The 144179-nt window shown below is 36.8% G+C and overlaps 2 protein-coding genes across 2 annotated transcripts in view; both read right to left on the bottom strand.

Annotated features, from left to right (window-relative positions):
• Nucleotides 1-12599, bottom strand: part of ISOC1 (isochorismatase domain containing 1) — a 19475-nt gene extending 6876 nt beyond the window's left edge. Inside the window, exons 1-4 of the mRNA XM_025389251.1 lie at nt 12183-12599; nt 2177-2296; nt 1865-2068; nt 188-304 (exon numbers count right to left, since the gene is read on the bottom strand). Coding sequence (XP_025245036.1) covers nt 188-304; nt 1865-2068; nt 2177-2296; nt 12183-12491 — 750 coding nt within the window. The 5' untranslated portion in view covers nt 12492-12599. The remainder of the gene's footprint in view (nt 1-187; nt 305-1864; nt 2069-2176; nt 2297-12182) is intronic.
• Nucleotides 12600-71366: 58767 nt separating this feature from the next.
• SLC27A6 (solute carrier family 27 member 6) lies at nt 71367-133595 on the bottom strand. The gene is made up of 11 exons (XM_025388371.1): nt 133024-133595; nt 132104-132847; nt 119604-119807; nt 116217-116375; nt 114805-114929; nt 89264-89458; nt 81577-81667; nt 77947-78145; nt 76878-76975; nt 75300-75430; nt 71367-71897 (listed from the first exon to the last, which is right to left on the bottom strand). Exons 2-11 carry the CDS (start codon nt 132582-132584, stop codon nt 71721-71723), a joined length of 1860 nt encoding a protein of 619 aa, XP_025244156.1. The 5' UTR covers nt 132585-132847; nt 133024-133595; the 3' UTR covers nt 71367-71720.
• Nucleotides 133596-144179: the final 10584 nt, after the last annotated feature.

Below are 144179 nucleotides of genomic sequence, written 5' to 3'. Positions count from 1 at the left end.
CATAAAATAGGATATGGTGGTAAGGCCTTAAGGGTCAGTCAGTATACAGTTGAAATCAATCAGCCTGATGTTGCCAGACCAAACTCAAATTTAGGAGGTAAACATTTCATTACTGTTAAACATCCAGTATTCTTCTAATTTATTTGGAAACCTTGACAAATGATCTATTTCCAAGCAGGACAATTACCTCGAGGGCAAACATCCTGTCCATCATGCTTCTTGATGAGGTGGCATCAGCAACAATATGAACCTCCACTCCTCGGCCAACTAGCTCCAGGGCAGTTTGTTGGATGCACACATGAGTCTAGTAGGAAAGTACAAAAATTGTATGTAATAACATGATAAACTAACAGTAGCTGACAAATGTACAACAACATGATAAAGCAGACAGAGCACTACAAATCATCTAAGGACCCTGTTCTACATCTAGTTTTGCTTCTAATTAGCTAGATAATCTGGAGCATAGAACAGTATCTCTGGCTTTGGTTTATTCATTTGTAAAATCAGGAACTGAATTAGGCCAATGTTTCTGATACTAAGAACCTTAAACATATTCTTAGAGTTCTACAAGAATTTGTTAAAGATTTTGCTTCACGTGGTCTGGATGACCTTCACATAGCTGAATTACTAGCACTCAGTTTTGGTGCAACTTTGAGTTTATTTCTTCATTCACCCTAAGTGTCCAACATGAAGAATGAGTCTGCAGTCTTGCAGACGGAGAACTTAGTGGGAAAACTGAGTCATTACAGGGCACTCTGTAGTAAAGGTAGGCCAAGTTAAAAATAACTTATGACACAGGCAAAAAACACCCAGTTCATATCATTAGCAAATGTATTATACAGATTCCATCTTTGTAAGGACTAACTTGTGACAATTCATTAACAGACACTATAGAGTGAAAACAGGCTTCAACAATAACTGAATCATGTATTACAACCAATGAAAGTACATTTCAATGATGCCACAATGTCAACTTTATCTTCACAGGACAAGAGAGTTTTGGAGAATTATCAAATGACACCTCATTAAAATTAGCATTGAAGGACTACTCAAAGATCATTGTGATTGAGCATAAGGTCTAATGATGATGAACAAGCAAAAAAAAAAGTGCAAAGCCAGCAACAGCACTTGGTACGGCCTATTTACACAAAACAGGCTTCTTCTTTACTGTGTCAAGATACAGAAATATTGAGCACACATCTAAGCCTGAGGAAGTACCTTTCTACTATCAAAATCCACTACTATAAAACTTACCTTCAAATTGTCAAAATCACATTAAATTAATATTGTGATTTCACTGTTTTAATGTTTTTTTCATAATTTTTAAAATTTTAGTTTAACAGTTATTTAAAAGCTAGGAATAAATCAATTGAAATCAGCAATAAGAATCCATTAGTATTTTTCCCCTGTAAAAAGATACATACATGATTTGAAGGACAATGAACTACATGACCTCCAAGGATTTTCTAGCACAAAAATACGACCTAACTGAAATCCTACAACACATATATTAAAATAATGCCTTTGGTCAAAATGTGTTCCAAAAGGAGTAGTTAAAAATACAGGACCAAGAATTAATCAGCTTACATACATTCAAGTCAGTTACACAACATCTCGGTATTTTAGTATCCTCTTTAATATGGGGAGACTACTGAGTATTTAGCTCTTATGTGGCTGTAAAGGACTTAGTAAATAAACAGCTATAAAAGGTTCAGATCAGTGCCATGCAAAGAGTGAACATAATACATGGTGGCTATCTTTCCTCATTATGCCTACATGGCATACCATCTACGAAATTATATTCCACAAATATCGAGTTTTCTATAAATAATATTGTTCCTAAATCATAGTAACAGGTACTTACTTCTACTCCAAATAATACAACACTCCTGACTCCGGGAATCTCTGCTAATGCTGCTTCTACTTCTGGTAATACCATTGAAAACTTGGTCTTTGGAAGTACCAGTTTTACACCTGTTAAATCAATTTCTTGAACCGTGCTCCCAAGACCTTTAGGATACTGTTCTGTTACAATAACAGGTATTCCTAAAATCCGGGCCCCTTGCAACTGAAAAAAATAACCAAACACAAAAACAATTAGCTATACATATATATGTGTATATATGAGTATATATCATGATTCAGCAAATACGACCAAATAAACAAACAAGCATACCAGTCTTTGTCCCACACTAATAATATCCCCAAAATACTTGATGGCTGGTCTGAACCTTTCTTGCATATCACAGCAGAAAAACACAGTGCTTGAAGGTGTAAGATTTCCCAGGGTAGTGAGCTGAGGAGAAAAGAAAAAGAATGACTTAGCACTTGTTATACAATGACAATTATTTTCAGTGGAGGTCAATAAAGGAAGAAAAATGGTCCTATTGTTTGAGTCAGTAAGTCAATTTCTACAGCTATTATCCAAAAAAAAAAAAATATGAATTACAGGAAAAAAAAAACCAAAAAGATGTTCTCTGAATTGCTTTTCATAGTGGAAATCAGAAATGAACCAACCAACAATACAGACATGGTGTAACACATTTTAACACATTCGCATGACAAAACATTCTTTAGCCAATTAAAACACATATGTATATATGTCTTCAAAGAATTCATACCATGCAAGGAAAAATACTCATAATGTTAATTTTTCAAAAGTGAAGTTCAATAGTATTTCAATAATGTAAAAGTATGAATAAAAGTAGTAGTACATTACAATATTAACAAGTGGTTATATAATTAGGGGTGTTGGTAATTTCTTTTTTTTATATCATTCCTTTATTTTCCAAGTGTTATTTAAACAGATTTCCTGAACGTTATTTAAAGAAGTTTCTTTATAATCAGAAAAAGTGTTACAATAGAAAAAAATCTGATGTTGCTGCTTGTAAGTATAAAAAGTAAAACTTAAAATATCTGTAGCAGGAACATAAAAACTAAAAACAAAAAACAGAGGCAAATCCAGAATTACTGCTATCAAGATAGAAATATGCAAATGCTATTCTCAAGAATAACTCAGAGTTCAAACAAAATGCAGCGAAATGATACCAAGCACACCATTGCTGTTAAATGAACTGTTGTCTGCTTCACAAGGAAGGGACCCATATCTGACATCTCCATTCTTAAACTATAGTTATCACAATAAGGAAAGTCAATGAATTAAGATGAAAAGTGGATAGATTTCCAAACCTCGTATTAATTGCTGTAGTTGGTCTATAACAATTTGGGCTCAATATGGATCCACCAAAAAGCAAAAATCACCACTAAATATGAGAATTTACTCTCACTGGATTCTTAAAAGTCTGAGGTGCTTTTCTTTCTTTTGCAAATTGCAGGAAGTTCTGTAAAGGATGAGTTCTGATCCTGAATGAACCACTATCAACACACTTCCTAACCGCTCCCTTAAATCATGCCTCTAATTATCCTATTTTGCTTCCCCTAAAACCACCTACAGATAACGATTATTAATAATATTCTAGAGGAGTCTGTGTCTGGATTATATGGTGTGGCTGCACCACCAGCACAGCCTTAGACTCTCCTTAGTGTCTCTGCAGGTGGTTGACTCTTCGGAAACAATTACTACATGAATTAAATTAACCATTAAGAAATATTTAATCCTTAATGATGTAACTGTTCTAATTGGTTTGCACTTTGTTTGATCTATGTTCTGGTCTGAAGTACCCTGGCACTTTAATCTCCCTCTGGTACTGACTCTATAGATGTGTATTAATTAGCCATGCACAATCCAATACCAAATTCATGTTACCATGTGAGAGCCACCTGTAATTCTTACTCTATGTATAGGGTTTTCCCACTTTTCCAATAAAGTATGATTAAAATAAATTCTCAAGCATATTATATATTCTAGCTTTGGCTGTTTCTTTGTTTAATTTTTAATGCAAGTATTATGCCTCCACTTTGGTCATTTTCAAAAGCAGTGACTAGGATCCTATATATAAATATAAATGCATTGCTGGGAAGGCCAATTTTTGTGCATTTAGGATACTATTTTAAAAACCAATCACTAAATTATCTGTAAACATCAAATATTGACTCAAAAGGCTCAATATCTACATTTTTATAAATTTGAATAATGGACTCCTAAGCATCCACAACGTGTTTAGGGCACACTACATAAAGCAGTTTGCCTGCAGCAGGCCTACTGAAATAACCGTAATGCAACTAAGCCAGTCTCACCATTCCACAACAGGTGAGAACCAGCAAAAAAAAAAAAAAAAAAAAAGTATGAAAAATAAAATTCCTGGGCAGTTGCATAAGTGTGGTGGATGCCATTCACTAACACGCTTAGAGCTTACACTTGCTTAGATTTCCAGCTCTCAGATCCTATTTTATACTGTATTGACTACCTCTGTATACATTCCTAACAAGTTTCATTGTCTGGATTCTAAATTAACAGAAGGTTATAAACAGCAAATCAGAAAGGAAACCGCTGGAGGCAGGCAAACTGATAGCAGCAAGAAATGATGGCTGACAGAGAAAAGATTCAAAATACAATAAAAACAGATCAAAACTCAAATAATGCTACAGTCTAGACCTCCAGTGGAGGAGTAACAAGCTGTTCTAACTTATAAACTAGGATAACATCATTCCAGCACACTAATTAAGAAACTGTTAAATTATATATTTCAGACAGACTACATTATAAAATGGTCAAGACATTTTTAAGTTGAGGTGTTTAAAGGAATAAATCCTTACCTACCCAGGAATCCTAAATATCCACAGTTGTGGTCTCCAGTTCTTGCTAGCTGATGTTTCCTGCCCTTCATTTTAGCCATGAGTTCTGGACAGGGGACCGCATCAGATGTGTCATATTAGACACAAATTGAGGTAAAAAATACAGCCCTAAAATCCTCACTGCCCTGCGAAATCTCTCTTCTATAGGAACTTACCATCCACAAACTCAGTAAACAAAGAAATCACAGAGAATACAGTGGCAAGGAATGTTTTTAAAGCAGAGTACAGGTTACAATTTACCGAATAAAAATACCCTACCTTTCATAGACATTCTCCACATGCTCTTGAATACAATGTGGAGAGTATCTGTGTAAGGTGTTTAACTTTCAACATCCTCTTGAATGTGACTGCACTTAGTACTTTGCTTCTTAAGAGTAGAGTATAAAGGGGGAAGAGTAACTTTACAGTGGAGAGACCTGAGGACTATGTCTCAGCCAGGTGATCAAGATTAATGTAATTAATGGACATCATGATAATAACATGTACCCTTGATATGATGTGACGAGAATGACCCCCATGACCTTCCTCTTGAAATTTCACAACCCCAGTCCAACAATGAGAAAAACATCAAATGAATCAAAACTGAGGGACATTCTACCGAAATATCTGACCAGTGCTCCTTAAAACTGTCAAGGTTATTAAAAACAAAGTCTGAGAAACTGTTACAGACTAGACGAGTCAAAGGAGACAAGACAACTAAATGTAATTGGTATCCTAGATTGGATTTTGGAACAGAAAAAGGACATAAGGGAAAAGCTAGTGAAATATGAATAAAGTGTGGTTAACAGTAAAGTACCAATGTTGGTTCTTTGGTTGTGACAAATGCATTCCAGGAATATCAAATATTAATGTTAGGGAATCTGGCTGGGCATGGTGGCTCATGCTGGTAATCCCAGCACTTTGGAGGCCAAGGTGGGAGGATCGTTTAAGCCCAGGATTGCGAGAGCAAAGCCTAGGCAACACGGTGAGACCTTGTCTCTACAAAACATATTTTTTTGAGACACAGTCTCACTCTGTCGCTCAGGCTGGAGTGCGGTGGCGCAATCTCAGCTCACTGCAACCTCCACCTCCCGGTTCAAGTGATTCTTGTGCCTCAGCCTCCCAAGTGGCCAGGATTACAGGCGTGCGTCACTGCACCCAGCTGATTTTTGTACTGTTAGTAGAGATGGGGTTTCACCATATTGCCCAGGCTGGTCTTGAATTCCTGGGCTCAAGTGATCTGCCTGCCTTGGCATCCCAAAGTGCTGGGATTACAGGCATGAACCACTATACCCAACCTACAAAATATATATATATTTTTTATATATATATATATATTTTTTTTTTTTTTCTTTTCCTCTTTTCTTTTTTTTTTTTGATTAGCTGAGCTTGGCAGTCCGGCTCCTCAGGAGGCTGGACCTCTGAGATCCTCTGAGAATGGGAGGTTGAGGCTGCAGTCCAGCCTGGGCAACAGAGCAAGACCCTGTCTCACAAACAAGCAAAAAACAACAGGGAATCTGGGTACAGGAATATAGGAACTCTCTGTACTATCTTTACGACTTTATTGTAAATCTAAAGCTATTCTAAAATAAAAAGGTTTTTTTTCATGGCCTCCCTATGCTATGGTAGTTGGGGGAATAACTTCTATACTTTACAAACAGAAAGGAAGTTTTGTGGCTACCAAAAACATACTGAAAAACTTTAATCATGTCCAACCAATCCTCCCAAATCCTCACCCCAAATCTACATTAATTCCAACAGGCTGTTAAAATCACACAACTCTCTACATTTCGGAAATTTCTTACTTTGACTCATGAAGTTCTCTTAAACCAAAATCTTTAAGGTAACTAAAAATATCGCCAGTAGCCAAACTTTTACATGTTGCAACTGTAAGACAGTCAGTCCTGCCTCAGCAAATTAAAAGTGGACTGGACCAAATGTCACCAGGAATAAAAGCATAGCAACTACAGATCTATGCATATTCAAGGAATATAAACAAATCACATATAAATATATGTATCTACACACCTTCATATATCTATATGCCTACACAGTCCGACAAACACATTTGCACGATACATATACAAATATATATATATATATATATATTTAAATACAAAAACATGATCACAGCCAATGGCTTCCTCAAGCAAGAGTTTAAGAGATCAGATTCATGTATAAATATTTTGTCCACTTTCTTAAGAATTGTCATAGCTGGGATTTGACCTTAGATTTCATACTCAAAAGACCTTTCACGTCACCCAGCCCCATAGCAAATTACTATAGCGATTTGGAATAATTAAAATTTGAAACTGTAAATGTGATGTTTAAAAAATTTGGTAGTCAATTAGAGTCACAAAATAGGCATGATCTGCCTGGGAGAAAGTCTGGAAGGGGACCTGGGGGATCATTATTTCACTCCCAAGTGTTTCTGAGGAAATCCGATGACCACAGCTATAGTAAGGCCTGGCTCCAATGTCAACTCACAATAGAGGTCTGTGATGTGACTCCCCCAGGTTACAATGATTCTCTTTATAGCACAAGCCTCAGTAGGCATTAGAATCTGAATCCAAATCTCAATTTCACTAATTTCGATTACATGAACTTAGGTAAGTATCTCCAAATGCAATTTCCTTACTATAACACAGCAAGGAAAACAGTATCTACATTATAGGGGTATTTCAAGGATTAAATGGGCTTCATATAATCAATCAATAAATTTATTAGGCTATTCTGATGTCCCTCATATATGAAAAACTATACTCTAAATCTCAGCATATGTTAAAACTTACCCTCTAATGAGGATAAATACAATTAAGATCCCTTTAGAAACCTATAAATATATATAGGAATGCTAACATTGCATAACTTGTTATGTTAACATAATAAGCAGAATAAGGAAAGTGAATCATAAAGTAATTCATAAAGTAGATTTCCAGATGTTACCAAAACCTTACCAAATCACTGAAACAAGATTGTTCCTGGAAAAACAGATCTGGGACTTTTTAGTTCAGGCTGTGAAATAATACTTACTGGCTCTTATTTTTACAACATATTCACCCATTGTAAACACTGATGTCACAGGCATAAGGTTACAACCCTAGCCTATCAGATAAGGTATGAGTTTTCTAAATCCCCAAAAGAGGCCAGGTGTCTCCACCCACCCCAGGGGTAAAGACTGAAGGACTCCTTAAGACTGTGCCTCAGACTGGGGTGAAGGTGAAGCTAGACAAGCCCAGGACCACAAGGACATTTGAATCTACATTAGGATTCCCTTGGTTAACTAAATGCAAGAAAAAAAATTCAAAATTCAGATTATAGCTCCTACTCTCACAGTTTATTTATAGGTAGCTCTAATGTATTCACAAGGAGCAAAAAAGGATACAATGCTTTAGGTATTATTCTGGAATGTTAATTTTTTTAAGTGACACACATCAAACCAGTGGGGTGGAGACAATACAACCACCTCAGGATCCAGCTGTCTCCTCACTGAGCATTATCTCATCTACCCACTCTTCCTGCCACGCTCCTGAGGCAAAGGTCCTGTAATCAAAAACCACTACCTTCAAACTCTCAAGCCCAAGGCGGACAAGGTTCCTTTCCTCCTGCCTTCCCCTCCCTTCCCACCATGAACCTGTCAGTCTCTTCTAGCTATAAAATGTTCATGCCCCTGTTTAAAATAATAATAATAGCAATAAACTTCCAAGAAAATGAAAGCTGGAGCAAAATGCCCTGCCAGTTAATCATTTTGGGAAAAGGTCAAAATAACCTTCCCTGGGAAGCCCTTACCTTCTGGCCACAGAAAGCTGCCAAAGCCTTCCCTGCTATGTACAGAAGTAAAATCCCCTCACTGGCATCCTTCTTACACTGTCCATTTCCTCCTCCCTTCTCCCAAGGCTGTGTCTTTCCTGGCCACAGGCTGGAAAATTCACTGGTGGTGGCATGATACCACATTTATGTAAATTCCCATAGTTAAATGTTTCCTTTAGTTAAAACTTAGAAAATACCTTTTGAAAAATTAAAACTTTCAAGTCATAAAAATGACCTAAATTCCCACTATATAATCCTCTCATTTACCTTCTTTCCCGTGTCTCAAAATTCATCAGATCTCAAGCATTTAGCTGCAGACATACAAACTAAGCATGAAACATGAGCTATGCCTTCATCTACCTGAGCTGTCAGCAGACATTGTTACTTTGACAGAATATTTGAGAAAAGAAGTCACCAAAAACTTACCACAGCCTAATACTGGCAATGGGGGTTTTAAGGATCAGTTCTCAGAACCACTAACAAGCACGGGTGCAGTGTGTGGCAAAGGCAGCCACTGTGTTTCACAAGGTCATCAGCCACAGCTGTCAGAACAAGCATGAAGGCAACTCAGACCACAGCGCAAATGAAGAATACATTCTAGGCTAACAGTATGTGAGCCAGGGCCACAGAGGCTCCAGGGCCCAAGTGTGGAGAAATAATAAATCGCTATTTATGCAATGAACTACATGTGGCCAAACCTGTGCTCTTTGTCCCTGCCTTCAAGAAGGGGCCTAACATCCCCAGTAACATGTACTTACTGATGGGCCACCTTGAGTCTTCCTAAGTGACAAGCATTTATTCCAAAGAACAAGGAGCAGCATCAAGACAAATAAACAAACAAGAGCTCAGGTTTGTGGCTTGTTTTCCAGACTGCTCAATTCTCATTAAACATGCAAGCAGTAGTGCTGTGTTTGGCTGTAAGTTACTCTCTGCATATGCCTGGCTAGCTCCTCCACACGCATTTGCGGAGGAGCTAGCCAGGCATATGTGGAGACTTGCCACGTAAACTGCAGCAAGTTACTCACCTCCACCTCCCTATGTTCTTCTGCACTTCTTCAAAGTTAAAGTTTCATTTATTAGGTAAGGAACAAGAATTAAATCCAAGTTTGCATTCACTGTGCCAGGCACTTAAAGCTGCCACTCACATGTTTGTGGAATGAACCGTATGGTCTCTTATAACCATAAAACATCCAAGTCTCTAGGATTATACTGTTAGGTTACAAAGGATATACTACAGTAGTCATGAGAATTATCATGACTTTCTGAGATTATACACACATATGCACATGTATGTGTGTATATATCTCTCTTCTCATATAGACATAAATAGGTATCAGAGGTATATACGGTATATACTGTGCACATATCTATGTATATGTCCCTCTCCTTTATCTACTTCTAAGCTAGGAAAGGCATCTGGCTGAAGAATTCAAAGTGTAACTACTAAAATGAGATAATATAGAAGAGAAAATATTTTAAAGAATTAAAAATAAAAAGCTATGTAAGTGCAAAAATATAACTAATGCTTAAGAATTATTAGACCAGTTGGTGGAAAAAATATCTTTTGAAGCTGGAATAGAGTAATGCTATTGTTATTTTAAACCTCACAAAAAAATGAACTATATATAATCTATACCAAGCAAAACATTTCAAAAGCCACAGGTGACCAGAATTACACAACGCCTTTTGAGAATGTACAAGCATTTTTAGGTACATACATTTCATTAATTTCGAGAATGTTTTTAAGAGCTGCCAGACCAAGGTCCTGAAATTTTCAAATATAAAAATCCTACCTTGGATGGGGGGGACTCTCACAGAGCTGGGGGCTAGTTTAGAATAGCATTATCTTAGATAAGAGCCCAGCCTCCCTCCCAGCCATAACAGGAGATGCTTCATAAAGAAGTCTGCATCCTAAGTATAATCCCAGACCTCCGCAGTTAGTATTTGGATTCTAGCCTTTATAAACGGACTTCTCGAAGGTGCATCCAACATCTGAGTATTCTGGCAGCAGTAACGTAAAAGGACTGACAAAGAAGGCTGCAGAGAGATGCCAGACACGAAAACCCCGGAAGATATAAAAATGGGGAGTCTTAAGCACCTAAGAACTGCAATTCCCTGTCTGGGCAGCAGGTCAGATTCTGGGGTATCAGATCACTGTACCCGGTTCCAGGTTCTCCAGTGGTAGACAGTGCAGTCTCTCAGACTTTGTCCTCTGAATGCAGAAACTTTATCCAAGCTAAAGTACCTGCTTTGGACACTTCTGGCACAGGTGTTGGGGTGACAGGAAACATCATCAATTCAGCTGCCAACTACAGCTGAAAAAAACTAGGGAATAATCATCAGAAAATGGCACTGTTAATGGGTACAAAAAACAAAGTTAGATAATAGGAATAAGGTCTAGTGTTCAGAAGCACAATAGGGTGACTATAGTTAACAATAATTTATTGTATATTTCAAAATAACTACAAAAGTGAATTTGGAACAAACAAATAAATGATAAATGTTTGAGGTGATGGATATTCCAATTACCCTGATTTGATCACTACACTGTATGCTTGAAACAAAATATCATGTCTCCTATATATATGTACAACTATTATGTGCCCATAAAAACTAAAAACAAAAAAGAAAGAAAATGAGTGTCATTTTCGCTCACCGCGAAAGCCCTTAAATATTAAAATCTCTTTTATCCCCGAATCCCACATTTCAGTTTGGTCTTCTGAAAGAAGTTTCTCAGCTAAAGAAATGATATTGACAGTGTACTACCTAAATTATACCTTATAGTCTTTCCTTTCCAAAATACAAATTCGCCAAGTGAACGCTCTGATCCTAAACAGGGCGGGAGATTAACCCGCCTAGCAGGAGAGCACAGCTTAAAATAAATGCTTGTAAGTAGTCCTCAGGTAGAACAACTATCCCAACCAGCAGGCCCAGGAACTCAAGGTCTAGCTTAAGTTGGGTATTTGTATTTAAGAAGAAATTACAATCCTGGAGTTAAATGACTTTTTCAATAAAGGCGACAAAATGTAATCAAGTCAGTAGACACTTTACTAAGAGGAGGCTAAGCAAATGGTTATTTGCTTAAGGTTAGGGCGCTCTTAAGCCCAAGGACCCAAGAGCCTGGGAAGGCGGAGGGCTGGGGGAAGGGTTTGACTCCCGAAGTTTGCGTTTCCGCAAGTGGTTAACTTAACTCTAGGAACAAACCCTAAGACCAGTACTTCCCACAATCTCATTTCCCCCCATTCTGCATCACCCATCACCCCCCCAAAAAAACAGCTACTACAGCACAGCCCTTTGGTTACGCAGGAGACTGACTGGGACCTGCTCCTGGCATAAAAAGCGACTGCGGGCGACCAAGGACCACACACGTGGGGGCGTTCGCGGGCGCTGAAACCAGCTGCGAGGCCCACGTCCCCGCCGGGGATAGCTGGTGACCATCACCTTTGGACGGGGCATTCCCCAGCCGGCCCCGGAACTTGCGAAAGCCGCGCAGCCCTTCGGACTCAGCCACTCGTGCAGGGCCCGGGGCCCGGGCGGCTCGGGGCACCTGAGGAGCGCGGCGAAGGCGTGGACGGGGACGGGGACAGCACGGGGAAGACTCGGGAACAGGGAGGCGCGCGGCCTCCCGCAGGACCCACCTGGATCTGCAGCGGCACGAGGCGCACCTTGCAGCGCTCGCTCACCGCGAAGCCCTTGGGCAAGTCCACGTACTGGCCCCACTCCTCGGCGAAGAGCTGCACCACGAATTTGCGGTGCATGTCGATCTGGTCACCGTACAGGCTGAGGAACTTCTGGATGAGCAGCTCGTAGCCCGCGCCGTGCGGCACTGACAAGGGTCGCGCGAAGACAGAGAAACAGAAGAGCACCGGGACCGTGCCCGACGGCGCCCCCGCGCCCACGCCGCCACTATTGGGGAGCGCAAGGACCGCCGGCTCCGCAGCCGCCATGTTCCCCTGAGCGTCTGCGAGCTCCGAGGCCGCCGAGGCGCACCCAGCCGGCCGCCGCGGCCCCGCCTCCCGGCGCCGCCAGCCCGCCCGCCAGCTCGCGAAGGCGAAGGGGCGGGTCCTGACGATCGCGGTTCTTGCATTCTCCTCCCCGCCCGGGAGGGCGGGCCGCGGCTGAAGGGCGGGTGGTGGGGCCGGGGTGAGCGCGTGAGCCTGGGAGCGCCTGCGCTCGCCGGCCGGGTCCGCCCCCTCCAGCTTCCCCGGCCACTGCGTCCCCGTAGCTCCCTGCTCGCGCCCCTTATGCTGCGGTTCTGACTGCCGGCAGAGCGCCTAGTGGTCTTGCAGACCCCAGACTCGCTTGGGCTGCCCCGTTGTTCTTGTCCCGGTGCTACAGCTTACACAAGGGTTTGCGCCACCCTTCCCCTAACGCTGGCCCTCTTCCCGGCTTCGCTCGCCTTTGAATGAGCAGTGTTCTTGGCAGTCTAGGGTTGTGGTTGGGTACACAGAGCCGCCAGGACGAGTTACCTGTTGGCTCTGTGCAGAGGCATCTTACAACCAAAGGGACAGTCCGATAGATACCCTAAGAAGATCAGCAGAATTTAATCCTTCCTTAGAGGGCCTGTCAAGGTTCAAGTTTTGTCTTTTTTCGGTCCCACAGAACACAGTATCTCTAGGAATGAATTCGATATCTGGCCTCCATTCATCTCAACCTATTTCCGGGAGGACTTGAATTGGTAATATAAATATTATTAATATTAAAAGCAAAAATCTGAACTTTATATTCAAACTGAGGATATCTGTTTTTAAGTTACTTGTAAAAGGGAATCACTTTCGAATAAAACAATCCTCTGCCTTCTGCACACTGTAAGGCACTATAATAAACGAATTAGAAAGCATGCATTATGCACAGAAGTTCCTTGGAATTGAGTCCTGCGAAGATAGGCATGGTCTAAACATAAAATTAGATTTTAGGTATTAAAGCTGTCTTCTTCCAAGAAAACCTTTAAGGCAGGGTTTCCCAACTGACGCTGTTGACTTCTGGAACGGACATTTGTCTTTCTTGGGGATGGGATGTCTTGTGCATTTGTAGGATATTAAGCAGCATCACTGTCTTCTACTACCACTAGATGCCTAGTGACCGCTTCTGCCTCTAGTCATGGCATTCAAAAATGTTTCCAGACATTGCCAATTATCACCCAGAGGGCAAACATGCCCCCTACTTGAGAACCACACTGCTTTGAAGTTATGAAAAGACCATCCTTTGGCGTTTCTTGCTCAAGTGTACCGAAGCAACTAGAAATAGTCACTTTTTTTCTGGTTCTCATCACACTTTGAGAGATCCCATTTAAAACTGTTGTCTGAACCCTTCTGAGCCAAAATGATATTTTTTCCAGATACCACTCCATTGCAAGATCTTATGCCATGACAATGCTCACCAGAGAAACCACCATAAGAGAGACACTATACTACCATGAAAACAACCAGAACAGATGAAGTCCTCTTATTAATCAGTAATAATAACAAGACAACTCAATTAAAATAGAGGAAAAGTCTCAAACACTCTACAAAAGCAGATAAATAATGCCCAACAGGCACATGATAAAGTGTTTAATATCACTAGCTGTCAGGAAAATGCAAATTAAATCTGCAAAAAAAAAATACTATTTCACACTCATTAAAACAGATAAACTAAAAGACAATAAGATCAATTGAAACTAGAACTTTTATACATTGCAGGGGTGCATAAAATGGCACACCATTTTGGAAAAACTGATACGGCAACATTTTACATAGTAGAATATGCACCTGTTCTTTAATCACAAAATCTCTGAAAATAAACATTCTGAAGCTAGACAGAAAAGAGTACATATTGGCCAGGTGTGGTGGCTCATGCCTGTAATCCCAGCGCTTTGGGAGGCTGAGGCGGGCGGATCATGAGGTCAAGAGATCAAGACCATCCTTGCCAACATGGTGAAACCTCATCTCTACTAAAAATACAAAAATTAGCTGTGCGTGGTAGCGCGTACCAGTAGTCCAAGCTACTCGGGAGACTGAGGCAGGACTTGAACCTGGGAGGTGGAGGTTGCAGTGAGCCAAGATCACGCCACTGTACTCCAGCCTGGTGACAGAGGGAGACTCCATCTCAAAAAAAAAAAAAAAGTACATATTGTATGATTCCATTCATACGAAGTTCAAAACAGATAAAATGAATATCTGGTGATAAAAATCAGAACAGTGCTCACCTGTCAGGCAGTTAGATTAATTGGAAGGGGTCACAGGAGAATTTTGTAGGGTGATGGAAATATTCTATATTTTACTTGTGTACTTTAAGAGATGCATTTTATTACATGTAAATTTTTACCTTAAAAAGTACAATCCAATGTCTTATCTCTCTGATCCTAATTTCTGCCACGACTCTCTCTACTGAAGCCCCAGTATTCCCTTTAATGTTCCTCATCCTTTGTACTTCCCATTCTTTCTGCCTGGAAACTCTCTTCTCCCAGATAGCCACACAGCTTCTGCTCCCTCATTTGTCTGTGCACAAATATGTGTCTCAAATCAAAAAGGCCTACCTTTACTGCCTTATATAAAATATCACTATAATCCCACTTTAGGCCTATTTCCTGCCTCCTTTTTCTTCTCCTTCTTAATACTTATTACCATTTGTATACATTATGAAAGCAGAGACTTGTTTATTTTGTTCTCAGCTGTGTCACAACTCCTAGAACACTGCCTGACACTATAAATATTTGTTGAAGAGTTGTTACACCAAATGTATCTTCATGATACTATATTGAAAAATCAAAGATATATTCAGTCAAAGGTGATATTTTTAGGCAAACTATTTGTCTATATTGTAAAATAATCCTGATTGATATTATTCAGTCAGAGGTGATATTTTAGGTGAGTTATTTCTCTGTATTGTAAATTAATCCTGAGGTCGCTATTGTTAGAAGATTACTGGATTTACTCAGCCGACTCCAAACAAGATTCTTTGACTCCATTTGTAGTTTCTCAAATGTTGTGATAAAGTAGACAAGAAAAGTCAAGTATCAAAACAGCTTTTGCAGTCTTCTCCGTGGGGGAACTCTGAAAACATTCTGCAAAGGAAAGGAAGAAAATCAAGATGGAGTTTTATACATAGATGGAATGTGCTATACTCGAGTGATTTGAAGAGCTACCAGATATATTTTAGGACCAGAAAAGACCATATATATATATATATATATATATATTCTAGTAAAGATGACCTAACAGAAAATTATTAATAAGAATTTATTGTTTTTATATCATTTTATTATAACCAAATAAACTATAAGACCACCAAAGGTCTTACAGTTGATTGTTGGCACACCCAGCTGTGACTATCACCAATAATGTTATTAAAACTCATGTTAATATTAAAGTGAATTGCTTGGCTTTTTCATCTATTAAATCAGTAACTATATACATTAATAATTCTGTGGTGAACAAGAAAGATGATGACCATGCTATTATAGTGTTTACAGTCTACTGGAGGTTGGTGGACAATAAACACGTAAACAAATAAATGAGATATTCCTAGTTAGTGATAAGGCTAGGAAGAAAATATGGCACTCTGCTGGAGTGATATAGGTTGCCTATGATCTACTTGCTTTAGGAGGAAACATTTAAGCTGAGATCTGAATGGTAAGGAGGAGCATTCCAGACACATGGAAAAACAAGTACAGAGGCTGTTAGAAAGTAACAAGCCTAGTATGTTTGAGGAATGATGTGGTTGGAACATGTTGAATTCTAAGAAATGAGATCAGAGATGTGAGGAAAGGCTATATCATGTAGAGCCTTGAAGGCCCCGTAAAGAATTTGGTGTTATTCTGAGTGAAATGTTTTAATCAGGGAAATTACATAATAGTACTGTTTAGAAAATTGCATGTAGGAGGCCACAAGTAGAAGGGAGACCTATGGTTAACTATTACAGTAATCCAGGCAAGAGGTAATGGATGGTAGATTGCTGTAGAGAAGTGGTTCTCAGCCTGGGATAGTTTTGACCTAGAGCATATTTGGCATTGTCTGGAGACATTTTTGGTTGTCACAATTGGGAAAAGGGGTGCTACTGGCATCTAACAGGGAGAGACCAGGGATGGTGCTAAACCCCCAACATTACACAGGACAGCTCCATACAACAAAAATGATTTGACACAAAATGTCAATTTTGTCAAGGTTGAGGCTATTAGTATTATAAATGGAAATGCTCTAGGCTATTAGTATTATAAATGGAAATGAATGGATGAAAGTGCTATCAAGAAGAGGACTTTTTACAGATTAGATGTGGGGAAGTCAGGAAAAGGCAGAAATCCAGAAAGACTCCCAGCTTTTGTGCTTGAGTATCTGGCAATGCTATAGTGCCATTACTAAGATGAAGAAGACTAGGATAGAAGCACATGGAGGGGGAAAAAAAGAATTCTCTTTTGACCACATTAAGTTTGAGATGCTTATTGGGCATCAAAAGTAGATGATGGTGAGGTAGGCTGCATATATGAGTATGAATCTCATATTCATGGAGAATAGATTTGAAATATGAGACATCTGCACAAAGAAGTTATTTAAACCATGGGAATAGATAAGATCACCTCGAGGGAGATCATAGCTAGAATAGAAAATGGAACCTATGACAGAGAGTTAAAATTGAATAAATGGGGTAGGAATGAGATTCATGCATTTGATACTGAAGTAGCAAAAAAACCTGGACACCAGAGTAATGAAATTTAAGAAAAAAATATTACTATTAGATCGAGCCAAATAAAATTGCCCAAATAATTCGAAACCTACAAAAACATAAATTTCCTATATTTCAACTTAATAGAAAAAGTGGCCAACTATATCAAATGCTACTGAGAGATCAAGTATGATTTGAATGAGTATAGAGATTATGGTGACATAAAGGCTGTTAGTGACTTTGACAAGAGCAGTTCCAGAGGAATAGAGGGGTGAAAACCCTGGTTTGTTTTTTTTTTTTTTTTTTTTTTTTGAGAGGGAGTCTGGCTCTGTCGCCCGGGCTGGAGTGCAGTGGCCGGATCTCAGCTCGCTGCAAGCTTCGCCTCCCGGGTTTACGCCATTCTCCTGCCTCAGCCTCCCGAGTAGCTGGGACTACAGGCGCCCGCCACCTCGTCCGGCTAGTTTTTTTTTGTATTTTTTAGTAGAGATGGGGTTTCACCGTGTTAGCCAGGATGGTCTTGATCTCCTGACCTCGTGATCCGCCCGTCTCGGCCTCCCAAAGTGCTGGGATTACAGGCCTGAGCCACCGCGCCCGGCCGAAAACCCTGGTTTTTTAAGTCAAAGAGAAAATTGCTAGTGAGAAAAGAATCAATCAGTTCTTTAGATTAAGAAGGATATAGGTTTAGAAAGATATCTTTTTTTAGAGATGAGGTCTTGCTCTGTCACCAAGGCCAGAGTGCAGTGACATTATCATAGCTCACTGCAGTCTCAAACTCCTGGGCTCAAGGGATCATCCCATCTCAACTTCCCAAGTAGGTGAAACTATAGGCACATGCCACCACACCTGGCTAGAAAATGTGAGTAAAGATACAACTAAGTTACTAAGTTAATAATTTTTTTTTTTTTTTTTTTTTTTTTTTTGAGACAGAGTCTCACTCTGTCGCCCAGTCTGGAGTGCAGTGGCACGATCTTGGCTCACTGCAAGCCCTGCCTCCTGGGTTCATGCCATTCTCCTGCCTCAGCATTCCCCAGTAGCTGGGACTACAGGTGCCCACCCCCACACCCGGCTAATATTTTGTATTTTTAGAGATAGGGTTTCACCATGTTAGCCAGGATGGTCTCGATCTCCTGACCTCGTGATCCGCCTGCCTTGGCCTCCCAAAGTGCTGGGATTATAGGCGTGAGCCACCGTGCCTGGCCATAATTTTTGAATAGAAAAATGAAGTAGTTAATTAGATAATTTTCTTTCTGTTATATATAACTCTGCATATTTTTAAATGTCTATTATCCATATCTCTTGTACAGTTTATATGTATTTTACTATATTCAAGGCAGCCATAGTTTTAGCCTGGTCTGGTATTCCTAGCTCAGTCTTCTCTTTAAAGAATATACTTTTAGAGACACATTTCTATTTTGGTACATCCGCCTCACTATGACCATCTTCGTGGATAGAAAGATGTTTACAATTCATTATATTTTGTATTTCAGAATTTTCATGTATCTCATCAGGAAGTTTCTGTCCAGGGCTGTGTCTGGTTCATTTTTAAATAAATGGACTCCTGGAGTGAAAGAAAAAAAATTATAAACTCTTTCCCAAACCCACAACTCCCATTGTCTCAAAAATTTATCTTTAGATCTTGAAATCATACAACCTAAGACAGTTGAGCAATATCTACACTGATCACATGTTGCCTGGTTTTAACTTGCCTAAGTTAATCAATGACTTGTTTGGAGTTCTTGGTCACATTGTTGCCGGCATCATTGCTGTGCTGCAGGTAGGCATGTCACCCTTGGCAAAGACAGCTTTGTGATTTGTCATTCTTTGAGCCTTATAGGTCAGCACAGCAGTTAGCAATGACATCTTTCCTCCAGATAAGTTGAAGGAAGTCTCCTTGCTCCCACCAAAGGCCCCACCTAGATTCTGGATACCATCCCTCAGAAGCTTCTGTTCTGCACTTATCCCCATGCCTCTCCTACATAAACAATATACCTCTGTCTACTGGATCTTTCTCATTGGGCATGATATTATTTTTAAGTGAGGAGATGATAATATAACTCGTTTTCTACAAATATCATCCCATTTTTCTTCTCTCCATAGAAAAACATTTTGAAAAAGTCTACTCAACTTCTTTCTATTTACTTATTAACTCACCCCAGTATGGCCTCTCCCTTCCTCTGTCCACTAAAACTGCTCTTGTCAAGGTCACCAATAATCTCCACATTACCCAACACATAATCCATGTGTCTGGCTAAGGACCATGTCTATGCACTCAATTACTACACTTTTCAAACATATTCAACACATCTCTGATCACTCTCTACTTTATGAAATTCTGTTATTACATCATATTCCCCCTTACTTTTCTCCTCGCTGTTTTCCTCCTCTAGGCTTCTTCCTTCCATCCTTCCTTCCTTCCTTTTTTTCCTTACTGCAGCCTCAAACTCCGAGGCTCAAGCATTCCTCCCACCTCAGAAGCCTCCTGAGTAGCTGGGACTACAAACATGTGCCACAAACATGCATGTCCAGTTAATTATTTTTTAAAAATTTTTTGTGGAGAGACAGTCTTGCTATATTGCCAAAGCTGGTCTCAGAATCCTGGCCTCAAGTGATCCAACCGCCGTGGCCTTCCAAGTAGTTGGGATTACAGGCGTGAGCCACTGCACCCTACCCCATCACCTTTTTTTTTTTTTTTCCCTTGCGGTTCTTCTATTATCTCCCTTTTAAATGTCCACAATCATAGGCTGAAGTCCTGATTACTTTTTTCTTCTTCCTCTGTTACTTCACCTAAATGATATGATCTAGGCCCATAATTTACATGTGCCGACTTCTCCCTGAGCCTCAGACTCATATCTCAAACTGCCTACTTGACCTCTCCACTTGTATATTCCAGTACTTCTAAAAAATACTATGGTCAAAGTGGAACGCTTGATTTGTATCCTATAAACATTTTTTCTTCAAAGTCTTCTTCCATGTTAGAAATTGACAGTACTTTGGGCCCAGTGACCAAGCTAGAAACCTGTGAGTTATTCTTAACTTACTGCCCTCACACACAACAGTCATTTTATCAGTAAAGTCCATTGCTTCTACCAAACTATTCTCAGGTCATTGAAGTTTCTGTAATCCATTGTGGCCGCCTTAGTTGAAGATTTTCCTGCTTTAACTCTTCCCCCCGGTCCATGCTGTACACAGCAGAGTGAACTGTTAGAAATATAAGTGAGAACACCTCACTTCTCTGCTTAAAACTTCTTGTTAGCTTATGGGCTTCCTACTACATTTAAAATGAAGTATCTTGGGCTGCCAGGCCTTACAATATCTGCCTTTCTTCTCTTTTCTCATCTATGTATTCTTAACTCTTACTGCTCCAACCACAATGGATTGTGTAAGAGTTTTGCTGCTTCAAAGTCTTGCAGTTACTCTTCTTGTAAGACTGTTTCCCAGAATTTTCCCATGCTGGCTCCTTCTCATCCTTTAGGTCTATCTAGAGTAGTTTCCCTCAACTGAACCCCATATACTTATCATATTATTCTGTTTATTTTTCTCTTAGCACTTACCATTCAGCAGTCATCTTTTTTAAAAGTTTGTTTATAAAGTGTACACACTAAATGAAAGCAGAGACTCTATCAAACTCTTATCAGAGTATGCCCAGCAGTATAGTTCCTGGGAATAATAGAAACTCAATAATACATGAGCAAATCAATGAACATTTAAACTAAATTGAGTTTTTCTCCCTCACACTTTTAAAATCCTCTGGTTAAGTAATTTCAAGTCATTTTCCACCTTATCCCCAAAGATATTATAATATGCAGTTGACCCTTGAACAAGGCAAGGGTTAAGGGAATCAAGCCCCTGCCCAGTCAAAACCCTGTGTTTAACTTTTCACTTCTCCAAATTTTAACTACTAATTACCTACTGGTGACCAGAAGCCTTACTGATAGATAACATAAACAGGAAATTATATGCATTATATAATTATAATATGTATTATATACTGTATTCTTACAATAAAGTTAGAGAAAAGAAAATGTTACCAAGAAATTCATACGAAAGAGAAAATTCTTTTATAGTACTATATTTATTGATAGCTTAAATTTACATTGTCTGTTTCCAAGATGAATTATCTGTCTGGAATGGTGGGCAACCACAGCTGCAACCTCAATCTACAATACATATCATGCAATCTGACTTTTTCTTGTAGTGTCATGGCTTTTTGCTGCTTCTTGGGAGCTCTTTCAGCATCACTAGTGGTACTTTGTGCGGGTCCCATGGTATTATTCAAGGTTTATGATATTGCACTAAACAGGATGAAAAATACAGGAGATCCACCAGAGATTACTTTTTACTGTGATATGCAATTTGCTGAAGACATAAATGGCTCACACAGAGGTGGTTGGCTTCACATGGCACGTTTTTTTTTTTTTGAGACAAGAGTCTCACTCTGTCACCCGGGCTAGAGTGCAGTGGTGCGATCTCAGCTCACTGCAACCTCTGCCTCCTGGGTTCAACCTCTGCCTCCTGGGCTCAAGTGATTCTCCTGCCTCAGCCTTCCCAGTAGCTGGGATTACAGGCATGCACCATCACACCCGGCTAATTTTTGTATTTTTAGTGGAGATGGAGTTTCATCATGTTGGTCAGACTGGTTATTAACTCCTGACCTCAAGTGATTTCCCCACCTCAGTATCCTGAAGTGCTGAGATTACAGGCATGAGCCACCACGCCAAGCCTCACGTGGCATTTTAAGCAGATAGAATACTTGAGCTCACAGCAGTAGCAACAGGAGGTGGCTAAAAAAATATTACAGTAATACAATATGCACTATAGTTAATTTTATGCATCTATGATTTAATATTTCATCTTCACATTTGTTTACATTTCTCTTTGAATGGTGCAATGTTCAGTCTGTGTGTGCATAAGTCTTGATAAATTTTAACTTTTTATAATAGACTTGTACATATTTTGTGGTAGTAAATGATAAATAGACTAGTATATCCATATATTTTATATATTCATGACACACTCAACTTTTTAATTTTTGCAATATTTCTGTACAGGTTATGAGTTTTCTCAAATTGTCCCGAATCTCCAAAACATTTTCTAATCTATCTACTTTAAAAATCAGCATATAAGTGGCACAGTTCAAACTTTTTTTTTTTTTTGAGACAGAGTCTTGCTCTGTTGCCCAGGCTGGAGTGCAATGGTGTGATCTCGGCTCACTGCAACCTCCACCTCCCAGGATCAAGCAATTCTCCTGCCTCAGCCTCCTGAGTAGCTGGGATTACAGAAACCTGCCACCATGGCCGGCGAATTTTTGTACTTTTTTTAGTAGAGATGGGGTTTCTCCATGTTGGTCATGCTGGTCTCCAACTCCTGACCTCAGGTGATCCACCTGCCTCGGCCTCCCAAAATGCTGGGATTACTGGTGTGAGCCACCACGCCTGGCCCAAACTTGTGTTTTTCAAGGGTCAACTGTAGTTACATCTTCGTGTGCTCCAGGGATCTTAAGCCTAAATACTGTTTTGACAATTGAATTTATTTGTATATATCATATTTACAAATTCTTTTACTTGAAAGAAACAGAATGCCTAAAATAATAAGAGTTTATATTTTGCATATAATTAGAAGTCCAGGGGAGGGTGATGACCATAGTTGTGTCAGCAGCTGAGCAATACGATACTCTAAGATTGCCATCTCTCAAATTCTACAAATCGTTCCTCTCACAGTCCAATGGTAGCCACTGCAGTTCCAAGCATCACACAATTATATTCAGAGGCTGGAAGCAAGAGCAGCACAAAGGAGAAAACTCTCTGCTTCACTTGTCATTATTAAAAAGGAAATATATTTTCCAGAAGCCCCTCTATAAACTTCTCCTAGCATGTTATTGGCCAGAAGTGGGTCACATGCCCACCCTGAGACAAAAGAGCAGGGATTTTGATACTAAGGATAGAAGGAATGGCTTCTTTGTGGAAAACAAAGAATGAGGGCTATATTCTACACAAGTTTAGCCTTATTTGGCATTCCCTCTTTGGCTCTGCTCAATTTCCACTCCATTACTCTACCCACAATCTTGGCAGGTCTTTCAAAACATGAACATTATGATTGAAGCAGACAGAGAGGCCTAGTGCTTTCTCTATTTAGGTAATATATGTCTGACTTTTCTACGTGGCCTCTGTGGCCAGTTTATATTGTCAATTCTGTACCCATATTAAATTTTAAAATCTAGCTATGAAGAGTTTAAGTGATTTCACATAACCTCCTTTCTGAAGACTAAATTTGGCAAAAATAGGATTTCTAAAGGATTGGAAAAATTAATATTGCTTTGATGCCAACATCTACTATCACAGGCCAGATTTTTTTTTTACCGGTTTATTAAAAAATTGATTGGAATATCTTGATCTCATACTATATTACAGGAACAACCCCTCCATCACTAATATGCTACCCCCAAACACTGGTGCTACTGGATTTTTAAACTTTAGAGAGTAAAGAAAATAATCTTTGGGGCTACAACAAAGAAAAAACTTAATGGAACATTTTATGCACAAATTGTGTACCTTTTGTTAGCCTTCTAAGTCAATTGTCTACTTTCTAGGTTTCTGAATGAATTTGTGCTTTGGCTTCACCTTATTGGAATACCCTTTATTGAATATTTAGCACTAATCAGGCCCTAAATAAGCACTTTACATTCATTATTTAATTTGATACATATAGTAATCCAATGTGGCAAAGTTGTCTTCCCCGTCTTCCACCCTGGCTCCAGCAGTTTATAAAGAAGAACGAGGCTCAGAGAGGTGTAATGGCCTACTTGGGGCCATGTAACTTGAAACTGCAGTGTAAGGACTCAGTAGGAAGTCAGTTTATCTGATTCCAGAAGCCCTTACATCACTAGAGTAGACCACGATCTCTTGCATGAATTTCTTATCATTCTTTGGGAAGCAAATTTTACCTCCAGCTACTGGTTAGGGCCCCTGTCTTCAAGGCTTTGATAAATGCCTTGCACACTCTTCCATGTGATTCCGTTGCCTGGAATATAAATAAGACATCTTAATTAAGCAAAAGAAGACATTGGAGGTTGGCTGCTGTCTCCTCTAAGGCTATGCAGGCCTCTCTACCCTATTTCATCTGATTGAAGTCTACTGGTAGAAGGTGAACTGCCAAATGAAATATTATCTTTACTTTCCTCATCAGAATAACCTATCCAAAACCAAGTTCTGTAATCAGACACAAGTTTCTTGGAAATACACAGTTAGTGGTCCTCAAGCTGTTCTAGTTTGTGGTACCTCAAAGTGTGAAATTTGGCCATTGTCTTGGAACAGTAATGGCAAACACTTTCATAATGCTTAGGATATTACAGTGTGGGTCTAAGTATTTGTATTAGTTTTTCCTGTGGCTGCTGTAACATATTACCACCAACTGGGTGACTTAAAACAACAGAAATTTATTCTTTCTCAGTTCTGGAGGCCAGAAGTCCAAAATAAATACCACTGGGCCAAAATTAAGATGCAGAGCTCTGCTCTCTCTGGAGGTTCTCAAAGATAATTCATTCCTTGCCTCTTCTGGCTTCTGGTGGCTACCGGAATTCCTTCATTTATGATCACATCACTTTTTATCTGAGTCCATCTTCACACTACCTTTGTCTATATCTGCCTGTGGTCAAATCTCCTTCTGTTCCCTCTTATATGAATACATGTGACTGCATTTAGGGTCCACCCGAATAACCCCCCCATCTAAAGATCTATCTTTATCATATCAGTAAAGACTCTTTTTAACATAAAAAGTAACACTTAGAGTTTCAGGATTCAGGAATTAGGACCAGATATCTTTAGGAGCTATAATTCAGCCTACTATGGTATTTTATGCATATAACTCAATCACACAGCAATTGAGTTATATATTGTGATTATTGTCATTTACTGATGAGAAAACTGGGGCAGAGAGAGATTATACAACTTACTGAAGCTCCACTAATCACTAAGCAGACTTGTCTAGATTTGAACCCAGTAAATTTTTTACCTTAAAAATTTGCTATCACCAGAAGTAAGTGAAAAAATAATTCATATTGGAGAATTCCCCAGACACAGTGTGCCAAGATAGAAGTCAAATGACAAGAGGTTTCTCCTTTAAAGGCAGTCTTCCTAGGTTATGGAATTTCCCCACTTTCTCATCTTTGGCAGGACTCCTTGGTTCATCGTGTACTTTATCATCTTATACATACACAATCAGTTTAAGTGCAGAGCTTTTAGAGTAATATGAGAAAAGTATGCTGTACAAACTGTATGCAGTTGAGATATTTTCTGAACTAATGAATTCTTAATCAATCTATCAAAATAATGCCATGTTTGAGTTGGAAATAAGCAGTATCCAAACCTTTCTAGATATTCCTTTTTTTTTTTTGCTTTTAAACACAGACCGTTCTAAAACAGCTTGCTAGACTCCTGTACTCTCAATAACCCAGCTATTTATAGCTTCTTCTGCAACCCCTAGATCCCAGGAAAGGGTTTTGTAAACTAAACATCCGTGGACTCAAACTTGTCAAATTCCTAGCAGGCAACCCCATAAATTCTGGACTAAGGAGACATAAAGTCCCTGTCCCTTAATATGTTTGATCTGCTTTTTGCTCGAGTCAAAGATTTACTCACTTTGAGCTTTAACCCAGAAGCAATATCCATCACTACCCCTGGCCCACTGATAAAAACTCATCATACACCTACCTACCTGTAAGAGAGACTGGGAATGTAGTCTAGGTATATGTCCTAAAACAAGAGAAACTGAACTTTTGCTGATTAACTAACAACCTCACCCATATAGAACCTTCAAAAGAAATATGCCTGAATATTATACCACAAACATGGTAGAGAGATAATGTAGACCCAGTACTGAGACCACACAATCTTCAGGGACACACAGGTAGACTCAGATTTGAATGCTGTCTCTAGCCCTTACAAACTGAGGCTCCTAGCCAAGTTACAAATTGTCTCATCTTACAGTTCAGATAATTAACTCTCAAGGGGACTTGGTGAAGATTAAATAAAATAGTGTGTTTAAAGTACTTATTGAAGTACTCATTCACGTAATCATTTAATAAATAATTACTATTATTATTACTATTTTAAAGTTTTATATACAACTTGTTGCGGGAAGTCAGGGACCCCAAACGGAGGGAGCAGCTTAAGCCATGGCAGAAGAACATAAATTGTGAAGATTTCATGGACTTTTGTTAGTTATCCAAATTAATACTTTTATAATTTCTTACGCCTGTCTTTACTGTAATCTCTGAACATAAATTGTGAAGATTTCACGGACACTTATCACTTCCCCAATCAATACCCTTGTGTTTTCCTATGCCTGTCTTTACTTTAATCTCTTAATCCCATCATCTTCTTCGTAAACTGAGGAGGAAGAATGTCGCCTCAGGACCCTGTGATTGTGTCAACTGCCCAAATTGCTTGTAGAGCATGTGTGTTTGAACAATATGAAATCTGGGTATCTTAAAAAAATAACAGGATAACAGCGATGTTCAGGGAACAAGAGAGGTAACTTTGAACTGGCCGCTGGTGAGCCTGACGGAAGAGAGCTATATTTCTCCTCTTTCATAAGCAAATAGGAGAAAGATCGCTAAATTCTTTTTCTCAGCAAGGAACATCCATGAGAAAGAGAATGCGCCCTGAGGGTAGGCCTATAAATGGCCCCTTAAGCAGCGTGCCATCTTTTCTGGTTGAAGCCAAAGGGATGAAATAAGCCTCGGTCTCCTGTAGCACTCCCAGGTTTATTAGGAGGAGGAAAATTCCCGCCTAATAAATTTTGGTCAGACAGGTTGTCTACTCTCAAACTCTGTTTCCTGAGAAGATATTATCAACGACAATGCCTGCCTGAAACTTCATTAGCAATTTTAATTTTGCCTCATCCGGTAGTCCTGTGATCTCGCCCTGCCTCCATTTGCTTTGTGATATTTTATTACCTTGTGAAGTATGTGATCTCTGTGACCCATACCCTATTCCTGCACTCCCTCCCCTTTTGAAAATCACTAATAAAAACTTGCTGGTTTTATGGCTCAGGGAACATCACGGATCCTGCCGCCATGTGATGTCTCCCCTGGACATCCAGTTTTAAATTTCTCTCTCTCGTGCTCTTTCTCTTTATTTTTCAACCCAGCCGAGACACTTAGGAAATAGAAAAGAACCCAAGTTAAGCATCGGGAGCAGGTTCTCCCGATACAACTATATCTATTACAGATCTTCCTGTTGAACCAGAGCAACCTAAATATATGAGTAAGTTAATCATGGTATATGCATTCAGTAGAATAGACTGCAGGCATTTAAAAGTTATTATTGCAAAGGCTACATAATACTACTGAAAAATGTCATAAAATGTTTTAAATTTTAAAAGTAGAAGACATTTGGAAAAATGATACATTTAAATAGGTTAAAAAATTTTTAGTCATATAATGTATGAGTTTTTTACTTTTGACTTTTTTATGTTTTTGAATTTTTAGTGACTATTTGACTGTTGGGCTTTTTTGTTCTTTTACCTAAAACTTTAATAAAATATTACAGATATCATTGAAATTCCTTTGACAATCCTAAATACTACTACTCATCAATTTCACAGAAAACCATTTCTTGAGTTTGCATATGTCTTTCCTGACTAGGTATTTTACTGTTTATGCAAGTATGTTTACATAAAATATAACATTTAGATTTTTTAAATTATATGAGTGGTATCCGCTCTTGCTTTGTTTTTTTTCCCATGAAATATTATGTGTCTAATATATATCTGCATTGATTCTCTAGATCTAGCTTCTTTATTTTAACAGTTCCATAGTAATTCGTTGAATGAATATACTACAATCCATTCATTCATCACCATAGTTGGATGTTAAGGGGTTTCCCATTTTTTGCTATCCCAAAGAAACATTGCAAGTAACATTCTTTTAAATATCTTCTTATGAACATATGTGATAGATTCCCTAGCATATATTATCAGAAGCAAAATTTCTAGGTCATAGGACATGGTAATACTGAGGTTTATTAAATATAGGCAAATCATCCTCTTACTGAATCATTTTCCTCTAGGAATATATAAGATCCAATTTTCCATAGCTTTTTGTGAATTCTTTTAAGTGCCCCCCACCTTTTCCTTCTGCCAATCCTATGTTTAATGATCTCTTTCTACGGTTTTAATTTTCCTTTCACTGATCAATTATGAGGTTTTCATTTTTCATTTTTTTATTTTTCATATGTTTATTGGACATTTAGATTTCATATTCTCTTAACTGTTTAATTCTTTCTTATTTGTATTTAACTTTAACTCTGATTTGCAGGGTTCTGTATGTTCTCAAAACTAAACTCGTTTTAAGATATAAATATCTCAAATGCCATTGTCTATATTGTGGCCTTGATAAATTGTTTAACAAATAAAGTTAAAAATTAAACAAATATTTGTTTACCCCGGTGGGAAATTATAATTATTTCCAAGTTGTTTTTATTGTTATTAATACATGTGGTTCACTGAAGGCATTGCTGAGGGCAAATGTATATTCCACGCAAATCAAAGAGACAAGCGACAGAACCGCTTGCAGTTCACTTTTCCTGCAGCTAAAGACAACAGACTCTAAACATGCTGCCAACTGTGGAGGATTTTCATGCTGCTCATCCAGGCTTAAATATCTGCTAATTTAGATGATGGCTGCAGTCCATTAGTTAATAGTATTTACAACAAAAACATATGTCCAGTACTTGGAAGGACAGTCATTAGCTAATGTGAGTCATTTACGGATGACATAGAGATAATTCATATTGTCAGTATGAATTCGTATTGAGTAATATGACATCTACTAGTGTTGACCTTAAGAATAGATGTTGATAGTTATTTATGAATTGACCATTAAGGTGCTCTTCAAAAGTCAACTCACCCATCACCCAGTTATGAGGTACAGACTGAAACAAACACTACAGCTTTAAGGAAATCAGAGAGACATGAGAAAAAGAAGATGGAAAGAGTCAGAAAGGACTAGGAGGACAGAGATTGGGCAAATTAAAGTCTAGAGGTACTAGGTCATATTGCAGTAACAAATAATCCCTAATAATAATGGCTTAACCCAACAAAATTGTTTTGTTGCTTATGTCATATGGTCTCTGCCCAATGTAGTTACTCAGGAGCTAGACCCTACTGAACAACAGAACTTCCTCCTCAAATTGATATACAGTTGACTCTTGAACGACGTAGGGGTTAGGAGCACCAACTCTTACACAGTCAAAAAATTCAAGTATAAATTTTGACTCTCTCAAAAGTAAACTAATAGCCTACTGTTGACCAGAAGCCTTACTGTAATATAGTCAGTATCAAAAATAAAAAGGCAATTAATGCATATTTTGTATGCTACATATGTACAATCTACTATATTCTTACAATAAAGCTAGACAAAAGAAAATATTAAGAAAACCACAGAAGAGAAAATATATTTACTATTCATTAAGCAGAAGTGGATTATTCTAAAACTCTTCCTCCTCAAGGTCTTCACATTGAGTAGGCTAAGAAGGAAGAGAGAGGATTGATCTTGCTGTCTCAGGGGTGTTAGAAGTAAAAGAAAATACATGTATAAATTGACTGGCACAGTTCAAACTTGTGTTGTTCAGGGTCAACTGTATATCATTTCTGATCACATTTGGTTGTCTAAGGCAAGTCTCATGGCCACTGGAAACTTCAGGGAGAATTGATGTGCTTTCCATGATATGCCTGGAAAGAGGTGTACTGGAAATATTTGATAAACAGCATAGTGACTACCAGCGGGCACTATTCTGATTACCAGATATTGGTTCAATTGGTTCACACTCTGTTCCATACACAGAATATATCTATTCCCACCCCAAGAAAGACAACCCCAAAATCACACTCAGTCATAGCTCAGTATTGTGGACCACTGTGTTAAATTTATCAGCCTCTGCCTCAAGTTTGGATGTGGCAACTTTTGATATGGAGACTTATTAACAACAAAAAAAGACAAGTTAACTTCCAATACACACACACACACACACACACACACACACGTGAGTATAGCAGAAACAGACAACCATAAGGTGGGAAGCATTAGGAGACCAGTTCAGGAAGTTAAGAACTGCTGCAAACTGCCAATTCAGAGTTTTTTTCTATGAGCCTTCCCAGTGAGCAGGATCAGGAGGCTACCTGGTACTTCCTTCATTGATCCTAAACTAGGCATAGGATGATACCTGGAAAAGACAGATACAAGGAGCTCCCCAACTCAGTGCTTTGTCAAATTAATGCAACAAATTAAAAACCCTATGTAGCATGAAAAGGCGGAATATGACACGGTTTACTTTTTAGCCTAGACTCGTCTTTCAGTTTCTAGATCTGCAAATTAAATTCCCTTGTGGACTGACTAATTTATACTCCAAGACTCCTTTAGCAAATGTAGTTCTCATCTATTTTCTCCTCATTTTCTTCCTGCCTGTGCAATTGGCAGCCCCTGAGCTCATTTGGACTGAAGTCTAATATCTGTGCTTCTGGCATCTAGTTTGTTTGGTCCCAACAGAGCCTTCCCTTTACAGAAAATAGATTTATGAAAACAAAGGGACATTTATTTTAAGATGGAAAATGTTGGTTAAAGGCAAATACCTAATATCACAACTGTTTTCAATAACTGTGACACAGTGGCTGAAAAATAAATTCTAAATGAGAGAGCACGGGGTATTTTTCAAGATGTAGATTATACTGTTCTTCAACAGGAATAACATCAAGAAATGATGGGACAATCTGAAGAGAAATACAGAATGCCACACACCAAAGGGAGTAACCCTTGAAAAGAAAGGCGTGGGGAACTTTTAAATTGAACCAAGTAAAGGAAGCTCCCCCTTGCTATCGAAGTGTAGTTTGCACACCATTGGTGTGGGCATCATCTGAGGGTTTGGGAGAAAGCTGACTTTTGGGTCCTGAAACTTACAGAACCAGAGTCTGTGTATTAACAATATCATCTGCTGATCTGTCTGTGTTAATGTTTGTATTTATCTAAATTGTAAATATTGAAAGTTAAAAAATAGAAAAATATAATTTGTTCAGATATTCTTGCACTCTGAAAGCATCACAGTCCTGACAAGTAACTAGTTTCAGTAACCAGTAATTATTAAAATTAAATAGCCTCTTTTGTACTGAAAATAATGTGGAATATTATTGCCAAGAAAAAGTTTATGTGAATGGAAAGCAATTAATATAAAATTTGAGAAAACTAATTTAGCCAGAATAATGCCTTATCATTTATATTTACATATATCTGTACATGTACACAGATATAGAAAATGCAATATAAATAAAACTTGTAACCTTTGTCATATAAGCATCTACATACAATAAAGGATATTTAGACACAGAGAAGTTATCCAAGGTTATAAAATTTGTTAAGTGGCAGAATATAGAATAGAATTTAGTTCCCCCAGCCATAATCTTACATTATATTTGAGACAAATATTTTTATTAAGATTGATTCCAACATATTCCATGATGAATTTTAAATAAGAATTGTGTTACAGCTTGAATGGTATGAGTTTTATTCTCATGTTCTACAATTTTAAAATTAATAACAAATTTTCATCTTGCAATTAAATATTTTTTATAATTTATAATAATATATTCTAAATATTTTATGTTGTTTTATCATTATGGACTTACTCTTCCACTTTCCAAACAAAATAGGAGGGTAATTAATTTAAATATTAAGGCTTTAACTCAGAACAATTTTTATTTCACTGAAGGTTGTCACAAAGTTTAAAATGTGAAAGCTTTTCTCATACTTGATTGGGTTTTAATCTATTCAGTTTTGATAATGGAAACCATAAAACATATGAAGTGTTTAAAACTATTTTATTAAATAAATATTTCTCATGTGTCATTCACTTGTCCCATACTTTTTTGTATTCATAAATGTGAAGCTATCTTTGGATATCATTTTTTCTTTTTGTTTAAAAGATTAATATATATTAGCTTCAAATATTTCTATGGGTAAATAATAACTTTTTGTTTAGATCTATGAAGACTTTAAAAATAGAGAAAGTAGGAAACAAAAATATATTTGTTAAAACATCCAAAATTGCATGAATATCATGATTATAATATTAAAACATTCATGTACAAAGGGTGAAATGCAAAAATAAAAAGGCTATTTTACTAATATAAGGTTGTAACTTTTTGTCATTCTCGATATTCTTAGGATTATATATTTTTTCAATAAAAAGTGAGCTCTCTCTGTCTCTTTTTAAACATATAATTATATGTATATATACACACAGGAAAAGTGCTTTCTAATAATATGCTGTGGCATGAATTTTCTTCTTAATGATAACTTTAAAGAAATATAAGATCTTAATTTTAACTGAATTAGAGATATTAATCTTTTCCTTCATATTAATAGCCAGTGTTTGGGTTCTGTTTAAAATTTTTCAAATCCTTAGTTCATAAAGATTTTATATCATTTAAGAACCTTATTGACCTTTACATTTAGATTTGCAATCAATTTGTAACTTTTGATTACGGCTTATGGTATTAAAACATATTTTTATTATTTTTCCATATGAATATTCAATTTTCCCAGCATAACATTTTGCAATCAATATCATTTCCTCACCATTCTCCAGTGCTTCTTTTCTCACAAATCAAATGTCCATATGTGCCCAGATATATTTCTGCGTTTCCAAGCCTCATCATTGTTCTATTTTGCTGTCTTTACATTATTATGACAATATCCTAATTATTTTAGCTGTATATTGTCTTTAATCATAGACTGAATTTACTCAATAGAAGAATATTTATGTTTACAATTTCTTTATCCATTTCTGTAAGTTCTATTTTTCTAGAAATTCTAACATACATTTAACTGAAGTCCCAGAAGGAAAAAAAGAAAATGAGACAGAAAAATATTTGAAAAGATAACAGCAAAAACTTTACCAAAACTAATGAAAGACTTCTTCATTCAGTCCATAGATTTAAGCAACTGAAACTTATTTCCAGGTAAAATTCATGTTAGAGGAAGATAAATGGGTAGAAGGTAAAAGAAGTCACAAAATTAAGAAAAAGAACATCAAAGAGACAGGATATATAGAAAGCGAATACCAAGATTCTAGGCTTTAACATAAACACTATTGATTTAGTTATAAACTCAAATACTAGTTATATTAAATGTAAATCTACTAAGTGCTAGAATTGGGATCTCTTTTAGAAGTTCTCAGCTGACTTAAAGCTATTGTGTTGTCTCTGCAAGAGCTGATTCATTTCCAGTTTACCCTTCTTCCTAGAATGTAATCTTTTGAACCCTAATCTAAAGCATTGTGGATTTAAAAGGGTCCCCACCATTGATGGGCTATGGAGTCCAACTTTTGTCTCATATGTCAAAAATTATTTCAGCAGTGCTGCTGAGCTTCCCTGGCACCACTTCTGGGGTGATCAAAGGGGCCTGGGCCAAAGGAGCCCCAGATGCCATTCCTGAATTTCCGCTTTCTCATTCGGTAATTCGTTACTACCTTGTTAAGATGCTGATCATGTCGAGTAAATTTCTTAGAACATTTTATGCAGGTTTTCTAGGTTTTCTTTCAGTGGGAAGACTGTCCTAATTATCTAGTTTGCTGCTATCAGTTAAGGGAATTCCTGTCTCTCTCTCTTTTTAACCTGGCATAAAGGCTATCATTTCACCTCTTTCAAACCACATTAAAATGGTTTCTTCAATTCTTAAACTTCTTAAAAATAATAGTATAAAAATCTCATTAAAGTCAGAGAATCTCTTAATTCAATCATCAGTATTATATTTAGTATTTGCAGACTTTGACATTCTTGAGCACTTATTTTATTGACATATTTTGAGCACTTATTTTTAACATTCACAAGTCAAGAGTTTAGTGGATTTATTCTGTACATTCTCCAGGACCCAATTTCATCAATATTAAAATGGGCATACGTCTTATATAAGGATGTTTAATATCAGCTTCTTTTAACTTAGCTAACCCTAAGCAAAAATATAATAATAATAGATAAAATATTAGCAATTTGCAGCAAGTGGACTCCAACTACTTATAATCTGAAAAGAGCACCAAGAAGCTGAAAGGAAGTGCGGAAATGAATATGTACAGAATACATACAGAAGACAAATTCCACTTTTTCTGTTTTCCTAAGATCTATTGCTGCTCTTTGGATCTGCTCTCAAATAGTTGGCAGTTTAGCTAGTATGCAAATAATGTTGAATTGTAGGCTCATTTGACATTTCCTTCCCATCTAAGTTTCATAGTTGTTATGCTTGGTTATTCTTGATAATGAAAACAGAGCCAGATGGTAACAGGCTCTGTGAGACATATACCATAACTTAAATGTTCTTAAGGGAGTTAGTTTTACATAATTCAAAGGATTTTGGTTGCTTTTCTTAGTGTGAATAAAAAATGTGCAGTCAGAGACGAGAGGGACTCAGTTACTTTAATACCACAAACTTTGCTTAATGCAATTATGTTTGGAAACTATGGAATAGGAAAGATTTTCGGGTAAAAATAAAAGTCCCTGATGACTACTGAATAAAGACTGTGATTAGCAAGGTAGTGAATGATGTTGAGAAACAATAATTAATGAAGGAAGATAATTAAGAGATATATTTTAAGGTCTTATGTGAAAAGCAAAGAACAGTTTCTGACTTGAATGATTAGGTAGATGGATAATGAAGACATTTGCTATTATCAGAAATACAGTAGGCTGAAATCCTGAGATCTTTCAATCTTTAAGAAATGAATTAAAAAAGAGGGGTAAAGGCCTTTGAGATAAAACAGAGTAGAACTGGAAGAAAGTTATTACCGAGAAGTCAAGACATTAGAGCTTCAAGAAAAATAAGTGCTCAAAATGTCAAATAGAGTCTGTAAATATAAACAGAAAATACTGAAAACCGTTGGATTTAACAATATGTTTATCATTAAGAACTTCTAGACAGCAATTTTAACATCACTATGGCATCAAAATATAAGATTTCAGTGAGTTAAGATGCAAAGGAAGTAAGGAAATGGAAGTAACAAGGGCATAGAAGACTTTGGTAGCTATAAAAGGATGCAAAGTCAAGGGAGGGCTATTTTTTTCCCTACAAGGAGCTAAATTTGGAGATGAAGGTAGACCTAGGGGACTTGGAGGATAAATATAACAGAAAAAGTTTATAATTGATAGAAAAAATACCAAGTGAGAAAGAGGACTCTTGATAGAAAGCAATGAGAGTGGTTGGCCATGAAACTGTAGTACATTTTAACAACAGAAGGTAGGCAAAAGTCATTTAATACAGGTACACATAAATATGTATAGAAGGTTAGCTGTGTACATGAGGCACTATCATACCCTAAACTATGCAAGATACATTGATTAAGCAACACTTGGAAATATCAGTTGAGGTTGATTTATAATATAAATGTTATAAACAAGAGAAATAAAGTAATTTTAATAGTCATCCACATAATGAATACTCAAAATAGATTAATTTGTGAACAAACTTAACAAGATTTTAAGGAAAGAATCTATGCATGATTGAACTTGAATTATGTTATGAGATGAAAGGGAGTTCTTAAGTTCCAGAAAGGCTATATTCTCACCAGTAAGACTGCCCCTAGACTTCTAGGACATCCAGTCTATCAACCAAAGCAAATGTTAGTGGTAATTATAAGGTGAATATGTGAGATGGCGAAAGTAAAAAAGGAGGGCATTCCCAAAAGTGTGATACAAAATAACAGATGAGAAAAGGGGTTTTGAGGTATTAACTATAATTCATGGCATCTGGTAATCTCTAGTATTTACACTGGTCTTTGGAATTTAGATTAAAATCACATATCATTGTTTGCTTGGTTTACACATTATCACAGCACCCTGTCCGATTTAGCACTTGTCATATGGTGATCCTAGATTTTGGCATACCTGGATGAACCTTAAAACTAAGAAAGACAGTGCTAGAGTTGAGTAAATATGTTGAGTTAGAATAGCTAAGAAATTTTTGAATTAAAGTAACTATGTCCGTTGGTGTTTGCTTTAAATCAGCCCCAGCCAATGTATTTTGCCTTAATCTAATTTGACTTTGATGAACATACTTGGTATTATAAACTTAGCTGTTAAGACTATAGTAAATTAGCTAAGGCTGAACTATTGACCCATGATGAAAGTGCAGTCACAGGGAAGAGGCCTAGGAGGCTCATAAACCCCTAGAAGCTTTCTCACAGCCTCCTGATAGTCTCCAGGTTAGAAGCCTATGCCCTAGAAAGAAATACATTTTCTTCAGCCACAAATGATCAGGAAAGGATTGCACTTATAGTTTTTAAAGGAGAAAAAAGAAGAAAAAGAAAAATCAAGTTAATTTCTCCTTTTTCTGTTAACTTGCTTTGCTTTCATTCTTTCCCCTTTCCATCTCCCTCCCACTTTGGGAAAATTAACCGCTAATTTAACTATTGTTTTCTGAACACAGAAATCAATGCAATATGCTCTATTGGCAGATAGAGAGGTCAGTGGTTCTCAAACTTTGGAATTAGAAACACCAGAAGGGCTTATTAAAACACAGATTACTGAGTTCTGTCCCCAGAGTTTCCAGTTCTGTAGGTAGGTCTGGAGTGGAGCCTGAGAACTGCATTTTTAACAAGTTCCCAGGGGATGCTGATGCTGCTGGTGCTGAATCACCACTGAGAAGTGCTTTATAGCTCTAGGTAGCTGCTCAAAATACTCTTTCCCTTGCATGTTACTTAAGAAATTGATTCCTTCCCCCCACCATCTCACTGCTTCCTAGATTCAATGAAAATTCAGGCCTGTATTAAAATCCCAGAGCCCTCCCAAATAGTTATGTGCCTCAGGAAATTCTCTGACCTTCAGGGAATCTTGTGGAAATTAAATAAGAACCTGTTAAGTTAAATGGCTACCAAGGTGACTCGCTGCAAATCCAGAAGTCTACTGGTTACTAACACAGCGCCAATAGGAGTCAGAAAAATAGCCTAAACCAGAGCATCTCCCGTTGCTATGGGAGTTAAGTGTGTATCACTTGGACACCTGAGCAAGCCCTAAAAAACCTCATCTGTAGTCTGGAATTTGAGAGTCTTCAGTTTTTTACCTCTGGATGTGTTATCTCCCCTCTATTTACTTATATTTGTCATTGAAATATCATTTCCCCATATGGTTGCAATTTTCCTGATAATCTGCAATTTTACAGATTACTTATATTTACATGTATTATTTATTTTGTTGTTGAAATATTTCCTTCTATCATTGCAATTTTAACAATAAACTTCAATTTTACAAATTACTTAATAAAATTAAATAAACCTGAATCAGAAATTAAATAAACCAGAATTAGAATCATTGTTCTAACTGTGTAGTTCTTAACCTTTTTTTAAGCCCTCCCTGGACTTATTTTGGGAAACTGTGGAAAGCTACAGATACTTTCCCCAGGTAAACGCACACAATTTGTTGGGGAAGCAGAGATCTCCTGAGGGATCTATTTTCCAAATTAAGAATTCCATGCTGTAGGTTCTTCATATTGCTTGCTTCCTAGTGAGTGAGCCGTCTCACAATCCTATGATATGAAGCACCAGTTCCAAGAAGTTTTTTTTTTTTTTTTTTTTTTTTGAGACGGAGTCTCGCTCTGTCACCCAGGCTGGAGTGTGGCGGCCGGATCTCAGCTCACTGCAAGCTCCGCCTCCCGGGTTCACGCCATTCTCCTGCCTCAGCCTCCTGAGTAGCTGGGACTACAGGCGCCCACCACCTTGCCCGGCTAGTTTTTTTGTATTTTTTTAGTAGAGACGGGGTTTCACCATGTTAGCCAGGATGGTCTCGATCTCCTGACCTCATGATCCACCCGTCTCGGCCTCCCAAAGTGCTGGGATTACAGGCTTGAGCCACCGTGCCCGGCCAGTTCCAAGAAGATTTAAGAAACATGGGGTAGGCCCCTACTGACCTGACATAGACCTTGGCATCTATATTAGTTTTAACTATTGTGGTGAATTCCCACAAACTAAATGGCTTAAAAGCAACACAAACTTATTATCTTACAGCTCTGAACGTCAGAAGTCCTAAGATCAGGATGTCTGTGGAACTGCATTCCTTCTGCAGGCTCTAGTGGGAGAAGCTGTTCCTTGCCTTTCCAGCTTCTAGGGGCCACTTGCATTGTTTGACACTGGGCACCTGCCTCCATCTTCATGGCCAACAGCCTAGCATCTTCTAATCTCTCTGCTTTTATCTTCATATCTCTAACCACCCTGCCTCCTTCTTTCCCTTACTACATCCCCAATGATTACACTGGGCCCACCTGCATAATCCAGGCTAATCTTCCCATCTCAATATATTTAATTTAATCATACCTGCAAAATTCCTTTTGCATTTAAGGTAACATATTCACAAGTTCTGGGAATTAAGATGTAGTCATCTTTTGGATGCTGGGGACACGTTGTTCTATCTACCACATTATCTATATTATAATCTCTCTCGCACATATTGGTTTTTGGTTAATTATCATTACTTTGTACATTAGTCAAATAAAATTAATAGTAACTGTAAACGTCAGTTAAGCATTTTTAACTTACCTCTAATGCTTGGTAGGACATAGTGGTTTCAATAGCCACTCCATGGAATATGAAAAGCTTTTTAAATTAGATACTTATACCCATAGGATATTAATGTTCTTTATTGTCTCTTTTAATCCTGTAATGTAAAATCTGTACACTATGACAACCTGGTCAAATTATCTTATATTTTGAGACTGACAAAATATTTTTTTAAAAAAGAAAAATTAGTAGGCATCTTGATTTAAAAGTACATGAAGCCAGGCATGATGATGCTACCTGTAGTCTCATCTAGTTGGGAGACTGGGGCTAGAGGGTGATGTGAGCCCAGGCACTTGAGTCCAGCCTGGGCAACATAGGGAGCCTCTTTCAGAAGAAGAAGAAAGAAGAAGAAGAAAGAAGAAGAAGAAGAAGAAGAAGAAGAAGAAGAAGAAGAAAGAAGAAGAAGGAGGAGAAAGTACATGATATAAATAATCAAAGGGTTTTGTACTTAAGTGTAAAAAAATTATGAAAATGCAGTGAGAAAAACATTATTTCACAGAAATATTGTCAAGATAAAGTATTGTGGTTTTTTTGTTGACCCCATTCTCTCTATGAGTTTTTAAGATAAGGCAATTTTAAATTGCATTAACATTAGTAACATAATATTTAGAAAAGGAAATCACATTGATTATTTCAAAAACCATTGTTTTTAAAATACCTATATGCCAGGCACTATGCTAGACAATAGAAATACACTCCATTTTGCACTGTTGCTATGTCATTTTAAAAAGAATTTTAGGTTTATATAACCTGGAGGGATTAATCACATTACAATTATAGGAAAAGAACTGACTTTTAAAGTCAACAAAATCAGTGTACAATAATTTCTCTGAATTATTAAATCTGCTTATACAGATGTATTAGCCAAAAATGCATTACAGTAGTTTGTTTATTATCATCTAGGTCATGCATGTTAAGGCTGTGACCCATCTGCTTTTCAAATATTCAAACATCACCATCAGCACATTTGAAAAGAGTTTATTTTTTCTTTCAATTTTTTATGTTCTTCCCAAACATCTCTCACTCTGAACTATAATCACTTATAGAATTTATATTCTGTTATTTTTAAACAAACTTTTAGTATACTGCAGTTTTAAACTGTAATAAGAGTGTTCTATTATTAAGTGAGGTGTTTTAAAAATTAATTTTTAAGCCAATCCACGTGCACATGATACTCCAAATTGACTCAATATTTTCCACAAATCAGGTTCAAATCCCTTTTTCATTATTATACTTCAGATATACACATATTCTTAAAATTCTGAATTTGATAAATAAGTAGGCAGACACTATTTGAGTTAAAAGTTTTACAACAAAGAAGTAATTAATTCCTATCCTGCAACAAAGTAAACATGGGAGAAGATGAGAAAACCTAAGTAGTGACTAGTGAGTGTATCAGGTCAAAAAGGTGCACAGGAGATGAAATTAGTCCTTATTTACTATGATAACTTCATGCTGGCATCTGCTGAAATCTACCTCATCATATTATCCCATCTAGCCTACATCACTTGCAGCTGAGTCTTCTCCCCAACCTTAGAGCTTTTTGTTCCAATTGTTTCATTACAGCAATGCCTCTCTAGAGAGCCTGGAAAAGTACTACAAGGCTGTACTCCCAAGCCATACTGGCAAAAAAATAATTCTCCCAGGCTTTCTCAGACCCTTTTTGCTCAGACCTGCCACAGGCAACTCCTGCCCACACTGTATATACCATGTTGGATGCAGCAACCCTTGGGATCTTGCTATTGCCCAAGGATTTACTTGAACTTCTGTTCAAAACTTCCATCCTCTAATTAGGGTTTCTATTCTTCTTTTCCCTGGCATTTGGCCTGAGATTTCAGCCAGGGCACAGAACCTTGTCTCTGGGAATCACGCCAACATCTAACCCTATTGTATCCACCCACTTACAGTCTGGCAAACTTAAATATTATCTGCTGAGACAGAAAACACTGGCTGTGACTGACTTGGCTTAAACTTCTGAAGCTCATAAACTAAGTACTAACTTTTTTCTGTGTTCTGCCATAATTAATAAGCCTACCTGGAGGTAATGGATACTTCTTGCCCTAGCTGGTTAAGGGGTGTTGAGGACAGAAGAGAAGGGGGTCATTCCTGGGATAACTGGGTGAGAAATACAAGTGTAAGTCTTATTCTCAAATTCATATAGACAAGGAAAGGGCAAGTATAAGAGTGAATATATGTAGGGGAAGCTCTTTAAATGATGTGGAATTCTTGAAATTAGGTGACTTGTGAAGCGAAAATGTCTCTACTTAAGAAAGCAATGAAATCAACAATTCACAAGTTTTAATTTGTGAGTGATTCTAAGTAGTGTGGTGAAATCTCATACCGTCCCACTCTGTCCTACTCTGGAAGTGAATCCTCCCTTTGTTCAGCATCTCCACCCTGTAGAGACCACTCACCTGTTAGTCACGTAGTAGCCCTGTGGATTATCAGATCAACTGTGGTGGTAGCTCAGTGGTTGGCTTCAGGTATTAGAGAGCAAAAATATTCAGGTTAGAATAAAAACTTATCTGCACAGGTGAGAGACAGAAATGTGAAAATTAACCAGTTATTTTGTGTATGTGTAATTTTATTGAATTTTTTCTTGATGTAAGTTAAATTTTAGATTTTTAAAATATTATGAGGAATGAAATGTGCTGAGGCAGAAAATAATTCACACCTTTACAGCTTGTTCTTTTCTAGTCACAGTGGTTGAAAGTTTATACCGCAGGAAAAAACGCACAAAAATAATTAAAAATGGATAACTCATCCTCATCACCTTCTCCTTATTGAAGGCCTTCAATCCTAAACCTCAGATGTTGCCAAATAATATGAGTGGAACTTCTCATTCTCTCTTTCATTAAATTTATATTTTTGAAATTTTGTTGAAGTAATAATATTGCTTTTGCTAGACAACTGTATTTTTCAAAGCACAATGTAAATATTATTCTATATGGTAACAGGAAAAGAATTCAGGCACCCACCCATGAAGGTGTTGTGTTCTCCTGGTGTAAGTAATTAATAATGCAGAGAATTAAACTCTGTGAGGGGAGCTGTATATTAACAAGGCAGGAGGCATACAGGAGTCCCTCTTGAGCCCCAGTTTTGCTTTCTGAGATTTCAGTAACCTGCGGTCAACCATAGTCTGAAAATCTTAAATGAAAAATTCCAGAAACAAGCAATTCACAAGTTTTAACTTGTGCGTGATTCTTAGTAGCATGATGAAATCTCATGCTATCCCACTCTGTCCTGCTCTGGGTGTGAATCCCCCCTCTGTTCAGCCTCTCCACGCTGTAGAAAACACCCACCTGTTAGTCACTTCTCAGTCCTGTGGGTTATCAGATCAATTGTGGTGGTATCTCAGTGGTTGGCTTTAGGTGATCCTTAATTTACTTAAAAAGGCTCAAAACCCAAGAGTAGTGATACTGGCAATTCAGATATGTCAAAGAGAAGTGATAAAATATATTTTAAAAGCTTAAAATTCTCAACTTAATAAGGAAAGAAAAATATATGCTGAAGTTGCTAAAATCTATGGTAAGAGGGAGTCTTTCATTCCTAACATTGTAAAGAAAGGAGAAAAAATTCGTGCTAGGTTTGATGTCACACCTCAAGCTCCAAATGTTATGGCCACAGTGCATGATAAGTGTTTAGATAAGATGAAAAAGGCATTAAATTTGTAGGTGTAAGACATGAACAGAAACATGTTTGACTACATGTGCTGCACTAGAAAGCCTAGAAAGCATTGAGCCTGTAAGACTTAAGCAACAGATTCCCTTGAAATGAGGGAAGCAAGGCATTTACTGCAAGTAAAGGATACTTGGATTTAAGCATAGGTTTGGACTGAAAAATATAAAATTGACTGGAAAGGTGATATCTGCCAGTGAAGAGACTGGTACTGCATTTCCAGCAGAGTTGAAGAAGCTGTGTAAGGGGAAAGGAAGCCATCCAAAGCAAGTCTCCAACTGCAGTGAAACTACACTGTTCTGGAAGAAGATGCTCAATAGAACCTAAATACATAAAAGTGCAAAGGAGGCTCCAGGGAATCACATGAAAGGACAGATCAACTCTGGTACTAAGTGGAAATGTAGGACATATGATAAAATCATGCACAGTGTAGAAAGTGTTCTCAAAAACAAAAATTAATGGCCCCCGTTATGGCTACACAATAAGAAAACGTAGGTGACAGCCATCTAGTTTATGAGATGGTTCTACCACTGTTTCATCCCAGGAGTGAACAAATACTTGGAAGAGGAAAGGTTGGCATTTAAAATCTTATTAATAATAGACAATTCACCTGGCCATCCTGAATCTCTCTGCCTTGAAAATGAAAATGTTGAGATTGCCCTTATACCTCTAAATAACAACCTAACTGCTTCAGCCCCTTAACCAAGGCATCACTTGGTTTGTCAAGGTCACATTCACTCACCTGGTATTTGGTTTTTAATAGATCAGCAATTGATGCAGACTATAATCTGGACATAATTTAAGGCTGGATATCATTCACTATTTCTGATGAAAAAACATTCATCAAAGTTGCAATGGATGAATTAAAACCAGAAGCTGTAAATGCCTGCTGGAAGAACTTATGGAATAACATCATAGTCATGAATGATTTCAAAGGTTTTCTGGGAATTTATAGAGAAATTAAGAAAATCATTCATGTAGCAGTTGTTTGAGCTTTATGTATATTCTGATTATTAATTCCTTGTTAGGTGGATAGTTTTCAAATATTTTTTCCCATTCTGTGGGTTGTCTCTTCACTTTTTCGTTTCCTTTGCTGTTCAGAAGCTTTTTAAGTTGATGTGATGCTATTTGTTCATTTTTGCTTCGGCAGCCTGTGCTTATAAGGTATTAATCAAGAAATATTTGGCCCATTGAATATCCTGGAGAATTTCCCCAAAGTTTTCTTCTAGTAGTTTCGTGTGTTACATTTAAATCTTTAATCCACTTTGATTTAATTTTTGTATATGGTGAGAGAGACAGAAGTCTAGTTCCATTTTCCTACATATGTATATCCAGTTTTCCCAGCACCCTTTACTGAAGAGACCATCCTTTCCCAAATGAATGTTCTTGGCACCTTTGTTGAAAATGAGTTCGGTGTCAGTATATAGATTTGTTTCTTGGTTCTCCATTTTGTTCCATTGGTCTGTTTTATGCCAGTACCATGCTGTTCTGGTTACTATGGCTCTGTAGTACAATTTGAAGTCAGGTAACGTGATTCCCGTAGTTTTCATTCTTTTTGCTAAGGACGGCTTTGTCTATTCTGAATCTTTTATGGTTCCACATAAGTTTTAGGATTTTTTTTCTATTTCTGTGAAACATGTTTTTCATATTTTGTTGGGGATTGCACTGAGTCTGTAGATTGCTTTGGGTGATATGGACATTATAACAAAATTAATTCTTCCTGTATAAGAACTTGGAATGTTGTTCTATTATTGTATGTGTCCCCTTCAGTTTCTTGCATCAATGTTTTATTGTTTTCATCGTAGAGATCTTTCACTTCTTTGTTAAGTTTATTCCTTGGTATTTTGTTTTATTTTTAGCAATCATAAATGGGTTACTTCCTTGATTTCTTTTTCAGATTGTTCATTGCTGAAATAAAAATGCTGCTCATTTTTGTATATTGATTTTGCATCCTGCAACTTTACTTAATTTGTTCATCAGTTATAATAGTTTTTGATGGAGTATTTAGGTTTTTCCAATAAGACTACATAACCTGTAAAAAAGGATAATTTAACTTCTTCTTTTCCAATTCAGATGCCCTTTATTTCTTTTTTTTTTTCATGGTTTGATTGCTGTAGCTAAGATGTCCAGTAATATGTTGAATAATAGTGATGAAAGTGAGGATCCTTGTCATGTTCCAGATCTAAGAGGAAAGGCTTTCAGTTTTGCCATATCCAGTATGACACTAGATATGGGTCTGCATATATAGTTTTTATTGTGTTGAAGTCTGTTACTTCTATATCCATTTTTTGAGGGTTTTTTGTCATGAAGGGATGTTGAATTTTATGAAATGCTTTTCAGCATCAATTGAAATGATCATATGGTTTCTGTCCTTCATTCTGTCAATATGATATGTCAAAATGATTGATTTGTGTATCTTGAACCATTCTTGCATCCCTAGGATAAAACTGACTTTGTCCTGATGAATGATCTTTTTAATGTAATGTTGAATTTGGTGTGCTAATGTTTTGTTGAGAATTTTTACATCAATATTCATCAGGGATATTGGCCTGTAGTTTTCTTGTTTTGATGTGTCTTTGCCTGATTTTGGTATCAGGGTAATATTGATCTTGTAGAATGATTTTGGAAGTATTCCCCGCTCCTTTATTTTTTAGAATAGTTTTGAGTATACTTGGTATTAGTTCTTAAGGCTTTGGTAAAATTCTGCAGTGAAATCAGTTCCCAGAACTTTCTTTGTTGAGAGACATTTTATTAGGGCTTCAATCTTATTACTTGTTATTGATCTGTGCAGGTTTTGGATTTCTTCATGGTTCAATCCTGGTAGGTTATGTGTGCCTAGGAATTTGTTCATTTCTTCTAAGTTTTCCAATCTATTGAGACATAGTTGCTCACAGTATCCTCTAATGATCTTTTAAATTTCTGTGGTCTGAGTTGTAATGTCTCCTTTTTCTTCTCTGATTTTATTTATTTCAGTCTTCTCTCTTTTTTACTTAGTCTGGCTACTAGCTTGTCAATTTGGTTTATCATTTTTAAAAAACAACTTTTTATTTTGTTGATTTTTTGTCTTGTTTTCTTCATTTCAATTTTAATTCTGCTCTGATCTTTGTGATTTCTTTTCTTCTATTAATTTCAGATTTGGTTTTCTCTTGCTTTTCCTTTTCTTTAAGATGTACTTTTAGATTATTCATTTAAAATTGTTTAGCTTTTTTATATAGATGCTTATAGCTGTAAACTTTCCTTTTAATAGTGCTTTCACTATTTTCCAAAGGTTTTGATATGTTATGTTTCCATTATCATTTGTTTCAAGAAAATGTTTAATTTTCTTCTTAACTTTTTCATTGACCCCCTGGGCATTCAGGAGCATATTGCTTAATTTCCATGTGCTTGTACAGTCTCCAAAATTCCTCTTATTATTGATTCTAGTTTTATTCCATTGTGGTGAGAGAAGATATTTCATATATTCTCATTTTCTAAAAATTTCTTAAGACTTGTTTTGTGTGCTACCATATGATCAACCCTTGAGAATGATCCATGTGCTGAGGGAAAGAATGTATATTCTGCAGCTCTTGGAGGAAATGTTCTGTAAATATCTATTAGGTCCATTTGATCTACAGTGCATATTAAGTCCAGTGTTTGTTGCTTTTGTGTCTGTAAGATCTGCCGGATACTGAAAGTAGGGTGTTGAAGTCTCTAGCTATTATCTTATTCTGATCCATATATCTCTTTAGCTGTAATAATATTTGCTTTATATACACGGGTTCTTCAGTGTTGGGTGAAGATATATTTATAATCATTATATCCTCTTGCTGAATGATGGCATTCTTTGTCTTTTTATGCAGTTTTTATCTTGAAATCTATTTTGTCTTATATAAGTATAGCTACTTTTTCTCTTTTTTAATTTCCATTTTCATGGAATATCTTTCCATCTCTTCATTTTCAGTCTGTGGGTGAAATATGTTTCTTGTAGGCAACAGATCATTGGGTTCTTTCTTTTTAATCCATTCAGCCATTTTGTGTCTTTTGATTGGAGAGTTTAGTCCGTTTACATTCAATGTTATTATTGATGAATAAGAACTTACTCCTGGACAGGTGCAGTGGCTCATGCCTGTAATCCCAGCACTTTGGGAGGCTGAAGCAGGTGGATCATGAGGTCAGGAGATTGAGACCATCCTGGCTAGCATGGTGAAACCCCATCTCTACTAAAAATACAAAAAATTAGCTGGGCGTGGTGGCACACACCTGTAGTCCCAGCTACTCGGGAAGCTGAGGCAGGAGAATTGTTTGAACCTGGGAGGTGGAGGTTGCAGTGAGCCAATATTGTACCACTGCACTCCAGCCTGGGTGACAGAGCAAGACTCCATCTCAAAAAAAAAAAAAAAAAAAAAAGAAAAAAGAAAAGAAGAAAAGAAAAAAGAAAAGAAAAGAAAAAAAAAGGAACCTACACCTGCCATTTTCTTATTTGTTTTCTGCTTGTTTTATGGTCATCTCTTCATTCTTTTTTTACTTCCTTTTTTTTTAGTAAAGGTGATTTTCTTATGTTTTAATTTCTTGCTTTTTATTTTTTGTGTATCTGTTGTATGTTTTTTTATTTAAGGTTACTATGAGGCTTGCAAATAATATCTTATAACCCATTATATTAAACTAATGACAACACTGATTTCATAAGCAGAAAAACACAAAAATAAAACTAATAAAAAATCTACACTTCAACTTTGTCTCCCCACTTTTAATGTTTTATTCTTTCAGTTTATACCTTATTTTAATGTCTATGGCTTGAAATTTGTAGTTGTTATTTTTGATTGGTTCATTGTTTATTCTTCCTACTCAAGGAATGAGTAGTTCATACACCATAACTATCAAGCTATAATATTGAATGTTTTTCATGTACTTACTATTACTGGTGAGTTTTGCACCTTCAGATGATTTCTTATTGTTCATTATTGTATTTTTCTTTCATATTGAAGAACTTCCTTTAGCATTTCCAGTAGTACAGGTCTGGCGTTAATGGATTCCCTCAGTTTTTGTTTGTCTAGAAAATCTTCATTTCTCCTTCATGTTTGACATGAAAGCTACAAGACAAAATCTTTTCCACTCTTCCCTCCCCTTTCTGCAAGCAAGGAAGTCTCTCCCCATGGCCACCACAACCTCAGGCCCACAATTAGTACTGCCTGGCTACTGATGATGTTCACTCAAGGCCCAAGGGCTCTTTAGTCAGCTTGCAGTGTATGCTTCCAGGCTTGGGACTCTCTACTCAGGGCAGTGGGCTCCCCTCTGTGCCAGGACATGTCCAGAAATGCCATCCAAGAGCCAACGCCTAGAATTGGAGACCCCAAGAGTCTACTTTGTGCTCTTCCCCACTGTGGTCATGCTGGTACCTAAGCTACAAGACAAAGTAGCCTTTACTTTTTCCTCTCCTTTTCTCAAGCAGGAGTTTCTCACAGCCACCACAGTTGGGAATTTTCTGGGTCACACCTGAAACCAGCCCACCTCTGAGTCTCACCAAGGCCCAGAGCAAGTACTGCCTGGCTACCACTGCTCACTATTCAGGGCCCAAGGGCTCTTTACTCAGCAGGTGATGAATCCTGCCAGGATTAGGCCCTTCCCTTCAAGGCAGCAGGTTCCCTTCTGGCCCAAGGTATGTCTAGAAATGTTTTCTGAGAGGTAGGGCTTCGAATGGGAGTCTCAGGACTCTGCCCATTGCCCTATCCTACTGTGGCTGAGTTGGTATCCACGTTACAAGACAAAGTCCTCTTTACTCTTCCCTCTCTTCTCCTCAAGCAGAGGGAAGGAGTCTTTCCTGGAGTTGCAAACTGTGCTGCCTGGGGTTGAGGGAAGGGTAGTGCAAGCACTGCCTCGACTGCCCAGCTGATATCTCATTAGGTCACGTGCCCCCCATGTTCACCGGCTCCAAGCCCAGCACCCCACCTGGACCTGGCCAGGAATTGCAGTCCTTGTGGCCTAGGTTGCCTTTCAAGTTTATTCAGGGTCCCAGAGCACTTTAGCCCATGGTAGTGAGGCTTGCCGGAACTCAGGTTTCAACTGCTGGGATGGGTGATTCTACTCTGCCTAGGGCTAGTATAAATATTCCCTCCACGGGTGCTGGCTGAATTCTGCCTGGTGTCACTTTCCGCTATTATGTCAGAACTGAGTTCTAATGCAAAGTCTCATAGTCACTGTGCTCTCCCTTCCCCAAATGCACAGGTTCTCTCTCTGCCCCATGTGGCCACTGCCACATGGAGGAGTGGTGGCATCAACAATTCAAGACTGTCTTCCCTACCCCTTTCAGTGCCTCTTTCAGTAATATAAATTAAAATCAGGTACTGTGACCACTCACCTGATTTTTGCTTCTTATGAAGGTGCTTTATTATGTAGATAGTTGTTCAATTTGGTGTTCCTGCGGGGAGGATGATCAGTGAATGGTTCTATTTGACCATCTTGCTCCACCTCCTCTTCTCATTTTCATTCTTAATAAGTCACTAGTGAAGAGAATACCAAGACCAACAAGTTTTACCCTTCAAGTGAAGGTCAATTACACAAACTTTATTGTTCCTTATTAATGGAAGAGGGTAAAATCATCATTATCATTATCACTGCCACCACTTAAGATAGGCTTAGGAAATTAAACAAATTGGGTCTTCATTACATTTTTGTTTTGTTTTGTTTTGTTTTGTTTTGTTTTTTGGAGTTAGAGACTCTTACCCCTGTATCTTGCCACTTGTGAACTGTTCCATCAGCAAGGAGCTTTAAGGAGTATCTTTCTAAATTTTCTTCTTCTTTTTTTTTTTTTTTGAGACAGAACTTTGCTCTTGTTGCCCAGGCTGGAGTGCAATGGCATGATCTTGGCTCACCACGACCTCCATGTCCCCGGGTTCAAGCAATTCTCCTACTTCAGCCTCCCAAATAGCTGGAATTCAGGCATGCATCACTACACCTGGTTAATTTTGTATTTTTAATAGAGACAGAATTTCTCCACGTTGGTCAGGCTCATCTTGAACTCCTGACCTCAGGTGATCCGCCCGTCTCAGCCTCTCAAAATGCTGGGATTACAGGCATGAGCCACTGCGCTCAGCCTCTAAATTTCTTATGTCCAACTCATTTCTTCTCTTCTCATGTTCCTCCTTCAACCCTTTCCCAACCAAGCACATTCCCTCTTCCTGGAGTCTGCTAAGTAAAAGTAAATAAATGTTATATATGCTATTTATTCCTGTATTAACTTGCTAATTGTTGGATATGGAATTTAGATAGGTTTGTAATGAATAGTACTGAGGAATATAATTTGTTTTGTTAATTATGATAATTGCCATAATATATTGATTAATAAAATTTGGGAACTCATCCCTTCAGGAATGTTATTCTCCACTATAATTACATTTTTATGGGAAAGTAAAGGTATCTTTCATCATTTCTGCTGCTATAAATTCAATTATTGTCCAAATAAGTCAATGGTTATAAATTTAAGTATTATTTTTCTAAATTAATGTGTCCATTGATCCATTCAATTGAAATAACATTGTACAATGTAACCCTGAAATTGGAGAAATGGGCATCTCTATTTTTGCAAAATGAAGGCTAAAAACAATTTTTATGTTCTGTAGATAAATGCAACAAACTTTTCTTTTGAGCGTATTCAGGGCCTTTATATCTTTTGTTAATTTCATCTTTACAATATTTTTAAAGGTAGACTTATAATCTGTATTTTACAGATGAAGAAAACAAGGCTCAGAGAGGTAACTTGTTAAGGTCACCCAGCTGGTAAAAAGGCAAAGCTGTGATGACAGAGAACAGAGAAATCTTGACTCCAGTTTCACTTTATTTATGAAGTTTATGACTTGAAACAACTTATGAGTTTAAATAGGAACTCATAATTGCTAGACATCAGATACAGTCAAGGTGCCAGTGAATCTAATTTTCAGAAATTATTAATTAAAAGAAAATATTTGCTACAGTGTTAAACTTATGCATCTGCAATGTGGGCCAGTAGACAGATGGCACTGTTTGACCAGAAAAATCTTTAAAAAAGTAAAAAAAAAAAAAAAAAAAATCACTATCAGTAATAATCAAGAACAATTTCTATTGTTTATTTTTAGTTTATAGAATATGTTCAAATGATATCTCTCCTACATGAAGACAGTATATTTTCCCAAAGTGCCCAATATATAAGTAGATAAAATTAAAATTCCAATTATACAAATAAGCTTACTCAGTAACATATATTTTTTAAAAAAGGTATCTCTAACTTTAGCCAATTTAATTTCTGTTTAATTTAGCCTCCTAGCCTTCATTTGGTGCTGATAACTTTAAATCAAAATCATACACATTGAACAAATACTTGAATATTGATATGCAGAACATTTATGCAGAATCACTAAATGCTTACTATACCCTTAAACCATGGGGGAAGGATGGCCAAGTAAAAGAACATCCATGGATTGAGAGGCCACAGATACACAAAGACAGAAGACTGGAATGACCCACATGGGTGATGATTTAGAGTTGGAGTCCTAAATATGAACTAATGCTTAGCTTAATATAATTATATATGATTACACCCCAAAAAAATTCACAGATATATATAGGTTAATATACCAGGTATATTTCCTTGATCTGTCAGCCAGCTGGCAGGGCCTAGAAGCAACAAAACACCAGTAACATCCCAGTCCTTAGATTCTTCTATTCTCCAATAAAAGGAAACAGGAATGGCTGATGGCCGGACTGGGGCAAGTAGTAAGCAAGTTGAGCCTAGAGTATCTCTTGTAGTGCCAGAAAGTAAACCTGAAAACCTTAGAGAAGGGGATGGATTTATTGAGCTGTCATAAAAACATTTATTAACTGTTCACCCTCTGAAATCATGTTCATACTGCAGTACATTAAACAGATTCACAGGATTTTTTTGGAGGGGGGGAATTTTTTAAAAATAAACTTTTTATTTTAGGATACTTTTATATTTACAGGAAAATTGGGTCATATAGAGAGCACCCATATATATGTCCAACACCCAGTTTCCCCTATTATTATATCTTAAATTAGGGTGATATATCTGTGAAAAATTAATGAGCAATATTACTACATTATTATTATTTATTCAATTTTCCTTAGTTTTTACCTAATGTCCTTTCCTGATCCAGAACCCTATTCAGGACATCATATTACATTTAGTTATCATTTTTTGTTTTTCCTGACCTTGGTGGTTTTCAGGAGTGCTGGTCAGGTATTTTGTAGAATGTTCTCAATTAGGATTTGTCTGATGTTTTCTCTCAATAAGACTTGGGTTATCTATGGGTTGTGCACACAGTCTTTTTTTAGTCCAGTGTCGATAAGTAACATTTTCTATAAAGCATGTGAGAAACCTGATTTATTATTTTGTTCTTTTATATAATATATATAGAACTTCCCCCTATTTTCTGAAAAACAGTTGATTTCTTTTAATGCACACTCCATTTGATCCAAATGTCTTTTCATGCTTTCATATAGCACACAATCAGATCATAATAGTTTCAAATAATGTTCTCATTTTTTATTTAAATAGGCTACAAAGTTAAGGAAATAGAAAAATCAGATACTTTGATGTTGATAAAAAGCATTTGATCATTTATAGACTTCCTTTGTAAGTATAATAGTTTGGCTTGCTTTTTAATCATCAAAATATTTGACTAATGCAAATTTATGAAAATAGGTTTCATCATTATCTTTTATTTAAGCCAGTTAGATCACATTTCTCCTTTATTGGGTTTCTGTGGTAACATCAAAAAAGAAGTGCTTTTTTGTTTATTAAAGTCAGTCTAAAAGGAATTTGTTCATTACACTTTTGCATTTTTGGCATAAGCTTTCATGTATCATCTTTAATATTTTTAGCTTATTTGAACAATAATATCATATGGTCTGAATACTGCTACTTTAATGCATTGATATTTTAATTTTCCACAATTTTTAAAACCTATGTCTGTAGAAAATGACATATTTTTGGCTCAGACATCCACTTATAAGTAATAGTACATTCAATAAATAGCACAAAGTAGAGTCACAGTGAAAAAGATAGCACATGAGCTCCCTGATTATTTGCATTTCCAATCTGTTAGCATAACATTATATGACCTGCCCTTCACTGGTATGTGTCCTGTGTTCTCATCCATCATGCACACTGTGGCTTATAAAATCTCTTGGCTGCTCCTCCCATCCCAGTCCTAATTTACAAACAGAGAGAAAGAGGCAAAATGTCTGTCAATTCTAAGAGATCCACCTTGTGCATCATACCAGAAGTTCCAAGAAGTACAAGTGATTGATAGATGATCCTCTGAGTATCTATCTGTAAAGATTCATTCAGGCAATTTTTCCTGTGTGTTAAGAATTAAGTTACCCTCTGGGGAATTTAAATTTTCTTCTAACCACAATTAATCTAATTTCCATTTTGAAAAGCAAGAGAACAACACTAATTTCGACCTTCTTTCTCCTACCATTTTCACGGACATTAGGTCTAAGTTCTTGAGAGTGTGTGAAAGACATTTGAGGAAAGATAGCCTTGAGTTACCAGCCATGCAACAGTCTCTGAAACAGTCATTGTTTTATTTGGTTCCCAAATATCCACACAGTTAGCCACTGAAATGCTCCTCATTCCCTCCAGGCCTCTTGAAGTCCAATGTCTTTCTCACTAATTTCCTGCCAACATTGGAGTCGTAGTATTCATTTTGTTTCTTAAATATTTTTTTATCACTTCTCACATGTTTCTCCATTGCTAAGACTGGAAAAATTCTTCTCTAGATGAAAGTCCCATTCTTCTTGAACTCCTCTTTTCTACATTCTCCTAAGGACATTACTTATCTTAAAAATTAAAATTGGAAAGTCACCTTTCTCCCCTGTTTTTTTGTCCTGGCAACTTGGATTTTGGCAGGAATTCCATTTCTCATATTCTTCTCCTCTCCCTCATCTTCACACTGCTTAAAGGAGCATTTGGGGAAGCCAATCATTATTTCTTATTCTTGCTGCCCCTTCCCCTGAAGAACTGCGCAATAACCCCTTTTTGACTGAAGAGCCTGGGTCCCCATGAAGAAGGATCCTGTAATACTTGGGCAATTATATAGAGTAGTAAATTCCTACTCTCCTCAGAGACCTATGGCCATTTACTTATGGGGAAAGAATACCCAAAGTTTTTTAGGACTGTTGAATCAAGGACTGATTTTAATGTACTAAGAACTGCAGTAAATCATGGCCCATGTGTTGGAATAGGAGTAAGTAAGAATCAGCAGTTAAAGTGATTATTGGCTTCCTACTGGCTCAGATGGGTTCACAGACATACCCTGTGGTCATTTCCCCAGTTCTAAAACATACAATAGAAATGAATATATCAAGCAAGTGGCACAAACCATATAGTGCTTTCTTCACCTAAAGAGTGAGATCAATAGTAGTAGGAAAATACAAGTAGAAGCCCTTAAATTCTGTGTCCTCAGCCTAAGATATACATCAAAATTAAAAATGATTTTTACATCCCCCAAGGAATGACAGAGATTTGTACCACCCTCAGAGACTTAAAGGGTAGTAGTCTCCATCACACCCCCAAACAATTTATCAGTTTGGTGCCTGCATAAAGTAGAGCGATCATAGTGGATGACAGTAGCTTACTTGTTGTTTTGATGCATGTATCATCCTACAGAATGATCAAAAAAATGCCAACTATGTTGGAAGCCTTGCTTCCATTTGTTACATTAACTTTAGAAGGTAGACGTTTCAATCTTTGTGGAAATTCTACAAAGATTCAAGGGCCTCACATATCAGTGAAGTTTTTAGAGGCACAGAAGCCCAGTTGTAAGGAATGTCCTATTGAGATATTCTCTTCAAAGTAAAGGACAAGTTACTGTTTTTTGTAACTCTTAAATAGTAAAACATGTGGGAAGTCTCCTAGGGTTTTGGGAGCAATTGCACAATTTCACACTGGTGAATATTGCTTTGACCCATTTATCAGGTAGTACAAAAGACTTTTGAGTTTTTTATGGGTCTTAGAGAAAAAAAGGGATTTGCAGCAGATGTAGGCCAAAGTCTGAGCAGCCGTGAAGCTGGCATCATATCCGCAATATTTTATGATTCAAGATATATCTTTAATGCCTGAAGTTTTCCATTTAACAATATATTTGGGAGATCTTTCCAAATTAATATGCAGAGAGTTGCTTAATTTTTATTGTAGTTTTGATGCATGTATCATAATTTATTTAAGCAGCCACCATTAATGCACTCTTGGATTATTTCCAGGATTGTTCTATTACACATCATGGTTGAATTAATGACCTTGTAAATATTTCTTTTATAAATACAGATGCATCTGTTGAATACATTCCCAGAAATGAGAATGCTGGGTCAAAGACACATGGTATTATAGTGTTGATAGATATTGCTGAACTGACTTCCATACAGTTAGATAATTCTATGTTCCCACAAACAATATATGAGACCATCTGATTCCCCATTTCCTTGATAAGTGTAATTTCAATAAGTATTTCTCTTACAATAAATAAAGTTGGACTTTTTTACACCCCTAGGGATTATTTTGTCTATGTTCATGCCTTTTCCCCATTTTTCTAGTGTTACTTATCTTTTACTAAACAAGACCGAAGAGATTTCCATTTAAGAAATTACGCCTTATCTGTGATGTTAATTTCAGATATTTCCCCCAGTTTTTCATTTGTCATTTGACTGTATTTCTGTCATAGTTACCATTTGGTTGTGTTGCTCTAGCGAGGTTAATGAGTGATCCAAAAAGCTGCTTGTCTTAAGTGGGTCCCAGAGCAAGAGAAGGCTCTGCAACAAGTCTAGGCTTCTGTGCAAGCTGCTCTGCCAGCAGATCATTGTGCCTTATGATCCAGTATGTCCAGTGGTACTTGAAACATTAGCGGCACGTAGGAATGCTATTTGGAGCCTTTGGTAGGTCCCTATGGTTGAATTACAGGCCTGCTGCTAAGTGTTAGTAGAAAATGCACACTTGATCATTGGCCACTAAGTTACCATGTGACCTGAGCTTCCTATCATGAACAAGGTGTTATCTGACCCATCAAGCCATATGGGCAACCACAGCAGCACTCCATCATTAAATAGAAGTGATATATAGGTTATTAGGCCCTGAAGAAACTCTGAAAACACAAGTAATTTGTATGAAGAAAGAGCCTGAATGTACATGGTCCCGACTCCTGCTACACTGCCTTCTCTATCCCACTCTGCACTCGTAGCTTCATGGATAGTTACCTATTAGTTGACAGAGAAAGAGAAAACGTCAGCCTGGATTATAGATGTTTCTGCAAGTACCATCCAAAAGTGGATATCTGCAATTTAGGGGCTGTACTCAATGGTTTTGCTTGATGGTCAAGGACTAAGTAACATTATTAGAAAATTGATGACAAAGAAATTTAAAAAGAGGTATACAGATGGATCATTCTGAATGGTCATGAAGCCACTCTGAATGGTCAATAAACATTCTGAATGGTCAAGATGTTTGTGTTCTATATAAATGCTTATCAGGGGTAAATTCAGCAGAGGAGTATTTTAATAATCAAGTGGATATAGTGACCTGATCTCCGGCTACCAGTCATCCTCTTTCCCTGTCACTCATTCTCATAAACAAAGTGGCCATGGTGGCAGGGATAAAAATTATGTATGAGATAAGCAATATAAACTTCTATTTACCGAGGCCAACCTGTCTACAGCCATCACTGAGTGCCCAATCTGCCAGAAGCAGAGACCAACACTGAGGCCCAACATGGCATTATTCCCCAGGCTGATTAGCCAGTGACCTGGTCACAAGTTGATTACATTAGTTCACTTCTTTCAAGGAAGGGGCAGCATTTTGTCCTTACTGGAATAGATACTCTCAATACAGATTTGTCTTCCCTACATGCAATGCTCTGCCAAAATTCCCATCTGTTTATTTATAGAATGACTTATCTATCATCATGGAATTCCACAATGTATTACTTTGACCAAGAAACTCACTTCACAGACAGAGGCAAGGCAAAAGGCCTAGATTCATGGAATTCACTGTTCTTATCATGTTCCTCTCTATCCTGAAGCAGCTGGATTGATAGGACAGTGGAATATCCATTTGAAGAAATAGTGATACTGCCAGCTAGGTGACAATACTTTGCAGGACTGGGGCAGAGTTCTCCAGAAGGGTGTATATTATCTAAGTCAGTGTACAATATCTTTCTCTCAGAGCTGGGATTCATGAATCAGGAACCAATGAATGGAAACGAGAGTGGCACCACTCATCATTACCACAGTGACCTACTAGCAAAGATTTTTCTTCCTGTTCCCGCAATTTTATGTTCTGCTGGCCAAGAGGTCTTAGCTCCAGAAGAAGGAGTGCTTCCATCAGGTGATATCACAATAATCATTGTGATAATCATTATCACAATATCACATTAAACTGGAAGTTAAGACTGCTATCTGGCCACTTGGGCTCCTCATGCCTTTGAGTCAACAGACCAAGAAGGGAGTTATGGTGTTGGCTGAATACATTGTTTTTTTGTTTGTTTGTTTATTTTGTGTGTATGTGTATGTGTGTATATGATATATTTTGTTTTCTTTCTTCTCTTGTTCTCTATATAATGTATAAGATGTATTGACCTTATATCAGTATTTAAGCATTGCTAATTACATAGTATTTACTTTATGGGATATAATAAAAAGAGTAAATATCACTCAAATACTTTATCTTTTCTTCTGGGAAAGGGGTCTGTGCTTTTTCTGTTGTATGCAGGATAACTGTATCATGTCAGGTGGTATTATGACCTTGTTATTGTATTTATTTGAAAATTAGGTGTGGGTTAAGGAGTGGATTTAGGTGCCAAGTTAATAAAAGGTAAACTTGTGTTGGTTAATTTTACGTGTCAACTTGACTGGGCTAAGGAATATCTAGACAACTGGTAAAACATTATAACTGGGTGTGCTATGATAATGTTTCTAGAAGAAATTAGCATTTGAATTAGTAGACAGAGTAAAGAGTATTGGCCCTCACAAATGAAGGTGGGCATCCATCAATCCATTGCGAGTCCAAGTAGAATAAAAAGATGAAGGAAGGGCAAATTTCTCTCTTTCTTCTTGAGGCAGGACATCTATTTTCTCCTTTTGTATATTATAGCTTCTGGTTCTCAGACCTTAGGATTCCTGGACTTAGAACAGCACCCCCAAACTCCCACTCCTGGAGTACTTAGGCTTTCAGTCTTGGACTGGGATTTACAACATTGGCTCCTCTGGGTCTCAGGTTTTCTGAGTCAAGCTGAATTGCATCATTGGCTTTCCTTGTTCTGCACCTGGCAGATGGCATACTGTGGGACTTTTCAGCCTTCATAATCACATGACCCCATTTCCATAAGTTTCCTATTTATCTGTTTCTCTCTCTCTCTCTCTCTCTCTCTCTCTCTCTCTCTCCCTCCTATTGGTTCCATTCCTCTCTCTCCCTCACTCTCTCCCTCCTATTGGTTCCATTTATGTGGAGAACCCTGATCAATATAATGTGATTTCAATCTTCTTAAATTGGGTAACACTTGTTTTGTGACATAACATGTGATCTATCCTGAAGAATGTTTTATATACACTTGAGAAGAATGTATATTTTCCTGTTGAGTGAAAGATCTGTGTATGTCTGTCAGGCCCATTTGGTTTGTAGTGTCATTCTGCTGCTTCTTCGTTAATTGTTTTTCCTGGATATTCTGTCCTTTGTTGAAAACGGAGTAATTGAAATATTCTATCATTGTATTGCTATCACTTTCTCCTTTTAGATCTATTAGTATTTCTTTTTATAGTTGGGTGTTCTGATTTTGGGTGCACAGATATTTACAATTGCTATATTTTCCTGTTGAATTTACCATTTTGTCATTATATAATGATGCTGTTTGTCTCTAGGGACAGTTTCAACTTTAAATCTAGTTGTCTGATAAACATATAGCCACTCCTGCATTATTTTGATTATCATTTGCATGGAATATCTTTTATTTCTCTACTTTCATTTTGGTTTTTAATTTAAAGTGAATTTCTTGTAGAGAACATATAATTTGAACTTGCTTTTCATCCATTCAGTCACTCTACATCTTTTGATTGGGAAGTTTAATCCAGTTACATTTAAAGTAATAACTGATAGGGAAGGATTTACTATTGCCATTTTGTGAACTCTTTTGGTTTGTCTTGTAATTATTTGATTTGTTTTTTCTCTTATTGTCTTTGTGTTTTATTGCTTTTTTGTATTTATAAGTTTTAATTCTTCCTTTTCCTTTGTGTAATGTCTATAGTTTTTTATGGTTAACATGGAGGTTACATGTGATATCTTTTAGTTATAACAGCCTAAGCAGATAACAGCTTCGCCTGCATGCACGAAGTGTATACTTTTACCTCTTCTGACCCCCCAAAATGCTATTGATATCACAATTTACATCCATTTATCTTGTGCACCCATTAACATAATTTATAGTTATTTTTAATACTTGTTTTTCAACTTTTATACTAGAATTAAAAGCAATTTACCCACCATCATTATAGTAATATTATCTATATATTTATCTTTGCCAATGAGTTTCACACTTTCCTATGCTCTTCTTTTGCTGTTTAGGGTCCTTTCATTTCAACTTGAAGAACTTTGTTTAGTATTTCTTATAAGGTAAGTCTAGTGGTGGTAAACTTCCTCAGCTTTGTTTGTCTGCAAAAGTCTTTATCTCCTCATTTTTGAAGGACAGGTTTTCCACATACAGTATTCTTGGTTCACAGTTTTCTTCCTTCAGTACTTTGAATATACTCTTCTACTTTCTTTTGGTCTGCAAAGTTTCTACTGGGAATAAAAAAAACACTCATTGTCTTATTGGGGTTTCCTTGTACATGATAAGTCAGTTTTCTTCTTGCTGCTTTCAGAATTCTTTGTTTTTAACTTTTGAAAATTTCATTATAATGTGTCTTGGTGTGGGGCTCTTTGGTGTCATCTTACTTGGTGTTTTGTCTGGGTCCTTCCTGGATATGGATGTTTATTTCTGTACCCCGTTTTGGGAGGTTTTCAGCCACCATTCATTTGAATAAACTTTTTCTCCTTTTCTTCATTTTCTTCTAACAGTCTCATGATAAATATATTGTTTGGCTTGATCGTGTCCCATAAGTTCCTGAAGTTATCCTCATTTTTTATTCTTTTTCTTTTTGTGCCTATAACAGGATGATTTCAACGACCTGTATGTATTTGAGTTCACTGATCCTTTCTTGTGCTTGATATAGTATGCTATTGAACCCTTCTACTAAAATGTTCAGTGCAGTTAATTGTATTTTTTAGTTCTATGATTTCTGTTTGGTATTTCTAAATATTTCCTATTTCTTTGTATCACCTGGAAAAGTTGTGGTGCTAGATGTGTGGCCCAGTTTTTTTCTCTCCTGAGGGAGAAGCTGAAAGTGGGAGTTTATGGCTGGCTGGCTCTGCACTGAGCTGAGAAAGGGAGCTGTGACAAATGCCTGCATGCTCATTTAGATTGCATGTACTTTCAAAACATTGCTTTGTTCTCTGTCTCCCCACCAGCATAGCAAATGCTGGGCCCTATCAGCTTACAAAGACAGGCAGATTAGAGGCCAGTCCCTCAGAGAGCAGCCAGAAAAGTTGAGTGGGTGGTATAGATGTATGGTCCAACTATTTCCAGGCAGAAGCTGGAGGCTTGTTTTTATTGCTGAAGGAAGCTGGAAAAGAGAAGCCAAGGAAGTGAGCACATGCCCATTCAAGTGCCCAGAGGACTAGTGATTGCCTGCCCTCTCAGCTCCCAGATGAAAGGTAGTTAGAAGCCAGATGCTCAGCCTCTGGAAAAGTTGTAAGTTTAAGTCTACCTTTTCAGAGAGGAGCTGAAAGTTGGGCTTTATTGCCTGCTAAGTCTGCACTGAGCTGGAGAAAGAGGTGTGGGAAGTGCTTGCACACTTGTTTGAAACTGCCATTTTGTTCTCTGTGGTCCTGGGGAGGTAGTGAATACTTGAGTTTTATTCGTTAATTCCCCATCAGTTTCCTGGGTTAGTCAAGTCAGGGGCTAGTACCTCAGGACCCTTCACTCCTTGGGGCAAAGCTGGGAAATGGGGGTTCCTTCCACATTGTATGGTACTGTGTTAGGGGTAGGGTTAATGATGAGACTATCTCAGTTTTTCTTGCCCGTTTTGATGTATTTTCTAAGTTGTCTAGTGTGCAGGAGTCCCTCAAGTAGTTGCTGGATCTTTTTCGGAGGGTATTGATCCAAGTGTAACTGTTTATTTGGTATGTCTGTGGTTAGAGAGAGTCCTGAGCCTTGTATTCTGCCATCCTGCTGACATTTAGAAATGATTCTTGAGAGGGGGAGAGAAGATGATTTCTGAAACATAAATTATGAGCATGCCTTTTTTTTTTTTTTTTTTTTTTTTTGAGATGGAGTCTTGCTGTGTCGCCCAGGCTGAAGTGCAGTGGTGCAATCTCAGCTCACTGCAAGCTCTGCCTCCCGGGTTCACGCTATTCTCCTGCCTCAACCTCCCAAGTAGCTGGGATTACAGGACTCCTGCCACCGCACCCTGCTAATTTTTTTGTATTTTTAGTAGAGACGGGGTTTCACCTTGTTAGCCAGGATGGTCTCGATCTCCTGACCTCGTGATCTGCCTGCCTCGGCCTCTCAAAGTGCTGAGACTACAGGCGTGAGCCACCGTGCCCGGCCGAGCATGTCTTTTGATAACAAAAAGACATTCATTTCATGGCAAAAAGAATAAAGGTAACTGGCCTATAAATGTAAGTTGTTTAGGATATTATGAAAATGATGGTGTCCCCATCTGATGACTTGTATATTCTCAATTAAGAACAAGGAGAGCCATCAGCTGAACATAGTGGGGTAGGTGGGAAATGAAAGATTGGAAAAGCATGGGAAAGTATGTTGTAGTCAAAGTGGAAAAAACCTGAGATGATTAGATGGAGATTGGTATTGGCTGATCATATGAATTAGGGTGAGAAGAAAACTGTGGACCTTTTGATGAGCTTGTCAGAAAATGAGGTGTAAGGACCAAGAAGCGAGTACATTGCAGCAAAATGGCAGGGCACTCATAGGTGCAGAAAGCATAATAGTCTAGAAGGGACCATCAGGTACAAGGAACACACCACCTCTTGACAGCGATATATGGTGTACAAGAGTTAGAGCCTCCACTTTAGTGGAGTTAAATGGTATCCTCCAGGGACAGCAAGGCTTCTTTTTTATTCTTTTCTTTCTTTTTTTTTTTTAATTTTGAGACGGAGCTTCACTTTTGTTGCCCAGGCTGCATTGCAATGGCGTGATCTTGACTCACTGCAACCTCCTCCTCCTGGGTTCGAGCGATTCTCCTACCTTAGGCTCCCAAGTAGCTGGGATTACAGGTGTCTGCTATCATGCCCGGCTAATTTTTTTTTTTTTTTTTTTTTTTTTTTTTTTTTTGTAGTTTTAGTAGAGACGGGGTTACACCATGTTGGCCAGGCTGATCTCAAACTCCTGTCCTCAAGTGATCTGCCTGCCTCGGCCTCCCAAAGTGCTGGGATTGCAAGCGTGAGCCACCATGCCCAGCCAGAAAGGTTTCTAATAAGGTAAATAGTTGGAAGGATGGCTTTGGGAATACACTGAACATTTATAAGGAATTTGATGTACTTAGTCAGGTCTGGGGTTGCAAGAGGGCCCAGAGGAAAATCTGGGAGGCAGAGACAGAGAATGAGAATAAAGAAGTAGAATATTACACATGACAAGAATTCAAAATCCTTGTTAAAAATACAAGTTCCCAAGGCTTACACTCAAGTGTTTCTGATTTAGTACATCTAGGTGACAACCAGGAGTATGCATTTAAAAAAAATCACAAAAGTTTGGTTTTGCACTCTAGCCTTGAGAAACATTTATGTTTTGTTGGATGCTGGGGAGGAAGGTAATAAAGACTTCATGTAGTGATTTTATGGGGAAGGAAGAGCTATCACTGTTTACAAGGTTAGGTGTATTGAACTGAGAAACAGTTATTCATTCACATTTTCAAGTCTTTTACCTCATTGTTGAAATGTGACATAGTACACAGATAGTAATCATGAAGATATGATTCTATCTCTAAAAGGATTACAGTCAAATAGTTTACATAGATTAAATGTCAAGCTACATTAAATCAAGAAACCAATATTCTGAATAAGGAAAAGCACTGCAAGAAGTTCATAAAATAAACTCCACTGACATTTTTAGTGCCGCATTTTAACTTTGATTTTAATTTACTGAAGACATTGCTCCAAGTTTCTTTGTAGAAAAGCCACAGTTCCAGTAATAAATCCCTTCACTAGTAAAACAGCAACAGATACAACATGACTTCAAAGAAAGATCATCTCGAATGTGGTTCAAACTTGGCTTTTGTTATACATGTTAAAATTTACACACAAATTTACGGCAATTTGGGGAGAATCAATAGCTAGAGTATTTTTCCTCATAAATTAACTCTCATGTATAAGATCTGTTAAAAATATCAGATGTTTTGTAGTCTCCTTTTTAATGGTCTTAAAATAATTCATCTAAGTATGTCAAAAAGTGGTGAAATCTGTAGTAAAATGAAATATAGCAACAGAGATAATATCAGCTTAATATTTATTTCTACTGAGAAATGGTTGAGTATCTTAAATTCCCTCCTATTAATATAATACCACTTAATCAATTTCTTGCTTTCTGCCTTATATTTTTCTTAAAGAAAGCAATTTATTTGACTTTTCTAATTGTCTTAAAAGAACACATAAGCAGAATACAGCAATTTTTAAATTCAAATAATACAGAGTATAGACTAAAAAGTAACAAGTCACCTACACTCCATCCAACTCCACACTTCTTAATTAATTAAAATTGTTTACATTGTCTTTACAAATACTTCTAATTCTCAATGTATTTTTAACAAATAAATAATAAATACTCTGTACTCTTTTTTTTCCTCCCCTTTGGGATACAGCATGGGTATTATTCCACATCAGTATATGCTGAGATGTCATGCTGAGATGTCAGTCACTGTAATAATTGCAGAGCATAACAAAGTATTGATTTTATCAATTTTTATTTAACTTTTTTTAGGTTGTCTCCAAATACTATTATTAATAAATGCTATCCTTAATTGAACATATTTTGACATAAATCCTGGTTCACTATCAAAAGTGATTTTTTTTTCTTTACTCCTACAAATAGAATTGTTGGCTGGGTGCAGTGGCTCATGCCTGTAACCCCAGCACTTTGAGAGTTCCAGGCAGGCAGGTCGCTTAAGGGCAGGAGTTCGAGACCAGTCTGGCCAACATGGCAAAACTCCATCTCTACTAAAAATACAAACATTAGCTGGTGTGATGGTGCATTCCTGTAATCCCAGCTACTAGGGTGGCTGAGGCACAAGTATCACCTGAATCCGGGAGGCAGAGGTTGCAGTGAGCTGAGACGGGCCACTGCAATGCAGGCTTTCTGTCTCAAGTAAAACACACACACACAAATCAAACAAACAAAAACCCTTTCAATTAGAATTGATGAGTCAAAGTTATCTGTGTTTTATGTTCTCGTAGATACTGTTTCCAGAACACTTACACTCATTTATACTGCACCCATTTACATTCCATCAACAATGCCTATAAAAGTCGTAGTTTTTATATATTGCCAGATACAGATAGATATATCATCTTTATTTCAAATTGAAGTTTCCTAATTAGTCATGAGTTTTAAGATTTGTTTCCTGTTGCTGAATAAGTATCTGTTATTTTCCGTTGGATTTGCCATTCTTTATGCTTATGGTTGCCATTTGTATTTCATCTATGGTAAGTTTAAACCAAGAAGACAATGTTATAAATTTTGCTTTAAATAGTTATATACTTTTGTTAAATTGAGAGAAATAAAATAATATTTTATATTTACCCACATATTTACCATTTCTAATAACTATTTCTTCCTGAAGAGATAGGTTTCCATCTGTTTTTTTTTTTTTTTTAGTCTAAACAGCCTCCTTTAGCATTTCTTTAGACAGGACTATATCTAAATAGACAATCCTAGCTATGAATTCTTCTAGATAACTTTTATCTGAAGCTGCCTTTATTTTACCTTTATTGTTGAAGGATATTTTCATTGCCGGTAGGATTCTGCTTTGACAGTTTTCTGTTTATTTAGGATCTTAAAGATATTGTTCCGTTTTCTTCTGTCCATCCTACCTTTGATGAAAAGTCAGACATATTTCAAACTGTTATTCCATTATGTAATTTTTTTTCTGACTCCTTTCAAGAATTTGTTTTAAATTTGATTTGCCAGCAGTTTGATTTTAATGCCCTTGGCGTGGTTTTCTTTGCACTTTTTCAATTTTAGGTCTGCTGAGTATCTTCGTAAGTTTGGGCTTCTGTAACAAAATACCATAGACTGGGTGGCTTAAACAACAAATATTCCTTTTTCACAATTTTGTAGGCCGGGATGTCCAAGATTAAGGTGCTGACCTATCTGTGTCTCTAGAGGGTTCTCTAGAGGGACAGAACTAATAGAATAGATGTGTCCTATTTGTTAGGATAGGACCTTTTTTCTGATTTACAAATGGTTACTTTCTTACTGTATCCTCACATGCTTGAAATTACTTTAAATATTGTATCTATTACTTGTTTTTTTAATATTTCCCATTTGAATTCTACTTTGTAAGAAGTAAATGCCATGACTCCTGCTTTTTGTCATTGTGGTTATCACTAGTTGATATATATTTATAATTTAGCTCTTTTCTATTTATTAGGTTTATTGTAATGGTAATGCAGGTGTATTTATAGAGCAAATCTTGCTCTCTTTTTTTACCCACGTTCTAACTATTTTTTAATTCAAGAAATTTTTCCACTATAAATGTAGATTTGTGATGGGAAAACCTTTATATAATAATGAAGGTCATTAAATAAATGTTTCCTCTCATACATTTCTTAAATTGTTCAGGTGATATATTTTATCATAAAAATACTTCTAAAGTATATGATATAAAAGTGTAAATGAAAGGGAATTTACACTTTTACATCATATACTTTAGAAGTATTTTTATAATAAAAGTATTTATATCACCTGAATAATTCAAAATTTACTTCCTTCATCTTCTTTCCATTTCTTTACAATTCTCCACATTTCTCAATGCCTAAATACAACTTTCTTCACTAGAGATAAACACTGTTATTAGTATAATATTTTTCAGATACTTTTCTATGTATTTATACATGCATATATAAAATAGTTTTATAGAATGTTTACATAACTTTATCTTATTGTATGAATTGTTCAGCAATATGAATTTTTTAATTTATAGTATGGCTTTACGAATCAGTATATGTTAGCCTACCTTATTATTTTATGATCACATAATATTCTACCATATGACTGTATTCACATTTATTTTTCTTTCTTCTGATGTATAATTATTTTTATTAAAAGGGATAAAGATTAAGACTCTTTGTGCACATGTGTATAATGTATTAAAGGTATTACATGTTCTCTAGAAGTAGAATGCCAAGTTGAATGGTATATACCTTTAGCATTTTAATAAGTACTGCCATATTGCTTTCCAGAATGGCTGTACGTATTTATACCCTCAACTGAAGTACTGGTAAGCTAAAATTTCCCCACATTGCCTGTTCTCACATTTTTCTCATTAAAATTATTTTGCCTTTATATTTGTAAGTATTTTTTATATACTATAAATGTGACAACTATTCTCCCTAGTTTCTAGCTCTTTAAAAACTTTAATCTTTATTGTCTTGTCTTAAAGAAGTTTTTAAATTAATGACATATTATTTTTATGTCATGAATTATTTTATCTGATGCTAGAAGTTTTCTGTAAGTAAGAAAAAGGCAAGAAAATTCATGGCCTCAATTTTCTACAATTAAGTATCCTGATAATTAATAATCAGGATACTCTGTAATTACACAGAGGCCCCATCTTTGTTTTTATGTGTGTTTACTGTGTGGTTGGAGTTCTTTTTCCTTTGAAGTAGTTTTTCACTGCACATAGTTTGGTGTTTTGTTTCCCCACTCTTCTGTCATGGTTTCTTTGCTAATCTAAACTCACCTGTTTTATATTTTTTAGTAATATTTTTAAGAGAGTCTCGTTGTGTCACCCAGGCTGGGGTTCAGTGGTACAAACATAGATCATCGCAGCCTTGACCTCCTGGGGCCAGCCTCCTGAGTAGCTGGTGCTACAGGCACTTGCCACCATGCCCAGCCTTATTTATTTATTTATTTATTTATTTATTTATTTATTTAGTAAAAACAGGGGTCTCACTATGTTACCCAAGCTGGTCTTAAGCTCCTGGGCTCATGCGATTCCATTTAACCTCCCTAAGGCCTGAATTTACAGATGAGCCACTGTACCTAGTCCCAACCCTCCATTTTCAAACGGATTGTTCTCGCTATAACATTTTGTCTTTCATTGCAACAGATTTGGCAGGAGGAGAAGTTTACCCATATATCCAGTGGGGTGATATATGTATGCCTACTTCACAATCATGATTAAATCTCGAAAGTTTCTAAAGAGCAAGAAATAAGAAACATGTTCACTCAGATTCATGGTACTTAAAGAACACTTACAAATTAAAACTATGTAAATAAAGGCAAAATCATTTTTAGTGGGAAAGGCAAAAAACCAGGCTAATTACAGATATAAAAATAAATGTCTATTTATTCATTTATTAATATGTTTTGATAAAGGAAATTAATCCATTCTAATTTATATATTGGTATATGAGTATGCTTACATGTATTTTTTCTATTTACTATTTTTTGTTGTTTCTCTTTCAAAATTCCTACTTTTTACAAAATTATATGTCTCATAAAATTTGACATTTTATTTCTATGCTATTTGTGGTTAACCTTTACATTTTAAAAAATGTTTTAACTTTATGACATGATTTCTCAGCATTTACAAAATTAAACTCTCTACAACTTCTGTTCCAATCAAAGCAATCTTTTTAGCATATGAGAGACTACCTGAAGCAAGGAAAACTTTCCTTTTGGTTGTACATGGAACTGGGTTTATGGGCACAGGGGGTTCTTCCTATGGAAGATACCTCACCATATTAAGAGTCATTTCTGCGGTTCTAGCTTGAAGGGAATACTGGAGCCTGGTGCTTCCAGCTTGAGATAAGCACAATTGTGCTCATTAGATTATCCTTATAATAAATTTCCCCATTAACTACTCACAAAATTGTCCAAACTTGTAGCCCTTTTTGTTTTTGATCTTGATGATAATTCCATGGTTCTATTCTAGTCTACCCTTTTCCAGTATGATGAGTGGTTTAGACAGATCTGTTGGATTTTATCAAGTTATCCCTTTTATATATCTTCCAAAAATTCCTAAGTGCTCTGAGCTTACCAGTTTTCCTGATCTGCTGTTTCATATATTTATATTCCTTCAATCATCTTAATGTGGGTTTAACACAAAGGAGATATCAGTGCTTGCATTTAGTCAGTCAGCTTTCTTTGATTGGAAGTAAACAATTAAGTACACCAGAACCAAAACTGAAAACACTTATTATTATTATACTTTAAGTTATGGGGTACGTGTGCACAGCGTGCAGTTTTGTTACATAGGTATACATGTGCCATGGTGGTTTGCAACACTCATTAACCCATCACCTACATTAGGTATTTCTCCTAATGCTATTCCTTCCCTAGGCCCCCACCACCTAACAGGCCCTGGTGTATGATGTTCCCCTCCCTGCGTCCATGTATTCTCATTGTTCACCTCCCGCTTATGAGTGAGAATTTGAGGTGTTTGGTTTTCTGTTCTTGTGTTAGTTTGCAGAGAATGATGGTTTCCAGCTTCATCCATGTCCCTGCAAAGGACATGAACTCATCCTTTTTTATGACTGCATAGTATTCCATGGTGTATATGTGCCACATTTTCTTTATCCAGTCGGTCTACCACTGATGGACATTTGGGTTGGTTCCAAGTCTTGCTATTGTGAATAGGGCCACAATAAACAAACATGTGCATGTGTCTTCATAGCAGAATGATTTATAATCCTTTGGGTATATACCCAGTAATGGGATTGCTGGGTCAAATGGTATTTCTAGTTCTAGATCCTTGAGGAATCACCACACTGTCTTCCACAATGGTTTAACTAATTTACACTCCCACCAACAGTGTAAAAGCATTCCTGTTTCTCCACATCCTCTCCAGCATCTGCTGTTTCCTCACTTTTTAATGATCACCATTCTAACTGGCATGAGATGGTATCTCATTGTGGTTTTGATATGCATTTCTCTAATGAACAGTGATGATTAGTTTTTCATACGTTTGTTGGTTGCATAAATCTCTTCTTTTCAGAAGTGTCCCTTCATATCCTTCACCCACTTTTTGATGGGGTTGTTTTTTTCTTGTAAGTTTGCTTAAGTTCTTTGTAGATTATTATTATTTATTAGCCCTTTGTCAGATGGATAGACTGCAAAACTTTTCTCCCATTCTAGGTTGCCTGTTCACTCTGATGGTACTTTCTTTTGCTGTACAGAAACTATTTAGTTTAATTAGATCCCATGTGTCAATTTTGGCTTTTGTTGCCATTTCTTTTGGTGTTTTAGACATGAAGTCTTTGCCCATGCCTATGTCCTGAATGGTACTGCCTAGGTTTTCTTCTAGGATTTTTATTGTTTTAGGTCTTACGTTTAAGTCTTTAATCCATCTTGACTTAATTTTTGTACAAGGTGTAAGGAAGGGGTCCAGTTTCAGTTTTATGCATATAGCTAGCCAGTTTTCCTAATACCATTTATTAAATAGGGAATCTTTTCCCCATTGCTTGTTTGTGTCAGGTTTGTCAAAGGTCAGATGGTTGTATATGTGTGGTGTTAGTTCTGAGGCCTCTGCTGTGTTCCATTGGTCTATATATCTGTTTTGGTACCAGTACCATGCTGTTTTGGTTACTGTAGTCTTGTGGTATAGTTTGAAGAGCAAATAAATTCAAAAGTTAGCAGAAGCAAGAAATAACTGAGATCAGAGCAGAAGTGAAAGAGATAGAGACACAAAAAACCCTTCAAAAAAGCCAATGAATACAGGAGCTGGTTTTTTGAAAAGATCAACAAAATAGACTGCAACCCAGACTAATGAAGAATTAAAGAGAGAAGAATCAAATAGATGCAATAACAAAATAATAAAGGGAATATCACCACTGATCCCACAGAAATACAAACTACCAACAGAGAATACTATAAACACCTCTATGCAAATAAACTAGAAAATCTAGAAGAAATGGATAAATTCCTGAACACGCACACACCCTCCCAAGCCTAAACCAGGGAGAAGTCGAATCTCTGAATAGACCAATATCAGGCTCTAAAATTGAGGCAGTAATTAATAGCCTACCTACCAAAAAATGTCCAGGACCAGACGGATTCGCAGCTGAATTTTACCAGAGGTACAGACAGGAGCTGGTATCAATCCTTCTGAAACTACTCCAAACAATAGAAAAAGAGGTAGTCCTCTCTAACTCATTTCATAAGGCCAGCATCATCCTGATACCAAAACCTGGCAGAGACACAACAACAAAAAAGAAAATCTCAGGCCAATATCCCTGATGAGCATCGATGTAAAAATCCTCAATAAAATACTGGCGAACTGAATCCAGCAACATATCAAAAAACTTACTCACCACAATCAAGTCGGCTTCATCCCTGGGATGCAAGGCTGGTTCAACATACACAAATCAATAAACATAATCCATCACATAAACAGAACCAATGACAAAAACCACATGATTATCTCAATAGATGCAGAAAAGGCCTTTGACAAAATTCAACAGCATTTCATGCTAAAAACTCTCAATAAACTAGGTATTGAGGGACTATATATCAAAATAATAAGAGCTATTCATCACAAACCCACAGCCAATATCATACTGAATGGGCAAAAACTGGAAGCATTCCCTTTGAAAACCGGCACAAGGCAAGGATACCCTCTCTCACCACTCCTATTCAACATAGTGTTGGAAGTTCTGGCCAGGGCAATCAGGCAAGAGAAAGGTGTAAAGGTATTCAAATAGAAAAAAAGAAGTCAAATTGTCTCTGTTTGCAGATGACATGATTGTATATTTAGAAAACCCCACCATCTAGCTCAAAATCTCCTTAAGCTGATAAGTAACTTCAGCAGTCTCAGGACAAAATCAATGCAGAAATCACAAGCATTCCTATACACCAATAACAGACAAACAGCCAAATCATGAGTGAACTCCATTCACAATTGCTACAAATAGAATAAAATACCTAGGAATACAACTTACAAGGGATGTGAAGGACCTCTTCAAGGAGAACTACAAACCACTGCTCAAGGAAATAAGAGAGGACACCAAATAAATAGAAAGACATGACATGCTCATGGATAGGAAGACTCAATATCGTGAAAATGGCCATAATGCCCAAAGTAATTTATAGATTCAATGCCACCCCCATCAAGCTACCATTGACTTTCTTCACAGAATTGGAAAAATCTACTTTAAGTTTCATATGGAACCAAAAAAGTACCCACATAGCCAAGACAATCCTAAGCACAAAGAACAAAGCTGGGCCGGGCGCGGTGGCTCAAGCCTGTAATCCCAGCACTTTGGGAGGCCGAGACGGGCGGATCACAAGGTCAGGAGATCGAGACCATCCTGGCTAACCCGGTGAAACCCCGCCTCTACTAAAAAATACAAAAAACTAGCCGGGCGAGGTGGCGGGCGCCTGTAGTCCCAGCTACTCCGGAGGCTGAGGCAGGAGAATGGCGTGAACCCGGGAGGCGGAGCTTGCAGTGAGCTGAGATCCGGCCACTGCACTCCAGCCTGGGCGACAGAGCGAGATTCCGTCTCAAAAAAAAAAAAAAAAAAAGAACAAAGCTGGAGGTATCATGCTACCTGACTTCAAACTATATTGAAAACACATTTTTAATCTAAATTATGTTATTGGATTATAGGACGGGACACATAAAATTAAAATATTTCAGAAAAATTTAGTCTTTTATTCAAAATTAGTAACTTTACATATTAGAAAGTACATTTTTAGTGATTGTCCAAACCGCTAGCCACCATTTATTACTTAAACCCTTTAATATTACAGCAAATATTTAGTTATGCACTGAATCTCCAAACAGGCAAAAAGAATAATCAACTAAAGTTTATATCAATTAAAAGAAAAAATCATTATGCAACTAAAAAAATTCTCTCTCATATTAAGGAAACATAGCACATGCCTAAATAATGTTAGCTCCTTTTCCCCATTTCATAGTAAAGAATCATACAGTCTCCTCTCACTCTTCCTAAGAAAGCATATGAAAGTTCTAGATATAAAAATCTTAAAGTTTTATCTCCCCTAACATTATTTGATCATAAAGTTCCCTGGTCAGTGGAACATAAGACTTTTTCAAGTTATCCATGAAGTAAAGTGGTTCAGAAATTTTCAGTGGATTAAATCCTTCTTCCACCAACCGATACTTCAATAGTTTAAATGTTCCTGTTGCTTCCATTTTTTCCTGTAAAGCAATTACCAGGATGAGTAGAATCATTTAATAAGTATAATATATTAATATAGAGTTAATACTATAGACCGTAATATTAAATTATAACATTTTATATCTAGTGATCTCTGTATTTTCTAATAATTTAACACTAGAAATAAAAAAAATGTGTTCTAGAATATTAAAATATTTGATTTACCTGTAAACTTTACTCAAATATAAACTCATTCAGCATATAAGAATTATGAACATAATCATTAAACTGATTATAATTATGTCTAAAACACATAGGTTATCTCTTCAATTCAATGCCAATATAATATTATGTATAGAGAATGCTGTAAGATGCTGAGGAGATAAAAGCCACAAAAGACAGCGATTTCTACGACAAGTACACACAAATCTATTATAAAAAGCAGAATACTGTAAGAGCTAGATGGGGTACAGAATGTTCTAAAACATGGCTTAAATTTACCCAGAGGGGTTACTTGAATGCTGTAAAACTTGAGGTATGTCAGTGAATTTCCAAGGTCCTCACAGGATATCTTGTTTTCAAGAGAAACTCAGTGACATCTGTTAGTCACCACTCACAAACTACTAGCTCAAGGTTCACAGTTTCAGTAGTAATTTGTAATACATTCAATGATGTCATTATCTTTGCAAATTTGGGTTTTTGGTAGCTGCTGGGATAAAAAGCAAGTACAGCCAAAAATCATCGTGAAACATGAAATCAGACTGTCCCTGTTCAATCCAATCTAATTCCAAGGTCTGAAGAACTGTGCAGTGCCCAACTTACATCTCCTTAATAAGTGACTGCAGTTATTTGAAAATGAAATGAAAGCATTTATTTATTTATATGGATTATTTTTTCAGGTGGCTACTCATTTGTTAGACCTAAATACTTATTGTTTTTCCTTAACTAGTGAATAAACACATGTTTAGGTATTTGCTTTGACCCAAGAGTGCTATGAGACATTAAAGATGCCATGAGTCTAGAAAGTTTAAGAATCTCTGTTTCAAGGTGTTTAAAGGAGATAAGAGTGTATCTCTTTGTGGGAATCTCAGGTATGGATAAACGGTCTGTTTAAGTGAGATGACATGTAGAGACCCATACAGTATTCTATGAGTAGCTTGGCCATTTTTATTTATCCTTTTGGACTATTTGAGTCAACTTCACTTTGAACCCCCTTCCCTGATCTCCCTTCCCTCCTCCATCTCCCCTGATCCAACAGTATAGATATGGCTATACAAGCACATATATCCTTTTACTCTTCTCTTAAAAATCAGCAGCTCAGAGTATTTATATAATTTAGTTTTCTGCCATTTTTAAGCTTAATACTATACAAAGTATATTTTCCTGGGTCCTGTAATTTTCTTCAAAATAGAACTTAGAAAATTGTTTTATAAGGTCTCATTTAATTGTCATATTTTAATTAACTTTGCCCTTATTCATGAACTTTTAGAGAGTATCAAAATTTTTACTACTATAGTCTTTTGAGAAATGTATGCATATGTAACATTTATACATCTTTGATTACTTCCTAAGATGTATTTTGACTAAGTCAAAATATATGCAAACTGTTAAGAGTGTGATCATATATTACCAAATTGTTTTCTAGAGAGGTTATAACAATTTGTGTTTCTATGAGTAGAAATAAAAGGACCAAGTTCATTTTATCCCAGCCACACTGAATATTGTAACATTTCACTTTTTTGTGACTTACTGGCAAAAAGAGTTCTATTTTTTAATTTGTGCTAAATAGATTTGTAATACAATACTTGTTTGACTCATTTTATCAGAAGTAACTTCTACTTTTGCATTCCTTTTATGAGATCATTTATTACTAACACTCATTTATTAAACAAATATTTGACTGCTGTCAGGCTTTATTTCTAACTATAGCAAATACTTGCATAAACATAACAGTCATAGTCCATGTTCTTTTTAGGTGTTTAAAGATCCTAAAATGCTTTCTAAATTTGTGCAAGGCTGATCTAATCTTCTAAAGTAGTCTTGTGCTAAAATATTTTTTCCATTTAATTAAAGTGAATTTTATGTTGCCCTGGAAAAAAATTCTTAAAATATTATTTGTCCTATCAACTTTCTACTCCATCAAAATATATTACTTATGGGGTGGGCTGAGGATGAGGAGGGACAAGAGGGAGATTGGTATGGTTGTAAAAGGACAACATGAGGGAAACTTGTGATTTTGAAATTGTTCATATCTTTACTGTGGTCATGAATGCATGAAGTTGCATGGGTGATAAAACTGTATAGAAAATATACACCCACAAATGAGTGTAAGTAAAGCAGGAGAATTTTTAATAAGATAGGTGGATTATGTTGACATCCTGGTTGTAACAGATCTGCAAAATGTTATCCTTGGGGGAAACCAGGTGAAGGATATACAAGTTCTGTCTTATTTCTTATAACTGCATGTGAATCTACAACTATCTCAAAAAATTTCATTGAAAATATATTACTTCTGCTTCATAGTTACTTACCTTTAGTGTTTCAGAGGGTTGTTGTTAAAATAATCTGAGACAATTTAAAAACTCAAAATAAAAAAGGCAAATGAAATATGTATTATGATAGTTCAGAGGATGTGTCCCATTGAATAAGCAGTGACTTGGCTGCAGTGATTGCTTGGCAAATACTATAAACCTGACTATGATACAGGCTACTGCTCCACTAGGGGTCTAATAGTGAAATAACAAATGTATTCAGAAAAAAAAATATCTGTGTGGTTGGATGTTAAGAGATGATGAGTACTAATTTGGGGAAATTATATTTGATGCAAAATATTAAATAAATGAATGGTTGAATAAATAAGTAAAGTTACCTAGTAGCTAAGGAAATTTGTTTTCTTTTTAACTGTACTTCTACCAGTAACCTAACAAGAGATTAAATCCTCATCCCAAAATAAATAAACTCAGAATTTCCCACATGGGGAAGGTCCAGGTAACGGGGAATTTGGACAGAACAGCAATAAAAATTAAAAGCAGGATTGCCTAAAGCCAAATGCCTTTAAGTTCTACACACATCTTGCCATCTCTTTGATGTCTCCTTAATGGAACCTAATTCTAGGCACATAGCACCAAATATTTTCACAAGATGTAAGTAAGATGTGGTTTTGGATTGCCACTGTCACTGGGACCATCATTTTGCTCTGAGGTCCTGACTGAAGAGGAAGAGAGCAATTCTATAATTAGGACAAAGACAGGTATGCCCTAGCATTTCACCATGCCCCCTTTATAATTAGGCTTCAAATATGGCATCGATCTGCATCAACTCCACATGCCACGCCTCTCACATAACTCACATGTTATCTAAAAGATACAATATTATTTTGCAATTAAACTACCTCCTTGTTTCCTGGTTTTATATTTAATAGTAAACTGCGCCGCTAAAATTACCTGAATTCTTAAAAATCGTGGACACGCATAAGCTGGTAAAGATGTTACAACTTGTTCATAAACTTTTTCCAAATCTAAAGATTTATTTGGTTTTAAAATAATAGAAGCCATTCCTGCTCTTCCTTCATAACCTGAAAAAAAAGTTTCAAATAGAGCCATTTGTAAGTACCAAATAAACTTTAAAAGATAATTCTGTACATGCTAATTGGCACACATGGAGACATTAAATCTATTTCAGTAATAATAAGACAACAGTAGCATAAACAAGTCTGTATCCTTCCCCGAACATATGATTTACCCCCTAGAAACATTTAAAGACAGGGAAGACCAGAGTCTATCTCTAATTGCCTATACTACAGAAATGAAATACATGGAATGGGCAACACTATAAATTACAATGAATTTGCATCCTACCACCACTAAAACAAATATTAAGAAAGAAAACATGTATTAAATGGCAACTATATTCCAGCAGAAATATATATCCTAAGCTTTAATGTAAAATATGAAGGGCATATTTTATTTATTTATTTATTTATTTATTTATTTATTTATTTGAGACGAAGTTTCGCTCTGTCTCCCAGGCTGGAGTGCAGTGGCGCGATCTTGGCTCACTGTAAGCTCTGCGTCCCAGGTTCATGCCATTCTCCTGCCTTAGCCTCCCGAGTAGCTGGGACTACAGGCGCCCGCGACCATGCCCGGCTAATTTTTTGCATTTTTAGTAGAGATGGGGTTTCACTGTGTTAGCCAGGATGGTCTCGATCACCTGACCTCGTGATCCGCCTGCCTCGGCCTCCCAAAGTGCTGGGATTACAGGCGTGAGCCCCCGCCCCAGCTGAAGGGCATATTTTTAAGAAACTAGAAACTCGCATTTCCATAATTAATTCCACAAATCATTTAATGATTATCATGCCACCTGTGGATCCTTACAGGGGTCAGAATGTCCTGGAATCTTTCTCCAACACTCGGTGGCTATTTATTAAGTAATCATTCTCTTCTTCTGCTCTCCCATCCAAACACTCACATCACTGATCTCCCCTGCATCTAAAAGCATTTGCTGAAAAATGGAGAATGGCTGTCTTATGACTTCAAATTGGTCACTTTTCTGTGACATTTTCAACATCATGAGACAATCCTCATATGCATAACTATAAGGATAATGAGTCCAAATTTAAAAGTAATTTTTATAAAGAGCCATCTTAACTAAAAGTCAGTATTTTTAAACATTTAAAGTAGAACATGTTCTTGTTTAGTGGTATGTACAAACACTAGTCATAAAAAGAAAAATAATAGACTAATAAAAAGCTGTAACTAATTCCAAGCAGTGAGTCATTGATCAGAGTTTACAAGCTTTACTTAAAAATACACACAGGCATTAAAATTCAGTTGGTACCTTTCCCGTGAAGTGACCATGAACTTTGTTAGCTTGGTCAAGGGCATTACTTGCCAAGGCAGTAATAAAATCTTTATCTTAACACACAAAAATTAAAATGTTGAATTAGCAAGACTATTGCAAAACTACAGAATAGTGGAAATTCTATTCTAAGAATCTTTCCCAAATCTGAAATATATTTATACCTGATATAGCCACACCATAGACGTTTGTTTCCTGTATGAAATCCAACATTCCAATAACATCAACAACCTCAGTGGTTGAGACATTTTCTCCTTTCCATCTAAACGAAAAAAATCAAATTCCAGTTAGTGCACCTATATTGGAAAAACTAGGTACCCAGTTTTAGTTTTAGTGTCTTGTATTTGGCTCTGTGCAAGCACCTACTGACCAACATAACTGTAGTTTTCAAGCTGAAAGGCATTTCTAAGAAAGCACTTTGTTGGTAATTCAACAAAATCAGCATTGGTCTTTTAGTTAAAATTACTTTATATCTCATTGTATAAATTGCTTTCTATGTTTTATACATAAAAATAATTGTAAGGATTATCATTACAAAAATATTATTTTGTAAAATAACAATGAAGTACAAAACATTCCTTTTCTCTGGTGATAAGAATTGAAAGTAAAGCTCTAGTTGCCTTTTAATACACTGACCCACTTCAGTTTCTAGATGTTAACCCCTTTGGCTCCTTTAATGCTTTTGAATGAATATTTTGTTTTAATTGAAATAACTTTATATAAAGTGAGCTTATAACACGGTACAAGAAGGCAAGGATGTAGAAAGTTACTTATTCAAGCATTCATTCAAGTCATTGGACTAGTAAAGCAAAATAATTTCATAGACCTAAAATAATCTTAGGGAATTAAAAAAGGAAAAGTACGAAAGGGGATTTTTGCTCTTTCAAAATTTTTATCATTAGGCCAAGAATTAGACTACAGTTGACCAAACTGGCTTTTTGTTTTAACCCTACCATTTATATTTTACATCTGTCTGCCAGCTTTATTTCCTTAAAAAGAAGCTCACTGATTTGTTCTAAACTGATTCAATAAAATAATTATAAAATTTTACAACAAAATTTAACTTGTGGTTCAGTCTAGAAACAGATGGCCAATAAATTTTTTAATGAGAAGACATGGAGATAAAAGGGCTCTGTCTGCCTTGAAAGCTAAAGCATATGTGGTCTCTGATGTTTCTATAGAAGCATGGTTCACAATCACAGAACAAGCTGTGCATCCCATGATATTTCATACCTGAAAGTATCTCCGGTACGGTCCCAAAAATAAAGGAAATTATCCTGATCCTGGACTATCAAGTCTCCAGTGTTAAGGTAAACATCTCCCTTCTTAAAAACATCACAAAGCAATTTGTCTTTTGTGTGCTTGTAAGGCCCAGCATAGCCAAAGAAGGGATTTTTTGCATGCACTCGAGAAATGAGAAGTCCAGGTTCTCCTGCAAGAAACAACGACATTTTTGCAGCCATTCGATTAAAACTATTGTAACACACATCATGCATGTATCTATATTATATCTGGCCAGCACAACCAATGCTGCTTATCTCAGCTTCCTCTGAACCTATTTCTGTATTTGACATCATTTACCCTTGGTGCCTATATCTAGCACATCTTTTCATAGATTACCACAAATACAAATTACTTTGGAGAAACTAATAAAAAGGAATTGAATGGAAAGAAAAGGCTCATTAGATTTCTTATACTTCCCAGGTGGATAGACCAATGGCTACTTTTGTTTTGGATTATGTAGATGTTACCACAGATAATATTGACATTTGTTATATAAATAACAACAGTAATAATAGTGTTAATAACATAATGATAGCATTTTCTTTATTGGGCATTTACCATGAGCCCTTTGCAAATGTCACCTTGCTTATTCTGCATAGAAATCCTTTGATATAATCCCTATTTTACCAGCAAGGAACTAGGACCCAAAGGGGTACAACAGCTGCTATGCTCAGAGAGATAAATGGAACTAGAACTCAAATTTAACTTTTTATGACTTTGTGTGGCAAGGTTTCTGTATAATACTATCTCTCATCCAGTACACAAATACATTTTATTTATTATAACAAAATGGTTTATTCCTCTGGTATGCTATTCTGGAAATCTTTGATGGGAAAGAGATGAGCCATTGAAAAGATTTCCTGTTCCATGATACTTACTAGTTTCAGTTATGTTTAGACACATTATCTGAAATAATTTTCCAATCAAACTTATTCAAATTAATTAAGATTTTTCTCAGCAATCTGTAAGGTAAAAGCTACTTCAAAGAGAAGGCAAAAGAAAAAAGGACAGCAGCAATCACTGCTCTGGAAGTCTTCAAGGCTATTGTCCACTTGCTATGCCTGCTATAAAGAAATGCAGTGTTCATGTGACTAGATGAAGTTGGAGTCCAGCAAACTATAATACAGAGTGATTTCTGTCTTTTAAGGCTCTAAAAAAGTAAGTCTCACTCTGTGACCCAAGCTGGAGTGCAGTGGCATGATCATGGCCCACCACAGCCTTGTCTTACCAGACTCAGCCGATCCTCCCACCTCAACTTCCCAAGTAGCGGGGCTACAGGTGCATGCCACCAGGCCCAACTAATTTTGAAATTTTTTTGGAAACACAAGGTCTCACCAGGTTGCCCAGCTGATCTAGAACTCTTGGGCTTAAGCAATTCTCCCACCTCAGGCTCCAAAAGTATTGGGATTACTGGCATGAGCTGCCACACCCAGTCAACAGTCTTTACTCGACTCCCATTTCTCCCACTCCTGGTCATTCTGGCTTTCAAGGGCACATAGGTCACTGGCCAAAGCAAATCTTCTTTGCTCCAGCAGAGTCTGATAGCATCATCATCATCGTCGTCATCATCATTCCCAACATCATCATATCATCATCATCACCATCATTATCATCACCACTATTATACCTATTGAGCACTTTTTGGGTAATGGTCACTATTCTGAGTGTTTTACATATGTAATCCATTTAATTCTCATCACAAACCTACAAGAAAGGCCCTGATAATATCTTCATTTTAAGGTGAAAAAACCGAGGCATAAAAAAGGAATTTGCCCAATGTCATACAGCTGTCAAATGCAGGAATCGGAGTGTGTGTGTATATATATATATATATCTCCATCCAGGAACATCTGACTCCAAAGCCTCACCTCTGTCCTCTGTGATATGTTCTGTCAATCTACATTCCCTATATTTCAAAATTTTTCAAGACTCTTACATCTCCCTTAAAATATATGTTCTTTGGTTTCTTTTATTCGTTTTCAGGATACAGGTGACAGTTTCTTTTCTGACAAACTAATTGTTGCAAGTATTTAAATAGGTCACAGTGTATTTACATCTTTCTTGTTGGGCATAATTTACATTGTGAAGACACAATGCCTTAATGGAAAAAATACTGAGTAGCTCATAATGAGAATCCAAAATAGAAAAACAGATATTTGGGGTCAACCAGCTTTTTAAGAAAACCTGAGGGTGTATAAGCACAGTTCTGGGATTCAAGTTTTAATATTAGATATTATTGTAATTGTAAGAAATAGACCAGTAGAAAAGAGTGCTTAAGTTCTTTGCACTTTCCTCAGAAATTCCATGGCCAGTGTCTATAGAATAGAATTGGAGAAACATTTGATAAAAGCCAGTAGGCTTGAAATTCAGAGATTCGGGAGATTTGTTTTTTAATAGACAAAGTTTGCATTTTTTTTTTTTTTTTAGTCTTTCAGCTACTAGAAAATAAAAACAGGTTTGCCACCTTATCTTCACATTTGAAGTAAAGATTTAGGAAGTCACTTCTGAAATGTAGTTTCAACATATTTTAAGGCAATAAAAATTAATTTTGCCCTGATTTATTCATACTGGATCTCTAAACAATTCTAAGTGCACATCTCTACATTTTATTTTCTAATTTTATTAAATGCAGCAGCAAGTTAATTGAGGCACTTGCTCTCATGAAAATTTCTAACCTAAAATTGTAAGAAAGTCTACCTTGGTAGAGAATGGAGGGGAGTGAGAGGGAGAAGTTGAGGAGAGGAAAGTAACAGGCCACATACCAGGTCCCCCAGAAATATACATACATCCCATTTAATTGTCCTCAATGAATAAATACTGTCACTTCTACTTTACACAAAAGAAAATAAGACTTAGATGGGTTAAGTAATCTGTCCAAAGTTGCACCATTTCTAAGTGTCAGAGACCATGTTTAAATCCAAGTTGGCCTGACTTTACACTATATCTAGAATGATAAAATAATTCACTAATTTCTATATTATAGTTTGGCAATGTAGGATATTAGACATTTGCCATTGTTCATATTACAAGTGGTAGATTAAGAATAGTATGAGCCAAATAGTTACCACTTTTTTATTTCAATAATTTACCATCTGAGTGATCCCTCTGGGGCTCTTAACATCTAAGTAAAATTGTTCCACCTGCATTAAAATTCCAAAGTTAAATTACACAGTGGACCTAGTCATCCTCTCCTTTTGAAATTCACTAATAATCACAGCGGGCCCTCCATATCTGTGATTCCACATCTGCGAATTCAACCAACCTTGGATAGAAAATATTTGGGGAAAAAAGATAAAATAATACAACAATAAAAATAATACAAATAAAAAATACCATATGACCCTGTTTATATAGCATTTACATTGTATTGGGTATTATAAGCAACCTGTTTAAAGTATACAGGAGGATGTGCAAACCTCATAGGCAAATACTGTATCATTTTATATAAGGAACAAGCATCCATGAATTTTGGTATCTACCCAGGGTCCTAGAACCAATCCCCCAAGGATACCAAGGGATATCTGTATATGGTAGATCAGAAACTTTGCTTGAGAAGATGTCTTCAAATAGAAGTCTTACCTTTTTTCACATGAATACACCAACCCTGTTCATTTCTCATGGGTTCATCTTTCTGAAAGTCATACTTTATTAAGTCAAAAGTGGAAAGAAGCTGCAAAACAAAAAAAATCAAATAGAAACAAGCATTTAGTTACTTGTGCAACGACATCTACTGTAGTAGACTATGCTAATTGAAATAAATATTGGAATATGGATTTATTAAAACAACTTTTACTGAAGGACAAATTAAATATTTAAAACTCAAAACTAAAGGTATTAGTAAACAGCAGTCATTTACTGGCGTTTACTTTCATTTCTTTTGTGGTACACTTTACTTAGCAAAACACTACTAATTTTAATCAAGATACTGAAACAATCCAGGCATTCAATTAATACTCTGTTAACTGCCCGTAAAAGGACCATTTTCCGCAGCCATTTATTTAAAGTAGCCCTGGAAGTGAAAAGTTTTCATAGAACTAAAATGTAAGCTACATTAATGTAAGAATGGTATTGTTTATTTTTTCCTCACAGTATCTAAACAAACAAACAAACAAACAAAAAAAGCCAAAACACATCAAATGCCTAAAAAGTATGTTTACTTGACAGTCACTTTGTCCTTTTCCTATAAGCCTTTCCCCTGAGCCTTTCACTTTAATGCTCCTAAACTAACATTTAGTGCTTCTCCACACTCTTTGGTATGAGATGATAAATTGATTAGAAAACACCCATCACATCAGGAACCAAAAATTGGATGTCTCCTCTCATCCCCAAATATTTTCAGTTACTCTGCTCCTATCATGTCCATATTATCATGTCATGCAGGCTCATTTGTCCACTAAATTCCCACCCTGGGAGAGAACTGCAGACTGGTTTAGTCCAATCTCCTCCTATATATATATATTTTTTGAGACAGTGTCTCACTCTGTCACCCAGGCTGCAGTGCAGTGATGAGATCTCATCTCACTGCAACCTCTGCCTCCCAGGCTCAAGCAATCCTACCACCTTAGCCCCCCATGCAGCTGGGCTTACAGGCGTGAGCCACTTCACCCAGCCCCCCTCATTTTTATTCTATCAGAAAACTGAGGTTCTACTCAGCAATTAAGCAAGCTCAGTTAGAAAATGGTAAACTAACACGAATGTAATAAAATGAAGTGAAATAAAATAATAATAAGGAAAGATGAATGGGAGGAAAGCAGGAGAAGAGAAATGAACAACTATAGAACAAATATAGAACAAAGATGAATGGGGGAAAAGCAGGAGAAAATGAACAAATATAGAACAAATAAGTGGGAAAAGATGAGATGATTGAGACAGATGCAATAGTATTATTTATCATCAAAGATTAAATGCAAATACCTCTGTTCTTAGCACTAGTAAAATAAGCATGTAACTTGAATCACAACTCATTATTTGAATTAAAATATAAATGTGAGCAATGAATACTGATTGGGCACTAACTATATGCAGGGCACTGTTTAATGTAATCATCAAAACATCCTATGAGGTGGAAATTAATATTATCCTATTTTAGGATTAGAGCCAATGAAAGAGGCAACAAAGCAAAAATATTGTTATTCTAGATATAAAGACTGTTTATTAAAATATGAACTTGCATCTTGTTGGTCTTTTTTTGTAATTGGGATAACAGGATATTGGCCACTTGCCTAATGGCTAGTAGAAAGAAAGAGTCCAGCAATTCCAGAACTGCCTTTATCATCTTGGCCAAATAAGAACAGACCCCTGTCCATTACTTATTCTTTTTTCTCCTACTTTAATATGTTTTGTTTTTTGGAAAATTTGCCCAGTGACTTGTGATGTCAGCTTTAGTGTTATTTCTTTTAGATTAATTGGGCAACCATGTGCGTGGGTGAGATTCATTCCACAGCAAATTACTGTCTAGTGTGTCTGTTATCAGAAAAAGGAGACTTGATGGTAAGAAATTGAATAATTTTATAATTCAAATAAAATTAAATATATCACAGCATTTTCTAGCAGTACCCTGGAGCAGAGGACTAATGCTCAGCTAGAAATATTTCTATTCTCCTTCCTGCCTTCAGGAGGTCCTCATGATATTACAAAAATCATGTATAATGGCTGCATTATAATACAAATTCAAAAAATAGATGCCACACCTTAAAATCCCCCCAAATGTACATGTTTATGTATGTGTGTATGTGTACATGTCTGGAGCACAGCTGCAGGGGGTCCCATTCATAGCAGAACTGTGCGATGAACACACACCTATGTGGCTGTACGCATTGGCCCTGGGAGGTTTTATCCATACCTACCTATCTTTGCAGATTCAGATTTGTAAATTTATGAGTTGGAAAAGAACACAAAGTTAATTTCCTTCGTTAATACACGAGGAAACTCTGAACCGAGAGAAAAGTAACTTGTCAAACTCACAAAGTGAAATAACGGTAGAGTCGGGAATAGAGTTATCAGTCCCTGTGTAGTAAAGAATTTAACCTTGCCCCCAAAAGAGGTCCCAGCTTCTGGGAGGTGATCTCTAAGTCCTTGGAATGTCATTCTTAATAGGAGGGCATTTTTTTGTTTGTTTAAGACCTCTGGGCAACTAGATGGCAACAGTATGATTTAGAATGGGGTCTCTGAGGCACATGAACAATGTGAGGTAGGCTGCGGGCTTTGCATCACCTAGCTTGACCTCCTAAGGGGCAGAGATGGAGGTTAAGCCATGTGAGCAGTCAACCTGAATTACACAACCAAGCCTCCAGAAAGACTGGACATCAAGGCTCCTGTGAGCTTCCCCAGTTGGCACCAGTTCGTGCGTATTTTTACACAATTCCAGGAAAGTAATGCCGTTCTGACTCCACAACACAGCATATCTGGAAGCTTCACCCTTGGTACCCTCCTGGATTCTGCCTTACATATGACATCCCTGGGATGATTATAATCTAGATCCTTTAGATGTGATAAGCTGAGTTTTGTGAGTCCTTTTAGCAAATTATCAAACCTGACAGTGGTCTTCAGGGACTCCTGAAATTGCAACTGATGTCAGAAATGAGTGGTCTTGTGGGGACTGTTCTCTTATTTTGAAGTTGTCTAACTTTTCTTATCCCTAAAAGATGCCTACTTTTAAGGCAACAAAACAGCTTACGAAAATGGTTAAAGAAATGAGCCATTTTATTAATCTCATATATTATTTTTAAATTTAGGTTTAGATGATATTTAAATTTTAAATTCCATTGTATCTATGGATTTGCCAATATGACAGATAGGAGAATTACCATTTCTTCCTTTCCTCCCTCCCAATTCCCATTTTTGTTAGTGTTATAATTATTTTTACATTGTCAGGTTTTATTCCATGTATAAACAATTCAGAGTGGTTCAATCATCTATATGTGAATTGACTCAATATTCACCATCAGGCATTTTAACTGAAGGTCATTCTTTCATTTCTAAGTTATGGTTTATCTTCAAGTTGGCCATTATTTTTCATTCAGTGAATTTTACAAAGAAAGATTGCATTCCTATAAATATGAGGGTATTATAGATTCTGATTTCTTAAAACTTTGAGAAAACATCCTAGAAAAATTCTTAGGTGAAGTCAACTCTTTCCTTGTTTCCTAACCTTGAGTGTTTTATTTTGAGAATGCCTGAGATGTTTCCCACCCTCACCTGTGCTACGCTTTGCTCATCCTTTGCTTTTCCTACCCCAAAATCTCCTTAAGGTTCTTTTTGTTTCATAATTTCACCAGGATATATTTTTCTTATAATTATTCTGCCCCAGATAGTGTACTCTTTTGCTAAAGATTCAAGTTTTTACCTTAAGGAAATGTTCTTCTACTAGGGTAGAAATAATTATTTTTTTCTTTGATCTGTTCTTTACTGCGGGAACACCAATTAAGGATGTATCAGATCATTGTCTATGTTTTCCAAATCCTTTTTCTTCATTTTTAAATTATCATTTGCTTGCTCTTTTTACTGTGTTTGTGGGGCTCCTTAATTCTGCTCATCTTTCTCCCTAACAACATGTACATTCCTTTTGATTTTAAGTTCTTTTATGTGATGCTCATTTGTGTAATATTTACATTTTTTCCTCTATTTTTTTTCTTTGAGCTGAGCATGCTTACTTTTTAGTTCATTTTGTTGATTTATGTTTGTCCTTGATCCTTTTTCTTTCCTGCGCTCTTATTTTTAAAGAGAATATTATTGCAATTTTTCAAGCCTGTGAGAAATTGTTTCTCTAAACATTTCCTGGTCGTTTTGGGAAACTTACTATTTTGATGTGCATTCATTTTTTTTCCAGCTGCCTTTTATTTTTGATTCATTTTCTGTTTTTTTTTTCTGAGCTTTATTTCATCTATGTATAAAATGTGCATTCATTTTTTTATCTGCCTTTTATTTAGATTCATTTTCTCCCTTTTTTCAAGCTTTATCTTTGTATTTTATGTTTGTCTCTCCCTATTTTCCCCAGGTGAAAATATTACAGAAAAAGAGAAGGTAGTTCATAATTCTACTTGAGTTTGTCTCTCAAATAAGTTGTCACTAAATTTTTTATATTGTTTGCCTTGGGAGGATATGGGGTACAATATTTCTTCAGTTTTATGCATTAAAATAGTAAGTGTAGCACATAAAGACAATAGGTTATAGGAACTCTGTTGCTGCCTTATAATTCTCCTTCACTTGTAACATTTTCTCTCTGGAGGCTGCTTCCCTCCCAGATAATAAGCATGAGCCTCCATTAGGCTAGCATTTTTGAGAGACACTTATCAAATCTCCTCACTTAATTATGAGAAAATCATTGAACCAAATTTTTCTAATTACCCACTATCTAAGAAAACAACATGTGAATAAAATGATAAAAGGCAGACTAGAAGACATGTAGTATTAGGCACAACTTTGTTTTTTCATTTCCAAACTGAAAAAGAAAACGAAAATGAGTTGAAAAACAGAGGTTTTCCAAATAAATTGAAGACAACCATGACTTTTTACATGATTGACATTATTACAGTTGACAGAAAATTTAAAGAATTAGAAAATTATAATGAAGTCAGTAATATAAAATACAAATCATCATACCCTTGTTGGTTGCTTTAGAATGACTCAGCTTCACAAAGGGGCTCAATATCAATACCAAATTTGTAAAGGAACCAGTGCAATGAATTGAGAAAATTAACCGCAAGGAATGTAAAACTCAGTAAAATCAGCACTTACTTTCCCCAAAATGCTTTTGTTCACAATAAAGTGCATTTCTGAGATGTCAACTATACCCTCAAAATCCCAAAAGAATGCATTATAAAAATAGTTTGCATTTTCTTTAGGTTTAGAGCATTACTGTTATTTACACTAGCTTTGAATGGGCAACTAGACTGAAAAAGTGAGCTGCTACGGCATGAAAAACACATGTCTGCCAATTCCTTCCAGACACTGAAAAAATCACCACGGATTAGAAAAGCAAATACTTTGTTGCTTCCAGGTGTTCTTTGAGGTATGGCAGTTTATCATACAGAAAACTTTACCTATAAAGCTAAAGCAGTTAGGGATGAAAGTGATAAAAATGCACCAAAGTTCGCATTATGGGATTCTTAAAGATCTCTTCAAAAGCAGCTCTAAATATGGCTTGAGTAGGGAGCTCTGGAAATCTCAAAAGCAATGATATAGGATAGTGCTACTTTCAGAGAACAGGTGAGGCCACTAAGGAAACACACCTGAGGGGAGAGATTATCAAACAAAGACTTTCCTCATACATGTGTGCCTGTAGGAAGTACTTTTGTTCTTGCACTGTTATGTCAGGTTTAGGAGTCAGAAAGTGAGTTGGGAAGTTTTTTCTCCTTCTGCATTATCTAGAAGAGTTTGTAGGAGAGGAATCATTTGCTCTTGAATATTCACTATCCTGAGTGGGAAAGCTATCTGAAACTAAGGGAAGATGTTGGAGTATGAATTTATTTCATTTAGCGTGATAAAATAATTCGAGTCAACTCTAGTAAGTTGTACGTTTCTAGAAATTTTTCCAATTCATCTAATAATTTCAAGTTTATTGATATGAACTTATTCAACATATCCTCTTTTACTGTCTTAATGTCTAAAGTATCAGCAGCAATGTTCCCTTTTCCATTCCTGATATTATTTCTGCCTTCTATCAATCAGATTCGATTTCTTTACTTTTTAAAAATTATATTTCTATCTATTTTTATATTCCTCACCAAATATTTTTTCTATGTCATTAATTTCTGCTCTTTATTACGTCCTTCCTTTTATTTCTTTTGAGTTTATTTTAGTTGTCCTTTTAAAAGTTAACTTACAGAGATGGTTACTGAGCTCCATCCAATTTTCAGCTATTCTTGGCTAAGTGCACAAGTTTTTCCATGTAATATTTTCATTAGGAGGTAGCTCACAGTATCTTCTAATTTCTATTATGATTTTTTCTTTGATGAATGGAAATTTAGAAATGTTTTTTTCCAAATATATAGGAGGTTATCTAGTTGTCTTTTACAAAAATTATTTCTACCAACAATTAAACTGTTTTCAGAGAACATAATTTAAATATATTCAATCCTTTGAAATTTGTTGGAATTACCTAACTGGCCCAGGAACTTCTGTAAATGTTTCAAAAGTGTTTGAATACAATATACACACTGCAGTTGTTAGATGCAGGGTTTTCATATGTCAATTAGCAGTTTATTATTATAGATTATTGAAGATTTATTTTCTCTTGCAGCTATATCAGTTTTGCTTTATAAAGGTTGAGACTGCTATGTTTATTTTTGCCTTTGTTCTTAAAAAATTATTGTTGAATATAAGTTCCAGTTTGACAGTTATTTTTTCCAAGCCAGTGGAAGGTAAATGTCCACTGTCTTTTGTGTTTTGTGGTTGCTATTGAGAAATCAGCTGTCAATCTTCTCCTCCTAAAAAGTTGATTTATTTGGCTACTTTTAAGATTTTAGTGGTATCTTAATATAGTTTAAAAATTATTAAAAGCCGGTATAGAATTGAGTGGTATAAATATTGAAAGATAAGTAGAAATAGTGGAATAAAAACACTCAAGGAAAACGGAAAGAGTCAAATTAACATATATCAGCCGGTATAGAATTGAGTGGTATAAATATTGAAAGATAAGTAGAAATAGTGGAATAAAAACACTCAAGGAAAACGGAAAGAGTCAAATTAACATATATCAGGCATTATGCTTGCTATTTATAAATTACATCATTAAATTTGGAAACTGAACAAGAAAAGGCATCATTATGGTGACATGAGAGAGAAAACACGGAAGATAACTGAGGTTCACAAAACCTGTACCCTCGTCTCTCACAGACGCCACTACTCTATTTCTAGAAATTCTCAAAAAAAAAAAAAAAAAAAAAGGTGATAATATTTACCACAATTTACAAGCACAATATCCAAGAGAGCTGGCAGACCTCAATGTGCTTTTTTTTGGGGGGGGGTGGGGCGGGGAGGCTGGAGTGCAGTCGCGTGATCTCCGCTCACTGCAAGCTCCGCCTCCCGGGTTCACGCCATTCTTCCGCCTCAGCCTCCCGAGTAGCTGGCACTACAGGTGCCCGCCACGATGCCCGGCTAATTTTGTTTTTGTATTTTTAGTAGAGTCGGGGTTTCACCGTGTTAGCCAGGATGGTCTTTACCTCCTGACCTCATGATCTGCCCACCTCGGCCTCCCAAAGTGCTGGAATTAGGCGTGAGCCACCGCGCCAATGTATTTCTTTAATAAGGAAAATGCTGTACTTACTTTGTGAAAGAAATTTGCTCTCCCAATTGCTCCAATTTTCCCAGTGTAGTTCATGAAAGATATGTTTGATTCAGTAGCTGCATAAAGTTCACACACCTTTATATTTCCAAATCTGTCTAAAAATTCTCTCCATACATCACTCCGCATACCGTTTCCAATTGCCAAACGCACCTTATGATCCCTTTCTCCTTCTCTCTGTTAGAGGAAAATGTTTTACTTGTAATTAATTCCAGTTTCCAGTTGTTTCTTTCATTATTATTATTTAAATGAAAAATGTCACAGAAGTAAACTGCATTGTGCAATAATAGAAGGGAAGCTAAAATATGTGTATAAGTCTATTGCAGAACTGTGTCCAAATTCTAATGAAAGTAACACTGGCCAAGAATAATACAGTTTGTGTTTTTCCATATCTGGGAACAGCTCATTCTAAATTGCAGATCACTAAAGGCTTTTTTGAGTAAATGTCAGGTAAGGAAGAAAGCATTTTTCAGAAAGAAAAAAAGCATTACTTTGATAATATTATGAAACATACTTAAGTTTGGATGTCCAGGCTTAGCAGTAATTAGCTATATAATTCTGAACAAGATATTAACTCCTAACTCTGATTCTCAGTTTATTCATCTATTTTAAGAAAGGTAATAATAACTGTCTTCCTTATATACTGTAGTGTATAGTTAATACACAGTGCATAACATAGAGTAAACAATAATTTGAGGCCATAGAATCAAAGTAATATTTGACTTGTAAATATTATGGCAACTGTATGTGACTATTATTTTAGAATATTCTCACATTTTTACTTTTTGTTCATATTTTAGAATTAAAGGAAGATATAGGATTCTATTTTGTTCTATATTCAATAAGTAATGTTTTAACTAACATGAACTTTTACACTCACCTAAAATTAGAGTAAGAATATATTATCAGTGTAGTCACAATAAATCCATTATTTGCTCTGATTACCTCCATCATCACCAAAAAATGCAAAATAACAAGATGTAATAATAAGTCAGCAACAACAATAAAATAGAGAAATTGGCTTCTTTGCTACCTATAATTTAAAATGATCAATGGATCACATTATTCATTTCAGTTTCTTCTCTAAACACCATTTAAATGGTTTTAAAGGGAATATTTTAATCTATGAATTTTCAAGAATAAACAGAAGTGAGTTGAGAGGTAATTTTGGAAACTGAAAAGTGAAGAGACAAAAGGACATGTGTTTGAGCAGAATGGATAAGGCTGAAATCTAAGCCTGCAGCTTAGCACCCAACAAAGGCTCCTGAAAGTGTCAAGCAAGCATCAAAAAGAATGAGGAAAGCAGAAAGCCTAGTAGGAAATTTGTTTAAGAAGCAGTTGTATAACTAAGTATCTAAATACAGACAAAGCGTCTGGGAGTCTGCCCTTGCTACACATTGGCCAAAGACTGGAAATTTTTCTCTGGAGATGCCTAACCAGACACCAGTTTGGGCTGAGGAACTTACTGTGAAAATTAATTTTATAAAATAGAGTCCTTCACATCATGCCCAACTAAAATGGATTCGGAGGCCATGGAGAAAGGCACTGAGGTCATGCATGCCTGTTCCAGAAACTGTTTTTGTAATTGAAAAGCAAAAGCACAAAAGACCTACTGTAACTCTAAGTCTTACCTGGTAATTGTTGACACTCATCAATCAGAACTCACCAGCTCCAATAAGACACTGCCAGTACCAGTGAAACTTCCTTCAAAACAGCTTATATAACTTTGCTTGTTTTCCCAATTAAACCCCAGCCGTTCCTTTTGTTCCTCAGACACACCTAGAGGCTACGCTGTTCTATGTGTTCCAAATTGCAATCTTTTGTTTCCAGATAATCTCTTTGCTTAGAGATGCATCTCTATGAAATTTTTATTTCAAGTTAACATTATAGAAAACAGAAGGGTTAAATGAAAGTCTACATACTAAAAGATGAGATCACTAAACTCTTCTCCTGCTCTGGTATCAGAATTCCGACACCCCAAATCATATACCAGAGCAGGAAACTATTCAGTTACTATCAAGGAAACTGGTCAGTCCAAGAGAAAAGATACTGACTTCTGGAAGTATCTCAATAAAATGGCTGGATCCTCACTTAATCACCCTAGAACCTGAGCCTTTTGTTGACAAATCCCAGCTATGTGCCATCAGGTATTTAGTGCCTCACACAAAGTACATGTCAAAAATACCTACAAGTGGAGCCCTATAGAATAATAAAATGAATGGAGAAGAGGTAATTCTGAAGAGATTTTAACTGAGAATTTTCAAAAAGTGATAGAAAGACGTGAAGCCATGAAAAAAAAAAAAAAAAAAACACACAACTAAAACCTCAGACAGATTAAATACCAGGGAAATACAGTTAGACATTTTTTGGCAAAATTGCTAAGAAGAAAAAGTATATAAAAATTAGAGAAACAAAGAGGGAGAATTTTAAAAGCAGGCAGAAAGAAATAGAAACATCGTTTCCAAAGGGGCAACATGAATATTTAAGGCTGACATTTCAACAATGACCATAAGCCTAGAAGACAATATGATAATATTTTAAAGCTAGTACAAGAAAATAATTGTCAACCTAGGATTCTATATTCAGCTAAAGAATTATTCAAAACTAAAGGAAAAACATGTTTTCAGACAAATAAAAATGGAATATTTTGTTTTTAGTACAATGGTACAGATGGAACACTAAAGGCAATTCTTAGCACCAAAGAAAACAATATTATATAGGAGCAAAGAAACAAAAACCAGGAAGGAATGAAGAGGACCAGAAAAGAGAAGTGTTACAAAGTTCTTGCATTGTAAAGAAGTGGAAAATATGCTATTTGAAGATAGAATGTAGTAAGTTAAAAATTAATCTTGTATCCTTCTAGGTAATTACTCAAAGACAAATACTTCAATAAATAAAACAAATATAAAAGGATGTATAATTAAAGAGATAATCAATGAAAACTAATAATAAAAATATTATTTCACAAGAAGATTAAGGGGGAAAGGGAACAAATAACAGATGAGACAACAAGAAAAAATAGGAAGATAGAAGCTATAAAAGCAAATGTATCATAAGTACATCAAATGTAAATGGACTAAATATGCAATCATGGAAAAAAACTTTTAGAATGCATAAAAATATAAAATTCAACTATATACTGATTATGAAAATTACATCTTAAATCTTACATGAGCCCAAAATTGAAAGTAGTTGGATGGAAAAACGTAAGCCATACAAGAGGAAGTTAGTATGACTATACTAATATCTGACAAAGTAGACCTTAAGTAAAGAAACATTCCTGGAGATAAAGAGGGATAATTAATAATAATAAAAGGGTCAATTCACTGTATGGATAGCAACCTTAAATTTCTATTTACCTAAGAATGTAGTCAACTATATAAAGCAAAAATTGACAGAGCTAAAATAGACTGAGATATTTTTAACTTATCTCTCTACTGATAGAATAAGCAGGAAAAAAACCATAAGAATATGGAAGTTTAAAGAAAACTAACCAACTTGACCTAATGTATGTATACAGAACAGTATAACAAGTCACTGAAGAATACACATTTTTTTCAAGAACCCATGAAACATTTATCAAAAATAGATCAATCATTTGTTAAGTTTTACAGCAAGTGTCAGCCAAATTCAAAGCATTAGGCTTCAAACTATGTTCTCTGACCACAATAAAATTAAACCATAGATCAATTACAAAAAGAAAACTAGAAAATCTCCAAATGTTTGCATAATGATAATACAAGTTTAAACAACCCATGGGTAAAAGAAAAAAATTACAATGGAAATTTAAAAAATATTCTGAACTATATAAGAAAAATAAGACAGAATAAAAATTATGCTATGCAGCAAAAGCAATACATTAAAAATACATATTTTTATATTTTAAAAAGTATACATGTATAAACAATAGTTTGATATATATCTTATATAATATACTTATATATAAGTATATACTTATATAATGTATGTATGTGCATATATTTGTATCTAACTATAATATATGTATGTATATGTATATTTATGTAACCGTATATAGCTATATCTATATACATATCTTTTCAAGGGTATTTGTGTGGCAAACAGGCTTGGAAGCTAGCGATGGTTTTTGGGTCACAGAGAAAATTTATTTACCTTCCATGATAGTAAAGTCTCCCTCCTCTTCTGGTAGAAAATTTGTTTACATACAAGAAGATTTACTTGCATATCTTTATTAACTCTTTCTCAGATATAAAGAAAGGACAGGTTTATCAGCAGCCCCTTAAATGACTGGGAAGCTCCTAAGGGCAGTGTTCTCAGCTGAGGCACAGACCTATGCCACAGATGTAGCATCCACCTAGGCCCACCTCTGCATTCCCCATAGGATGTGTGGGGAGAGGGAACTGTTGTGAACTTGAGATGTGAACAGAAGGTTATGATGTTTTCTGTGCTGTATAAATCCATCTGAGTTCATTCTTTCCTTACTAACCAGTTTTATGGAAATATGGTGAGCCAATCAAGAAGCTATGGTGTTGTTTATGGACTGCTTGAATGATTGACAGTGTTGAGCAGGTACTTCTCAAAGAATATCTCCAAGCATCCAGTAAGTATATGAGAATATGCTCAACATCATTCATCATCAGAGAGCTACAAATCAAAACACCATGAAGTAGCAACAAACATTTACAAACATTGTGATTTCTTCTTTAGCACTATAAATTTTCCAACAGGTGTTGGCAAGGGCATGGAACAACTGGGACTCTCATAGACCATGGGCAGGAGTGCCTATTACTGCTGCCACTTTGATTAGCAATATCTTCTAATGCTGAAATACGCATATAATACAACCTATCCATTCCACTCCTAATTACCAATAGAAATATGTACATACATCTGCCAAAAGACACATATAAGAATGTTCCTAGCATCATTAATCATATTAAGTCTCAATTGAAAGCAATCTAAATCCATCAATAGTAAAATAGATATTTTTTAAATGTTGTGTTATAGTAACGTAATGGAATAGTCTTCTATTAGTTTTCTATTGCTGCCCTACAAATTTTCACAAACTTGGACCCTTCAAACAATGCCAAGTTACTATCTCACAATGTCTGTAGGTCAGAAGTCCACATCAACTTCACTGGATTGTGTGATTCAGGACTCACAAAACTGAAATGAAAGTGTTGACTGGCTAGGGTCTTATTAGGAGACTCTCGGAAGTATCTGCTTCCAAGCTCAGGTAGGTTCTTGACAGAATCAAGTTCCTGGAGGGTGTAGGACTGAGACTCTCTTTTCTTTGCTGGCTATCAGCTGGGGGCTGCCCTTAGATCATAGAGGCCTCTCTCCAGTTCTTCCACATAGGCTTCTACATATAAGAACAACAAATGACACATTGAGTACCCGTCATCTTCCAAATCTCCAGCTTCCCCTATGCTGAGTCTCCCTTGCTTGCAGCCAGAGAAAATCATCTGCTTTAAATTAGTCTCATATGGTTATATTGTATCCACCCGGATAATCTTCCTGTTTTAAGTTCTGTAACTGTAATCACATCTGCAAAATCCCTTTTGCCAACGTTTCTACTGCACACATATTCACACATTCCAGCAATTAGGGTATGAACATATTTGAAGGGGTCATTTTTTTTTTGCCTGCCATAACTAAAGCGATGAGAAAAAATGAGCTACTGCTATACCTTAAAACAAAGATTAATCTCATTGACATAGTGCTGAATCAAAGAAGCAAGGTCAAGAGAATGCATATATATAATTTCATTTAGATTCTGTTTTTGAGGAACAAGCAAAACTAATTTATACTGGGAGAAATCAGAATGTTGTTCACATTTGGGAGGACAGTGACTCACTGATTCAGCACATCAGGAGGGACGCCTTTAAAAAATACAATTTATTAAAAACACACAATATGTTATTAAATCTTACTAAGAAATGTTAGCTCCAGGCACAGTGGCTCATGTCTGTAATCCCAGTATATTGGGAGGCTGAGGCAGGTGGATTGCCTCAGCTCAGGAGTTAAGAGACCAGCCTGGGCAACAAGGTGAAACCCCATTTCTACTAAAAAATACAAAAAATTAGCCTGGCATGGTGGCGTGCACCTGTAGTCCCAGCTACTCAGGAGGCTGGGGCAGGAGAATGCTTGAACCCAGGAGTCAGAGGTTGCAGCGAGCTGAGATCGCGCCACTGTGCTCCAGGCTGGGCGACAGAGTGACACACATACACACAAAGAAATGTTAGCTATGATGGGGAGTTTGAGATGGATTTGTGATAGACATTAGAAAGCTAAATTTAAAATATAAAAATGAGACAACTATTATTTATAACGAATAAAAGGAAAAAAGTTGTAATGAAATAAATACAGTATGTCTCAGCTATGAATAAAATTTATATATTGTCGCTTCTTTACAATAATTTAAAAACTGGTTATAAAAATATTTTTAAACTATCATAATTTTATTGGTGTCACAGAGAAAGAACAAATATATGTGTGTGGATAGTGAGTATGTGAGGAGGAAGCCAGGTAGATGACAGTTAAAATGGAAAAATCAAAAAATAGTAGAATACATACTTTACTGAGAAATATGGAGATAAATAATAATTAAAAATGTCCTAGAAGAATTAAAGATGCTTACTTCTAGAGATCAAGTACTGATAATGCAGAGATATTTCTTACTCTAAGAGTACTATTTCATTTTTATAACTGTGTAAAAGCACTGTTTTGATTTTTAAAAATTCAATTGAGGCTGGGCATGGTGGCTCATGCCTCAGCACTTTGGGAGGCTGAGGCGGGTGGATCACCTGAGGTCAGGAGTTCGAGACCAGCTTGGCCAATGTGGAGAAATCCTGCCTCCACCCAGAATACAAAAATTAGTTGGGCGTGGCGGTGGGTACCTGTAGTCCCAGCTACTCAGGAGGCTGAGTCAGGAGAATTGCTTGAATCCGGGAGGAGGAGGTTGCAGTGACCCAAGATTGCACCACTGAACTCCAACCTGGGTGACAGAGTGACTCCATCTCAAAACAAAACAAAACAAAAAAAAACAAAAAAAAACAAAGAAAATAATAAGATAGCCAAAACTGTAGAATTATGTGAAACAACACCCTCACCTGTTGATTTCCTTGGACCTACACAAATGAGGTTTAAGGTAATAATTCTGCAAATGGAGAAAAGACTCCATCTGCAGCTCCTTTCAAGACAGAGGGTTCTTTTCTCCCAGTAAATACAACCCACAGCAGTTCTGTTCTGGTTCCCGCCTCCTATGGGCATGGCAGATTTTGCCTGCCTGGCATGGAACTGGCTCTTGGATTTTCCACTGCCATTTTCCCACATCAAACAGCAGCATTGCAAATCTGAGGATTTATTTTGCTTGAACAGAGAACAATCTTTTATATAGTATAAAAGCTTGGAAGCTTTTCAGGTATGAGATGAGTTTTAGCAAGTATCATTATTTATAAAATGCCTTGGCATTCTCTGAAATCCAATATGAAGGTGCTTTATTTTTTTTTTTTTTTTTTTTTTTTTTTTTTTTTTTTTTTTTTTTTTTTGAGACAGAGTCTCGCTCTGCCGCCCAGGCTGGAGTGCAGTGGCCGGATCTCAGCTCACTGCAAGCTCCGCCTCCCGGGTTCACGCTATTCTCCTGCCTCAGCCTCCCGAGTAGTTGGGACTACAGGCGCCCGCCACCGCGCCCGGCTAGTTTTTTGTATTTTTTAGTAGAGACGGGGTTTCACCGTGTTAGCCAGGATGGTCTCGATCTCTTGACCTCGTGATCCGCCCGTCTCGGCCTCCCAAAGTGCTGGGATTACAGGCTTGAGCCACCGCGCCCGGCCCGAAGGTGCTTTATAAACCAAATTCCACAGGCTTTAACTTGTGTGGGCTATAGCTATTAAGCTTGCTAAATAAAAACAATCATCCTAAGAAATTTAGTTGATACAGAGAATCAAATTTTCAAAACTAGGATCAAGACTTTTGTCCCAATATATCAAATTCATTTCTCTAATGTCCAAGATCTCTTTTAAAAATTTTGTCTTTCCTTTAAAGAAAACCCAGAAGATCATGCTTTGAAAGGTATGAGGAAAGATCAATTGATCTATTGTTTAGTGTTATGTGGGAAAAGAATATGTGTATTTCTTTTGATGTTGAAATATACATACATCATAGAACATTTAGAGAATACAGAAAAATAAAAAATGAAATAATATGTAATCTCACTATATGAATATTATGTTACATATATATACATTAAAAGTTATAATCACCATAATATGGCCATATATTATAATTTATTAATAAATTCTGGACATTATTCTAAATTATCATTCAAATATACGATGTTCCACGCTCATATGATTATCATATAATTATACCACAATTTACCTCTTCATCATCTGTTTCTGAATTGCTACATTGTTCTTAAATGTTCATCATTATAGACAGTAGAGTGAATATTTTATCTATAAATTTTTGCATCTCATTAGGACAGATCCCTGGAAGAAGCCAATAGTTGTAAATATTTTTATGGCTTTGTTACCAAATTGTTGGCTAACAAGGACATTCCTATTTATATCTTATTGAGGAGAGGGAGATGGATACCTCTTCAATGAAGAATTCTTAAAAATATGACATTTCATTTAATTTAAAATTACAATTTGATAAGAAAATATATTGTATTTAATTTCTTTTTCTTTGTTTTTAACCAAGTTGAATGCTCGTCATTTAATAGTATATTAAGAAGATTGACACTTTTAAAAATAATTACAAGCATTTATTTCTTTTAATTTGATTTTTATTTTTAACATTATATTCTTTTTTTGTTTTGTTTTGTTTCCATTTTTAAGACTGAGCCTCGCTCTGCCGCACAGGCTGGAGTGTAGTGGCATGATCTCGGCTCACTGCAACCTCCGCCTCCCGGGTTTAAGCAATTCTCTGCTCCAGCCTCCCAACTAGCTGGGATTACAGGCACATGCCACCACGCCTGGCTAATTTTTGTACTTTTGTATTTTTAGTAGAGACGGGGTTTACCATCTTGGCCAGGCTGGTCCTGAACTCCTGACCTTGTGATCCACCCGCCTCAGTCTCCCAAAGTGCTGGGATTATAGGAGGACTGTGCCCAGCTATATTCAATGTTTTTAATAATTAAATGGATCATTCTCTGTTCTTATTAATATTGCTACTAAATATGTGATTTAAATTTTTATTTCCCATTATATAAGCAAAAAATTCTATATATTATTTTCTTCTTATCTTCTTTACATTTACCTATTACATTCATCTAGAATTAACTTTATGACAAGGATGTAACATTTTTTACTCTATATAATGATGGTCAATTCAGATTTCATGAAAGTTTAATTTTAAATCTATTCAACTGCACTTTAGATAAGATTTACAAATAAAAGGTCTTCAATTAATAAAAGTCTAAAATTTTACAAACATCTTTACGCTGACTCAGTAAGCACACATACACAAAATACTTTAAAACAATTCTCTAAAATCTTGTTTTAAATGGTAGTTAAGAATCTAAACATAACACAAAATAGTAAAACATAAATGACATAATTTACATAAAATATGTGATATAATTAGTGTTGCTATTTTACATATTATTGAGATATTTCTTGAAAGTTACCAGTAACATGTTTTAGGTTTTTGTTTTCTTGATTCAAATTATGAGCATGGAATTATATGTAAATGAAAATAATATGATTCCTTTATTTATAATAATAATGAAAACTATATGAAACCCTGTAGAAAGCCCAAAAGTTATCTATATTTTTGGCGCATACACACACACACACACACACACACACATACACTCATGCACATATACATAAATGAAAGGTGGGAGAGAAAAAAAGCTTTAAAAAACGAGTGTGCACAGGAATGAAAATTTTACCTATATGGAATACATAATAAGATATTATCATAAAGTCTAAATTGGGTCTTGGCAAACTACAGCCTGCAGGGGCCAAATCTGAGCCATGTCCTGTTTTTGCAAATAATGTTTTATTAAAACACAACCAGACCTATTTATGGTTCATCTATGGTTGCTTTTGAGATACATAGGTGGAATTAAATAGTTGTGAGAAAGACAGTATAACCCACGAAGTCTAAAATATTTACTTACTTGGTTGGTGCTTTACAGAAAAAGCTTGCTGAACCTTTTCCTAAATGATAAAAAGTACAAATAGCAAAAACTTCTTAGTATTAAAACAAGTTAAGCACCATCTGGTTAATTGGCCAATACATTGGTGCTACAAATATTGGTTCATAAAGTTTCCTTGTCCAGATTCCCATGTGTTTTCCATTTATGTTTCCTTCTCAGGAAAGGGCTTTATCCCATTAGAAATAACTGGGAGTTAATATTTGTAGTGGGGAAAATAGCCTAGTCAAAGCATTCAAAAGCATGACTTCCTATACACATTGGGCATATTGGTAGGTGGACAAAATATTGGTCAGGTGAGCTTTTAAAAAAAAAACCAACTGTTTATGTTGTGAAACTCTATTGGTGAACCCTGGAAGAAGACTGGAAGCCAGGGGAGGGCATCAAGGAGAGACTGATGATGGAACCATAACCTGCCCCCACCTGGCATGATGGGTGGAAAGTTAGTGCGGTCAGGGATAGCACTTGAAGTAGTTCAGGCAAAAGACGATGAGGGTGATGATGATGAGAACCCAGGTTGTAGTCAAGGAAATAGAACAGCAGGTTCAGCAGAATGACAACCATTGGAGAAGAAAAATCATCAAGATCAGTAAAGAGAGTCTTAAAAAGTGACCCTGGACTATCTAAACATAGAGATGAGGGCCTGATGGTTGTTAATTATATCTGGTTTTATATTGGTCAGTTTTGAGATACTGTGAAATTAGTGGTACATCACCTAAAATACAACCAAATCTTGATAATAGCCATCTGTAATTTTTCAAACTCCTCTTCTCAGTCCATAAATCCCCTTACGGCTTCTTTAGAATAAATCTCTATTCCTTTTTATTCTTCTTGAGATATGAGATTGCTACCTAAATATCACTGAATATCTAAGCTATATTGGGATAGGAATGAGAGGGCATGCATAAATATAATGAGTACAATTAAATAAATGAATACACAAAAACACACACACACACAAGTGAAAGATGTGAAGTGACAAAGAGAGAGAGAGCGTGAAAGACTGATGAAAAGCAGGAAAGAGAGTGAAAGTGAAAGAGAGAGAGACTTAGAGAGAAAGAAAGCAAGAGAGACTCACAGAGCAAGAGAAAAAGGTGAGAGGCAGAGCCAGACAGAGTCAGAGCTAGGGAGCAAGGGGAGAAAGGGCAGACGAGAGCGAGAATATGAATGAACAAAATAGAAAAAAAGACAGAGTCAAATCGACATTATAGAAACCTAAATACAGTATGACACACACAGAGACAGAGGGACTCACACTGTGAGAGGAACACAGAGAGACACTCACACACATTCATGTAGCAATCCAAATATGAACCTGAATGAGACAATCCCTCAAGATAAGTCCTGAGTGGCTAACTGGGCCTAAACATAAAATAGAACCAATGAGCTGTTTTTTGACTAGAGGTCACACACATTCTCTGAGTTCTCAGAAAGCTCACATACATCCACTTAACTTTGAGTCTGAGGTGTTTTGTGTTGTTTTTTGTTTTTTTTTTTGAGACAGGATCTCACTGTGTCACCCAGGCTGGAGTACAGTGGGGCAATCTCAGCTCACTGCAGCCTCAATGTCTCATGCTCAAGCAATCCTCCCACCTCACCTTCCCAAGTAACTGAGACTACAGGCATGCACCACCACACCTAGCTAATTGTTTACTTTTGTAGAGATGAGGTACCACTATGTTGCATAGGCTGGTCGTGAACCCCTGGGCTCAAGCAATCCTCCTGCCTCAGCCTCCCAAGTAACTGGGACTACAGGCATGTGCCACCATACCTACCTAATTTTTTAACTTTGTAGAGACAGGGTCTCACTATATTGCCCAGGCTGGTCTTGAACTCCTGGGCTCAAGTGATCCTCCCACCTTAAACTCCCAAAGTGCTGGGATTATAGGCATGAGCTACTGCACTGGCCTACTGTTAAGGCTTTCATAGCTGACTCTTATTGCTCATTTTTCCTGAACCAACCAATAAGCTGTGGCTTGAATTGATCAGTCAGAACTCAGCTACATCAACCAATCAAAACTCAGCAAGTTTGAGTATTTCATTTGCATAAATGGACATGATTGGAAACCTGAGCAGAACTGTTGCTATAAAAACTCAACCTTCCCTTTGTTCTCTGGAATGTACCTAAGTTTCATAACAAAGGCTGTATCTTCCAGTCTGCAAACTGTTCACTGGAATAAAGTCACTTTCTTTCAAATTCCTTTTCACAGAACTTTTATTTTAAAACTTAGACAAAGTCACAGAGAGAGAAACTCACATTCTAAGAGAGAAAAATGCAGAGACAGAGATGTATGCACACAGATTCTCTCTTGCTCTCTCTCTCTCTCTCGTACACACACACACACACACACACACAGATCAAAAAAGAAAGACACAAACTAGACATACAGAGGCATATACAAAGAAAGACATAGTGAGAGGCAAACACGCCAAAGCACACATATAAGACTCGCGTACACATAGAAATAAAGGCACTGAGACCCACAGGTACTCAAAAACCAAAGTAGAGAAAGAGCAAGAAAGAGGACAAATTCAGAGAATGCAGGACAGGAGCAAAACCCATGTGGGCTGCTAGGTCAGGGGAAACAAACAGAAAACATGCTTGAGTCCCCATATCAAAGTATTGTATTGTCTCATGTTAATCACCACAATAACCCTATAAAATAAGAAGCATTTTTCTCATTTTGCATAGGGAGAAATGAAGTTCAGATCCAAGGACACATAAGATACAGACATAATTTGAACTCATTAAAATGTAAGCTCTATAAAGGCAGGGATTGTTGTCTGCTCTGTCCTCTGCTGTACCCCATTACTTACAGCGTGGCCTGCAATAGGACCTGCTACATAAGAAGTGTTCACAACATATTTATGGAAGGAAGGAAGGAAGGAAGGAAGGAAAGGAGGAACGAAGGTACGAGGGAAGGAACAAGAGAGGGAGGGAACAAGAGAGGGAAGGAACAAGATGGGGAAGGATGGAGGGAGTGGTGAGGAAACCAGCTTTAAAAAGCCTCAAAAGCCCATTCTCTATTTACCCATCCTGTTCCCATGGCTTCAGTAACAGGAAGTCATCAAAACATGAGTTTCTAATTCAGTGGTTTTGTTCTTTACTCAATGAAGCTGAAAAAGTATTGGAATATTTCAGTTTTATTTGTCAGATGCTTATACGTTTGCATACACACATTGAGTAAGCCACATTCAAACATGTAGAAAATGCTCATTTCATCTTCAACTACTTGAAATTCCTTTTAAAATTTAAAAGAGAACTTGCTTAGTGGCCCAGAGCTTTTAATACAGACATCCCAAGGTCTTGGATTTCAATAGATATATCCCTCTAGCGTTCAGGACCATTCATCAAATTGATGTGATGATACCAATAAAGGAGTCACATCGACTTGAACCAAAACTCTGGTTTCTTCAAAAGGTTCTTTGAGAGATGTTTTCCCAGCAGTGTCTGCTGAGCTGCTGCATAGTGAGTTGAACTGTAGGTACCTCCTACAAGGTCAAGAATTTATTTATTCATTTCCCAAAATACTCAGTCCTCTAACAATGCCCTCCTAAAAACAAAGCCTCTTTCTTCTAAAACATGTGGTTATTCCTACTCAGAGAATGTCTAACATACTCAGGCTGAATAACCTCTTTATATGCCTAAGAAAAGTGAACCTCTCAAGCTCTGTTTAAATACAGGTAATTTTATATCAACTTTAAATTTTTCATGAAACAAAAGAATGTTTGTTGATAGGTGAAGAGACAGGAAAGAAACAAATTCATAGTGAAAACGAAGAAGCAAATCATTTCTGCCTTCAGCCTTAAATAACTAACCATTTAATGCATAAAAGCATGGTTTAACTCCTAAAAGATCATCTAAAATATAAACGTATGTTAGGGATTATAAGACTTATTTTTCCTAAAACCTACTCACAATTATACATATACATGTGTCACACCAACACACCTTATGTAATAAGAAAGACAATACATTCCAACAGTTTGCTTTCTTCACAGACACTCCAATATTATACACTGAAACAATGTGGACACCAAGTCAAATGGCTATTGCAGAGTCAGTAAGAAGTAACACTAAATGTGAACAGGATGTCAGAGAACTGGGGCAGAAAACAGACTTAAAAGAGATCAGACTTTCTTTTACTGAAGCAAGAAAGGAGTGGTGAGGGGAAAGAGTATGGACTTCTTTTAAGAAAGGATTTGGTAGCATTTAAAATGAGTGGCCTACAAGGTCAAGACAGCACAGGTTCCAGCTGCCCCCGAAAATCTTTTCAATGTTGCCTTTAACTCAAGCCTGAGTTTGGGTAGGCCATGGTTTCAGAGATGACAGCCATCAGTTTAACAAAGATTTTAAGTCACAAAAGATAGTTTGAAAACACTTCTGTGATTTCAAGTCTTACAGCACAAAGTGGGCTTATTTCAAACTCCTCATTTTCCAGACATAATAGTACAGGGATAGGAACTGCCACTTACAGACTACTTACTCTGAATAGCTGCTTTCTATCCTGCAGCACATGGGAGAACGGTGGAGGGAAAGCAAATGCCCCAGACCCAGAACATTCAAAGGCACCTTGTAGAGAAAGACCAGCTCCAACAGTCTGCACGACTTGGCTCTAACTTGAATAACTGTGTTAACTCACCTAAGAAAAGGATGTGTAGATGTGAAGGGAGGCTGATTTTTCCTAGAAACTCAGAAAAACTGTCACCTGAGCTACAACTACCAGTGCTCATTAATGAAAAGTTCTGAAAAGTGCAGGGGCCCATTAGCAACGTAATTTCCGCAGTGACCTGAATGCATCAGAGTCCCAACTCCCTGCCTGCAATGATGGAAACTTTGATTTATCCAAATTCCCTTGTTGGACTTTGTCTCCTCCAGAAACACCAACGTTCTGTAGAATTTAGCTTTCCTTGCAGGTCTGAGACTAGGGAAAGATTATGTTGGTCATGAGCACACAAGTATCCCAGCAACTGGACTTGTTCTATTTGCTACTCTCTTTTGTTTAAATATTAACAAATGTTGAGGATCTACTATGTGTCAGGCACCATTCTAGGCACTAAGGATATAATAATACATAATAGAACTTATGTAACAGTGGAGGGAAGAAGATTAAGAGAGAATAAAGAGATTATATATAAAATATGTAATGGAATTATAAGCTCTAGGAAGAAAAATAAAGCAGTGAAAGAAGCCACTTTCAAGAACAAGACAGACCTCATAATCCAGTGTCCATCTGCATTCTTCATGCATGACTGCTCACAGCTTTCACACCACATCACTATCCTTTCGTCTTCAGCAAGATGATAAGAATGCCCAGTGCTCCTTCTTTGGGCACCAGCAGTATGTGCAGATCAACATATGCAGGCCTGAAGTCCAGAAACTTTCACCCTAGTGATGTTCCTTTATCACATAGAAGTTGAGCCAGTCTTTTCCCCTGCTCTCCAGCCATTTTTGGACATGCTTGGAACTCTTTGCTTCTCTCCTCAGAAGGGTCTGTCAGTAATTAACCTTTTTGTATTCTCTTGATGCATGTATAACATCAGTCTACCCAAACTTTGGGTAGGGAGCCCATCAAGTTGGTAGGGTGACCACAACAGACATTTGTGGAGCTTGAGGTCAGAGAAGCCCACTCTAGGAGGTATTTGATGGGTTAGAGAGTGACCTATACAATATCTAGGGGAGGAACAGTCCAAGGGAGGAGAGTCCCGGTGTAGTGAAGGAAAGGCAAGGAGGCAGATAGGCTGGAGTAAACAAGGAATAAACTATGTGGGGAGCTGGGGGGTCAGGGAGATCATGGCAGAAGGAAACAGATCCCATAGAGCCATGCAGGCGATGCTGAAGAGATCTGGGTTTTCTTCCAAGTAAAACCATCAGAGGGATTTGAGTAGTAATTTCACATTTACCAATTTATATTTTAACAGAATCATTCCAACTGCTATGGCAAGAATAGAATTTAGGGGTCAAGAGCGGAGTTAAGAAGAGGCTATTGCAAAAGTTTCTAGAGGAAGGAAGCACTTACATCTAAATAACAGTGTAATTTGTAAGGTGAGGTTTGATTGTGGATATAGCTAAAGGTAGAATCTGAAAGATTTGCTCATGGATTGGATAGGACGTATGAGAGAAAGAGAAAGCTTCAAGGAAGATTCCTAATTTTTTTGTTTTGTTGTGTTTTGTTTTTTGGTTTTTGTTTTGGTTTGGTTTGGTTTTTGATTGATCACCTGGAAGAATGGAGTTGCCATTAACTAAGACAGTCAAGATGGAGACAAAGATTACATTTTGATGGAGCGGGGGTGTAAAAAGTTGGACTTTGGCTATTTTTGAGGTAAGATGTCAGATTTCTCAGTGGACACGTCAGGTAGGAATCTCGAAATCAAGGGAGAAGACAGGATTGGAGATACCAATTTAAGAGTTAAGTTGTAGATGGTATTTGCAACCAGGAGTCTATCCATGGAGTGACAATAGAGTGAAAAGAGTAAAGGTTTGAGAGTGAGTCTGGGGCATGCAAACATTTAGTCAAGAAGATCAAGGAAGGTCCAGCAATGAGGAGACTTTGAAGCCATAAACTGGCATTCTTGAGCCTGGTTTACAGGAGTCCAACCTAAAGACATGTACTGATAAATTGAGCCCTGGTCCTGGAAGGCTGAAGACTACATCTTTAGTTTTGGCATATTCACTATGATAATTAAAAAATCTTGTGAGGCTTCTTCCAGAGAGCACCCCCTATTGTAGTCAACCTGTTTCTATTGGAGTTAAATCATTAATCATCCTATCACTTCTGGATCTAATTGTTATTACATTCCTTATATAGATGAAAGAACAAGAACTAGCCCAAGATCACAAAGCTCATAAGACATGGTTGTTGGTTAGGCTTAAATTTCAGGCTCCCCAACTCCAAGGGGCAAATAAATTAATTCAATGAATCGCCTTATGTCACATGGCAAATTAATAGAAAAGTTGTAATCAAATCCTTGATCTTCTCAATTCATTGTGTTTCCCCCCCACTGGGAATAAATGATGTGATCATGGAGAATTCTAGTAGGTTATCATTTGCTGAATATTCTTGTATTTCCTGACAAGCCCTCACTGCAGAGCAAAGAGTAACCATTCCTGACCTTCACTTTATGTGTCCATAGCAAGAGAGTTCAGGAATAGACAATTTAAGGAATAGGCAATGTAGAAAATAGCAGATGAATACTCAAAGAAATAATCCTGGACATAAGTTTTTAAATGTTAAATTAATATCAAATGTGGGAAAATCCTACTAACATACCACATCTACAATAAGAATACAGAATCTAAGAGGAGACATGCATAATATTTTTAGGGTTTCTGGTTTTTTTAGTCTTTTTGTGACAAGTCACTATAAAATTGTTAATATTTTATTATTAAAGTTTTATTTTAAAATAATCATGATCTATTTATATGGAATTTAAAAATCAGTATTACATAATTTTTATTAGTCAAAGACCAATTACTTTTCAATACCTACAAAATTACTCTAATTTCATAAATACATTCTACAAAATTACTCTAATTTTGTTAATACATTCATGTAAAACATTACTAATTTTTACTTTTTGAGACAAGGTCTTGCTCTGTCACCCAAGCTGCTGGAGGGCAGTGATGAAATCATAGCTCACTGCAGCTTCAAACTTCTGGGCGCAAATAATCCTGCCACCTCCGCCTCCCCTGTAGCATGGACTGCTACTGGCATACATCCCCACCCATGGCTTTTTTTTTTTTTTTTTTGTAGAGATGGGACTTCACTGTGTTGTCTAAATTGGTCTCAAACTTCTGGCCTCAAGCAATCCTCCTGCCTTGGTTTCCCAAAGTGCTGGGATTACAGGCATGAGCCACTGCACTCAACCTACCTTTTGTTTAAAAACCTTCCATTTGTATTTGGCTTCCTCATTTACAGTTTGTCACATATATCTCATAACTGGATTATGAGAATCAAGGGTCAATTAGAAGAAGTAGGTATTGTTACTTATTTTATATAAAGAGAAGAATTATGGCTTAAAGAAGAGAAGTGAGCAACTGAAAGTCAAACAATAGGAGCTTGAAATTGAGCCTATGTCATTAGGTTCCATAGCCAATGCACTGTCAGATGGATTCCTACCTAAAGCTAAATTTCTTGGGAAATTTTACAAAGAAGGGATATATGGATCCTCAATGGAATTAGCATAAATGGCATAAAGGACAGATAGAAAAAGACGTGTATATTTTACATGCAGTGCTACCTATGAAATGTGAATCATTAGCTATTAAAATTAGCACTTATAAAAAAGCCTTTAATATATACACATGGTTCTAAAACACCCAAAAATGTTCACAAATTCCTGTGCAATTCCACTAGCATTTAGCCTGCTAACAGCTATTTATGTTATCCCCTTGTATTTCTACATTTACAGTTTCTAAGCAGAAAAGAGTTTCTGGCACCTTACCAACTTTTCTAAATGCTTTTGTATCTATTATGAAAACGTAAATATATCTTTGACTTATTTACGGAAAATTGGGTTTTAAAAGAGAGATTACTTTCTTAACCATATAATAATTTGCTTCAAATACTTAGGGAATGAAATAATAAAAAATACATAAATATCTTTAAGTAACTAGATCTCACAGGCAAAATCAATTGTTTTGAAAGCTACAGAGAATTGTAATGAAACTATGTCAGAACATCTTGATAACAATTAAAGTTTACATTAATTTTAAAATGCTAGTTTTAAAAAGTTACTAAAATATGGTGGGAAAAGTTTTCTAAAAGTTAATACTTTAATAGATTACATCTTTTACAGGACACGAAAAGGAGGAAACATAAGACACTCATAGAAACTAAGAAAATGAAAATATGATGAAAGAGCAAATGTTTTTAATATTCCCATTTTCAATAGAGAAAAAAGAATAAATAGAATGCACTTAATGAGGCACAAGGTAAAGCCAAGATTTTAGCCTATGACTGTCTTTGGTCCCACTCAAAAAGTAACTGGCAAAACAAATGAACAAACAAGCAAGTTCAAGATACCAAGATCAAGTTAGCATCATTCGATCTCTCCTATTGGAATCTTATTCTCTGGCACTACTGAATCTTCTTCATTCCCATATCATATCTAGATATGACAAAGAAAACTCTTGAAGGAATGATAGATTCTTTTGGAGAAAAGAAAGCAGGTTTCCTTTCAAACTGAAACACTCTCACACTGCCATAAATTGCTTCTTGTGTTACAAAATTTTCATCTTGTCAGCCTCAGAAAAACAAAACAAAATAATAATTTAAAAAAACCCTGTAAACTCTTAGGGGCTCACTGCAGGATTGTCTAAGCATTACTCATGAAAAATTTAACACAATTTGTATAGTTTAAAAATGAATAAAAATATTTATTGAATACACTGGTACTTTAAAATAGCTCCCTTTTTATAATGGGAGACAAGTGTAAGACATTTTGTCAAATTTCAATATTCTTTACCAAAAGTATTCAGAATCATAAAGATGTTTTCTGGCTCCCAGGGAATTTCTTAGCTTTTAGGAAAACAAAACAAGGGAAAGGGATATAATTTTTAGAAAATACATTACTAATAAGTATAGACTATGCCTTGAGAATGTCAAAATGTGGGTGTTCTACATTGACATATATAGACAAATTACATAGCCTAAATGTCAAACTACAAATAGTAGCTTGAAAAATAAGCATCATACATGCATCACACTGTAGGTCCTTGCTTTGTTAATTAGGTCCCATTTTTTGTACTATTTGAGCTTCAGATTCCTACATCCAATTGCCTATTTAACTTCTTCATCTGGATGCCCAATATATCAAACTTAACAGATCTAAAAAATTAATTTTAATTCCTTGATTCCTAGTTTTCTTTATCTCAGAAAATAGTTCGTAATTTTCCTAGATGTTTGAGCCAAAACCTGGGACTTATCCTCGATTCTACCCATTCCTTCACTTCCTATCCTTGATCTAACAAGTCTTGTTAGCTTTCCTTCAAAATAGATCCCAAACTGGTATTTTTTTTTCCCAGTTTTTCCTTCATCTTTTTTCAACTACTCTGATGGGAATAAAATCCAAGTTTCTCCTCCAAGATTACAAAGATTCAAGCCCTACAAGATCGTGTCAATGGATTTTCTGGCACACCCTCCTTCTCTTCAAACATTCAGGTGGTGTTTTCTGTGGGCCTCTTCCTTTTCAGTTTCTTCTGTCATGACTGCCACCTCCCAGCTTTTCTGTTCCTGGATCCCACTTGTCATATCAGGTCCTCAGCTCATTGATTACTATTTTTGTGAAGTCTTTTCTGACCACCCAGCCTAATTGGCAATGTCCTACTCCCACAGCCCATCATTCTCCATCACCGCATCCTGTTTTGTTTCTTCATAACACTTGTCACTGTCTGTAATTACTTTTCCTTGTGTTTGCTGGGTTTATTTTCTCTCCCCCTCATCAAAGAGAGTATAAATTCCATGAGAGAAGCAGTTTGATTTGTCCTGCGTGTCCCTGTATATCTAATCCTATAATATTACTTGAATGAATGAATGAACGAATGAATGAGTAAATGAATATGTTACATATATGGTCCTATCCCTAGATATATCCCTAGATATGGCTAACTGTTGACTGTGTTAGGAAGAATTATTTATATAAGACAAACTCTGCAGCAAGACTCCCCAGGAGGCTCACTGATGTCTACAGATTCCTCACCAATCAATACTAAAGACAACATTCATATGAATACAGAACTAGACCCAATCAGATTGTACGATGGTGCTTTAGTAACCTAGAAAACTTGGTAGATTAAAAGTGAGGGAGAGCTGCTTTCCTAGTCTCAGGGGAAGAGAAGAACAACTTCATCTCACCATGACTAACAGGAGTCAGTCTCTTTTTCTGGATAATGCTGCTGCCAGCAGTTTTAAAGAAGTACATACAGTATTTATGCCAAAATAACTTTTGTAACTGGAGTTTCAAAAAAGAAAATCAGTGAGGGATGGGGTGCATGTTTGAGAGACGGGAATGGATAAATGCTTCTGGCCAGAGAAAACCAACCCTAGGGAGTCTTTGTGCAACTACACATAAACATTCAACTCACACTGTGACTTCTGCCTGCAGGTAAATTTCCTTTGGAATATGCTACTTACCCTGAGATTGTCAACAAATCTGAATCTGTTTTAAAAACACATGGTTTTGCTTTCTTTTAAATAACTGTCTGTGGGGCTTCAAACCATGGCTTATGAGACATTCCATTTTAATTCTTTGAAGGTGAGGACCAGGACCATGTCATGTGTTCATTCTCTGGCTCTACCTGAGTCCACTGATGTGCTGGCTGTGCAGCAGAAACTGCGCCTTCCTTTCAAGGGAATGTCATTGAAAGGAACATTGGACAGCAAAAATGTAAGATCTCCTTGAAGGGAAAAGATGTCATAACAGAATGACTTTCTCCTTTTCCTAATTTTTAATGCCAAGAACAGCTTGTACTCATTTTGTGTGAGGTCAACAAAGGGGATTAGCTAGTACAATGCTTCTCTGCTTAAAAAAAATGTAAAGTTTTCCTTTGGGTAAAGCTATATGTATTTCCTTCTTTCTTCCTCAGTTTGCATTCAGGTAAGCATTTGCAGATTATTTCATAAACATCATTTTTTCTTCAAAGAGATTTAGTCAAAAATTAAAATTAAAAATTAAATTATTATTATTATTTTTTGAGTCAGAGTCTTGCTCTGTCACCCAGGCTGGAGTACAGTGGCACAATCTGGGCTCACGCAACCTCCACCTCATGGGTTTAAGCAATTCTCCTGCCTCAGCCTCCTGGGTAGCTGGGATTACAGGTGGTTGCCACCATGCCCGGCTAATTTTTGTATTTTTAGTAGAGATCATTTCCCCATATTGTATTTTCGTATTTAAATAATAATAATTTTGTATTTTTAGTAGAGATGGTTTCCCCATATTGACCAGGCTGACCTCAAACTCCTGACCTCAAGTGATCTGCCCACCTTGGCCTCCCAAAGTGCTGGGATTACAGACATGAACCACCATGCCCACCCCTAAAAATTAAATTAATTAAAAAGCAATCAGGTGTTCTGTTTTCAATTCTCAGTTCTAATTCTCTGAAGCTATAATCTTTTCTCCAAATCAGTGCAATACAGATTCAGAGAGTTAAAAAGAATATTTCATTTCATTAAAAAATTTAAAGGAAAACACTGAGAAAAGATTTGTAACCAATATGAAAAACTATTAATACCTTTATTATATGAAGTGGAAGTTCAAATGGATAAGGTAAAACATTATATTCCAAAGACATAAATGAGTACAAGACACAAAAGAGACATTTTTAAAAGGGAAATACAGCTGGAAAACTGTCCCACCTCGCCAGCAATCTTAACAGAGCACATTAATATATGTTTGTGTCTAGTCTATACAATTATAAACAAAAGTAAATACTCAAATTTACTTCTCTAATTAAAAACCACTGAGGCATCCTTTGTTCAAAGAAAGTATTATTGAGGTGCTCAGGAAATTGGGTTTAATTCATGATATTTGAAAGGGTGGGCCTTGGAAATTGGCCTGCTTTTACTCTGACTCACCATGTTTCAGGAACTTTTGAGGGAGCTTAAAAGAGCTTCTAATTTTCCAAGACGCACAACTGGAAAACCACTATTTTTAATAACACCCAGTACTGACAAACACTGTGCAACAGGCATACTCCTACAATGTGCATGAGATTCTAAATCACTTCAACCACTGTGAACAGCAATTTAGAAATATTTTGTAAAAATCGCAGAAGCATCCATATACTTTGGCTATTTACATTCACTTCTGAAAATCTAAATTAGCTCAATTGCATGAAGACACTAAATGCCGCATTATTTAAGTTGGCAAATTTTAGAAATAAGTAAATCCATGTATTCAACCATTCGATAAATATTTACTGATCAATGACATTACACAAACTAATGTCACCATTAATGGCTGACAGGAAGCAGGAATGGTGGAGCACGTGGTTTAGAAAGCAGATGAGCTTCACTAGGTAGCACCTACTGTATTCTGTACTAAAGTCATGAAATCTCATCTGAAGGTGACCTTAATCTTACTGGAGGGCATTAATTCCCTAAATTAACCTACTCCAGATATCACATTACCAAAAAGTACAACGAAAACTAGAGGAGAAAATATGTGAGGTTATGGCATTCTAAGTGTATTACTGGGGTTCTTTAGGTTAAGACTACATGCCTTATCTGAAGTAAGGTCTCCTTGAAGAGAAAAAAATTCAAAAAATGTAAAACAATTATCTAGAACTCTTTGTCTTGGCTATGAATCTATGGAATCTATAGTTATTTGAAGCACTCCAGACAAAAAATGAGTAAGAATGGCTTCTGCCACATGGAGGTGGGTCAGAAGCTCGACTGGAGGTTTCTGCTTGGTAAACTCCAAGCTCAAAATAAATCAAAGCAATTTGTACATCAGATTATCCAATTTCACACTTTTTTGTGTGTCCATCTTCCCTATGTAATCTCGTATCTTTAAAAAGTCTTATTTAAATGCCTCCAACCTAGTGTCAGCTGTGCTCTGGGTAACTGAAAAATTACATGTCCAGATTTTAGCCAAAGAGAAGGAGAAGATATCCCAGCACACCATTCATGCCTTAAGTAGGTGTGATGATGGCAGAGGTGATAAGTGAGAGATCCTCTAGTCTAGGAAAGGTGGGTCTCAAAGACCAAGGTTCTGTTGCCCCACCTCACGCAGGGCAATATCCTACTCTACTGTCATTCTTGAAGGGGCCGATGTGGATTTTATTTGTAAAATAATCAGATAACTAAAGATGAATTATTTATAATAATAAATAATAAAATAATATAATTAAAGAATTAAATAAATTTGATTAAAGAAAGTCACTTCTTTATAGTCTCAAGAATGTTTAGAAAATCATAAAGTTAAAGAAGAAGCATTTAGAGATATAAATGAAGCCAGGAAACAGAAAATAACTTCTGAGGGCAAAAAAAAAATGAACCGATAAAGATAAATTTCAGGCTATTGCAACTGTCTCTGCTTCTCTATTTTTCAGATGGTGGCAGTTGATCAAAAGAATGTGGAAATGACTTCTTCAGGTAAGGAGACAAGTGCAAATCAAAGCAATATGAGGTTTTTTTTTTTTTTTAATTTAAAGTAAAACAAAAAAAAAGTCCTAATATAATCCCTTACTCAAAAGAAAAAATAGAAAATAAATTATAATCAGTGTCAGTGGTCAGTAGTTATTTTTTTAAAGAACAGCATTTTAAAAGATTATTTTAACCTTAGAATAATTGCTTTCTGTAAACATAGCATGAATCTAATTTCATAATCTGCTGCATGTTATGTTTATAGAAATTTTAATTAGTCTAAACACAAAGTCTTTGGGTCTGTCCTATCTTGCTACAGTAAAAAGCATATTAGTACATTCTTGGATAGCTGTCTGTTTATTTTCTTTCACTTGTCTTATTTTATCTTGGGGTATTGCATGCATCTTTGTAAGTCAGCTAAACTATGTTCCGAAAGAAGGTGAGAGACAGGACTAGCTGTATTTCCTAGGCTAACTAAGAATTCCTAAGCCTAGCTGGGGAAGGTGACTGCACCCACCTTTAAACACCGGGCTTGTAACTCAGCTCACACCTGATCAAGCAAGTAGTAAAGAGAGCTCACTAAAATACCAATTAGGCTAAAAGCAGGTGGTAAAGAAATAGTCAATCATCTATTGCCTGAGAGCACAGAGGGAGGGACAAAGATCTGGATAAAATCCCAGGCATTCGAGCTGGCAGTGGCAACCTGCTTTGGGTCCCCTCTTGTATGGGAGCTCTGTTTCACTCTATTAAATCTTGCAACTGCACACTCTTCTGGTCCGCGTTTATTCCGACTCAAACTGAGTTTTCACTCACCATCCACCACTGGTGGTTGCCGCAGTGGCAGACCGGCTGCTGACTTCTACCCCTCTGGATCCCGCAGGGTGTCTGCTGTGCTTCTAATCTAGCAAGGTGCCCATTGCTGCTCCCCATGGGGCTAGAGGCTCACCATTGTTTCTGCGCTGCTAAGTGCCGGGGTTCGTCCTAATTGAGCTGAACACTAGTCGCTGGGTTCCACGGTTCTCTTCCATGACCCATGGCTTCTAATAGAGCTATGACACCCACTGCATGGCCCAGAGTTCCATTCCTTGGAATCTGTGAGGCCAAGAACCCCAGATGAGAGAACACAAGGCTTGCCACCATCTTGGGAGCAGCCTGCCACCATCTTAGGAGCTCTAAGAACAAAGACCCACCAGTAACAAAGGTAGAGTATAAACAAAGAAATAAAAATAACTTTTTCTATCTTAATACTTATTCTTTCTGACATATTTTTTTCTGATAATGATTACACCTACCTTAGATTGTTTGCAAAGGTAGTGACAAAGTTCTCCAATATACTGAAACACAGTCACATCATACTTCTTGCAGTCATTCCAAAACTGGCTTGCTGAGAATTTCTTCTTTAACACACAAGTGGCACCTATAAGAAAAGACAAAAACAGGCACTAGGGAAAAAAATTCAAGGGCAGAATGAACATAAAACATAAATTATGTTTCTCTGTCTAGAATATGTTTGCTCATTTTAAAACTTTAATAACTCATCGTCAGTAATTTGTATCAAACTCATTTGGAAACACTGATTTTATTGTCCAAAAACTCTGTTAAAAATATTGTAATTATTATTTTTTAATTCTATTTTTTATTCTATATTTTTGTAATTCTATATGCTTTTTGCAATACACAGGACAAAAGCAACAGTCAAAATAAGTAAAAGAGTTAAAGTATTAGAGCATCGCTATTGATAAGAGTCATCCTTCTTCATAGAAGCCAAGAATATTCATTTACTTTTGAATTTGAATGTATACATATTATTCATTTTTAAAACTTTAAAGCAGTCTCAACATATCTTGAAGTCAACTGTTAGTAAGGTTGAATTGGCAAGATAGTACTAACAAAAAAGTTCTTAAATGACTGCAGAACCTAGTTTTCAAAACAATGTATGTCCAGTGAAGATTTTAATGTCTTGACCTTCATCTTTATTTATGGGGGATATTGATAATATTCTAAATATTCTATTCTAAAAATTACAGCATTTTAGACAAATACAAGTAGCAAATGATCTCCACTGTTTGTATATTATGTGACATCTAGAAACTGACACATAATCTTGCATGTTTATGAATGGAATCTACTGAGTCACAAGCTCTACCAACTAATTTATTGAGTGTCTATGGCAGATTGTTTGCAAAGATGGCCTCAGCAATTTCTTCAAGGCTCTTACTTTTGCAATGTAAATTTGCTCCTTCTCCCTTCAAGAGGTGGCTTCTATTTCTCCTGGAATCTTGAATCTAGGCTGGCCCATGACTTGCTCTGATCAATGGAATGAAGGTGAAATAACCTATGTGACTTTCAAGAGTAGGCCTTAAGTATGCAGCTTCCATACTCACTCCCTTGGAACATTTCTAAACCATTTGAGGAATCTGGGGCTAGATTGTTTGAGGGTGAGTGACCACAAGGAGGGAGAAGCCCAGCCAATAGCCAGCTCCAACTACATGGCCAAATCCTCAGAAAACTGTTCTTTTCACCTCAGGAAAACACTGAATATGCCATAAAATTGTGTGTTTTTTAAAAATAAATATTGTGTTATAATAAAATAATATGCATATAATCACTCTAAATTCTACCATTAAAGCTTCAAATGTTAATAAACACTTGTTCTAATTATTAGGCATTTTGAAAACTTACCAAAAAGAAAATAAAGCCTTACCCAACTCAACACATCCAGAAATTCCCAGGATAGCTGCTGAACTATGATACAGAGGAAGGGTTATATAAACAATGTCATCAGCAGTACAACCAAAAGCCCACAGGACAGCAGAACCCCTTAAAACCTGCAGCTGACTAATCACAGCTGCTTTTGGTAGACCTGGAAGAAAAGAAAAGAACGGCAAACATATATACACACACATACATATACATATGCATACATATTCATATAACTAGAAAGGAAGTAATAGAAAGGAAGATGATGCTGATAACAACTACACTAGCAATTGACACAAAATATATCATAATCTATCTGCTTTGTAAAAGAGGCCATTCTGACTTTAGCAACACTCCTTTGACAGGTTGCTAAGTAGGACTGTATCTCAAACACTATATAGTTGGCCTTTCTGTATAGGTCTAAGATTCTAGAAATTAATTACAGTGGTAGTGCACATTTGGTTTCAGTAGCTGTCTGATAAAGAGTATTTGGGAGGTAAGTTTTTGTGAGTCCTCATGTGTCTGAATATGTCTTTTTTTTCCACCCATACACTTGAATGGCTGCTTGTAAAGAATTCTAGGTAAGAAATTATTTTTATGCAGGACTTTGAAGGCATTGCTCTATAATCTTCTGACTTCCATTATATATGTTGAGCAATTATCAGTCTTTCTGATTTCTTATGCTTTGGATGCAATATGGTATTTCTATTATTTCATTTTTGGAATCTTCTATTAGTTTTCAGTAGTCTATAATATCATGATGACTTGTACTGGGACCAGTCTCATCTATCCATTTCGCTGGGAAATTTGTAGACCTTTTCAGTCTAACAACTCAGGTCTTACAGTTCTAGATATTTTTGAATTTGGAAAAAAAAAAAAAATTCACATCCCCTTCTTCTTGTTCCTTCATTATTTCTGTTTTTTTTTTTCCCCATTGCTTTTTTTGGTTACATTTATTTGTGTGTTCATCCTTTCATCTTTAGAACTCTTGATTTTTTTAAGATAGCCCTCCTGGACAGAATCACTAATTTCCTAATCTTGTCTATCCTATTTTTCTACTCTTACCTTTTGCTTTACTTTTTGAGAGATTTATTTTCCAACACTTGTGTTCTCTGAATATTCCTCTTTTTGTAGTATGTTATTTTTATATTATTGACCCTTTTTGTCCCCATCTTTCAGAATATTAGCAATAACAATTTTTTGAAAATTTCTCCTCTCTATCTTGTCAGTTTTCTCCAACATCCTTTTTATCTTTGGTTTGTATTGGTCTCAATCTAATCTAGAATATATTCAGGAGGAATTTTTCAAATATCTGGAGACTATTGACTATCAGTTTATGTTTAAAAGTGCGATACAAAAACACAAAATAAACAAGCAAAACATTAACTAGAATCTCTGTGCCTGAAGAACACGTATTTACTAGTTGGTTTCACTGTCCAGAACATTCTGTTGGGGGAATCCATCATGATCAGTGTCTTTCAATTTTTACACATGGGCTATTCAGATTCCTCAGACAAGAATCTTAATGATTAAAACAGTCAAGTGTTAAAAGAAGTTACATATATTAAAGAGAACTTATATATATATATATGTATACACATATACATATACACATATTTACAGAGAGGGAGACGTTCTCTTATATCCCCTACTTTTTAAACCCCTGTTCTTCCTAGTATTTTCAGAAGTTCATCTTTTCCAGAGAATACACCTCAGGACTTCCATCAGGGTGGAAGAAGCAATCCAGGACTACAGTTCCTTCCTAAACAAACTTCCCATAAAATTTCCCCATTTATTTTCTGCTCTTTGAGGTACCTGGTACCCAACTTCTGAGCCTTTCTGGGGTTTGGTGGGGGCAAATGAGTTTTCTTCAAGGCTTTACCATAAGCTTCAGCTTCTTGGGTCTGCGGTATCTGCCACCACACTCAGTCATCATCTCCTTTTCTAAAATTTTGTAGCTGTCATCTCTAGTTCCATTCTTTTTGTCCTAAGGGACTGTGTATCTGCTCAATCTGTGAACTTCTAGACCTGTAATTATTCAGTAGATCTGTTTAGGTAGCCTGAAGAATCTCAGAGAGAAGCTCCCTGAGTCTGGACAGAGTAGCCACACACATATTAGCAGTTTTCAGTTCATTTATCAAAGCTGTTCTAATCATAGTAAAAAAAATAAAATAAAAAATACATCCTATTCTCCAGTCTAAAAGGGATTACAATTAGGAACTGAATAGATTTTTAAAATGTAAGAAAAATTTTACTATGCAATAGTTGCTTACAACCTATGCACAAGAAATAAGTAACAGAATACTCTTAATATGTCTAAGTCAAATCACCAATCATCTTCAAACTAATAATGAAAGCCTATTTAGGCTACCATTAATACCACTCAGTTTTTCCTAGAAATCAATTAAGTTTAACGTATCTTTTGAATTCTCTTTCTCTTCTTTCTTAAGACTGAGTCTCACTCTGTTGCCCAGGCTGGAGTGCAGTGGTGCAATCGGCTCACTATAATCCCGAACTTCTGGGATAGAATGATTATCCTGCCTTAGCCTCCTGAGTAGCTGGTATTACAGGTGCATGCCACCACACCTGGCTATTTTTTTTTTTTTTTAGATATGGGGTCTCACTATGTTGCCCAGGCTGGCCTCAAACACTTGGTCTCAAGTAATCCTCCTGCCTTGGCCCCCAAAATATGTGATTATAGGTGTGAGTCACTGTGCCAGGCCCTTCTTTTGAATTCTCAGGCAGTTTTATTATTCTTCGTTATTGCTGTTGTTTACATAAAATAAAGTTTATTTACTTGATTTTATGCTGTATCTTTGTCCAAACTTGCAATGCCTTCAAGATTTCTTGTTTGTCATATAATTCAGTTACCCTAACCAAAACCAGGAGAGTCAGCGACAGGTGCCTAAATTGCAGGTATACCTGGATTATGCTTAGGATTTAATAATTTACACAGGAATACAGAAAACTGTTTTCAAGTACATTAAAACACTTTTTAAATCCAAAAGAATCAGTAGAAACTATTTAAACTAATTTCTTCATTTTAGATATCACAAATTTAAGGATCAGAGAAGCTAACAAAGATCTTGCCTAAAAAGTCAAGTATCATACACTGAGCAATGAGACTGGATCAGGGTGTTTGGACACTCCCGTTAAGAAAATATTGTCAAATGGGACAAACGCCAAACGAACAAGATGACTTTTCAAGTATAAGTTAAACTAATTAACTTTCCATTCAAGTTGGAAAGTTCTAGCATCTGAGATCCTTACATCTTCTTGCAAGCATGCGTTCTCAGATGGTTGGTCACTACCTATGGTAGAAATTTGCCCAACACCATTGCTTTGCAAATTTGTCGCATTCATTTTAGCCTTCAGAATAATTGGATCATACCTGTTGTTCCAGAGGTAAAAATGTAAAGACAAGTAGACTTGAGGAGTGAGACAACATGGCGGCTGCGTGGCACGGGCTCATCAGATGAGGTGCTCAGTTTTTCTTTGAGTGAAATTATGCCTTGTGGAACTGAATCTTTCATCCCCCAAACACTGATATTTTCTGAGAGGCTTGGAAGGATTTCTTCTACAGTTCCAAGCAAATCTAAAAGCCAAAGGGTTGGGAAGAGGTAAGCAAACCTTAAATCTCAAACCATTCACTTTGGAGTTGCTTTTGTGTATTGAAACAGGGATCAAATGTAAATAAAATGCTGATTTCTTTCTCACGTTGGACAAGTAGTATCACAGCCATTTTATGGTTCTGTTTCAACAGGACCACTTGAAAGGGAAATTTAGTTATCGCCTGACAGACCAATGCAAGCAGTCCAATTCAGACTGAATTTAAGAGACTCTATTATTCAAATTATGGGTTTTCCCCTGCCAATTTTTAAATAAAACTATTTAAAATTCTGCCTGAATCTAAATTCAGGATACTGCACTGAACATTTTCCTTGAAGTACAACTCGGTAGCTAATTATTCCAAAAAGCTGTCTGTAGGTTACTCTTCAGTTTCACTGTAATGCAAAACATTTGGGAGAATCCCCTGACTGCTCTGAAACAAGATCATTGTGGTTTAGAAATCATTCCAAAGCCAAAAGTTAAGTGAGTGGGTACTCCAAAATGGGGGAGGGTGGGAGAGAGAGGCGAAGATTGAGAAATCACCTACTGGGTACAATGTTTACAATTCAGACTTTGGGTCTGAATTGTGCCTGCCACCACACCTTGCTAATTTTTGTATTTTTAGTAGAGATGGGGTTTTCACCATGTTGGCCAGGCTGGTCTCGAGCTCCTGACCTCAGGTGATCCATCCACCTTGGCCTCCCAAAGTGCTAGGATTATAGACATGAGCCACTGCGCCCAGCCCGACAGCTGGATTTTCTATGACCTTTAACAAAGTCTACATTGTAGGCTTAATTTCTGTTTTCAAAGAAGCATGTTCATTCAGAACTTACGTATTTTTTTCCTCCCACATGCGGTGTACTTTATTACGTGGGGTTGCAAGTACAAAAATGTTAATTATAATCCCTGCGTAAAATCCTTTAGCATTTATTTTACAAATTGATTTCTTGTTTCTTCATCAACATTAGATCTTATTCACATTTTTGAGACTGCAAAATATATGGGTAAAAATTTTATATATCCCTCTAATATGCCATTAGTATGAATTATATTATTTATGCTGCACTAAAAACTATATTATTCTACATAAAACAAGCTAATACTTTCAAAGATATGGGATGGGAATTGATTGATTATAGCTGTTAATGCATTGGTAAGCATTTCAACTTTAAACTTTTAGGCACTAATAAACCTAATATGAAATTGAGCTACAAATGGTTAACTTTAGCTTTCCATACTGCAAAGCAACATTAGAATTCAAAGTGAAATTAGAGATCTTGCCACATGCTTATAGTTACCACCCTATTGTGTAGAGCAGTTCAACAGGCTTGTCACATAATGCATGGGTAGCTATGGTTTCTAAGAAAATTGATGCTTAAATAAACAATGTCTTCAAGCAATTCATATTGAGCTATAGATATTAATACTTCATATAAGGTCCAAAAATTCACTTTATCATAATATGCCAGCTATTTATACAAATATTAGTTTATTAATAATCATACTAACTCTAGGAAGTATGTTTTATCTTCATTTTAAGGAGACCGAACATAAGAAATTTGAAGGCAATTGAACATTAGAAAAAACTGACTGACCTGCGTAAGTTAATACATGATAGAGTTTGTGTTTTCATTCAAATATACTAGACTTCGAAATCTATCCTGTTAACTTTAAGACCTATACTACTACACTGCCATTCATTACATGTATTTTTAAAATCAGTTATCTAAACATGATTTATTAAATAATTCTTCTCTTTTCCATTGGTAACTCAGGCTGTTCCACTCAATTCTCTGTCTAGTTTTGTGATATTATACTTTTTAATAAGTATAGCTTTAAAATATCTTTATAGAGCTGGTAGTATTAGTAATTTCTCATTAAACATTATTTCAAAAAATTATTTCCCTATTTCACCCATTTTTCAACACAAAGCTTGCAATTAGATTGTCAAAAACCCATTGTTCTGATACAGTTTAGAAGTTAAGCTATTTGACTTGTTTTTCCTGTTAGTGGATATTATATGTGCTTTAACAACAATACTCAAAGAACTGCTGGAGAAAATGGCTTATTTGACTTAGTTTTCAAACTGTATCATTTGTGAAGTTAAAAATAATTTTAGATTGCTTTTGCTATATCATATCTTTCCTCTTGATATAAAATAAAAACTAATAATAGTGTTAGAAAAATATATCAAAATACATATTTGGACAGCTTGCAATACACTGCTGTTGAAATCATCATCTGAAAGTCATGTTAACCTGATTAAATAATTTTATTCGAACACAAGCTGATTAAACTTCTATTCCTCTTGGATTTTTCATATGTTGCTTGCCAAGATAATTTAAAGATTTGTGAATCAGATTGCTTATGCATCAATCATGTTATATTCAGTTCTGACAAATATAAATTATTTTTCCTTAAAAATATAAGGATTCAACATGAAGTGTTGGCTATATTATTTGTTTATGGGAGCAGGAATTGGAACCTGTGAGAAGGGAGTGAAGAATAAGAAAAGTTAACACCTGGAATACAGGAAAATTGCCCAAGAATGGGTTCCAACTTACACTGTGGATCCCACCAGCTTAAAAACAAAAACATATAGTTTCAGGAAAACACTGGAATTCTGGATTGATTCCCTAGAGTATAGGATTTTCAGCCAGAGAAACTGGATTCAAACGCCACTTCTGACACTTACTAGTTGTGTGACCTTGGACAAGTCACTTCATTTATCTGAGTCTCCCTCTTCTCTTTTGAAAAGTGACTCCATACAACTTATACAGTTGCTGAGATAATTAAATGGACTACATAAACCATTCATTATGGTGCCTGACCCAGAATCAGTCCTTCTTAAATGGTGTCTGCAGAGGTTGTTGTTGTTATTACTACTACTGTTGGTTGTGATGATGATGACATACAATGAGCTCAAGCTCATTAAATAGGAAGTTGAAGGCTGAAAAGAGGAGATCACAGACCCTGGAAGGGAGAGAAACAGATTGGGAATCCAGGTCCTTACATGGGAGAAGTGCTTCTAGTGATTCTGGCGTATTTTGTTTCCAAGTCAGACCATACCCTTCCTCTTCCTACCCAAAAGGGTATAACCAGGCAGGGTGAGTTGGGGCTCACTTAACATAGCAAAGTTCTCAAGGAATGAGATATAAAATTGATCAATAACAGAAGCACAAATCTTTCTATTGCAATAACATATTTTTCCCTGGCATGATTTAACTGGCCTGAGTATATGCACACAAGTTTCTAAGTGGGTTTATGTGTTTTCAGTCTCAGTTGTTCCCACATTTTTGAGGGGAGCAGATGGAATATTATTATAACATAATTTATACATATTATTATAACCAAAATTACACAAAAAAAGAAAAAGTCAAACACTTCATTTGATGTTATTTTGAACACATCACCTGTTGCCAATGAATAATTATTACTGAAATGGCACAAGAAGGCATGTTGCATCTGGCTTGCTATTTTTCAGTAAGAAAGTGGTGAAATTAGAAGAGTAAATGCAGATGAAAGCAATCTACAGACAGAATCATTAGTAAGTAAATGATATATATATATTTAATATATATTATATATAATATATAAAAATACATATATATATATTTAAAAGCCAGTGAATACTAAGGTAGTATTTCTGCAAGACTCGGACCCCATCAGGGCTATTTCCCTCATGACCTCTTAGTTATTAACAGTAGAAGAACCCTCTTCTTTTTGGCCAGAGAAGAGCTAGTGACCTCACTCCAAACTTGTATCTGAGAGCATTCCAACCTTGGCCACTGAGGGTTGGGAAGTAGTTATGGATGTACTGCTACTGGAGAGGACAAGAAAGATGTTTAAAGTCAACTCACTAGGGTTGTGTAACACACTATGTGGGTTTCCCTCCATACAATAAATCTCAAATGAAGAGACCTGGGCAAAAGTGACTCCTTACTATGGCTGGCTGTCTCTGCCATTACGTAGTTAAAAATGATGATTGCATCCATTTGTTGAATATACTTTATGATTCTGGTATTCTGTTGGGTTCTTTACATTTAATTCACACAAGACCCAATGATAATCATTGATCAAACCTATGTGATATAGCCTACTACACACCTAGGCTGTACGATATAGCCTACTGCTATAGGGGTCTGTCCGGCTTACCTCTGTCTGAACCACCTGATTCATCTTTCTACCTCAATATACTCTCTGTGGGGATATAATGATTTAATAGTACACCATCAGAAACGTCCAATGACAATCCAAGAAATCTGAAATTTAATGTGCTAAAAACAATATGTTTATATTGTTTACCAATGAGATTCCAGATGCCAACAATACAGTATTTTAAGTATAAAAGTGACTATGATCTAAGCTACATCTTATTACAAAATCTGTTAATTAATCAAAATAGAATTTTTCCATCTTTGGAAAACATATATCTCATTTATGTTTGAAGGTATGCCAGAAAGAATGGTTGACTTCTCCAGCAACCTACTTACTGAGCCAATCAACTAAATAGTCTTGGCTTAAAACTTCAGTATCCCAAAGTGGCTTTTTTAAATACAAAAACTGATTGTTGGTGTTAAAAACAAAAAATAAGGAAACAATGCGATTAGTTATTGGCAAGCAAAGTAAAAGCTGGCACAAGTAAAATTGCAAAATTAATTGGTTCTACTTAAACAACAATTCAGTCAACAGGAAAGTCTGAATGCTCTATTTTGAGAAATAACCAGTCCTATGTACTTTAAGATGAATCTCTCAGGAAACCAGCTTTGGAATGTTTCCATCTTTTCAGGGACACTGTGGCCCTCTTGGTTGGCCCTTGCAAACAGAACTTATGGCTTTATCAATTATTAGCACAACTTGGAGTTTACATTTGCCACAGACCCTTTCCTCCTGTAGTGAAAACAAGATTAAAATCAGTGCTCGACAGTAAACATTTGTGTTTTTATCGTTCCAAGATAGCTGAATAGGAACAGGACCAGTCTATAGCTCCCAGCATGAGCGATGTAAAATACTGTTGATTTCTGCATTTCCACCTGAGGTACTGGGTTCATCTCACTGGGACTTGATGGACAGTGGGTGCGGCCCACAGAGTGTGAGCCAAAGCAGGGTGGGGCATCGCCTCACCTGGGAAGCACAAGGGGTCAGAGAATTCCCTTTCCCAGCCAAGGGGAGCTGTGACAGATGGTACCTGGAAACTCAGGACACTCCCACCCTAATACTGCGCTTTTCCAACTATCTTAGAAAATGGCACACCAGGAAATTATATCCTGTGCCTGGCTCGGTGGGTCCCATGCCCATGGAGCCTTGCTCACTGCTAGCACAGCAGCCTGAGATTGAACTGCGAGGTGGCAGCAAGGCTGGAGGAGGGGTGTCTGCAACTGCTGAGGCTTCACTAAGTAAACAAAGGGGCCAGGAAGCTCGAACTGGGTGGAGCCCACCTCAGCACAACCAGGCCTGCCTGCCTCTGTAGTCTCCACCTCTGGGGGCAGGGCATAGCTGAACAAAAGGCAGCAGACACTTCTGCAGACTTAAACATCCCTGTCTGACAGCTCTGAAGAGAGCAGTGGTTCTCCCAGCAGGGAGTTTAAGATCTGAGAACGGACAGACTGCCTCCTCAAGTATGTCCCTGACCCCCGAGTAGCCTAACTGGAAGACACCTCCCAGTAGGGGCTGACTGACACCTCATACAGCTGTGTGCCCCTCTGAGATGAAGCTTCCAGAGGAAGGATCAGGCAGCAACATTTGCTGTTCTGCAGCCTCCGCTGGTGATACCCAGGCAAACAGGGTCTGGAGTGGACCTCCAGCAAACTCCAACAGACCTGCAGCTGAGGGTCTTGACTGTTAGAAGGAAAAATAAACAAAAAGGAATAGCATCAACACTAACAAAAAGGACATCCACACAAAAAATGCCATTTGTAGGTCACCATCATCAAAGAACAAGGGTAGATAAAACCACAAAGATGGGGAGAAATCAGAGCAGAAAAGCTGAAAATTCTAAAAATCAGAGCACCTCTTCTCTTTCAAAGGATCATAGCTCCTTGCCAGCAATGGAACAAAACTGGATGGAAAATGAATTTGATGAGTTGACAGAAGCAGGCTTCAGAAGACCGGTAATAACAAACTTCTCTGAGCTAAAGCAGGATGTTCGAACCCATCACAAAGAAGCCAAAAATCATGAAAAAATATTAAACAAATGGCTAACTAGAATGAACAGTGTAGATATGACCTTAAATGACCTGATGGAGCTGAAAACCATGGCATGAGAACTACGTGACGCATGCATAAGCTTCAGTAGCCGATTCAATCAAGGATTGAAATGATATCAGAAAGGATATCAGTGATTGAAGATCAAATGAATGAAATTAAGCAACAAGAGAAGCTTAGAGAAAAAAAGAGCAAAAAGAAACAAAGTCTCCAAGAAATATGGGACTATGTGAAAACACCAAATCTATGTTTGATTGTTGTATCTGAAAGTGATGGGGAGAATGGAACCAAGTTGGAAAACACTCTTCAGGATATTATCCAGGAGAACTTCCCAACCTAGCAAGGCAGGCCAACATTCAAATTCAGCAAATACAGAGAACACCACAAAGATACTCCTTGAGAAGAGCAACCCCAAGACACATAATTGTCAGAATCACCAAAGTTGAAATGAAGGAAAAAAAGTAAAGGGCAGCCAGATAGAAAGGTCAAGTTACCCACAAAAGGAAGTCCATCCGACTAACAGCAGATCTTTCAGCACAAACTCTACAAGCCAGAAGAGAGTGGGGGCCAATATTCAACATTCTTAAAGAAAAATAATTTTCAACCCAGAGTTTCATATCCAGCCAAACTAAGCTTCATAAGTGAAGGAGAAATAAAATCCTTTACAGACAAGCAAATGCTCAGGGATTTTGTCACCACAGGCCTACCTTACAAGAGCTCCTGAAGGAAGACTAAACATGGAAAGGAACAACTGGTAACAGCCACTGCAAAAACACACAAAATTGTAAAGACTATTGATGCTAGGAAGAAACTGCATCAACTAATGAGCAAAATAACCAGCTAAAATCATAATGACAGGATCAAACTCACACATAACAATATTAGCCTTAAATGTAAATGGGCTAAATTCCCCAAGTAAAAGACACAGACTGGCAAATTGGGTGAAGAGTCAAGACCCATCAGTGTGCTGTATTCAGGAGACCCATCTCACCTGCAGAGACACACATAGGCTCAAAATGAAGGGATGGAGGAAGATCTACCAAGCAAATGGAAAACAAAACAAAAAGCAGGGGTTGCAATCCTAGTCTCTGATAAAACAGACTTTAAAAAAACAAAGATCAAAAGAGACAAAGAAGGCCCTTACAAAATGATAAAGGGATCAATTCAACAAGAAGAGGTAACTATCCTAAATATATATGCACCCAATACAGGAGCACCCAGATTCATAAAGGAAGTCCTTAGAGACCTACAAAGAGACTTAGACTACCACATGATAATAATGGGAGACTTTAACACCCCACTGTCAATATTAGACAGATCAATGAGACAGAAAGTTAACAAAGATATCCAGGACTTAAACTCAACTCTGCACCAAGCAGACTTAATAGACAGCTACAGAACTCTCCACCCAAAATCAACAGAATATACGTTCTTCTCAGCACCACATCACACTTATTCCAAAATTGACTACATAGTTGGAAGTGAAGCACTCTTCAGAAAATGTAAAAGAAAAAAAATTATAACAAACTGTCTCTCAGACCACAGTGCAATCAAATTAGAACTCAGGATTAAGAAACTCACTCAAAACCGCACAACTACATGGCAACTGATCAACCTGCATCTCAACGACTACCGGGTAAATAATGAAATGAAGGCAGAAATAAAGATGTTCTTTGAAAACAATGAGAACAAAGACACAATATACCAGAATCTCTGGGACACGTTTAAACAGTGTGTGGAGGGAAATTTTTAGCACTAAATGCCTACAGGAGAAAGCAGGAAAGATCTAAAGTCACTACCCTAAGATCACAATTAAAAGAACTAGACAAGCAAGAGCAAACACATTCAAAAGCTAGCAGAAGGCAAGAAATAACTAAGATCAGAGCTGAACAGAAGGAGATAGAGACACACACACACAAAAAATGCTTCAAAAAATCAGTGAATCCAGGAGATGGTTTTTTGAAAAGATCAAAAAAAACCAAAAACAACAACAACAACAACAACAAAAAACTGATAGACCACTAGCAAGACTAATAAAGAAGAAAACAGAGAAGAATCAAAGAGACGCAATAAAAAAATGATACAGTGGATATCACTACCGATCCCACGGAAATACAAATTACCATCAGAGAATACTATAAACACCTCTATGCAAATAAACTAGAAAATCTAGAAGAAATGGATAAATTCCTGGAAACATACATCTTCCCAAGACTAAACCAGGAAGAAGTCGAATCTCTGAATAGACCTACAACAGCCTCTGAAATTGATGCAATAATTGATAGCCTACCAACCAAAAAAAATGCAGGACAAGATGGGTTCACAACCAAATTCTACCAGAGGTACAAAAAGGAGTTGGTACCATTCCTTCTGAAACTATTCCAATCCATAGAAAAAGATGAAATCCTCCCTAACTCATGAGGTCAGCATCATCCTCATACCAAAGCATGGCAGAAACACAACAGAAAAAGAGAATTTTAGATCAATATCCCTGATGAACGCCGATGCAAAAATCCTCAGTAAAATACTGGCAAACCTTATCCAGCAGCACATCAAAAAGTTTATCCAACATGATCACGTTGGCTTCATCCCTTGGATGTAAGGCTGGTTCAACACATGCAAATCAATAAACTTAATCCATCATATAAACAGAACCAAAGACAATAAATACATGATTATCTCAATAGATGCAGAAAAGCCTTCAAAAAAATTAAACAGCCCTTCATGCTAAAAACTCTCAATAAATTAGGTATTGCTGGGATGTATCTCAAAATAATAAGAACTATGTATGACAAACCCACATCCAATATCATAGTGAATGGGCAAAAACTGGAAGCATTCCCTTTGAAAACTGGCACAAGACAGGGATGCCCTCTCTCACCACTCCTATTCAACGTAGTGTTGGAAATCCTGGCCAGGGCAATCAGGCAGGAGAAAGAAATAAAGGGTATTCAACTGGAAAAGAGGAAGTCAAATTGTCCCTGTTTGAAGATGACATGATTGTATATTTAGAAAACCCCATCATCTCAGCCCAAAATCTCCTTAATCTGATAAGCAACTTCAGCAAAGTCTCAGGATACAAAATCAATGTGCAAAAATCACAAGCATTCCTATACACCAATAACAGACAAACAGCCAAATCATGAGTGAACTCCCATTCACAATTGTTTCAAAGAGAATAAAACACCTAGGAATCCAACTAACAAGGGATGTGAAGGACCCCTTCAAGGAGAACCACAAACCACTGCTCAACAAAATAAAAGAGGACTCAAACAAATGGAAGAATATTCCATGCTCATGGATAAGAAGAATCAATATCATGAAAAGAATCAATATCGTGAAAAGTAATTTATAGATTCAATGCCATCCCATCAAGCTACCAATGACTTTCTTCACAAAATTGGAAAAAACTACTTTAAAGTTCACATGGAACCAAAAAAAAAGCCCACATTGCCAAGACAATCCTAAGCAAAAAGAACAAAGCTGGAGGCATCATGCTACCTGACTTCAAACTATACTACAGGGCTATAGCAACCAAAACAGCATGATATTAGTACCAAAACAGAGAGATAGGCCAATGGAACAAAACAGAGACATCAGAAATAATGCCAGACATCTACAACCATCTGATCTTTGAAAAACCTGACAAAAACAAGAAATGGGGAAAGGATTCCCTATTTAATTAATAATGCTGGGAAAACTGGCTAGCCATATGTAGAAAGCTGAAACTGGATCTCTTCCTTACACCTTATACAAAAATTAATTCAAGATGGATTAAAGACTTAAATGTTAGACCTAAAACCATAAAAACCCTAGAAGAAAACCTAGGCAATACCATTCAGGACATAGGCATGGGCAAGGACTTCAGGACTAAAACACCAAAAGCAATGGCAACAAAAGCCAAAATTGACAAATGGGATCTAATTAAACTAAAGAGCTTCTGCACAGCAAAAGAAACTACCACTAGAGTGAACAGGCAACCTATAGAATGGGGGAAAGTTTTTACAATCTACCCATCTGACAAACGGCTAATATCCAGAATCTACAAAGAACTTAAATGACTTTACAAGAAAAAATTCAAACAACCCCATCAAAAAGTGGGCAAAGGATATGATCAGACACTTCTCAAAAGAAGACATTCATACAGCCAACAGACACATGAAAAAATGCTAATCATCACTGGACATCAGAGAAATGCAAATCAAAACCATAATGAGACACCATCTCACACCAGTTAGAATGGCTAAAATGTCAGGAAACAGGTGCTGGAGAGGATGTGGAGAAATAGGAATGCTTTTATACTGTTGGTGGGACTGTAAACTAGTTCAACCATTGTGGAAGACAGTGTGGTGATTCCTCAAGGATCTAGAACTAGAAATACCATTTGACCCAGCCATCCCATTACTGGGTATATACCCAAAGGATTCTAAATCATGCTGCTATAAAGACACATGCACACGTATGTTTATTGTGGCACTGTTCACAATAGCAAAGACTTGGAACCAACCCAAATGTCCATCAATGATAGACTGGATTAAAAAAATGTGGCACATGTATACCACGGAATACTATGCAGCCATAAAAAAGGATGAGTTCATGTCCTTTGTAGGGACATGGATGAAGCTGGAAACCATGATTCTGAGCAAACTATCACAAGGACAGAAAACCAAACACCACATGTTCTCACTCATAGGTGAGAACTGAACAATGAGAACACTTGAACACAGGGTGGGGAGCATCACACACTGGGGCCTGTCATTGGGTTGGGGGCAGGGGGAGGGATAGCATTAGGAGGAATACCTAATGTAAATGACGAGTTAATGGGTGCAGCACACCAACATGGCACATGTATACATATGTAATAAACCTGCACGTTGTGCACATGCACCCTAGAACTTAAAGTATAATAGTTAATAAACAAATACATAAATAAATATATAAATAAGAAAAAGTAAACATTTTCCACTTTATCAGACCACAAGTTGAACTGAAAAGAACTAGGAAGAGTGATAGCCTTGAAGGACTAACCCATTTTCTGTATACTGCCTAACTCATTTTTGTTTGATATATAAATATTACATGATAAAGGTTATTTGAAAAATTCTATACCTTAGAGATCACCAGTGTGTAAATATATTTTTCCATATTCTGTGAGTTTAAAAACTTTATACAAGATATTGGTATGTATCCATTAATCTAAAATACTTCAATATTTTCATTATGGTCCTTGCAATTGATCTTCCTCTTTCTGCACCTTCCTTCCCCATTGAAGAAGGATCTGCATCAACCATTCAGATTACACCAAACAAGTATCATTTTTCATATTTCAATTCTATTTCATTAAGCAACCCATCTTCCTAGGTTCTTTACTAATTAGCCACTAAACCCCAGGCTTTTCTTTACAGTTCAGGGTAAATATGTGTAGCCTAAGATGTCCTAACTCCAAGGTAGGGGGAGGAGGAAGGGTAGAACTTCGTGAAAAAAAGAAAAAGATGCATGCATGGATCAGGAGAAGAAATAGAAAGGGCCCTAGAGTCTGCCAAGAGCCCACTTTCTGGCTCACAGGTGGGAGCACAACCTTGCTAGGCAAGTCCTAGCTTGCAGACAGTATAAAATAGGAGCAGACATGAAGAAAGGAATTAATGTACTTTCCATTAAACATATCTCTTCTGCAAATGTAGTCATCCCTGATAATGTACAATTAGAGGTAGGTGGGTGTGTCACAATGAAGTCAGATAACTTTCCTATTCCTCATTTTGTCAGAGCTGATAAAATTTAGAACTGACCAAGTTCTCTGTGTGTTCGTGCACTCACTGAAGGTACCAATAGCAGTGAAACTGTCCCTGTCTCAAAATGGTAGGAAGCAGAGATTTCATAAAAGTTTTCTGAAACTGCATGCCTGAAAGGAGGAGATAGGTGTTAAATCAGCATAGAATTGTAAAACTATTTTGTACTCTTAACATGCACACTTCACTCACCCAAAATATTAGTTATGAATTATCCTAAAGAAAAAAAAAAAAGGGTAGGAAAGCAGGTGGGTTGCCATTCTGTATAAGCAGACCACACCCCATACTCTACCTGCGCCCACCACTAGGGCTGTGGGCCCACAGGCGCGGATGCAATTCAGGAGGGAGTTGGAGCGAATGTTGGAGTTGAGAAAGGCCACCACGCAGCCCAGCTTGGCGAGGCCGAACCACACGTGAACGAAGTCCGGCTCATTGCTCATCAGTAGAGCCACGGTGTCCCCCCTTTTCAGAGAGGAATGGTTCAGGAAAACATGGGCCACTCTGCTACTCCTTTTGTCTACATCCTGATAGGTGTAGATGTCTCCCTCATAGATGATGAAAGGTTTCCGAGGTTGTCTTTTGGCATGACTCAAGAATTTATCCAGCACAGTCACCAGCTCCCCTCTCTTTTCGTACTTCTTCAGCCGAATTATAACGAGCATCACCTTCACCAGGAATAAGAAGTCATCCCAAAAGTAAGGGAACAGGAGTTTCTGCACGAAGTGCAGGACGACCATTCCAGCCCCCAGAACTGTTAGCCATGACAGAAGCATGGGGGCCACGGGACCAGAAGGCAGCTCTGATCTCAGCCCCACCAGCGTCCTTCTCTTCCAGGCACAGCTCTCCGCGGAGACCGCCGGTCCTCACTACTCAGGGCTTACACCTGAAGTTCTTGTCAGCTTTTCCGGGGCGGAACGGGGTGGGGAGGAATCCTGAGAAACAGAATCAGAGCTTTGCACTGAAAAGGTCGCCCCAAGTGGTGCTGAAGATTAATCTTGGGTCACTGGGCGGCTGGAGAACAGGGAGCCTCCGACTCCTGCGAGAAACCAACACAGCCACCCTCAGGGGTCTCGGAATCTACGACCCCAGCGCTGCGCCCTCGCCTCCCAACCGCGACAGCGGCCCGTGCTCTGCGGGCTCTCCAGGACTTTCCAGCCCTCTTCTCTGTGAGGGTTGGGTCAGTCCTCCCTGATTCTGCGACCCTAAACAAACCTCACCACCCTCAGAAGAAGGTCCAGGGACAGAAGCTTTTCTCCTCTCAGGTAGTCTTTCCCGCGATCTTGACTTGGAGGCTGAATTCCAGCCGAGAAAAGCTGGGGTGACGATGACTGAGAAGCGCAGTGATTTAAAGTCTCTACGCACCAGAAACTGCGCAGGGGCTCAGGACCACGCCTCGGCCCGTGGCCGCAGGGCCAGCGAGTTCCAGGACTCCTGAGCGCTGCCCGCGTCCAGCCCCGCCCAACCCCGCCCAGTCCCTCGGATGCAACGGGTCCCCGAGAACTGCTCCTAGGTGACCTACACGCCCACTGGAAGGGGCTGCCCCTACCCCAGCCGCAGCTCGCACTCTGAGTGTCGAGTGTCGTTAGGCTGGCCTAGTGTAGCTCTCCTCCGAATCGCGGCAGGAGTGTTGCCCCCCTCCTTCGGCCTCCAGGCTCAGTGCCAACCACTTCCACTGGAGTGCCGCAGCAGCTGGAACTGCCTGGGCCCCTCCGCCAGCTCGTCCCTGGGCGCGCGTCTGGAGAAGTGTGTCGCGCCGACCTGCTCACACCCCAGGGAGGAGGCCCACGACTGGCGTCTCTGGCGGGGAAGAATGTGACAGTCCCGTGGGGGGAAACCTAGGGATCTGGAAGGCTTGGGGTCACAGGAGAACCAGGGTTGCTAGAATTGAGCGGCGCGGGGGCCCTGGCGAGGCTGGCAAGGTAGAACAGTGTCGCACAAAAGGTCACCCATTGAACCAGTTAATAACTAGAGAATGGAAAGGAAAGAACAAACACCAAAAAACTGCAGAGAGAGAGAGCGGCAGGGAGGGAGGGAGGGAAGGAATATTTATGAACTGGACAGATCCAATAATTTTTGTAAGAAAGGAATATTTGGACACATCACAAAACTGTACTGTTCTTTACAAAAAGTATTTTTGGAAAACATATTGATAGGTTGGTTTTTACATTTATATTAGAACTCTGTCGTTAGAGGACCAAGACAGTGCATTTTACAAAATCTGGCAACAATATTGATTGACAGCTTCAGTCGATATTCATATTTAAAAATAAAACGAAGTTTATAATGCTATTTTCAGTCCTTAAAAATAACAGGATTCCCCCCTCCCCGAGACAGATCATTTAAAGAATTATGTCTTCAAACTAAGGATTCTAAAGGGAGTGGGGAGGTGGAGTGGAGAAGTAACAAGTTAGTGGAATGGATAACAAAATTTTATACGAAGATGAAATTGTACTAAAGATAAAAAAACTAAAGAACATTTGATTACACGTATTTTTTCTAGCAGACACCATCATCCTAGCTGTTTGCTTTTAAGTGAATATAAATGGTTAATTGCATGTGTTAAAATAATTAAGGATGGCCTCAGCTTGTCAGGTGTTTCTCCCTTCTGCCTTATGTTCTGCAAATGGATTCTGGCTAACTTCAGATTCTGTAATAAAAAAAAACCTGATAATTCCAAAGATGAGCTCCAGTTTATTCATCTGAAAATGACTACTTTGAAGTCACAGTGAAGAGCTCTCTGAAAGCCAAAGGAACATAGGCTCTTAAAGCCCTTTTCTGTAAATGACAAAAAAATGCTTTCTAAATTTACTCAGAAGCTCTGATCTTTTCGATTCAGAAATATCTTTTTAATTAAGAAATAGTATCAAGTAGCTTATAACTTGCAATGTTAGTTTACAACTTGAAAAATGTCTTTGACATTCTATTGTTTTCTCTTCTAGCTTTAGTCTACTTAAGTCACCTCCAAATAACATTTAAAGAACACAAAAGAATATGGAGCAGTTGGCCTCAGACTTTTGTAGTTTTAATGAGTAAAATCTGTCCTTCTCCAGAGGAGATACAGAGAGATAGGCATGGCATTTCTTTTATTTTGCTACATTTAAAACATTAAGCACACATTACAACACTGACCATCTACTGTTACCATTGTTTCATAAAGAGAGGATTTATTTCAACATTTTAAAGAAGGAAGGGAATGCCACTTATAATAGAGGACCACATTTTAAAATGAATAAAATTAAATTCACAAAAAACTCATTTTGCTACACTTATTTTTCTTATCATGGACATTCTAATACCATTCTAAGGCATGAAACTAAATTTTTAGCAATTACAGATACAATGAATTTAGAATATATTCAGCACCATAAATGTGAGCTTGTTTGATTTATTAGGAAGAACTACAAGTAAGTATATGTTGGGCCAGAATTTGTACTAACCCAAACCAATTTTATGCCTGAAATCTCACCATGGAAGAGGTAATCAATGAAAAATCTTGGGACAGTTAACAGTATTGTGTATATACCTATATTAGCCCATGTATCTGTTTCTATTTTGTCCAGAAATTTTGCATTCACTTTCAAATGCTACCAAAGGCAGCTAAGTAAAATAAATACAATTTTTAGCTAGAATAATTAAGTATTTTGAAATGGGAGAAATACAGCAACAGTTAGTTGCAAGTGAGTAAATCTATTATTTCACCAAAATAAAGAGAAATAAACACATAGAAATAGTCTAGACATTCCTGCTAACATTACTTTTGAATAGGAACAGTGCGATACTTCTCTGGTTCTCCTTTAGAAAATATAAAGACTGTATGTTTTTCTTTAATGTAATTTGAAAATAAAAATATTGTGACTAAATGAAAATCAATGCCAAAAAAAGTTTATTTTTAATCTACATATGGTCTCCTCAACCCCTTCTTCATTTCTGATTTGACTTTCCTCTGTAACCCACTACCGACCACCATTGCACCCTCAGCTCTGTAGAAGACGAATTGTTTAGTGAGTAGATCAAAGTAAGACTGAACAAATAGCAACATATGACAGACATGGAGCTCACAGGATTTTGCCACTGTAGCCTAAGCATTCTGACTCTGTGCTGTCAAATCACTTGTCTTCATGTCTTCTGATGCAATTCTATAGCAGTCATCATTTGGATTATGGGAGGTTTCAGTAAAAAACAAGAAATTTAGAAAGATGCCAAACAATGCTGGGTTGGTGGCTAAACATCATGATGAGTACTTGAAATGGGCCAAGAAACTCTGACTATCTAGATTGCAGCTGGGTCTTGGGAAAGGGGATGGCAGTGAAGTGAGTGAGGAAGTTGGATGGCTATGAAAATGAATGGGAGAATGCTGGATGCAGGAGTCATCCACTTTACAATTCTACCTGGGAATGGGGTCCTGCTCAGTTTTTAATTACTGCTTTTAGGATCTGATGATAACTTTGGTTTTCATGGGAAGTTTACTCTTCCTATAATCTAATGTTTATTTGTATTAATGAATAATCATTGCCCAGATTATTACTCAACACAAGGACTCATGAAGCAAACTGAACATTAAAAATAAGAGACGTGCACGGAGCCTTGCTCACTGCTAGCACAGCAGTCTGAGATCTAACTGCAAGGCAGTAGCAAGGCTAGGGGAGGGGGGTCTGCCATTGCAGAGGCTTGAGTAGGTAAAAAAGTGGCAATGAAGCTCAAACTGGGTGGAGCCCACCACAGCTCAAGGAAGCCTGCCTACCTCTGTAGACTTCACCTCTGGGGGCAGGGTATAGCTGAACAAAAGGCAGCAGACACTTCTGCAGACTTAAACGTCCCTATCTGACAGCTTTGAAGACAGCAGTGGTTCTCCCAGCATGCAGTTTGAGATATGATAACAGACAGACTACCTCCTCAAGTGGGTCCCTGACCCCTGAGTAGCCTAACTGGGAGTCACCTCCTAGTAGGGGCTGACTGACACCTCATATGCTGGGTGCCCCTCTGAGATGAAGCTTCCAGAGGAAGGATCAGGTGGCAACATTTGCCATTCTGCAATATTTGCTGTTCTGCAGCCTCTGCTGGTGATACACAGGGTCTGGAGTGGACCTCCAGCAAACTCCAACAGACCTGCAGCTGAGGGTCTTGACTGTTAGAAGGAAAACTAACAAACAGAAAGGACATCCACACCAAATCCCATCTGTACATCACCATCATCAAAGACCAAAGGTAGTTAAAATCACAAAGATGGGGAGAAACCAGAGCAGAAAAGCTGAAAATTCTAAAAATCTAAAATCTAAAAAGAAGCATCTCTTCTCCTCCAAAGGAATGCAGCTCCTCACCAGCAACAGAACAAAGCTGGGTGGAGAATAACGTTGACAAGTTGAGAGAAGGTGGCTTCAGATGATTGGTAATAACAAACTTCTCTGAATTAAAGGAGGATGATTGAACCCATCACAAAGAAGCTAAAAACCTTGAAAAACGATTAGACAAATGGCTAAGTAGAATAAACTGTAGAGAAGACCTTAAATGACCTGATGGAGCTGAAAACCATGGCACGAGAACTACATGACCCATGCACAAGCTTCAGTAGCCGATTCGATCAAGTGGAAGAAAGGATATCAGTGATTGAAGATCAAATGAATGAAATGGAGCCAGAAGAGAAGCTTAGAGAAAAAAAAGTAAAAAGAAATGAACAAAGCCTCCAAGAAATATGGGACTATGTGAAAACACCAAATCTACATCTGATAGGTGTACCTGAAAGTGACGGGGAGAATGGAACCAAGTTGGAAAACACTCTTCAGGATATTATCCAGAACTTCCCAACCTAGCAAGGCAGGCCAACATTCAAATTCAGCAAATACAGTGAACACCACAAAGATACTCCTTGAGAAGAGCAACCCCAAGACACATAATTGTCAGAATCACCAAAGTTGAAATGAAGGAAAAAATGTTAAGGGCTGCCAGAGAGAAAGGTCGGGTTGCCCACAAAGGGAAGCCCATGAGACTAACAGCAGATCTCTCAGCAAAAACTCTCCAAGCCAGAAGAGAGTGGGGGCCAATATTCAACATTCTTAAAGAAAAGAATTTTCAACCCAGAATTTCATATCCAGCCAAACTAAGTTTCATAAGTGAAGGAGAAATAAAATCCTTTACAGATAAGCAAATGCTGAGAGCTTTTGTAACCACAGGCCTGCCTTACAAGAGCTCCTGAAGGAAGCACTAAACATGGAAAGGATCAACTGGTACCAGCCGCTGCAAAAACATGCCAAATTGTAAAGATTATCAGTGCTAGGAAGAACCTGCATCAAGTAACGAGCAAAATAACCAGCTAATATTATAATGACAGGATCAAATTCACACATAACAAAATTAACATTAAATGTAAATCGGCTAAATGCTCCAATTAAAAGACACAGATTGGCAAATTGGATAGAGTCAAGACCCATCAGTGTGCTGTATTCAGGAGACCCATCTCACTTTCACAGACACACATAGGGCTCAAAATAAAGGGATGGAGGAAGACCTACCAAGTAAATGGAAAACAAAAAAAAAAAGCAGGGGTTGCAATCCTAAGTCTCTGATAAAAAAAAACTTTAAACCAACAAAGATCAAGAGACAAGGCCATTACATAATGGTAAAGGGATCAATTCAACAAGAAGAGCTAACTATCCTAAATGTATATGCACCCAATACAGGAGCACCCAGATTCATAAAGGAAGTCCTTAGAGACCTACAAAGAGACTTAGACTCCCACACAATAATAATGGAAGACTTTAACACCCCACTATTAGACAGATCAATGAGACAGAAAGTTAGCAAGGATATCCAGGACTTGAACTCTGCTCTGCACCAACTGGACCTAATAGACATCTATAGAACTTTCCACTCCAAATCAACAGAATATACATTCTCCTCAGCACCACATCACACTTATTCCAAAATTGACCACATAGTTGGAAGTAAAGCACTCCTCAGCAAATGTAAAAGAACAGAAATTACAACAAACTGTCTCCCAGACTACAGTGCAATCAAACTAGAACTCAGGACTAAGAAACTCAATCAAAACCGCTCAACTACATGGAAACTGAACAACCTGCTCCTGAATGACTACTGGGTACATAACGAAATGAAGGCAGAAATAAAGATGTTCTTTGAAACCAATGAGAACAAAGACACAACATACCAGAATCTCTGGGACACATTTAAAGCAGTGTATAGAGGGAAATTTTTAGCACTAAATGCCCACAAGAGAAAGCAGCAAAGATCTAAAAATGACACCCTAACATCACAATTAAAAGAACTAGAGAAGCAAGAGCAAACACATTCAAAAGCTAGCAGAAGGCAAGAAATAACTAAGATCAGAGCAGAACAGAATGAGATAGAGACACAAAAAAACCCTTCAAAAAATCAATGAATCCAGGAGCTGGTTTTTTTGAAAAGATCAACAAAATTGATAGACAACTAGCAAGACTAATAAAGAAGAAAAGAAACAAGATTCAAATAGATGCAATAAAAAAGGATAAAGTGGATATAACCACCAATCCCGCAGAAACATAAACTACCATCAGAGAATACTATAAACACCTCTATGCAAATAAACTGGAAAATCTAGAAGAAATGGATAAATTCCTGGACACATATACCCTTCCAAGAGTGAACCAAGAAGAAATTGAATCCCTGAATAGACCAATAGCAGGCTCTGAAATTGAGGCAATAATTAATAGCCTACAAACCAAAAAGTGCAGGACAAGATGAATTCACAGCCGAATTCTACCAGAGATAGAAAGAGGAGCTGGTACCATTCCTTCTGAAACTATTCCAATCAATAGAAAAAGAAGGAATCCTCCCCAACTCATTTTATGAGGCCAACATCATCCTGATACCAAAGCCTGGCAGAGACACAACAAAAAAAGAGAATTTTAGAGCAATATCCCTGATGATCATCGATGCAAAACTCCTCATTAAAATACTGGGAAACCGACTCCAGCAGCACATCAAAAAGCTTATCCACTACAATCAAGTTGCCTTCATCTCTGGGATGGAACGCTGGTTCAACATATGCAAATCAATAAATGTAATCCATCATATAAACAAAACCAATGAAAAATACCACATGATTATCTCAATAGATGAAGAAAAGGCCTTTGACAAAATTTAACAGCCCTTCATGCTAAAATCTCTCAATAAACTAGGTATCGATAGAACATATCTCAAAATAATAAGAGCTATTTATGAGAAACCTCACAGCCAATATCATACTGAATGGACAAAAACTGGAAGCATTCCCTTTGAAAACTGGCACAAGACAGGGATGCCCTCTCTCACCATTCCTATTCAACAAAGTGTTGGAAATCCTGGTCAGGTCAATCAGGCACGAGAAAGAAATAAAGGGTATTCAATTAAGAAAAGAGGAAGTCAAATTGTCCCTGTTTGAAGATGACATGATTGTATATTTAGAAAACCCCATCATCTCAGCCCAAAATCTCCTTAAGATGATAAGCAACTTCAGCAAAGCCTCAGGATACAAAATCAATGTGCAAAAATCACAAGCATTCCTATACACCAATAACAGACAGAGAGCCAAATCATGAGTGAACTCCCATTCACAATTGTTTCAAAGAGAATAAAATACCTATCAATCCAACTTACAAAGGATGTGAAGGACCTCTTCAAGGAGAACTACAAACCACTGCTCAATGAAATAAAAGGAGACACAAACAAATGGAACAACATTCCATGCTCATGGATAGGAAGAATCAACATCATGAAAATGGCCATATTGCCCAAGGTAATTTATAGATTCAATGCCATCCCCATCAAGCTACCAATGACTTTCTTCACAGAATTGGAAAAAACTACTTTAAAGTTCATATGGAACCAAAAAAAGAGCCCACATTGCCAAGAAAATCCTAAGCAAAAAGAACAAAGCTGGAGGCATCATGCTACCTGACTTCAAACTATACTACAAGGCTATTGTAACCAAAACAGCATGGTACTAGTACCAAAACAGAGACATAGACCAATCGAATGGAACCCAGACCTCAGAAATAATACCACACATCTACAACCATCTGATCTTTGAAAAACCTGACAAAAACAAGAAATGGGGAAAGGATTCCCTATTTAATAAATGGTGCTGGGAAAACTGGCTAGCCATATGTAGAAAGGTGAAACTGGATCCTTCCTTACACCTTATACAAAACTTAACTCAAGGTGGATTAAAGACTTAAATGTTAGACCTAAAACCATAAAAACCCTAGAAGAAAACCTAGGCAATACCATTCAGGACATAGGCATGGGCAAGGACTTCAGGACTAAAACACTAAAAGCAATGGCAACAAAAGCCAAAATTGACAAATGGGATCTAATTAAACTAAAGAGCTTCTGCACAACAAAAGAAACTACCATCAGAGTGAACAGGCAACCTACAGAATGGGAGAAAATTTTTACAATCCACCCATCTGACAAACAGCTAATATCCAGAATCCACAAAGAACTTAAACAACTTTACAAGAAAAACTCAAACAACCCCATCAAAAAGTGGGCAAAGGATATGATCAGACACTTCTCAAAAGAAGACATTTATGCAGCCAACAGACACCTGAAAAATGCTAATCATCACTGGACATCAGAGAAATGCAAATCAAAACCACAATGAGATACCATCTCATACCAGTTAGAATGGCGATCATTAAAAAATCATGAGACAACAGATGCTGGAGAGGATGTAGAGAAATAGGAACACTTTTACACTGTTGGTGGGACTGTGAACTAGTTCAGCCATTGTGGAAGACAGTGTGGTGATTCCTCAAGGATTTAGAACTAGAAATACCATTTGACCCAGCCATCCCATTACTGGGTATATACCCAAAGGATTCTAAATCATGCTGCTATAAAGACACATGCACACGTATGTTTATTGTGGCACTATTCACAATAGCAAAGACTTGGAACCAACCCAAATGTCCATCAATGATAGACTGGATTAAGAAAATGTGGCATATATACACCATGGAATACTATGCAGCCATAAAAAAAGATGAGTTCATGTCCTTTGTGGGGACATGGATGAAGCTGGAAACCATGATTTGGAGCAAACTATCACAAGGACAGAAAACCAAACATTGCATGTTCTCAATCATAGTTGGGAATTGAACACAGGGTGGGGAACATCACATACCGGGGCCTGTCGTGGGGTTGGGGGAGGGCGAAGGGATAGCATTAGGAGATATACCTAATGTAAACGTCGAGTTAATGGGTGCAGCACACCAACATGGCACATGTATACATATGTAACAAACCTGCACATTGTGCACATGTACCCTAGAACTTAAAGTACCATAAATAAAAAAAAATAAGAGGTGTGCTATTTGAGAATTGGGGGCTGTTAACATTACTACATGTCTGACACCTCAAACACTTCTTAAAATATAAAAATTTTATAGCACCAAATAAGTGGTCCTATAATGATAGACTTAAGAACAATTTCCAAACAAATGAAATATTTAACCATCACTTCTACCACTCATTACAAACTATGCCTAGAAATTTATGGCAGTCAGGACCCTGCCAAGAAGATATTTTACTTATGAATTTTATTCATTTTTTTTAAACAGCTGTCTTATGTCCAGATACTTCCAGTTATGACAATTCCCCTTTCTCGATGTTGACAAAATTTACTGTTTGGAAAAGATATTTATGTAAATAAATAAATGAGGACACTGAGTCCTCAAGCCAGCTTCCTTTCTATTTTATAAGCCACCTTATATATATGGAGGAAGCTCATTTGATCACTAGTGAGGTAAATCAAAGAAACTCTCTGGCAACTGTTGTTAGGAATTAACAATGCTCCAGTGTTGCAGTGAGTCGTTCCATGTGCTCCCACTCTTGGAATTCTCAAAAGGTCTAAGATTTAGTCTCGAGGGTGTACGAGGGGAGAGTGGGAATTCTGAGATGTACAGTGGAAATCCCACCTGAATATATTCTGAAATTTTACAGCACTGAATTTTTTAAAAATGTTTTTTCAATGACTTGATTATAATAATTATCTTTCCCTGGGTAGGCAGTTGGTTTAGCACTGGTGGCCCAAGACTGGCACCACTCTGCCAGCTGGAGGTTTCTGCTTATGAATTCAAGGCAGCTGCTTCAGCTCTCGCTCTCTCCTGGCCATCAGGAAGGGAAAATGGGCCCAGGAAAGTCATAGCCAGTTGCTGTTTCTTTGTTTCAATTTTAATTTTTAACTTTTCATTAAATAAAAAATGTGAAATATACATAATGGTAGAAACAATAAAATATTGACCCACCCCCTCAACATGCTCATCACACAAGTTTAATGATTGTTAGTATTATATTCAAATTGTCGTATCCATTTATCTTTAGATATTTTAAATAAATTGCAGACGACATGGCATTTCTCCCCCAAAATATCTCAGGGTGCATCTCTGACAAAAAGACATTTTCCTACCTAATCACAATACCATGATCAATCCTGATAAAATTAATAATTCTTTAATACCTTCTAATATTTAGTTCACATTTAATTTTTTTCATAATGTATTATAGAGTTTGTTTGCCTAAACTAGAATCAATTTCCTATCACAACTTCTTTATATTTGCCAGAGGTTTACTTGTTAGAACAGGTCACAGATCTTGTAGAATGTCCCACCTTCTGCATTGGTCTGACTGCTTCTCCCTGCTCTCGTTTAATGTGTTACTCTGTCCCCTAATTACCCCTGAAATATGCTAAGTCTAATTACCATGTTTAATTTCATGTAAACTGATAATTATACTTACAGTCTTCATGAAACTCACGTTAAACGTTTTGGCAAGAATACTTCATAGGTGATGCTATGTACTTTATGTCATATTACATCAGGATAAACCTAATATCTGCTTGTTGTGAATTGGACAACACATTGTTATTGATGATGATACCTGACTACAGGTTTCAGGTGGTCACGTTTGATTACGTTTTTCCTCTTTCAGTGTGCTGCTGCACAAGTACCAGGAAGGGGTACTTGGACCCCCTGTGAATGTTCAGTTTTCTATCAATCTTTCACTCAATTATTTTAGTATCCTTTAGTGATTGCCCATTGATTGCCTGAATCAATTATTTCATAGAGTTGAAAAATGATCCTACTAGCTGACATTTATCTCCATAAACAGCTTTATTTTATTAACAAGAATCATATGATTATTCTGAAATACAGTTCTTATAATAAAATGAGTGGAAGAGTCAATTCTTTTTTTTTTTTTTTATTTATTATTATTATACTTTAAGTTGTAGGGTACATGTGCATAACGTGCAGGTTTGTTACATATGTATACTTGTGCCATGTTGGTGTGCTGCACCCATCAACTGGTCATTTACATCAGGTATAACTCCCAAT

This window comes from Theropithecus gelada, chromosome 6, assembly GCF_003255815.1.
Source record: "Theropithecus gelada isolate Dixy chromosome 6, Tgel_1.0, whole genome shotgun sequence".
In the NCBI taxonomy this organism is placed as follows: Eukaryota; Metazoa; Chordata; class Mammalia; order Primates; family Cercopithecidae; genus Theropithecus; species Theropithecus gelada.
This window is presented reverse-complemented; position numbering and strand designations above follow the sequence as displayed.

Coding starts and splice junctions, on each gene's coding strand:
- SLC27A6 (XM_025388371.1), bottom strand. CDS start 132,584: ATGCTTCTGTCATGGCTAACAGTTCTGGGGGCTGGAATGGTCGTCCTG. Junction 76,976..77,946: donor CGTACCGGAGATACTTTCAG/GTATGAAATATC, acceptor TTTTTCGTTTAG/ATGGAAAGGAGAAAATGTCT. Junction 71,898..75,299: donor CACGATTTTTAAGAATTCAG/GTAATTTTAGCG, acceptor ATTGCTTTACAG/GAAAAAATGGAAGCAACAGG.